This window comes from Equus quagga, chromosome 5 (assembly GCF_021613505.1).
Source record: "Equus quagga isolate Etosha38 chromosome 5, UCLA_HA_Equagga_1.0, whole genome shotgun sequence".
NCBI lineage: Eukaryota > Metazoa > Chordata > Mammalia > Perissodactyla > Equidae > Equus > Equus quagga.
In genome coordinates this window covers 111,538,658-111,682,836 of record NC_060271.1, presented here as the reverse complement: position 1 = coordinate 111,682,836, position 144,179 = coordinate 111,538,658, and the positions used below count along the sequence as shown (strand labels likewise).

Sequence of the window (144,179 nt, the reverse complement as noted above, 5' to 3'; positions counted from 1 at the left end):
TGCGTTCTGACACCTGTGCACAAAGCAAGCTGGCCATGACGTGGCTCCTGAGGAGCAACACGAGCGTTTGGATCCACTTCAGTTCTGAGTCGAAGAGTTTTTTCTTCCTTCCCTTTTCCTTTCTCCTTCTCTTTCTCCTCTCCCTCCCTCCTTGATTCCTTCCTTCCCTCCTTTTGTTTTTTGAAGGATGCAGTGTGTTGATCATCCAGCAGAATTAAGAGTGCTTTAAAATTTACACAAAAACAGCATTCTATCAATCCAGCCAGGTTGATTAACACAGCTGTGTACCCTCCACCCAAGTCTGGAACATTGGCCCCTGGTGCCCTTTCCCAGTGCCCTCCACCCGCCAAGACTACCCACTCTCCTAACTTTCTGTCGCCTTAGGTTATTTCTTTTAATCAATAACACGTCCCCGTGCACTGCTTCGTGGATGTGCCCACATGCACTCATAGCTGTAAGACTGTGTGCTTATGATTTTCTATACTTCTCTGTATGTATGTTACAGGTCAATAAACATTTACCTTAAAAATAATAGAAAGGAAAAGAAGAGAGAAGAAATATTAAGGTTGAAAGAAAGCCCAGTTTCCCTGCACTATAAACCCAAATACCACGTTAAGTCTGTCTGCGGCTCTGACACAACCCGCGGCCGGTGTGTGTAGCCTCCATCGCATTATAGTTCAGATTCCAGGAATTTTAATGTTGAAATGTTCTGGCTTATGTACCTTCTTTTTTAATACCGACATTGCTTTAAAACTCTTTTTTAATTCACTACAAATGTTAAGGAATAAACTTGTTGGTGTCACATCAGTTTCCTCTTTAGCAACATAGGAAGGTGAGACACAGTTCCAAGACCTTCAGCTCTGCCTACATAATGACCTTTACATTTCTTACAAGTTACAGAGAAATAGCTCCTCCTTCCCAGATCAGGAGCAAGGGCCTTCTGGCTCTGCTGAGGAAATGATCCTTCTGGGTAGATAGTAACATAGAGGGAATGCTGAGGTTTCTTAGCGCCTTTATGATCCACCACATCCTGCCTTCTGGTTATTTAAGAAAGTTGAGCTGATGGCTGGTGGTCCCTTTAGGTAAAGCAGTATTTCTAAAACTGGAATCTTTTTCCAAGGTCAACTTTTTCTTATAAAGGACCAGAGAGTAAAATTTTTAGGCTTTGCAGGCGTTGTCTCTGTTGTAGCTACTCACCTCTGCTGTGGCATCAGGAAGGCAGCCACAGACAATATGTCAGGTCAGCGAATGGGTGTGGCTGTGTTGCAGTGAAACTTTATTTACAAAAATAGGCAGCCGGCCAGCTTGGAGCAGGCGCTGCAGTTTCCTGCCCGCTGTTTTAGAGTCTGGTAGAAGCGTTTTGGGGAGTCTACTTGATATGTGTATACGAGTTTCAAATTTAATTTCATATTTCAATTTCTGTGATAATTAAATAATTTGACTAGTTATAAAGTCAAAAGGATTTTGCCATGATACATGGAATTTGAAAATAGTTTCATAGATGGGGACGTTATTTTCTTAAGTCACTATTTCTCACACCGGCTTTGGGAATCTGCTGACATGGTCTTAATGGCCTGTAATGTTTTTTCCCCCTTTAAAATTTTAAAAAGAGCCTGTCATGGATGTATTACTCAATTTTTAAAATCGCTGAGTTAGACCTTGTAGCCTTGCATAAGCCATGATATGTTGCTGCCCCCTGCAGTCCCACTGGAGAATTGCTTCAAAGGCTAGATGGAAGGTTCTGGCTGTATTTTGATATTTTTTTAAAGCTTGTAGTGGTGAGGTTCGGAAGAGGGGGAGGAGATGAAAAGCCGCATCAACAGGGTGTTTGGGCCACTATGGATTTATAGTGACAACTTTCCTCCCTGGAAAGAGAGCTAGACACTCTCCATGGGTGGTTAAATTGTTTCTATATTACTGAGCTCCAGCTCTGACTCAGCTTAAAGATATCTAAACTAGAAAAACAGCCTAACAAGAGCTTCTTTGTGTCCTTAAAAAAAACTTTTGGTTTTCTAAACAGCAATGTGGTGTACTTTTCTCATTTATCAGGATGTTTTGAGTCCCTTTTACTGCCTTTATCCTTTGATCCCCAGAGCCCTTTCGTAGGGGGGCTTCCTCAGCCAGAGCAAACAAACAGGCTTCAGCAGGCAGGGCCAGCCTGGCTCACCTACTCTGGGGAACTCCAGGGAAAACGCACCGCCACAGATGCCCATGGGTCTTTGAGCAAATGTCTCCCGAACTCTGAGAGTAGATGCCACTAGTTCCATCCTGAAAGATGTTCTGACATTTGCCCTCCTGAGAACTCAGGAAATTTGGAATTCTAGGTAAAAGCTTTTAATAATTAAGGGCAAAACAATGTTACTTGCTTTATCATTTGATGCAATTTTAATACAAAACATCAGAATTCAAGATGTGGGGCTAATCTGTACAACATATACAAAGGTTTTAATACTTGATGCTTAATATTGTATACAGATATATTCCATGTTAAATTTTAATGCTGTCTAAAGGTTAAGATGTCTGAAATATGTATATATGATGAACCATAACCTTAATAATCATACAGATTTGAAAAACGGTGTAAGAGGTTGAATTTCTAACTTGGTACCTGTTCTTCCCTTTCCAGGGTTTTTAAATAGCTTTGAGGAGCTGCAGGCTGAGGAATGTGGCATCCTCAACGGATGTGAAAACGGCCGCTGTGTGAGGGTGCAGGAAGGTTACACCTGCGATTGCTTTGATGGGTACCACTTGGATATGGCCAAGATGACCTGTGTCGGTAAGAAGGATGTGTGTCTCATGGGAAATCGTTCTTTTCATGAGAGCCCCTGAGGCCAGATCTCATACAGTCAAGTATATTTAAGATAGATTTGCCGAGTTTCAGTTTGGGAAGATGAGAAAAGGTCTGGAGATGGCATTAGTGATGTTTGCGCAATGATGTGAACATACTTAACGCTACTGGACTATTCACTTAAAAATGGTTAAAATGATCAGTTTTGTGTTCTGTATACTTTGCCACAATTTTTGAAAAATAGAGTTGATGTCTCGTTTAAGAGTTCATACAGTGGAAAGTCCAGAATGTTCCAGATAATTACTTTTGCTCTTTTAAATTTAGCTTTTGTCTATGCACAACCAATGTTTTCCCTGAATGCCTGACATAAGCATAAGGGAGTGTAGATGTCTGGGGAAAAAAATACAGCTTCCATGGTAATCATTTTAGAGAAACTTCCTTCTAAAACTTTGCTTTGAGTTGCCTTCCCTCTTGTTTTTAAAAGGACAGTGAACGTACATTTATCCTTGTCTGTGTGATCAGTGTTGTCTTCCAGGGCCTGTTGGCCTTTATGCTAAAAGGCCCTTGACTTAAAGTGTTTTTTTCTGTTTTTTTGTGGCTCTTCTGCTCCCTTCTGTAGGAGCCCCTTTCCCCACTTCAGTTCTGTCAGTCTCATTCTCTGGTGGGTGTGGAACATAGGTAACCTGGGGTATTACAGGTGTTTCCAGTGCCTAAGAGCCTTTCTTTTCTTTTCTGTGGAAAGAAATCTAAGACGGTAACAAGCCTTTGGAGAGCTGCTCAGAGGTCTGTCTGCTCACTTGTTGGAGTCTTAGCTGTGATGCTCTTGACAAATCTACGAGTTCTTCTATACCCGTGCAGAGGAATCTAGGAGGTTTCAACTAGAAACTGTCAAGCTGGCAAATGTTTATGTCATGTTAAATAACAGAGAAAGAATTTCTAGAACCTTGCTGATAATCTACCTTTTTAAGAACTAGAAAGTCTTATTTATCTTGCTTGTGATTGAAACAAACGAGAATGGGAAAGTACAGTTTACTGGGGCGGGTAGAGAACAGCCAGGCCATGCTCAGGCCGGATGCCTGGACGCCTCAGGTAAGCTGCAGGTTACGTTTCCTTGCCAAGTGATAGTAAAGCTTGTTTACCCACATGGTGTGGCTTATTGCAGATGTCAACGAATGTGACGAGTTGAACAACCGCATGTCTCTCTGCAAGAATGCCAAGTGTATCAACACCGAAGGTTCCTACAAGTGTCTGTGTCTGCCAGGCTACGTCCCTTCCGACAAGCCCAACTACTGCACTCCGTTGAATGCCGCCTTGAATTTAGAAAAAGACAGTGATCTGGAGTAAAAGAGAATCTACATAACCGAAGCCCATATACCCTGCACTGTGTAAAGGAAAAGAGAGAAATGTATTATACTTGAGACATTGCACCTAAACCCAGAGCGTTGGGAACACGGAAACATCACGGAGTCGCGTGTCCTTGGAAGAGCGTGAGAGGATTCAGTGGGAGCCTGACTGGTGTGACAGACCAAATGGACATTTCTCTGAAAAACCAGTATATATAGTCTGTTCATATGTAAAATTCAGTGGAAAAGAGGCGGAACAGTGCTGTTATTTTAAACAGAAGGTTGTATTATTATGTTGTTTTGTTTTTTACTATTGCTTGATTAAATTTGGCATTTAAATAGTGGTGGAAATATTTTATATAATTTTCATTTTTTGGTTGTGCAGTTCCTTGGCTACTGTTTTTCTTCAGATTTTTTTTTTTTTAAATCTCAAGTGCAGAAGTCTTTGATGAAATATTGTTAAACTGTATTATAAGTATTGTTACACAGGGTTTTGCTATTCCTGGTCTGGAGCATTTTTAAATCCAAATTGTCTGTCCTGTGGAGCAGGCAGTAATTTTGTCTCAAAACTTTTATACACATTTGGAGAATATTTACAGTGTATTGTCTGATTTTAATGTCCATTCTTAGCCAAGCTGCTGTTAGGTGTCAATTGGATCCCTTTCCTACATTGAAATGGAAGAACTAATGAGCTTACGTTAGTATTGTAATGTGTAAAGTAAGCCCAGCAAAATTTTTGAAAACTTGATGATCCCAATATATTTACCATTGTATGTTAAAGCAAAATAAATCACCGTTTTTTTAGAAAAAATTCTACCTGAGCGTAATTGTCAATGAGTACATGTGTACAGGTTGTCTCCTCCCTCCCCCCACCCTTTGCTTTTATCAATGGTTCTCTACTAACGTAGGGTCTTTTACAGGTTAACTGTTAAATCTGTTAGATACATAATGGACTGAAATGTGTCCCCTCAAAATTTGTATGTTGAAGTCTTAACTCCTCATTGTCAGAATGTGAGTCTGTTTGGAGACAAGGTCTTTGAAGAGGTAATTAAGGTTGAATGAGGTCATTGGGGTGGGCCCTAATTGAATATGACTGGCGTCCTCATAAGAAGAGGAGATTGAGACACAGACACACGGAGGAAAGACTGTGAAGTCACAGGGAGAAGCAAGCCCTCTACATGCCAGAGAGAGGGCTCAGAGGAAATCAGCCCTGTGACACCTTGAGCTCGAACTTCTAGCCTGCAGAGCTGTAAGAGAAGGTGGTGTTTAAGCCGCCCCTCTGTGGTGCTTTGTCATGGGAGCCCTGGCCAAAGCCCTGCAGCAGAGATGTATCTAGCACGGGAGCAAGGAGTAACGGCTTTCAAGGTTTCAGCCCCTGCTTGATACACATCTACAGTCAGGCAGTTGTCCTATAACTTCAACTGAATTTCAGAATCCATTTTTTACTTAATAAAAGTATCTGAGTAAAACAAAAAACAATGTATACCCATACACAGCAGAAAATGTCCCCATTTAACATTTTCCTGAAAGACAGGCTTTTGGGTTTTAATGCTTTCATAGGCAGAATAATGGCACATCAAAGATGTCCATGTCCTGATCCCTAGAGCCTGTGAATATGTTACCGTGTGTGGCAAACGGGAATTAGGATTACAGATGGAGTTGCGGTTGCTAATCAGCTGGCCTTAATAAGGAGAGTATCCAGGTGGGCCCAATATAATCACAAGGGCCCTGAGACTCGAAGAGGGAGGCAGAGGAGGAGAGTGAGAGGGAGATGTGACTATGGAAGGAGTCAGATGCCAGGTGAGAAGGACTCCATTCCCCACTGCTAGCTTTGAAGACAGGGAAGAGGGGAGGGGGTATGAGCCAAGGATTGTGGTCGCCTCTAGAAGCTGGGAAAGGCAAGGTACCATTATTCTCCCCTAGAGCCTCCAGAGAGGGACGCAACCCTGCTGACTCCTTGACTTCAGTCCAGTGACACTTGCGTCAACTTCTAACCTATGGAACCATAAGATAACAAATGCATTGTTTGAAGCCACCAAATGTGTGGTAATTAGTTGCACCAGCAATAGAAAGCTAAAACAATACCCAAGCATCATAAAACATATCCCTCTCTCTCTCACGCTTTTCAACTGTTTATATAAGAGAAACTTATATCTCCAAAACTCAACGCAGCATTTTTTTTTTTTGGTGAGGAAGATTGGCCTTGAGCTAACATCCATTGCCAATCTTCCTGTTACTGCTTGAGGAAGATTATTCCTGAGCTAACATCTATGCCATCTTCCTCTGTTTATGTGGGATGCTGCCACAGCATGGCTTGATGAGCTGTGTGTAGGTCCATGCCCAGGATCCAAACCTGCGAACCCCGGCTGCCAAAGTGGAGTGCACAAACTTAACCACTACGCCACCAGGCTGGCCCCACAACTTGGCATTTTAAATGATGTGCTGGCACAGTCTTGTTATATTCCAAATATAACAGTTGGAATCACCATAAATGTTTGAAAAGCACAAAGCCTATCAACAAAGTGGAAGTGCACTGGGATATTGCTGGCACCAAGAGGCCTGCCGTGTCATACTCAGTGTAACCAGCCACCAGCTCACATGCTTGTTCTGAATGCATTTCCACAGTGCTTTCCATGTCTGAATAGCCCTTATTTTTACCTAGTGTTGTGCGAGTTCCCCCCAAAATAGAGCAAATGTCAAAAATTGTGAAAAGGAAGCTGCGTGAGTGTGTAAGTTGAGAAAAGCTATTACAGTGGAAGAGACAATATTACTGTGCACAAAGCAACTTTGTAAACCTCATTAACGATCAAGAAGAGGTGTTTTAAGCATTTTATATTCCAACATAGCTTTATTGTGTTCTAGCTGTATTTTTAGGAAATTGGTTGGGGGATTTTGAGGTGTATCATAAATTCTTTTAGCATTTCACACCGAACGTTTAGTTTTTACAGATTATTGACACTAAGCAGGAGATGCCTGTATACGTTAATGAAAATACATAGTTTTAAACGTGACTTCTTATATTTGGTGTAAATTTATTTCACAGCTCTGGAAAAAAATGTTTTGTTTTTGTAATATGCAATTCCCTTAGCTCCTTTCGGTAGTTACTTCCATTTTACTTTTAATGCCCAATTGTCCTCCAAACTGCGGGTTTGGGATTCTGTGGCAGTGGTCCTAATTCATTGGCCATGATGAGACAGGCACATAGTACAGTGCATTCTAGTCATTCATTATACTAATTATATCTAATCAATTATACATGTATTTTCCACTTGCCTAAGAATCTGGTCTCTTCCTCTGTCCATCCACGGAATAGGTTTCTGAACCTTAAAATACCAACAGTCAGTAACATTCTATTCTTTTGTCATAAACAACATTGCTCAAAAAACCTAGACCTTGCTATCTGATTTAAGCCTATGTAATTTGAAGTCATATTCTTGAAATCTGCCATGTTATTTGAAGTGATCACTAAGTACAAATCCAGCAAACCAAACCCTTAAATATATCAAAGTTACTTTGCACAATTTCATCATTTATAGCTCTCTAAAATATGTTTATAGGTTAAAAAAATACCTTAATTTAGCTTTAGTATTTTCACACACAAAGAACTTGTATTTGAATCCTCCTGGTAAATCTTAATGTCCCCTTATTGGCAGCAATGACAAATCTGATGATGTGCTTAAGAAATGAGGTTCATGAACATTTCATTTGGGTCAACAAACTGCAAGGAAACAGCTAACATACATGTCAATACAACATGTCCCTTCTTGTGGGGACAAACCGTAACTGTGAATTTAGGAATTGTTCCGATAACTTGCAGCATTAAAACACAATGATTCTAATACTCTCCTCCACTTTCAAATAAGAATGATTTAAGTATGTACTACAGCACCTATGATTTACTGCTCAAATATTTGGTAAGAAGAAGAAAGTAAAGATGGCTGTCATAGCTCAATATCAAAGTGATGGGTAATCGCAATTAAGAGAAAAAAGGAATAAGGGAAGGTATCATCTGCAGAGTACAGGAATAAATTACAATCTGGTAAGACAGGAGACACTTCTCAGGGAAAAGAGCTCCCCAATTTAGGAGGAAACGTTTGTAATCATCACAGGAATGTGAGATTCCTCTAACCTGCTTTCACCTGTCTTTGAGAATGCAAGATGGCCATCACTGGAAGAACAGTCATCTTCCAAGTCGTTTATGAGGAGAATTTTTCTGTTTATAGATGACTGAGTGTAACTAAAACAGGCTATGCTTTCTTGTGACCAGACACAGAATATGCAATAGGACGCTGGTAATCTATCTCGTTGCCCCTCCCCCAACACACACGTACGTAAGAATTCACTGAAGCCTGCGTAAGAATCTGGATTTTTCTGGAGAAAATCTTCTAGGGTCAGACACACTCAAAGTATGGTCCTCAGACCGGTTATATTTCCTGAGAGAGCATTAGAAATGCAGAATCTCAGGCCCGCATAACAAGACTCCTAGATGGTCACATGTATATTAAATTCTCGGAAGCACTTTTCTAAAGAAGCAGGTGGGTTTGTTTGGCTGCATATTGGAATTACTTGAGGAACTTGGAAAATTACTCATGCCCTATCCCCAGAAATTCTGATTTAATTGGTTTGGGATATGGAGAATTCTTGTTACTTTTGTCAAATTGAATTGTTGTTCTTTGAACAACGTTCCTTAGGCCGTTTGGCCACAGTACCAAACTCATCAAACAATGTTCCTTATTTGCAAGATAGAGATAATGACAGCTGCTCTTACTACTTCATAGGTGTGTAGAAGGGATCAAAATAAGACCATATTTAAAAAGCTTTATAAGCCAGGATTCCTTGTGTGCAGATAAGGAATGATTCCTCATTGCTCCATGCTGCTGAACACACTTTAAAACCTTGACTCTTGTACTCGCTCATTTTTCTGTGGTCAAGAGTTGGTCTGTATTCCTTCTTCTCTCTTTCTGTCCCAGCTGCTTTCCTCCAAACCTGAGACCTCCCTAGGATACACTTTCATTTAAACTCTCCATCCTCACGATCTGGAGACTACCCCTTGCGCAGTCATTGAAATAATTTTCTAGAGGAAAATGCTACAATGGAGCATCAGAAAAAAAAGGTTTTGGAGGAACAGACCAGAATATTTGTATGTAAATTTAGGAGTCCTCTAAACCTTCTGGAGAAAAAGGGCATGGGATTTTGGAGGCAGAATCAGCTAAGAGTGTTAGAAAGTGGGTAGGAGAAAAGGGACTTCATCAGAGAACAAATTGACCTCACCTACACGAGGTGGTTAAGAGTCATCAAGACTCAGTTTATGTCTTCTATGTTCAAGGTTTTCTTGGATCCTCTAGTTTTTGGAGGAAAATGGCCACACTGACCCACATAATCTTGGGTGTACCTGAGATTTTATTCTCCCACCCTGAACAGGATCCTGAGATCGCTAGAAAGGAGTCCCTGTCAGCAGTGTAGCTTAGTCCTGGTGACTCAGTGGGAAGAGGCCACAGAAGCCCTGTCCACCACCATGCAGTCATGCTCAGGGATGGGCAAGCTAATCCTGGACAGAATGGTAGCCGTGGTCTGGGAGCACCCAACCTTCTTTTCCTAGGACACCCTTCTTCCTAACAAAGGCAATGACATTTAGCTTGAGGACCAAGAAGCTGTAGGATAAACAAGAAGTTGACTATAAAAGCAACCAAATCCTTCTGTCCAATGGTCATTTGTGATTTTTCAATATCTAGTTGCAAAATGACTTAGTTGGAAGCAAGGGCTGGGACAGGCACCTGTGGACTCCAAGCACTTATGGACATTAAATGGAAAATGTTGCAGTTTTTACGAATTGTCTGGAAAGTAGTTAAATGTTCAAAGTGTTCCTGGCCTGGCATGGATGCGGCAGAAACTCATTTCCTGCAGGTTATCACTGCTTCCGTCATCCTCAAAGCCTTCTCTAGACCAGCACTGTCCAACAGAACTTTCTGCGATGTGGGAGAGGTTCTATATCTGAGCTGTCCAGGCCATAGTCACTAGCCACATGGATATTGAGCAGTTGAAATGTAGCTAGTGAAACTGACGAACTGTTTTTAATTTTACTTACTTTTATTACATTTAAATAGCCACATGTGGCTAATGACTACCATATTGGACCACACAGCCCCAGAGTTTGACCTTTCACTGGCCCTCATGCTTCACCAGCACCCATTGTCTCCCAGTTACCTCCCCGACCCTCTGGCCCCCCGTGAGGTACTAGGCAGAAAGATTTTTGTGGCAAAGAAAACAATGTCTTTGTTGGAACAATTACCCTCCAAAGCAAATTTGCAGTCAATGTTTAAGAAAAACAACAAATGAACTCATATGAATCATCTTGTCTTATCTTCAGAGCTATCACACACATTTCATTTTTGCCAAATATAATTAATCATTTTTGCCACAGCGGCAAAGAGTGGCAAAAGGAAGAGCACGGAGCCCTGACCCCTGGAGAAGGAGCCAGAGACAACTGCCAAGACAGAGAAAACACCATCATTAGCTCCTCTTGCCTTCAGTGCCACAACTCAGGGGTTCTCCAAGTGTGGTCCCCCACCAGGAGCATGAGCATCACCTGGGAACTTGTTAGACGTGCAAATTCTCACCTTCACCCTAGACCTACTAGATGAGAACTCTGGGGCTGCTACCCAGCAATCTGTGTTTTAACAAGTCCTCCAGAAACTGTTGACACCTGATAAAGTTTGAGAATTGCTGCCCTAAATAACCATCTGTTCAGTGGGCAACTATGGCCCACTGGGCTCCAGGAATCATGAGACTTTCTTCAGGAAGATCCTCCCCCTCAACGCCCTCCAAGATGGAGCTATTTAGATAAGATTTTAGTATAATTCTCTTTTTTCTATTTCCTTCCGCATCCTACCAGCTTTTCCTCAGTTACCCAGTCAAAGCTTCAACCCCCCCAAGTGGGCCCAAAATAAATGCCTACTTTCAGAGCACCTCATCCACTAGGCATTTTATTTATTGAAGGTGTACTAGAGCGCTCCACTAATTATTTTTTATACACTCCACATTTTATCATCATCATAACCCTGTAACCTAAGTGTTAAGAAGTGCTGCTGGAGCTGCCTGTTACCAGCTCATGAGAGCTAATTGTGCATATCCATTCCAAATTCACATTGGGGGTTGGAAATTGGCAGTGGTGAGCGTATTTACACCACAGAAATTGGCAAATGGAGAGCTGATTGTTAAACATTTACCAGTGCACCACTGGATTATCCTTTCTTATAAAGGAGGGGAACAGGATCAGTGAAGTTGGCCAAGACTGCATGTATATGGATTTTAACCTAGGTCTTATAACTCCCAAACCAGCCTGCTTTTGTTATAGGGCTCGCCAGGTGATACTTGAGTTTGTTTCAGCCAACTGAGGACATCCAGAGTCTAAACAGGAGAAACAGAAGCCATGTCTACAAGACACCAGGCTCAAAGTACCCTTCTGTAGAGCAGAAAGGTGGGCTGGAGAGGGTGATGTATTAACCAGAAAACAATAAAGCCACACCTTTGAGAACAGGCTCAACTGTTTTTCAAATCATTCCCCTTTAAGAAAGTGTTTTAGTTTAAGGTTCTTTTGGCTCCTGTCTTTCTTAGAAAAATTGGCCACACTGACTCACAATCTCAAGTTTAACTGGGGGTTTACTCCCCCACCCTGAACAGGATCTCGAGACACAGGGATTTTGATAAGGATGGCATTGAACGTGTGGATCAGTTTGGAGAGCTGTGCCGTCTTGACTATGTTAAGTCTTCTGATCCCTGAACATGATCCCTAAATCCATTTATTTAGGTCTTTAATTTCTTTCAACAACGTTCTGTAGTTTTCAGAATATAAATTTTATGTTACTTTGTTAAATTTATTCCTAAGCATTTTACCCTTTTGGATTTTACTATTAATGGAATTTTCTTAATTTCAATTTCAGTTTACTATTGTTACTGTATAGAAATACAATTAAGGGCTGGCCCGGTGGTGCAGTGGTTAACTGTGCACGTTCCGCTTCTGCCACCCGGGGTTCGCTGGTTCGAATCCCGAGTGCAGACATGGTACCGCTTGGCAAGCCATGCTGTGGTAGGCGTCCCACATATAAAGTAGAGGAAGATGGGTATGGATGTTAGCTCAGGGCCAGTCTTCCTCAGCAAAAAGAGGAGGATTGGCAACAGATGTTAGCTCAGGGCTAATCTTCCTCAAAAAAGAAAAAAGAAATACAATCAGGTTTTGTATATTGATCTTGTATCCTACAATCTTGCTGAATTCATTTCTAAGTTCTAAAAATTTTTAGTGGATTCCTTAGGAATCTGCAAATATAGTTTTACTTCTTTCTTTCTAATCTGTATACCTTTTATTTCATTTTCTTCCTTAATTGTCCTGGTTAGGACAAATAGAAGTGGCAACAGCAGACATCCTTGTCCTTTTCCTGATCTTAAGGGGAACAATATTCAGTCTTTCACCATTAAGTCTGATTTAACTCAGGGTCTTTGTAGATGCCTTTTATCAGGCTCCAGAAGTTTCCTCCTATTCCTAGTTTGTTAAGATTTTTGTCATAAAGGGATGTCAAATTTTGTCCAATGCTTTTTTGTGTGTCTATTGAGATGATCATGTGGCTTTTGTCTTTCATTCTACTAACATGGTTTATTACATAAATTAATTTTCGGGTGTTAAACCAGTCTTGCATTCTTGAGATAAATCCCATTTGGTCATGGTGCATAATCCTTTTTATATACTGCTGGATTCAATTTGCTAATATTCTGTTGAAGATTTGGTGTCTATGTTCAAGAGAAAATATTGGTCTTTAGTTTTCTTTTGATGTCTTTGCTTTTGCTATCAGGATAGTACTGGCTGAATAGAGTGAGCTGGGAAGTATTCCTTCCTCTTATTTTTGAAAGAGTTTATGAATAATTGGCATTAATTCTTCTTTAAATGTTTGCTAGAATTAGTCAGTGAAGCCATCTGGTCCTGGGCTTTTCTTTTGGGGAAGGCTTTTGATTACTAATTCAATCTCTACTTGTTATAGGTCCATCTAGCTTTTACAAAGAGAAGACCTTTTCTCTTGTTAGCATATACTCACTTGGATTCACAATCCTAGCAGCCAAACATAACTAGTCACTAGTGTCCTTAGCAGGAGGGGAAAGATTGAGACAAGGCCTGGGAAGGGCCAGGCAGGGCCTAAGACAGAGGCAACGGCCACTTCCCTCTGTTGCCCGCCTCTCAACTATAGGTGACAGTGGATCTGGCTTCCACTGGGCACTGTGCTCCGATGTGACTCTGCCCTGGAGACTTCTATCCTTCACTTCTTCCCTGGCAGGCACCCAAGGGTGTGGTTTCAGCCTCAGCTCTCCTCTTGGCTGTCCCTCCTTGGAAATCTCATTGGACTCACCTTAATTCCCTGGCCTGCGTTGTCCCTCTGGCCTCTCTCCACTCAACAACCCCAGATGGTTTTCCAGGTCAACTTGCCCGGCAGTGCATTCCCATTAGAGGCTATCTGTCTTCACCACCCTCATCCCATCGCCTCTGAAAGCTGATCCACCTCCTCCATCGTAAGCTTTCCTTTCAGTTGTCATCTCCCAGCATGTTTGTGGGAAATGCTGGATTTATGTATATGCCTGCAAGAGGCCCTGGAGATCTGCTCTCATTTTACAGATGAGAACTCTCCCTTCCGAGAGAGTGATCCCTCCCCCTGGCCATAGCCCCACAGCCCTGGGACTGGGATCCAGATGGCCTTACTCCCAGCAGAGCACTTTCCACCACACCTGCATTAACCCTCCTTTCTGTGTCATCTTCCTAATCTCCCTTTTTACACATTAAAGCTACTATTTGTGATCCCTTGTTCTGTGGCAAGCCTGTCATTTAGTTTTCATGAGAACCGTACTTCATCTCCATGTTATAGATGAGGACCTGTGCTTGCGGAGGTTAAGGACCTTGCTCAGGGTCCCACAACAAATTATACCCAGAGCTTCAATTGAGTTCCCAGCCCATGCTCCCACCCACTAGGCCTGAATTCCCCATAGCTTTGCTTAGGAAGAAAACACACACTTCTCAGTTTACAAGAGAAGCTAAAAATGGTTGTAGAGGAGATTCTCCTGCAGAGCCTCTTGGGGAAAGGCCTTTATCAGGCTCCTGGTTCTTTAGCGTTAGTGCACAGGTCCCAGAGGCTGAAGCAAAATGGCAGGCTCAGGTGCATGTACCTCATCCCTTTCATTCATTCATTTACTCTTTCACTCAGTGGCTCACTCAACAAAGACTGACTGAGTACTGCCATGTGTTGGGCTCATATGAGCCCCTAGGATCCAGCAGTAATCTGTAAACAACGTTCCTGCCCTCATGGAACTTCCATTCTAAGGTCATTCGGGGGGGACAACAATATCAACTAAAACGCCAGGCAGTGAAAACTCTGAAGATAAATGGAAGGAGGCTATTTTGTGTCACATCATGGACGACGTCTCTTGGGATTATATTTGAGCACAGGCCTCGAGAAGTAAGGGCTTGGAAGGCCTGCAGATATCTTGGGGAAGGAGTTCCTCCGTTTTAGGGGAAGTAGAAAGAGCCCAAGGTGAGAGTGTTCGGGGAACTTTAGGACCAATAAGGCCAGTGTGACTGCAGAGGAAGGAGCACCAGGAATGGCAGTAGGTGACGCCTTCAAAGAGGCAAAGGAAGCCCTTTCTGTGAAGTTTACGGCCCAGGGTAAGAAAATTTTCCTACCTCCTAAGGTTTTTTTTAAAGTTCCCCTTCAACCATTAGGCCTCTGAACTTTTTCAGGCCATTCCCAGACTCAAACGTCCTTGAATGGTGAATAATTTTTCTGCTATTTGTAAGCAAACTCCTCTCTTCCTCTCCATAGGGGTTATCCCCCCTGGTTCCTTTCCTCGTGGGTTTCATAGTTCCCTACAGGTTATTCTCAGCTATAGAAATCCCAGAGCCTCTTAAGGCACACACAGAACAGGATGTCACGTAGCTCCTGAGCCCCAGGTGGGACATCGTGCTCTTGGAAGACAAAACAGTCCTTTCCTCTCACCATTTGTGAGGCCCAAAGAGAAAAAGCAAAAAGGATAATGAGGCCCTTCTAAGGAAACAGAAAGGAGGCAGGCCTTGGGAAACTGCCCAGCTGCGTCCATTTCAGCCCCCTTCCTTTGAGAAGTTCCTTCCAGGTGGGATCCTGTGGGGCTGTGTGCTCACCAAGCTCACCGCTCCCACAGGTGAGCAGGGAGCAGAGAGAAAAGTAGTTGAAAAGGGAGAAATACTGTACAGAGCTTTCCCATGTAGGAGAAGTGGCTGGGCACTAATTGGCCTCTGCCAAGATTTTAATACCTAAAGGGAGTTGCTATTATTTCATTTATTCAATAAACATCTGTTAAATGCTTATTTTGTACCAGGCATTGTGCTTGACTCTGGGACTATGGAGATGAATAGCTTAGAGTGTTTGACCCCACACTAGCTCAGAAGACAGATGTGACCCAAACTAACCATACTGCGATGAGGTAAGTAGTCCAATGTCAGCTAGCACTCAGTGTTATGGGACCAAGGAGGAACCAATTGATTCTGCCTGGCTGGTGGCTGGGGGTGGAGTGGGATAGAAGCCCTAGGGAGAAGACGAAATAATTCGAATTGTACGGGTCTTAAATTTCACTAGGAGGAAGGAAAGAAAGCAACAATGCAGCCATGTCTACTGTCCCTTCCTTTTTGTGACAGAATGTGCCTCTGGTCTTACAGAAGGGGCCCTGGACTTGGCATCTTAGAACATCTATCTGGGTCCTAATTTCTGGCTCTTGCACGGCCTGCTTTAAGACCTCAAACAAGTCTCTCTCCATCTCTTGTCACTGTTTTCTCAGCAGTAAACTGAAGTCTGAGGTCCCTACTATGTGAAAAATTGTCTAATTCTCTGATTTCCCTTTTATCAAAATGTCTTCTCTTTCCCAGCCTGATTGCTTAATCCTGTTAACTGTGATCACATAAATGATTCACTACTTTAGAATGGCTTAACAAAACCCTTTGGGGGCATAGCCAATCTCTAGAAAAATCTCTGGAAAGCTAGGCGTTTCTACCTTCCACAGATGCATAAGAACAGGTGACGACCGCTCCAACAATGCACAGGCCTTCTGCAAATTAGAGCTTCAACATTTGAAAGACTAGACATGAGAAAGATTGATTAGATTCTAGATCCATTGGCATTAGGACAAGAAATTTCAACTTTACATTTGCCAGTGTGAAAGAGGAAGAGTGTCTTTAAATACAGTTTTAAATGTCTTAAGTTTCTGAATGATTTTTAGAAGATTTAAAAAGTTTTAGCCATCTATTTGTGCAAATTTTTCACTGATGCTGACTGTTAAGAATCTGAGAGATCAAATTAGAAGTCCTGATCTGGAACTGCATGTGCTTATTTAAAAGACAGTGATACTGACCCTGATATCAGTTTCCCCACATTAAACCCAGCATATATGGGGTTAAAACCAAAACACTCGGTCCCTGCTTACTCCCTGGTTTCCTGGCTCCAGAATCCACTATCATCCATAGAAACAGACACCACCAAGGACAAGCACCTGGATTCATTATCTCCTGCCCACAGATACAGGCTGGTGGGAAAGCTGCTGACCAGCAAGGTCACGGGCTCCCTCCTCTCTGCAAGTGTCTCTAGGCCAAACCCAGGCTGGTGGGAAAGCTCCGACCAGCAAGGCCATATGCTCCCCATCCCCTACCTAAAACCCCAAATAAAACCCTTTCTTTTAGCTTTTTGGGGAGTTTGGGATTTCAGCATTAGCTGCCCTCTCTCCTTGCTTAGTGCTGTGCAATAATAAAATTCCTACTTTCTTCCACTACCCCCGGTGTCAGAGATTGGCTTGCTGTGCAAGAAGTGAGCGAACTCACTTCAGGTTCGATATCAACAGCACATATAAAAATGTTTGCAGTTATAAGCTAAAGTTTCTCAATAAAACAAAAATATTTTATTAAGAAATGTTAGAAAAATTCTTTAATACTTAGTATTATACCTGCCACTTCATATTTTATATTTCCTGAAATGGTTATATAATATAAATAAGGAAATGTTAATGAATTTTTCCATCAAGCTCTGCATAGAGGCCTCATTTCCCCTCCCTTTTACCCTAGTGTGCCAAAAAAAGATCCTGTGAAATAGACATTTACCATCATGTGAAATACATTAGGAAGCATTATCAGGGTGAAGACAATCCTTTTATTTAATAGTCATCCTTTTCCCTGCTGATCTGCAGGCACAGCTTTGTCATAGATCAAGTTTCTACCTATGTATGGGTCTATTTCTGAGCTCTCTGTTCAATTCCATCACTTTTGGTCTATCTCTGTATCTATATCCTACTGTTGTCATTATTGTAGCTTTTTCTTTTCTTTTCCTTTTTTTTTTTTTTTTGAGGAAGATTAGCCCTGAGCTAACACCTGCTGCCAATGCTCCTCTTTTTGCTGAGGAAGACTGGCCCTGAGCTAACATCCGTGCCTATCTTCCTCTACTTTATATGTGGGACGCCTACCACGGCATGGTTTGCCAAGCAGTGCCATGTCCACACCAGGATCCAAACCTGCGCCACCAGGCCGGCCCCTATTGTAGCTTTTTCTTAAGCCTTCATTTCTGGTAAGGTAAATTCTTCCACCTTTTTTTGTTGTTGTTTGGAGTGTGTTCACTCTTTGCTTTTTTTTTTTTTAATTAATAGACTTTATTTTTGAGCAGTTTTACATTTATTGAAAAATTTAAAGAAAAGACAGAGTTCTCATATACCCCCTGACTCCCACTCCCACCCTGAGTTTCCCCTATTAGTACCTTGCATTAGTGTGGTGCATTTGTTAGAACTGACGAGCCACTATTGATACACTATTATTAGCTAAAGTCTATAGTTGCCATTAGGGTTCACCCTTTGTGTTATGCATTCTATAGGTTTTGACAAACATATGATGACACGTATCCCCATTACAATATCATACAGAATAGTTTCACTGCCCTAAAAGCCCCTGTGCTCCACGAAGTCATCCCTCCCTCCTTCCCCACTAATCTTTGGTGACCACTGATCTTTTTACTGTTTCCATAGTTTTGCCTTTTCCAGAAGGTCGTATAGTTGAAATTGCATAGTACGTAGACTTTTCAGATGGGCTTCTTTCATGTAACAATAAGCATTTAAGATCCCTCCGTGTCTTTTCGTGGCTTGATAGCTTATTTCCCCTTTTTTGCCCAGTAATATTCTATTGTCTGGCTATACCACAGTTTGTTTATACACTCACCTACCGAAGGACATCTTGGTTGCTTCCAACTTTTGGCAATGACGAATAAAGTTGCTGTAAACATTCATGTGCAGATTTTGGGTAGACATGAATTTTCAACTCATTTGGTAAATACTAAGGAGTGTAATTGCTGGATCATATAGTAAGACTATGTTCAGTTTTGTTAGCAACTGCCAAACTGCCTTCCAAAGTGGCTGTACCGTTTTGCATTCCTGCTTGAGCTGGATGAGGGTTCCTGTCGTTCCACCTACTCGCTGGAATTTGATGTTGTCAGTGTTTTGGATTTTTGACATTCTAATAGGTGTACAGTGGTATCTCATTGTTTTAATTTGCAATTCTCTAATGACATATGATGTTGGACATCTTTTTATAAATGCTTATTTGCCATCTGTATATCTTCTTTAGTGAGGTATCTGTTTAGATCTTTTGTCCATTTTTAATTGGGTAGTTTGTCTTCTTATCGTTGATTTTCAAGATTTCTTGGTATATTTTGGATGCCAGTATTTTACCAGATAGGTGTTCTGCAAAGATTTGCCCCCAGCCTTGGGTTTGTCTTTGATTCTATTAGACTCTTTGTTTTTATATTTACATTCTAGAATCAGTTTGTCAAGACAAAAAAAAAAAGCACCCTGTTTAAGATTTTGGTTAGAATTGCGTTGGTTCTGTAGATCAGTTTGGGGAGTATCTTTACAATATTGAGTGTTCTGGCCCATCCCATTTACTTAGATTTTCTTTAACGTCTGTCAATAAAATTTTACCATTTTATTCATAAAAGTTTTACAAATATTTTAGTAGATTTATTCTTAACTATTTTTTGTTGCTATTGGACATGTTATCCTTTTTAAAAGTTTATGTTTAATAGTTTGTAATGTATAGAAATACAATCGACATTTATATATTGATCATAACCTTGCTAAATTCTCTTCTTAACTCGAACAATTTATACTTAGGTTATTTGGGGATTTTATCTTATCTTCTGTGAATAATGACAGTTTTGTTTCTTCCTTTTCGGTCCTTGTATCTTTAATTTTCATGCCTACTGACCTAGTTAAGACCTCTAGTACAATATTGAATTATAGAATGGTGATAGCAAGCATCCTGCTTTGAAAGAAAATCCTTTTACTGTTCCCATGTTTAATGTGAGTGTTAAGTGTTTTTACGTACTTCTTTTATCTGGTGAAGAACGTTCCTTCCTATTTCTAATTTCTAGGGGGCTTAATATGAACATAGATGTTGAATTTTGTTGAATAATTTTGCAGCTGAAGAGAATATTCCTTTTGGTTTTGTCGCCTACAGAAACCTCACACGACTCAAGAATAAACCTCTAAGTCTGAAACGTGCCTGAACTGGCCTCTGTTTGGGAGGAATGCTCAATGGGTCATCCATGAAACCCAGTCCACTTAGGATTATAAAAAATGTTTACTGATTGATTGAGATGATAAAATCTTTTATTATTTTCCCCTTAAGCAGCAACTAACTTAGCCACTTACTGGAAACTATAACTTGACTTCTCTTAAACAGTGTATAACTCCAAGTGCATACCTTGGTGCAAAATTAAAACCACTACTATATTGTATTTCCAGAGGGGCTTGTCTAGGAAACATTCAGTTCAGAGGCAGAGAACAGTCAAATGCAGTGCCTTAGCATCTAGGAAGGACAGAGTTACTTTATTTTCTCTGGCGGCATACATCCTCCCCCCGCCCCTGCCCAGCCCCCAATGCACCTATATTAAAGATGGAAGTCCCGGCTATATGGAGAGCAGAAAAAGGAGAGAAGAGCAGAAAGCAGGAGGACAATAGCAACAATGAAATCTCCTAGGGACAGAGCATAGTGACGCCAAACATCAGAGCAAAGTAGATGTTGTCTGTCTATGAGCCAAAGGAGACATTGCTATAATGTTAGGATCAAGTCGATTGTGTTAGAATCCATTATTTTTTTCTGTTGTTTACTGTATACTAATATTCAGTGAAATATTTGCTTTTACTATACGGATGAGTGTGAAATAGGCACTTTTTCACACTTATTTTCCTGCTGTATATTTTGTATCAAGTTTTTACTGACTTACTGACTCTTTTGGCTACTGTATAGGAAATTGTTCTTATGTATTTTGTTTTGCTAGTCGATCTGTATTAGTTTTTGTAAAAATCTGTTGAAATTTATTTTATGTTGTGATTTACTTTTGGTTTCCAGTATTCACTGGAAGATTGTGTTGATACCTATTTATATCATATTCCATGTGGGATATGGGATTCCATTGACCAGTACATTTGTTTTGTTTCATAGCCTACTCAGCATCAAAAGTCACTAATACTGATATATTTCTTTTAACTGTGTGAATTTACTTCTTTTTCAGGGTTAGTAGAATGTTCTTGCATAACCATAACCAATGCTTTTCATCTGGATTCTTGTCTATAGTATACCATATCTACAGACCCACTTAAAAATCTCTTTAAAACAAGTGAGATAAAAACAATTTCAATTTTTTCCTCCACATTTCCCCCCCAAAATTTCCTTGTAAAACTGGCATGTCTTATCTGCCAGTAAATACAATATATATTGACCTCTTATTGGATGCCAACTGTGTGCTTTGGGCTTCACGCCCTTATGAATTATATAGGCAGGACTTGCATAGCGTTCTCTGAAAGAGTTTTTTTGGTCTGGGCCAGTTCCTGGAAGCCAGCTGCTCAAGCCAGTGGGCGCAAGCAAAGCCCTATGATCTCCTGAGCCCCTACCCATTGGCACCTCTACAATGGACTAAAAACCTGCCGGAGAAAGGAAACAGATCTGGGTGGTGTTTGTTTTTAGTGTCAAGGAATGACATCACTGCCAGAGATTATGACTTTGGACAAGCTGGTGGGGAGGCTTGGACTTATAGCACAAAAAGGTCAAACCTTGGTTAACAGGCCATGTCATTAGTGCACAGAGAACACTATATGTGTGTTTTAAAAGAAGGAAACATTAACACTTTTATGAGCTTTGTGTAAACTGAATGGAGTTCGTCAAGGCCAAAATGTATGCTTTATATAAAACTTACATGATAGACTTGGGCCAATATTTTCTTTTATTCTAAATTTTGTGACAACGATTTTCTTTTTTGTCCTCCGGTGGGTTGGCATAGGCTCTTGCTTGGTTAAAATCAATGAGTTGGAGTTTGGCCAATTCCCCTTTTTTTTTGCCATGGGCTCTAAGCAGTCCGTCAGTGTAGGAGCTCACAGTTGTAAGAGTACAGATAAAAGATGACTTGGAATGTCCAGTGGGGACTGAAACGTGGAGTCGGTGAGGTTCACTCTCCAGGACGGTGTGTGTGTGGCGTGGGCTAGGGAGAACACCACAGGGGGTTGGTGTGTCATCAAGACAAGGGCTTTCATGGGCTAGATTCTGCCTGCACCGACTACACTCTCAAAGCAAACTGGTTGCTGTGGAACCTGTGATCTTCTTCAGGACCACTAGACGACCAACTGAAGTTGTTGCTTTAGAATCAGGAAAACTTAATACAAATTTCATGGCCAATTAATATTGCAGGTTAGTCCCTAAGCTTGGATGAACAGCATTGGGACTTTGCTATGGAAAACAGAGATTAACTGTGGGCTCTGTACCATGTTTGTCTGAGAGCACCACCACTGGATGGCAGTAAAAATCCTTGGATTTCCTTCTATTTTTTCTTTTTTTTTCCTACTCACTAGTCCTTCTTGTCCACTTAAAAATGTCATGCTTTTAGAGTGAACTTTTGCCAGAACACCTTAATGTGATATGTGTATGATCTGTTAGGCTTAAGTTCAAAGACAAAAAAAAATTTTAAAAGCAAAGATAATTATATGTATTGTGGTCAAAACAGGATAAACAAATTTAGATGACCACAAAAGCCAGGCAATTTCCCCATTAGTTAGACTCAATACTCAGTCACTACGTCATTTTAAAACCAAATTAGGTCCAAAGTGAGGGGATATTGATTATACAAGATCTTATTGGGACTTCAAACTTCTAAACACTAGGGAGAACAATCGTCTCAAAATAAGGACACAGGAGTTATCTTTTCACTGGTTACCTTCAGAATTGAACAAAAAGTTATACCAGCCCCACAGTGGACTTTCAAAAGAGGACTGACAGGCACTTGAAATTCTCCCTATCCAAAATTGAACTCATTATCCTAACTTCCAAGGTTATTTATTCACTCATTCATTTATTCCACAAATATTTATTGAACACCTATAGACTAGGGCTGAGCCTTGGGAATATAATCGTAGCCAAGTGAATCAGAATTTCTGGGAATGAGATGAAGTCTGGTCACTTTGTTTTGGTAACTTTTTATTTTGATATAGATTCAGACTTATAGAAAAGATGAAAGAAGTGTAGAAATGCCTTCCCTATACCTCTTACCCAGATTCACTAATTGTTTACATTTTGCCCTAGTTTCTTCTTTCTCTCTCTGATCCTCCACCTCTCCATGTACAATTTTTTCTAAGTCAGTTGAGATTAAGTTGTAGATATTGTGTGCCTTTATCCCTGTATACGCCAGTGTGTGTTTCCTAAGAACAAAGGCATTCTCTTATATAAACACTGCATATGGGAGGCCAGCCCTGTGGCTGAGTGGTTGAGCTCCCGTGCTCTGCTTAGGCAGCCCAGGGTTTTGCTGGTTCGAGTCCTGGGCGCAGACATGGCACTGCTCATCGGGCTGTGCTGGGGCAGTGTCCCACGTACCACAACTAGAAGGACCCACAACTAGAAAATACACAACTATGTACCGGGGGGCTTTGGGAGAGAAAGGAAAAAAAAAATTTTTAAATCTTTGAAAAAAACCAAAACACTGTATATGGTCAAAAATCAGGAAATTTAACACTGATACAATCCCATTATCTAATCAAGAGTCTATATTCAAATTTCATCAGGTGTTTCTATAATATTCTTGTTGAAGGATGGGTTTCCTAGGAAACAGACTCTGGGATGGAGACTAGCGTGAGGGAAGTTTTGTAGGGAGCACTCTTGGGATCACCATTGTGGAAAGGAAGAGAAAGAAGCAGTCAGTATGGGACAGAGGAAGAAATTGGGCTGTGACGTAGTTTCAACAAAGACTAGGCCAACCCTTTGGGGACCCGGAAGCTGTGACGCCCTTTAATGTTGTCCTGAGATAAGTTGAGGAGTCTGGGTCTTAATATTACACACTGACCAGTTATTGGATCTGGGTTGCCCTAGGGAGGAGGCATGAGTCTGTGGAAGGCAGAACTCTCCAACCTAGGGTAATTACTGAGACCTGTAGCCAATAGTGCCCTCAATAGCTGGAGAAATAAGTCCTTCAGTCTCAAAGGGGCCAGAGTGGCACATCACAGCTTCCACTATGGTCCGCCATTTGCACTGCCCAAATCCACTTCTCCATGTAAATTCTGGGAAGAGTTCCTCCAAAATTGTGTTGGACCTCTTTTCCTGGGGAAAATGGATAAGAAGGCTAGTAGGATAAGTTACAGCCCTGGCTGTAAGTAGTTGGAGCCCAAGCCGTTGGGGCCACAACTGCTTGATGAGTAGATACTCATCATGTACTACCCATTCTAGATTGCCTCATTCTCAGCCACCATCTTTGTTGAGTAGATGGTTTACCTGTTGGCATGACTTGGATCCTTATTCCTGAGACCTCTGAGTTCCTGATCTCCATACCCTTCTTAAGCATGACTGTTGCATTTATCCTTTTATCATCAGGATGAGCAAGGGAAAGTAAAGAGGCACCCTAGTGGATCACCAGGATGCCATCACATTCTTCTCTTCCATTATGTGGCAACTGCCCTCCTTCTTCTGAAGATCAGGGTCCTCACTGCTGGCTGGCTGGTGGTGGCAGCTTCAAAATCCCATATGAACATCTGTTTTCTTAGACCACCCCTGCCATTGTTGCAAGTTGAGTCCCTTGGAAGGAGACTCTGAGATGGGAATTAGCACAGAAGAATTGAATTGGTGAGTGTTCTTGGGAACAATGCCTGTAGAAGGGAAGAGAAGGAAGCACTATTAGGTAGAAGAAGAAAATGGGTTGTAATGCAATCTCAACAGACTCTCCATCTCATTGCAATCTTGTGAAGTTCTGCTGCTTAAAGGTTTTCATTAAAACTAACCACATCAGTGACATCAAGTAGTTTCGTGTGCACTTCTAGCATCAATTTCTTTGTGGCGTTAGCTCCCCAAAGAATGAAACATTGGATAAACACCACAGAAATGAACATCCCTGTCAAGCTTTCCTGAAATCCTTCCTTTTATTCATCTGAATTCAGTGGTTACACTTCAACAGCTTTCCCATAAAATATTGTTTTTATTTATGAACTCATTTATCACTGGGACATTCTTCCGTAGGATTTTTCAGTAAGATTTTTCTTTAAAATGCCCCCCAAAAAACCGTTCTTCAGAGATGTAGCTACTGAAATAGAATCTAAAAAATACCACAGGGTGAGACACATTACAAACATTTGTACTTTCACCCAAATGCATGGCCAATACTGAGTAATCTGTTCTAACATTTGTTTCTTCCTATCTTCAGCGATGTTTTCTATGTGACTTCCTCAAAAAATTGCTGACAAAGGGATGCCTTTTAGTTGGTTGGTCTTTTGTTTTACAATTATTTCAACCATTTTTTACTATAGCAGGAGGAACCAGAGACCGCTATGGTTTGTGGCTTTTGTTCTTTAGTTGTAAAGTGAAAAACCTCAAAAGAAGCATCTAAGCAATTACCAGTAGGTTTTGTCAGCTTGTCAAGAACCAAGTTTGTTTCACATAACTTTAAACATCTCTGAAAAACTGCCGCAGTTTGTCTGCCAGTTCTGGATGCTTTGCTTCTAAATGTCTGGCTACTTCCTGGACTTCATATTATTACTTGTTAATATCTCAAGACATAATATACCAGCCAACTAGGGAGAATTTGATCATTAATGGCAGTGGATGTAAATCCATATTTCAAGTGGTTTTCTTGATAATTTTAGATTTAGAGGAACTACTTCTTGCTGTTCTAAGTATATCCTCATTCTTTTTTTACCATAATGTGGGTGATGAAGAGTTTGTACTCAAAAGGTGAAAGGTTTGCTCTGCCATTTTCTTTAGGTTTATTTTGCTATCTTTCTTTCACCTGCTACTTTTTTGCACAAATCTTTTTAAGCCATTTTTTCCAATATGAGTGTTAACTTAGTTAAAAGGAGATAATGTTATCTAAAAATCCCCCTACTGGACACACGTTAATGGAAATGTCTGAAGACTAGCCAGATGCAATCAATTGACTGAGCCAGCACTGTCATCCCCTCAGCACTTTTTTCTCCATTGGATATCTTAAAACCAGTAAGGCTTGGAAATTGTAATTATAGCAATTAGCATACCCTGATTGATATAACGTCAATAACAAATTTAAAAGTATGGGCTCCTAGGGGCCAGCCTGGTGGCGTAGTGGTTGGGTTGGCATGCTCCACTTCGGTGGCCCGGGGTTTGTGGGTTTGGATCCTGGGCGCAGACATAGCACCGCTCGTTGAGCCAGGCTGTAGCAGCATCCCACATTAAATAGAGGAAGATTGGCACAGATGTTAGCTCAGCGACAATCTTCCTCAAGCCAAAAAGCAAAAAAAGAGGAAGATTGGCAACAGATATTAGTTCAGGGCCAACCTTCCTTACACACACCAAAAAAAAAAGTATGGGCTCCTGTTAAGCTGTGTCTCCCCATTCTGAATTTGTGTAAGTGGTTTTTTGGACCTCAGTGCAGAATTTTACCTTTACTCCTATTAATTTTACCTTCTCTCATTGTCACTTTGCTTTAGCCTGTCAAGATCCTTTGAGATTCTGATTTTGTCATCCAATATGGTTGCTCTCTCTTTCAGTTTGTATACCCTCTACATCTTTATTCAAGACATTAATGCAAATGTGGAGAAGGGTTTCTCTTTAAGACAAAAACAAAACAAAACACCACAACAAAACAACTTCCTTTTGCTCCAGTTGCTCCTAGTGGGGCTGACAATGGCAGGATGGTTTGGTTTGTAGTCTCCACAGGGTTTCCTGCCAGAGGACTTCTGCATTTCAGAATCAGGCAACAGGAGTTAAACAGCTCTTAGAGTCTTTGTTCTCAAACTCCTCCTGCAGATCAGAATTCTCATCTTCAGAATTCCCTCCCCATGTTCCTAAGCACCAGCACCTTCCCCATTTGCTCAGTTTCTCACGACTCCCTTCTAAGACAGACATTTAAATAAAAAGTCTTTCCCAGATTTACCTTTTATTGATTTTTTTTCCCAACTAGGCAACAAGATTTTATCTTATTCACTGATATGCCACACAGATTCTCCAAACTGTTTGAAGCCAGTAAGAGAGAAGGAAGAAAAGACGATTCTAGGATGACACCAGATTTCTGGTTTTGGTAGCTGCATTGAAGGAAGCTAGTGCTTCATACCTACTTTCCTTGGGGGAAAATGAATGAAAAAGAGACTGAATTCAATCTTGAACATGATGAGTTTGAGATGCCCAGAGCATCCAAGATATTGAAAGTTGGAGATGTTGAGAATCCATGGGATGGACCAGTCTGGAGCTGAAGAAGCCACTGGGATTAGTACCCTGCAACGTTCAGATGGTACAACTGAGGCTATATTGAGTAAGTGGTCTCACAACTTTGGTCTCAGGGCAGTCTAAGTCCTTGGAGTAGACATGATGGGACAGAAAGAACTACGAGGCAAAAAAGGCACTCTTTTCCATGTCTAATTCTACAACCTTAGACCACATACATTAGGAATCATTTTGCGAGCTGCTCTTGGAACTCACCAACCCCAAATCAAAACAAATGAGAATTGCTGCCTGAAGAGTTAGTTGCCATGTCAAGCCTACACAGCTCCAGGGGCAGGTTGCAAGCTGTTTATAGTCACTACTCGCTGCTGGCATCTCCAGGCAGGCATAGCTGTCCACATATTGTGCTGGCGCATGTCACATCATATCTGGGGTCTGATTTGAGCAGCACACATCCACAATGGGAAAATGAGGCTGGTCAGGTCCTACCCATGGAGATCAGAGTGATCCATGCCCACATCTCCAGGTTTGAGCTGTGGTAGAATCTGTGGCACCTGTCTTAGAATTGAAATTCCTTTATGTGGCTTGGGAGTTGGGTGGGCTAGCTAGGGAGTTTGTCATGAAGTTGCTTTTGCATAACAAGAATACTACTTTTACTTAGATTATATGTTTATTTGGAATGACTTTGAGGGTGGAGGCTAATGGTTGTTTTGGGGGCAAATGGCCCACTAAAGACACCCCTTAGTGCCATCACTTGGGCCACCATGTTGTTTTCAAAACCCGGCCATGGCTTAGGGAGCTCAATAACCAATCTATTAGCCAAAGTTATAGACTTTTCAGGCTTCACATACCTCTTGCCTTCCTTCTCACCCTCAGGGTACTTACCACATCCAATTCTTAGCAGGATGCTTTCATCATTGAGAGGAGAAATTGTGCCTCTGCATGAGGAGAGCGTCTTCATAATGTTACATAGCACTTAGGATCCAAGTTCTTATTCAATGGGTGTCCTTGATTTCTGAGCCTGAGAATTCCCTAACACCATTGACACAGACTTGTGTTGAGAGTTTATCAGACCCTCCACCTCCCAATGCTCTTTGTTATGAAGAAGGATGCCAACTCTTCTCACCTGACAGCTGCCTCTAGAAAATTCCTCTCCAAGCCTATGTCTGTTTTCTAACCACTGACAACTACACCTGCTCTTTGGTACCTGGATCTCCATACAATTGTACCATTATAGAAGGGAGGCAACACTGTCTGGATGTTGGAGGGCAATAAATGAAAAGCCACATCTCAGATGTGTCTCTGTGCCTGGTAATGGTCATGACCTCTGCATTTCCCAGACATTTTCTGAATGCCAATAAGTGGGATACTGGAAGAACTCACGGACCTGCATGATGCCACGCTCCTAGACAAGTATTTTATGGAGCTTCCAAACACTTTTCACATGTTTGTGTGTTAAAAAAATAAAAATTAAAAAATAATATGTATGTAGCCTACTCGGGTAAACAGAAGATTCTGGCCTACTGGGAAACAACTAACCTCAAACCCCACCCACCCTGCTGTCCAGAGGGTTAAGGGCTTCTATTTCTTGGTAACCTGTAAGCCATTCTTGGTGCACTTGTCGGGAACTGGCAAAGGGCTGGTCCTTCTGTAACAATTTGCCACAAACTGGATACCTTAAAACAACAGAAATTCATTCTCTCACAGTTTTGGAGGCTAGAAGTTCGAAATCAAGGTGTTGACAGGTCTGTGCTCCCTCTGAAGGCTGTAGAGGAGAATCCTTCCTTGCCTCTTCCTACCTTTTAGTGGTTCCAAGTGTTCCTTGAGTTGTAGCTGCAACACTCCAATCTCTGACTTCATCTTCACGTGGTCTTCATCTTTGTGTGTCTCTGTGTGTCCTCTCCTCTTCTTGTAAGGACACCAGTCATTGGATTCACTGCTAACCTTAAATTCAGGATGATTTCATCTTGAGATCCTCAGCAAATTACGTCTGCAAAGATCCTATTTCCAAATAAGGTATCATTCTGGGGCTCTGGGTGAACATTAATTTTGGGGGTACACTAGTCAACCCACTCTAAATGTACAGCCTAAAACCCTCCATTTAGCTTCCCAGTGTTTAACAATTCCTTTTTATTATGTTACTTAAATATCCAAATGTAAAACGCAGACTCCCTATGTTTGTAGCTCCGTTGCAAGCATAAAACCAAAACAAATTTTCCAATTACAAGCAAACAAAACAGTGAAATGAATATATTTAAAATTAATATCATTAATTTAATACAACACTTGACATTCTTCTAAGATTAAATTTCCCTTTACTCATAAGCGTTAGACTGTCTGCTGTGGTGTACATTCTTCGAAGTCTGGCTTCAAAGTCTGGCCAATATTGCTATTTATTTTTAAACCAACTTTCACTGTTCTATTAGGAATTTTGGTTCATACAACTCTCCACTGATTTATTGTCTGGGTACAAGTGTGTCCTTTACTTATTTACTTATGCAAATTGGTTCTCTGATATCATATGGCAACACCTAGTTAAAAGTGGTGATCAGATGATCTAAAATATTTTATATTAATTCTTTAAAGATTATCATCATTTAAATAAAACACAAAATTAATATTTTTATAGAGAGTGTAGACTTCTACACATGGACCCCATTTTTAAGAAATACTGATGTTTCAACCTAAATCATGTGTACTCCTGGTATTGATGCACTCTACCCAATTTGCAATAACATCCTTTCCAGACTGAGAAATACCATTTCAGAAAGCCAGAAATGAAGTTCCTGAGCTAATTTCTGTTTAGCTGGGACAGCGCATGAGTCCAGCCTTGGTATCCACAGGCCTGGAGTAGAAGCTTCCTTTTTTTGTCATCAGCTAATTCCCAGGTTTTTCTATGCCCAGAACTTCACTCTTGAGTTTTCCCACTCCATGTCCTGTTAACCAGCACAACAAAAAAAGAGCTATCTTTGCTTAGATGCCAGCCACCAGACCAGAATTCTGAGAACTGCAGATTCTTCATCTTTGTTTTGGCTTACCTTGATCTAGCATTTCCCTCAATCTTTAGAACCTGTGCCTTTGGTATCTGAATGGGAACAGGAGGCACGTTGTGGCTCCATTGTTTTGTCTGTCCAGACCCCTCCTCCACTTCCTCTCCAGCAGAGTCAGCCTCTCTAACTCTGGTGATGGTCATGAGACAGGCTGAGCCAGTCATATGACCTCATCCCTGGTCACAGTGATTACTACAAGAGGTGGGCAAGTTACCCAACCCAATCAGAGTCCTGCCACGGGCGTTTTCTCACTGGGCATGGGAGAAAGGAGCTCTTTTCTTCTCTGGTCACTGTGAGGATGTGAGCCCAGAAGATCTGTGTTTCTGGTCTTGTGGAGAGTCCAGTCTGAGAGTTTGACATTGAGATTTTAGCCAGAGAAAGAGTCCTGATGGTGCTCAGTGTTGGTTTCCAGACTCCTAACACTCCTTGTAGTGTAAGCACCCTACAGTTAACCTTTTTGATTGTAGTGTAAGTGCCTGACACTAAACTTTTGATTGCCGAGGCATCCACTTCAAAGATATCCATCTGGAAGAAGCACACTGCTGGCTACACAACTAGGTAAGAGTCAGGCCACCCCATGCATCAAGTTCCCTTTCTTTTTGGAAAGCTCTCATTGACTTAAACTGACTATTTGACCATTTCCCTTTCCCTTCCCAAGCTTTAATTACTTCTCTTAAGTTTTAAATTCATCAAGAAAGAATGAGCCCACAAAACACTAGGCCTCCACCCTTGACCTTAATAAAAGCAGAACCGCAGATCCACACTCTCTCTCTCTCCCCACAACCTCACAGTGTGGCTCCGGCATGCTGTGCACCCTCCAGGACTTGTGAGTAATAAACTTTGTTTTTTTCAAAGTTCCTTGATGGCTGTTTCTGAGGTGCATCTTGCAATCATAATAAGAACCACAAGGGCCGGGCCAGCCACGCATTGCCTCTGAAAGGGGAAATGTCTGCGTACTTTCGTCATAGTCGTTTGCTGACTAAAGACGTAGGAGGATTATCTGATATCTGACAGTGACTTACGGTTCATATTCTGGCTTCAGAGAGTACATCTCCCTAACGCCCAACACCCACAGCCAGATGGCCAAACTGTTATCAACTCAGTTCTGGAAAATGCCTCTGCTTCTACATCCATCTGTCTTTGCTTTGCTCTTTCCTGCTGCTTTATGATCTCATTTCTTAAATCTAACCCTTGATTTTGATGTTTGGACTCAGCTCTCCTTGCTCTTTTTTCTCAGACATGACACTTTGTCATTGGATTGGGTCTTTAAAATGGTCCTTCCATCATATAAACAGAAAGTAGAATGGTGGTTACCAGGGGCTTGGGAGAAGGCAAAAAGGGAAGTTGTTGTTTAAAGAGTATAGTGTTTCAGTTTTGCAAGATGAAAAAGTTCTGGAGTTCTGTTTCACAACAACGTGAATATACTTAACACTACTGAACCGTACACCTAAAAATTGTTAAGATGGTAAATTTTGTTAGATGTTTTCTACTACAAAAGCAAATTTTGAGGGCCATCCCAGTGACGTAGTGGTTGAGTTCATGCACTCTGCTTCAGTGGCCTTGGATTTATGGGTTCGGATCCTGGGTATGGACCTATACACCGCTCAGGAAGCCATGCTGTGGCAGCATCCCATATACAAAAATAGAGGAAGATTGGCATGGGTGTTACATAGGGAGAATCTTCTTCAAGCAAAAAGAGGAAGATTGGCAATAGATCTTAGCTCAGGGCCAATCTTCCTCACGAAAATCCAAGCAAACAAACAAACAAAAACAAATTTTTTTTAACACCCAGGGGAAAAAAATGGTCCCTCCATCCAGATGTTTTCTAAGAGGCTCAAAGTGAATTTGCTACCAAAAGGCACAAATTAGAATTGACTTTAAAGGAAGCTTATACCATAACACATGTGCCAGTACAGAACCTTGACGTTGGCTACAGCTATAATCAGAATTTACTCAGTAGCTGCATAATCTGTTTCCTTGGATCACTCTCTTATATTAGCTAAGAATGTGTGTTTTGATGCCTGGATCACTGGTTCTCAAACTTCAGTGTGCGATAACAATCACAGGCTTATTATAAATGCATATTCCAAGGCTTACCCTAAACCGACCGAATGAGCAATTCTCTGAGGCTGAGACCCAGAAATCTGCATGTTTAATAAACTCTATGTTATTCTGATACAGACTGTCATTGGACCATGATTTGAGAAATTCTGCTTTACAGGGCTGGCTCTGGTCGAGTGGTTAAGTTTGCGCGTTCCGCTGTGGCGGCCCAGGGTTCGGATCCTGGGGCGGACATGGCACCACTCGTCAGGCCACGTTGAGGCGGCGTCCCACATCCCACAACTAGAAGGACCTGCAACTAAGATATACAACTGTGTACAGGGTGGGTTTGGGGAGATGAAGCAGAAAAAAAAAAATTCTGCTTTAAAAGGCATGCTGCGTTTAGGGCAAGAACTAAATGTTTAATTTTATTTTTTCTTCTATGGCTCAAGATCAGAGCTTTGTATTTATTAGAGACCTACATGTGGTTGAAAAAAATACAGTAAAAAAAAAGTATTTTGGTGGACTTGTCCAAATAAAATACAATCTGTAGCATGTGGTTTCTTTCAAAATTAATTGTGCATTAATATTTTGTATTCGAGCAAGCCATATCATAAGGAGCTATAATGTGATGCTAGATCCAAAAATGTGGCTTTAGTGTTTAGTATTCTGAAATTCAGTCTCAGATGCTCTGATCTCATATGGCTCTAAAAACTCATTTCCTTCTTTAACTTTTTATACCTCTTCAGCCTCTAAATGGAAATGAACCAGTTCTCATTTCAACCTTAGTTACAACTTTTAATCTGTGTTCTTAATGAAGTTTTAGAGAACATTTATAATGTATTTCACTGTGTAGTCTGTCCACACAAGAATAACTGTAGATATATGTTTAAAGTTCCATATACTTTAGAATTTAATTTTTTGCCTGAAGAAAAAGAAAAGTTCATTTATCTAGTGAGCAAAGCAATTTGGAGTTGCCTCATTTAGATTAAATTAATAATTTTATTTTTAATAGAGTCATTTACATTTATTACATCACAAGGATATGCAATGACAGTCTTTTTACTTAGAAATTAAAAAGATAATTTGTTTTCCATATTCTGGAGGAATTTTGTCCATCAGGTGGGTGGTTGGACAAATGTCTGTGAAGGCTCTTTCTAACTTTGAGAGTCTGTGAATTGACACTGCCAAAGTAATTTCTTGATGCACTCAGTATCACTTGGAGGTAATGTGAAATATAGTTTGCTCCTCAGAGAGCAAAGTTTTTAGCTGAAAATTTGACTGTACAAAGTGAATTTCATAACAGTTTTATCTCAGTGTATTTTTAGAATGACATCACACTTTAGAAATACAAACATCCAAATGGAAAATCAAAAGTTGGATCAGATACTAACACCCCAATAGATTTGGCTTTTAACTTTTCTAAGGGACTAATCTATCGTATATTCTTCCTCTCCTGTATTTTTCTATTAAGACGTCAACAGTAACACAGAGGTCACTGAATGCTTCGTATAAATACAACCAGGACTTGTGGCATTCGAAAATGTCTTGAGAGGCTTTGAAGGGCACGTCCAGTCAGAGAAGCTTGGAACTGAAAGGACCTCTGAGATGGAGCATGAGGACATTTAGGTTACTGAGTTACTCAACAGTGCACAATGGTAGAGAGATGACTTGCTTCTCTTTCAAGACAGTGCACTTCCCACTGCTTTGAAGGAGGAAAAATTAAGAAGTTGTTTCATCTATTCTGACTTTGAGTAACACTGTCCTAGCTATCCTTTAGTAATCCACCAGATTATGTGTATTTATTTCTTCTTTTTAGGTCAGTTACCCATTGCGGCAGACAGACTCTAGGGTGGCCCCCGTGATCCTCTGCCTCTTGGTATTCACACCCTTTGATCCTTGCCACCTGAGTATGAGCAGGACCTGTGACTTGCTGCTAACTGATAGATTGCAGCAAAGATGATGGGATATACATGGTTATATGTATAGGATTACCTTACACACAACTGTAAACTATCTTGATAGGAGACTCTCCTCTAGCCTGCCTGGCAAGACACGGCTTAGCTAGGTCCACTGCTTCAGAGTCTTACAAGGCTGCCATCAAGAGATCTCTTGGGGCTTTGGTCTCATCTGAGGTTCAGCTGGGGAAGGATCTGCGTCCATCTCCTGTGGTTGTTGGCAGCATCCAGTTCCTTGCCATGTGGCACTCTCCAGAGGCAGCTCACAACATGGCAGCTTGCTTCTTCAAAGTCAGCAAGGGAGACAGAGTCTCTTAGTCATATTGGATCCAACCAGAAGACTCAGTTATTTTAACTTGCTGCATCTAATTTGAGAGAAGTTTGCACCCTATGATTTCTGTTAGAATTCGAAAGCTTACGATTATGTTCACCTTGATGATACCAATATAAACTCAGTTTAAGCTTTTTTCATTAATTGCATAATTATGTGGCTCAGGGGATTATGGAGTATATTGACTGTATTGTGAAATCAAACTGATCTATTGTTTTTTAAGCAAAGAGCCTGTATGAACTATTATATCAGCAACCAACCTATCACTTGGCCTTTACTAGACTGGAGAGACTGCCAAATCAATAAATTTAAATCTTTGATAGGCAAATCAATTTCACTGTGATGCTCTCTCCCCTAATTCCTTCCTTCCTTCCAAATGTTACACAAAAATGAGGTAATATTTGGGCACCCATGCTTTTAGAGCTCATGGTAATCTCCCTCTGCCTTCAAAAGTGTGCCATGCACCATCCCTACGGTGATGTTTTCTTTTCTGCATATTCTCCTCCCAGGGATGGTTTTGCTTCTTCCTGCCTCCAGCAGTGATTAGCTTCACAAACCACTTTATGGTTCAGTCCAAAGGCTTTTCCCAAAGGAACTCACAACTGGCAGAAACGGCAAAACGGAAGTGTCCATGTTTCAAAATTAATAGGAAAACTTTTACCACAACACCTATTAGAATATCCTTTAGTTATTATGGCATCAGATTTTAGTCTTGACAAAACTAAACAAGCTCTAGGCATTTATTATCAGAGAGTCTCAAGATCCTTTTTTTTTTTTAACTTCATTACATGGAAACTAGTGCTGTTTTATTTTAGGTACACGGCAAAGTGACAGAGTACCATCAGAGGCCAAAGCCACATCCAGTGAAGGCGTTCTGGTTTAGTTTTCCCCACCAAACTATACCAAGGCTGGGCTTCTCCTGGGAGATAGTATGAACTGTTTTATTTGCGTGGGGATTATTGTAATTTTGCAAGGTAACTTTATTGTTTACTGAGAATTAGGCTGAATAAAAATAAGCTACTGATGTACACGATTTGATTTTAATGAGATTAACGGAAAAGTTTCATTTATATTCCACTAAGTCTTCTAGTTCCTTCGAAGAATTGTTAATTTTAACATCTTAGTTTTGTAATGTAGAACTCCTTCCTAACTTTCAACTATCTTTTCAATGTTCCTGCTAAAATTTAGAGACTCATCTTTACCTGCTTCCTTTGAATAAGCCCATCCAACAGTTCTGATTTATTTTCATTAGTTTGACGTAATTCATGTCAAAGGAACATGATTTCCCACAATTCGGTAATCACCTAGAGCTCCTTCACTTTGTGAGCAAAGATAGGCTATTATTAAAAATACCTGCAAGACATACGGGTTCAGATACATATAGTGCATTTGATCCATTTGAGTACTAATAAGCTGACTTTTTTGCATTTTCCTTGAAGACTTTTGCTTGGGTTTCCTCTATATTGTATACATTGAAATTCTTTGTGACTGCAATGAAAAAAATGTATTTTCCTCCACATGCAGAACTAAAACAGTTGAAGAAATTCTTACATTACCTTTCCTCAGGAGACCTTTGACTTTTTCCCCTAATGCCTTTTGAGAGAGTCTATCATTAATTTTAGGTTCAGAGTACAGAGTCTTTCTGTTCCTATAAGTGTTTTAATGTTTCATTTCTAGAGATGGGTTATATGGGGAGCTCTGTGAAGTTGTTCTATTGAGAAGTAAAATATTTCCCCACAAAAAGGGAAGGAACATTTCCAGAGAACAATGAAAGCCTGCTAACGCACTTGGACTTTCTTAGAAGAGCTCATTCTTCCCATATGGGAGCATCCTTGCTCCCAGAAACATTTTACCCTGTTGCCAGCCATTTTCTTGCCAATGTCAACTCATGTAGCTTTTAGCCACTTCAATCCACTGCAGCTGTTATATCCTGACCACCATGGGCTTCCTTCTTCCTTTCTGCTATTACAACGAGGTCATTCACTCCTTTCTCTCTTTTTAAAGAAATCTTTTCCTCCCCATCTGTGCCTGGGACGTAGATACTCTTGCTTTTCCCTGACCAGCTCTGGCTGAGCTTACTGTCCAACCTGTTGTTCCTAATATACAGGGCTTTGCATTAAGGCTACAAAAGGATAATGTCTAAGTCAGAAAACGATAATCAAATCACTAAACAAAAATAGGGAGTAGGACTCTTTTTTCCATCTAGGGACTTTTAATTTAATTCCTTCATGTTTTATTTGGTTTTGTCTTATTTTGGGCAACTTATAATTTTCAAATATACGTATTAGTAAAGTTTGCTTTGAATTTACCCATTTTAATCGACTACCCCAGATGTGAGAGCTCTTTTGTCTCTCCCTTAAATACCATCAGCTTGTTCTTTCCCCTGCTTTTGTCTTGTTTCAGGTAGCTTCTCCAAAGTAACTGGGAAATAAGTGTCTTCTTAACCTTATTGTAAAAAGTCTTCTAGCCTTCTAAATAGAAGTGTTCAGCATAACAAGCATTTAAAAGTTTTCCTTATTCTTACATTAAAAAAAAACAATTGTCTCAAATCCTTTTTAGAAAGTGGGATATAAATAAACAAACAAAATAATTCTGTAGACCAGTGCTTCTCATACTGTGATGAGCCTCAGAATCACCTGGAGTCAAAATGCAGACTGTTGGGTCCCAGGCCAGAGATTCTGATGGTTGCTGTTTGGTGAACAGTGCTCTGAGTAGCCTCTCCTTTCAAGAGACTTGCTAGCTATCCTTGTACTGCTTCTCAAAATGTTACTCCAACATAAAGAACCCCTTATGGCAGACAACAAGTGTAGCATCATTGGTAGATGATAAATAGATAAATAGATAATAGATATCTAATAGAATCATATGAAGTAATAATAGTTTTAAAAAATCTGTCTTGAAAACTAATAAGTTTTTAAAGCATGGCATGCACCATATAAAGTTTAAAAGAGCACAAAATATGTATATCACAAACTAAACTCTCCCGCCATTCCAGATCTACATTCTTACTTTGCAGAGCCACCCATGTTTAAATATCTTATAAGAGAATGTGTACCTAATGTTTTGAAAGAAGTTGAGAATTGCCCTCCCAATAGTTTATGCCAGTTCACACTTCCATCTACTATTATATGAATGCTTATTTCTCCACACTTCAATGGTATCAGACAATATCCAAAATTTTGATCTACCCATCTGATATGTGAAAGATGACAACGAATTTTTATTTTAGTTTGGGTTGTGTATAATCGTGAGACATGTTAAACAACTTTGAGTAGCAAGGCTAGGACATTCTATTAGTTTAGTGTAGATGGATGATTGGTTTATAAACTCAACTTCATAATTTCTTTTAAGCAAAATATCTGCTTTTCTTGTTCATCTGATGATATCTTCCTTTTGTTGAACCTTGCCTCTAAAAGTACTTCACCTCCTTTTGAATGAAAAGAAACAAGTATGGTAACCCCCATTGTCTGCCCTCTGCCTCATTTCCCCCAGGACATTCAATTTATGTGGCATTCCTTTGGGAAATGAAGGATTAGATGTAGTTTTGTTCATTGCATTTTATATAGAACATGAGACATCTCTAAACCCAAGCTTTGCTTATGGGAAACAACAATTTATTGCCAAACCGAGACTATAGACAAAAAGAATTTTGACTATGATGCACATATCAAAGCTGAATTTTCCTCAGCTTGTTTATTGGTATTCACATGAAAGAAACAGGCACACACACATTCACCTAAGGCTGCTTTTTGAAATCAAATGCATTTCCTGCCTTCTTTCCTCAGGATCCTTACGACCAGCCTATTTATAGCCCAGGAAAGGAAAAAGCTCCACTGGAGGCAGGAAAACTAAGTTCAGAAAGAATAGGAGGAAGTGTGCCGGCCATTTAGCCAAACAACCTTTAATTCATTGAGCTCAAAGCTTAGCAGCTTCGCTGTCGTTGTTAGGCGTAAACAGCTTGCAAATTTGATGTTTTTTTCCCTCCCCACTTTTGAACTAGATTTGGGCAATGGAGGTGATGACAGCATTTTAGAAGAGAGAATAGGAATCTCTAGGTGTTTAGACACGCGGAAGAGAAAACTGTTCGGGGTTGGTGAAGTGGAAAGAAAGAGACGATTCAACAGAGGGATGAACTTGAAATGATTACACGTCTGTGAGTTAAGGTAAGTGTCATTTTTAAGCCTGTCCATTGTTGTGTCTCCATGCAGATCATGAACTATGAATATTTGCTGTAGAAAGTGTATATGATTTGAGGGCAGATCCTAATGCAGCTTTTCAGTGAGCTTTGCTTGTCTCTGAAGCCATGTAGAAATCATCCTCAGTCAGGACATATTCAGTTTTTAACAATAATAAATATTTTTTAAAAAGCGGTTGTTTCCTTAAGATAACTTTATCTCCACTAAGTTTTCCTCAGTTTCATAATCACCAGGAGATTAAATACTATAAATAATTTCATTGAAGATCATTTTTGAAAAATAATTTCTGGATATTTGTCTGTTTTTCTATCTTTTTGAAAGTGCTGATTAATAATCCCTGTACCATTTCCTTACTGGTTTAGAACACATTTAGTAGGCCCTCAAGCAAAAATGGCTAATTTCAGAACAGTTATTTGAACTAAAATTTAAATTTTGTGTAAAATTAAGTGAAGATAAAGTTGTTGTCATTTTTTAATACAAAGCTTCTTCTCCTGGACATTTAGTTTCAGACAGAGGAGAACCTTCTAGAAGCACAAAATATTGCACTGAACAGCTCCAGTGATAGAAACTGTCCACAATAATTGTTTACATTTTTAAGTTATTATTTCAAAACATTCATTCAGTATGTATTTTCTGAGTGACCTGAAAAATGTCACCGGGTTTGGAAGTGGAAAGGTCAAAAAGGAATGGATTAAATCCAAGAACAGTTGATGCTACCCACAAAAACTTGGAAAGCTCCAAGGGACATTCCAAATTCTTTTAACGTTCCCTGCCATCCAACAAGTACGTTTGTTGAAATGCGGCACCACATTTGAATCCACTGCTGCTAACATCCACATTTGTGTCTTGAAGTAACTTGATTAATGTCACGACAATGTCGAACAAAGGAATGAGGTTCTGGGGGTTTATTGAAAAGGAAGAGCAGGAGGAAATGTGTTGCTGTCATTTTGGCTTCTCCCAGTTTGAGACTGGTATGTTTAGAGTCTGGTGTAAGAAGATAGCAAAGCTGGAAGCCAGAAAAGCTGAGCCAGCCAGATTGTGACTGGAGCAGGAGGCCAAGGCTAGCTTCTGTCTCAGGGGGGAGCTCATTGGCTGTTCTCTTTCCTGGGAGAACTCAGGGTTATTTTTTTCTGATTAGAAAATGATAATTCATTCCATGGAAACTGTAGCAAAGCATAATGGTCTTGAATAAAAAGAGCGATATATCTTACCTGAACTTAGATTTTAAAAAATAGAGGGAAATACAAGTAATCTGGATAAATATGATGAGTCTGAAGAAACAGATAAAAACCTCTTAGGGCTTATTTCCAGGACACTCCAGTGCTGCAATGTCAATTCTGAATCCATTTTATTATTTCCAGAAAGCGAAATTTAAGGTAACCTAATTAATTGCCACTCTGCGTGGGTCCAGTGATGGAGATATTGCTTACAGTGATGCTGGCTTCTGTTAATGTTGAACTCCTTCTCCTTACAGTCTTAAAACAACTTTCTCACTTGACACATTTGTGTGTTTACATTATGAGAATAAAAATGTTTTAAACACTATTGAAGGTTAAAATAATAGATAAAATTATGAGGTATATATTTTATTCTAAGAATTTTTTTTTCAGTTTTAGAAGTCTTATTGTTGGTCATTGGTTTCTGGCTGCCCGTAGATACTTATAAATGTTTTCATGAAACGCCAGGTATTGAAAATAGATTTCTTGGGAACTGCCTGAAAGTTTTACATGTTTCTTGATGTGTTTTCAAGCCTCCAAGAGTATTTTACATGATCAGAGTTAGCTAATTTGAAAAAACATTGTCAATGTTTTTTAAGCTTTTCTATGAATTAAATAGAAATCCATTGCTTGGTTTCCAGCATAACTTCTGTAAGAGCTACATGTTTACAGGTTGCATAGCATAGCCACTCCTTGCCCTCACATTTAAATGTAAGTGAAACAGATTACTGAAGAGATGGTGTGGAGCAGTGAGGAATTTAGATGTCACCAAATAGAATCCACAGCTTGTAGGGTGTCCTGCAGTGGGCTGTGGGGAGAAGTGTGCCGAGGTCAGGCAGCCGTACCCGTCAGCCTCCTGCTACCCGGGGAGGAGGAGGTGCATGTTGATTTTGTGTGTCTGTGAGCACCTTAAATCCAGATTAGTGGCCTTTGGAGCCTCTCTTTCTCTTACTCTCTCATCCCCTTGCACCTTATATTATGGGTCAGCGGCAGCACCATTCACCACCGAAGCATATTTATTAAGTTCTACTTATAATACAATCTCTACCTTTGATAAACTTAACATTTACTTGGAGAAAGGGAATTATATAGGACAGAAGACATCCTGTATGTAGAACCAAATGAATGATGTAGATAACAAGTGCCAGATAAGGAAGGCCTGATCCAGGCAGGTTTTGTGGAGGTGTGAAGTTGAGCTGGGCCTTGAAGGGCAGAAGGAGATCTGATGGGGACAGCGAGAGATAAGGGCATTCACGACAAGAAGGGAGCTGTGTGCAGGGCAGAGATAGGAATGTACTTGGGTTGCCAGATGAAATACAGGATTCCCATTTAAATGTGAATGTCAGATGAACAACATATACTTTTTTCAGTAAAAGTATGTTCCATTGCATGGGTGGGTGCGAGGCCTATTACATGGGACATACTTATACAAAATATGATTTGTGGTTTATCTGATTCATGTTTAACTGGGTGTCCTGTGTTTTTATTTTCTAAATCCGGCAACCATACCTGGGGACTGTGTGTCAAGCAGCTTGACAGGAGCAGGGGCAATGAGCATGTGGGGCAAGAGAGAAACATTTGGAAGAGGTTGGAGTCAGACTGGTGGGACTGTCATGTCAGACTAAGGAGTTTATAATCTAATTTAAAGACACTTGGGAGCCACTGAGGGTTTTGAAAAGGGAAATGAATCAATAAGATCTGCCCATTCGAGGCAGGACCTGGTGGGGCTAAGAGAGCAGGCAGCCAAGCCCCGGGTGCTGGTGACAACAGAGAGAAAGAAACCAGATGGAGACACATTAGAGAACAAATCGACATGTTTTGTAAACTAATTGGATATGATTAAAGGAGGAGATGATGTGTTAGAGAGGATATTATGTTTTATGGTCCGTTCAAAGAAACAGCCAAAGAGATAGCAGCAGGTCAGGGAGTTAGTAAGGAAGATCAGGATTTTGGTTGCAGACATATTAAATTGAGACAATGATGGGATAATCAGGTAGAAATAGTGAGTGGACAGCTGGAAATGGGAAACAGCTTAGGAGGGCAGTGAGGACCAGAAATGATAACAATGGCCAATATTGAGCATTTACCATATGCCAAGCCTTTTATATCCATTCTCTTATTTAATGCTTACAACCACCTATGGGCAGGTTCCATTGCAAGCCACATTTTATAGATGAGAAAACTGAGGCTCAGAGAGGTTAAGTAACTTGTCCATGATTACCTAGCTAGTGAGAGACACATAGAAAATGGAACCCAGGTGTGTGTGAGGTCAAAGCTCATATTCCTGCTAATTCCCATAGTGAATGTTGAGTATCTGCTCTGGATTCCATTTCTCCATCTGCAAAGTTCTAAGGGCACCAATTGTCCATGCTTTAACCCAATTTTTAACTGGATTCCTCGTCTCTGATTACTCCTAACTGTGGTAACCCTTAGAATTCTGCAACTTTTGGTTAATCTCTCTGAGGAAAAGGGAATCGCTTATACACAGAGATTTTCTTATTTACTTATCTGAACATTTGTTTACTACCTAAATTGTTTTCCTTTCAGTTTTCGATTTCTCCTCGGCTATCTGGTAAAATAAAGATTACGCTGAAGAGAAAAACAGGACCAAAAAGAATGTTAAACTCCTGTCTCTGTCGCTGGCTGCCCTCTAGTGGCAGGACCTGATAACAATGCTCAGCCCAGGCCAGGGACCGCGCAGCCAGCAGCTAGAAGGAAGCTCTTAGGAAACCAAGAGTGCACAGTAACACTGCAGAATCATCTAAATGGTGTGCAGGCGAGTTGTGCTAGGAGATTCTGGAAAAGGACTTCATGGAATTACATTCACCCTTACAGCTGGCTGGCCTGAAGGGCATTTTGAATAGACCAGTTTTAGATTTATCTTAAACTCTGTAATCATTAAAAGTATTTCACTTGTTTACCCTGTTAAGAAGACACGTGTAGCAAGTTTGGCTGTTAAATCTTTAATGCACACATGTGTCTCTATTCTTAAGAAGTTTCCAGACCTTTTATTCTACATATTTACTTCAAAATATTTTTTAATAAAAAGTGGATAGTCTATCTTTTAGGAATGTACCCTAAGGAAATACTCATAAATTGAGACAAAAATGTATATAAAAGAATGTTTACCTATTTGTGACAGACGAATATTTGACTTAACCTAAATATAGAAAAAGAAGGGAATTGTTAAATAATATTCCACAATGTGAAATTTTATATAGCCATTAAATTACGTTAACATATTTAATGGCATTGGAAACTGTTCATGGTAAATGTTGAGTGAAAAAGAGAAGGCAACAAAGTTATATACATGGTGTGATCCCATTTTCTTAAAAATTATATATGAAAAGGAGTTAGGAAATAAAATTCAGGGACCGGCCCAGTGGCGTAGTGGTTAAGTTCATGCACTCCACTTTGGCGGCCCAGGGTTTGCAGGTTCAGATCCCGGGCGTGGAACTAGTACCACGAGTCAAGCCACGCTGTGGTGGCATCCCAGATAAAAGAGAGGGAGATTGGCACAGATGTTAGCTCAGTGACAATCTTCCTCAAGCAAAAAGAGAGGAAGATTGGCAGCAGACTTTAGCTCATGCCCAATCTTCCTCACACACACACAAAAAATATCAAAGAAGAAATAAAAATTCGTGTACTAAAAGGTTAACAATAGGAATCTCTGGCTGGTGGGGTAAGGGTGATTTTACTTTCTACTTTGTCTCCGGGAATATTCTCTAGGATAAGCATATACTACTTTTATAATCAGAAACAAAAACCAGTATGTTTTTAAAAAGCGGAGAGCTAAGTCCTAGTGTTCTGAAATCTTGCTGTCACGGCTGACAATAATATGTTTGTGCTAATTCAGCTCCATCTACTGCTTCTTTGCCCAGTAAGGAGCTGTATCCTGTTTGTGACAGCATAATTCATTGTAATGGAAAAGATTATGATGCACTAGCCTCGTCTATGACTTCACTGCATCCATCTGCAACAGGAAACAAAGACACACACTTTTTTTTTTCATGATTGTTTTAGTAATAATTGACAATTGGAGGAAATGAATGGCAGAAAACAATTATGGGCAGACAAGATGGTCAGCAAATCAGACTGGGAAATGCAACGGAGCCAGTCTCAGTTTTATTCATGAAACAGTTTCAGAACATTACAAAGATATTATTGTTTTGCTCTCGATCTATTCCTGAAATCACTATTGTTTTTACCAGCAGTTACACAATTCATTGCTGGCAGCGGTGATCCCCAGTATATTTTTAATTCAGTAATCTGGTAATCCCACCTCAGGGATTTGGTACTGAATTTTTTATGTATTTTAATATTCAGGATCAGTGTGAACTTCTCCCTGTGCGTGTGTCCAGGAACAATGCTCCTATAATAATAACTAGTTATCTGTTGCCCATACATAGAATCTTAAAAGCTTTATTTTCCACTAAACTTAAAAAAAAAAATCATGTCTCTATTTTTGGTGAAATGATTCCTAGTCTTCATTTCAGCAGCACTGGCAGAGGAAACAAGCAATGGGAACTCAAAACAAGTGAATTCATGATTCACTCTCCAGTTTTCATGCTATGAAATGAGGACAATTAATAACCACTGAGATGAAAATGAGGGATGTGTTACCAATTAGGAAAGAGGTAACTGAGGCAAGTATTACATATATTGTAGTAACATTTCTCTCTCCTAGTGACTTGTATCCATAGACAAAACTTAACTCTCCTGTTGGGTCCTGTTGAAATTCTTTGGATGAGAGAACTAAGCGCGCAGGGGCTCTTTAACCTTCACTCCAAGTTAGATTGTCCTCTGATTAGCCTGATTTGGGGTAAAATTTTGCAGCAACTCTGACTTCTAATTTTAAAGACCGCTTAGTGGTGATATGATTTATTGTGGAGGCCTCTGGACCAGTGCTGTCCAATAGAAATATCACGTGAGCCACAAATATGAGCTACGTATGTCATTTTATATTTTCTAGGGTCGTATTAAAAAAATAAAAAGAAACGAGTAAAATTAACTTTAAGAATCTAGTTTATTGGACCCAATATATCTGAAACATTATCATTTCGACGTGCAGTCAATATAAAAAAATTATTCATGAGCTATTTATGTTCTTTTCTTGGTACTAAGTCTTTGAAATCCAGTGTGCATTTTACACTTACTACATATCTGTGTCTGGACAAGCCTCATGTCACTCAATAGCTTCAGGTGTCTAGCGGCTACTGCACTGGACAGTAGCAAGCAAGGCAACGCGAGGCTTGGCAGCTTTTGAGTTTTGGTCTATTGGAACAATCCAACTGTTCATTTAGGCTGTGTAACTATGGATTCGCAATTGAGAAGAAGTGTAGTAGAGGTTTTAAGAAACTCCTAATTTTTGAAATCTGGATTATGTGGTTGTAAGAAACTTTTTTATCATGATGTTTTCAAGCGAATTTAGGCATTGGAATAGATTACATTACACAGCCTAAAACTAACTTCCAGAAGGTGTTATAGAAATTGTGCTCTTAATCATGCATAAAATATAGCACAAAGATAAAAATCTTTAGCAATTCGCACACACACACACACACACACCCCTCCTCCTAACATTGTGACCACTTGCTGATGTCTTTTCTGTATTCTGCATTGTTTTATTTGAAGGGTAGGAAGCGTGCTTCAATAATCTTGTGTAACTCCTATGCCCCGGGGACTCTCATGCCAGTCAGCTGGGGTGATAAAGATAGCTCTGTGTGCTAAATATGGCGATGCAAAAATAGACCTGGTGGAAGTGGATAAAACTAAGAGACGCTGTAGGTTCTCACGGCCCTGCCGGAGGCAGAAACATGGAAACAAGGGTCTTTGAAGTCCTGGGGACAAGTCGCAGCCAGCTGGAACGATCACATTTTGGATTTATTTCGTGTTCCATGAGGTTTTGTTTGTGAAGCTATATTGAAAGAAGTCAGAAAATTCTAAAATCAAAATAAAAGTTAAAGACATTTAAGATAGAAATAATGACCATCCATCGCATGATTTACAAATTGATAGTACTCCGAAAGCTTGTTTTTAAGAATTTTCTTGGGCCTCTGATTTCATTTTCCCATAGGAACAAAGTCATAAATAGTGAGTGGGTATGTGCACCTAAATTCCATATACTTATAATGAAATTATTACAATGTATTTACAATGTATTACATTAAATAATTCCTTATTAAATCATTAAAAATTATTATGAATATGTATTAGTTATTAAATTATTATAATACATTTATAATGAAATATAATTATTAACATATTGTTTCTACCTGAATACATTATATCATACATTAATACCATGTTAATAATTATATTAATTAATAATATAAATAACCAAAACAAATAGAATATACTGAATCAACTCACAATCACCTTTTATCCAAAGCAACAAGTGCTGGCAGAGAATTTTGGAAGTGCCAGGTGCTGTACCACGTGCCAGGACAAACATAAAAGGTAAATCATTTATTTGTCCATTAACGTCGGTAGGAAAGCAAATTCACTAGAGAAGAATGAGGAAATAGGTGGAATTCTTATGCCTTATCTATGTGACTTTTAGGAGGAGAAGGCCATTTCACCTCTCTAATTTTACTTCCAAACTTTGGATTTGCTTTTTCCTTAAGGACAAAGTACTCAGCACTGCTCTCATGGTGTAGCCCTAGTTAGGAACTTTTTTGGTTCCCTATTTGAGGTTTTCCTGAGTAACATTTGGCAGAGAGGTAGAAGAGAGGAAGGTGGAGAGAAAGGTCACAATGAAAGAGAATACGTGGGCCCTTGAGAAAAAGAATCATGCAAAATTGCTCAGTCCTCCTGAGGGGAAAAGAAAGGTAGAGCCCTAGGGGACTGGGGTTTGGGTCATTCTCTAAATTTGCCCTTGCAGCCTCCAGGGCAGGAAAAAGGAGGGGAGGGAGGTGTGTGCAGCTGACTTTTGCATGTAGAGTGTGCTTTCTGAGACAGTTTTTCTATCTTCGTGAGTTCCATTAACTGTTGGATCCTGCAGATACGACCACTGCTCTTTCTAAGCAGTAGTAAATGAGGAGCAAGTGGCAAAGTCACACATCAACTGGCCTTCAGGCAAGGTCAAGAAATCTGGGTGGAGTGGGGCCACTGGCTGGTTTCACAAATCAGCAAAAGAATTCAGGGACGTTTGGGTGAGTTGAGATTATCTATGTAGTTCCAGGAACAGGAGCCTAGGTCAGGAGAATAGTGTATTCCTGTGACTTACCTCTTCTGGAACACTTTTCTATTTCTTCTGGCTGAGAACTGGAGCTGAGAACTGGTAATGGAGGTCCGCTAACAAAGACCAAGGCAGGGGGAGGGTGGCTGTGCCACACGCTACTCAAAGAGGCAAATAGCTCTCTGTTTCCTGTCTCTTGACTTCCCCCAGCCTCCTGATGAGTTAATCCATCCTTCCTCAGTATCTTCTCTCTCAATTTCTTTCGCTTCTAGGACATTTTCTTTAAAACATCCATGTTTCCTCTTTGCCATGGAAAACTATGACCCAATCTGCCTGAATCTGCTGCCCCCTCTAGTCACCCATTTGAATTCTCTGACTTCACTGCTGACATTCTCTGTGCACGTTTGGTCACCTACCACCTTTATTTTCTCACTTCTCTTTCAAGATTGAAACACATAGAAATCTGACACTCTTTCCTCAACCTCACCAAAACTATGTCAGAAACTTTCTAAATGATGCAGTGAACAATGGTTTTCTAACTTTTATCGCTCTTGATCTCTGCACCATTTAATATCCTAAAATGTTCCTCTATGGAATTCTGAGATGCTTTGTTGTCATTGTTTACTTCCAATCTCCATGATCATTTTTTTCTCTGCTCTCAAATGTAGCTACTTACCAAGAGCTGTTGTTTTCTATTTCTAAATCCTTTCTCTCTGAGAGCTGATTCATAACTTCAATATGTAAATAACTCTGAATTTGCTTATCCAGCTCTGAGAGAATTTTAGTCTACATTCTAGGACCAGGTGTCTAACTATCTGTAGTGTATTTCTGCTTGATGTTCTGTCATCATTTCAAACTTAGCACGTCCAAGATAAAAATCTTACCCTTCTTATCATATCCACTTGGCTTCCGTGTCGTTTCCTTTGATGGTGACATCATCCCACCTGGGTTGGTGCCATCTTTCCTCCATCTTGTCATTCACCTCCCGGTTTACCTAGTGGATCATCCTTCCTGTTAAATGTGTCTCACATCCCATTCCTCCCTTCCTGTTGTTACTGCTTCCACTCTTGTTCTTTTTACCTCATTCAAGGACTCTCTCATTACCCCTCCTGCTGGTTTCCTTCCCTCAGGGTCTTCCCTCCGCACATGCTCGATTCTCCACACTCCTGAGAGAATAATCTCTTGGAGGGTGTTACGACTTTGTTAAATTAGCATTTGTTCAGTAGAGCCCCAGGTGCTGGATGGTGAGCAAAATAAAAGACCACAAGAGAAATTGAAACAGAGAAGTTTATTACTCAAAAGTCCTGGAGAAAATACACAGCATGCCTCCAGGGGTTGCATGGGGAGGTCAAGGCAGGGTGCAGGCACAGGACCTGGGGCACATGCCTTTATTAGGGTAGGGTCTGTGGGTGAAATGCTTTGGGGCTCCTGGGCTAAGGCCAGCTTGGTCAATTCCAACCAAAAAGAGTGAGGGTTTTGGTAAGCTCCATGTGGGTCTTATCTAAGGGAGCAGAAGAGGAAGGCTCTGGAAGGCTGGGGAGAGACTGTTCATCACAAAGGTCTTCAGGAAAGTCATATCAGGTTACATTTACTTGTGACTCTGCTGGCTGTTATCTAGGACATTCCCTTAGTAAGGAGCTGCAGGCCACTTGGCCAAATAAAATGGATGCCGAGGTAGCAACACAATGCAGTAGCTTCGATGAACTCTTGACAGACGGCCACAAACTGCCTGGGATCTTAGCTAAGTTGCAATGAACGGAAATGCATTCAAAGTAGCTATATTGGTTATAAGAAAAAAGTTTATTTCATAGAAGCACAAGAAGTGAAGTTGAGACTGGCGAGGGCCTCCCTCCAGAAAGAGCAGCTCATGGCCCTGAGGCCATGACTGCTAGAACTTGATGGTATCTCATCTCCACTCCTCTCTGAGGCTCTGCCTCTCTCTTTCTCTCTCTCTCCCTCCGTCTGCCTCTCTCCCTCCCTCTCCCACTTTCCCTACCTCGCCATGCACAGGGAGAAGGTGGATGTCCATCAGCTCCCCAGTTTGAACGTCCTGTTTGTTCAAGCATTGGGAGAAATGGATAAATCTTCTGCTCTCAATTCCAAATTCTCTTGAGAAAGAATATGATTATCGGAATGGCCTAAGCTTGCCTCAGGTGTCAATTCCTTGTCCATCTCATTACAGTCTCGGGAGTGGGGTCCTGAGGATGGGAGCAGTTTTCGGCGAGGAGGACCTTGAGCTGGAGCCCCCAAAGCTGTCTCTTACATCTGGCATAGGTGTAATAGTATATTTTTTTCTGATCTCTCTCTCTCTCGGGCCCTAAGCAACATGTCTTCTAATTTTCCCTGAATGTGTTGTGTATTTTCCCTCTTTATGGATTTCCCTGTGCTGATTTAACCAATTCCTCCTCCTTTCTCTCAGTCCAAATCCTACTGATGCTTCCAGACACAGCACAAACTGCCATCTTTGATGAAGCCAGTGATGATCTTCAGTGAGAGTCTCTCTTCCAAAATGCTGTAACACACTGTCTATCTATATAATATATTTAATCACATGAAGTTTGGTGATATTTCTTTCATTTATTCAGCCTTTATTTGTCTCTATAGTTAATTTTCCAGGAATTTCTTCTCTCATCAACTTAATTTTAAATTCCTTGAGGTATGAGCCACATTTTGTGCTTTTAAAAAAATCCCTCTGGAGTACGTCAATGTTCATAGAAGCATTACACACAATAGCCAAAGAGTGGAAACAACTCAAGTGTTTATCAACAGAAAAATGGATAAACAAAATGTAGTATATAAATATGATGGAATATTACTCAGCCATAAAAAGAAATGAAGCTCTGATATATGCTGTAACGTGGATGTACGTTGAAAAATTATTCTTAGTGAAATAATCCAGGCACAAAAGGAGAAATATTGTATAATTCTACCTGTGTTAAATATCTAGAATAGGCAAATCATAGAGAAAGAAATAGATTAGAGGTTACTGGAGGCTGTGGGCAGAGGGGAATGGAAGTTCTTCCTTAATGGTTACAAAAGTTTCTGTTTGAGGTGATAAAAACATTTTAGAAATGAGGGTTACGGTTGCGCAACATTGTCAATGTAATTAATCCCACTGAATTAACAATGGTTAAAATAGCAAATTTTTTGTTGTATATTGTACCACAATTTTAAAAAATTAATAGTGTAATATACCAAACACCAATAAATTGTGTGGTATGTGAATTAAACCTATTTTTTAAAAATTCCCTCTGGGAACCAGATACAGCCTTACATATAATAAGTGCTTAAGGAATATTTGTTGTGTTAGTTGTTGTAATGAGATTCATTAGGACACAAATTTATGTGAGAGAGAGCAGATATGTTTCCCCAGTTATGTATACCAGGTAAAACATGATTTCTTGCTATTTGATGCTAAGGTAGGTCTTTAGACACATGCCAGGTGCTGTCCAGGTGTGGTCTGAGATCCTAAATTCTGTCCTTATCATTTTTGCCTCTCCTGGAGTGCCTGCTATAAGATATTGCACATACCAATTTACTGATCTTATGTTTCGTGAAAGAATGAATGAAAGTATTAATAAAGTATATAGAATTTCCATATATATATGTTTTTCTGCTACCAACTTTCCACCACTGGGGATTTGTTCTTTAGGTCTGAGACATTGTTTTTTTCAAAAACCTACTTTTAAGACATAACACATTATACTATGTAGCTAAGATGAAATATTGTGCAGCCACGTGGGAAAAATCATATTTTAGAGGAATATTTAATGACACTGGAATATTTAAAAATGTTTAATGACGTTGGAAATAGTTATGAGATATGGTAAATTAAAAAGGCAGACTGAAAATCTATAGCCATTATAAATTTTAGAAAAGACAGGAAAGATATTTTATTAGCTACCTATTTCTGTATAACAAATCACTCCAAAGCTAAGTGCCTTTAAAGAGCAGGTTGTCATCAGCGGTCCGTTGGGGCTGCAGCCACCTGAAGACCTGATGGGGACTTGAAGATCTGCTTTTGAGGGGGTTCACGCATGAGGCTGGTAGGTCAACGTTGGCTCTTGGCTGGGGGCCCCAGTTCCTCTCCTCTTGGGTTGCTCAGTGGGGCTGCTTGGATGTCCTCAAGACATGGCCTCTGACTTCCTTCAGAGGGAGAGATCCAGGAGGCCAAAGTGAAAGCTGCAGTGCTTTTGATGACCTTGCCTTAGAAGTCGTACACCATCACTGCCCTGTATTCTACTGGTCACCCCAGGGCCAGTCCTGAATCGTGTGGGCAAGGTCACATCACACAAGGGCATGTGAGCATCCCTGGGGACCATCTGCAGGTTACCACACATACACACCAAAACAAAATTTTAAGAGTGATGTGGTTGGAGTTGATCTTATTTTTCTTTCCTGTGCTCTTCTAATTTTTTATGGTGAACATACATGAGTTTTGAAATCACACACATACAAATCAACACAGCGTATTTTTCGAAAACCATACCCATTCCAAATAGGAGCAAATCAGTCCCTGATACCCGGATACAAAGTTGGTTATCTATGCTTTTTTTGGTTTGATATAATCCTGTAACTTAAGAAAGGGGAATTTGTATGGGAAGAGGGATAGTTTTGAAATATGGGACACAAGCTTGGAAGAGGTGGCCAAAGCAGAGAGCAGGCATGGTAGTACATGGGCCCAGGGACCAGAGAAACAGCAAAGCAGCTAAGAATGTTCTAAAGAGTGATGAGTGTATTGTAAGGACCTTGAGTTTTCAGCTAAAAGTGATTTAACACACACCTTTACCTATCTCTGTTTCTTTCTGAACTCCTATTAAAATGAGATCAAAGGGTTGCATTTTTTTTTGTCACAAATACACAGCGACAATATTTTGAAAGCTGGAGAACAGATGGTTGACTACTAATTCAACGGTGGAAATCAGAAAAGCAATCTAATTTGTACTGGAGAACACTTCAAAGACTCAGGAATTCGTGGCACTAGGTACCATTGAAACTGCAGGTGAAGATGAAGCTAAAATGAGGAAGACTGGCAGAAAAATCTTCCTAAAGCACAGTTAGATTCCTAGATCTCCTTCCCTACTTTACACAATTGGGAGATTGCCCCTCTCCCACCATAGTAGGATGCTAGAGGTTTATTCTCTCAAGAGGACAAAACATGAGATGTTTACAATGGGGGACCCTGGTCTTTGGATGAGGCCCAGCTGAAGACAGGCATTTTATACTTAAAACCAGATAATTAATTGAAAGTTGAGACCTAGCACTCTTCTTCCACTCAGCTCCCAGAAGTGTAGGCAAAGCAGAAAATATGACTGCTAATAGGTTCTAGGGTTCATATCTTGAGACGTGGCCAGCCAACAGGGATGTTTTGGCTCCATTTCTGAAAAGCATGGGGAAGGGACTCATTAGGTTAGGGAATCATCTGCCTGAGTTGGGTGCTCACCCCTGAAACACTCAAATGTGGCCAAAGCAAGAGAGGCACTGTGACTGGCCCAGTTTGGATCATATGCTCATCCCTGGACCAATGAAATTTGGTCAAAAGATCAAGGACATTCCAAAGGTAGGAGGGGCAGTTGGGGTTGTTGTTGAGGTGAGTGATAAAGGAGAGTGAGCATGTTAGGCAGACAGTGTCAAAATGTCAAGTAAAACTTATCAGTCTCCTCCATAGGAGATGATGTCATGTCAGCAGAGGTACCATGAAGGCTTAAAATTGTCTTACAAATGTAAGAAATGAGTGCACTTTACATTTCTACAATACAATATGGGTTTTCAAAGTACTTTTTTCCTATATTATTTTATTTGCTTTCCAGAAAAATCTGTGAGAGAGATACTGTCATTTGCACTTTATTGATTATTAAGGGGGACTCATAATGGCCTTGTGATGGACTCACTCAATATCCTTCAACTAGATTAAGACAGAGTTGGTATGAGAAAGCCTGTCTTTTGATTCTTAGTCTGATACGATTTCTATCTTAGCATCCTAGTGACTATGCCAGGATCACAGATTCCTAGGTAATTGGGCTGGGAAGGACATTTGAAGATGCTATTTACAGGCAATGAACTGTGTGACTGTTCAGAGTCTCCTAGGGCCTTGCCCCCAACTCCCTGCACATCAACCCCAACACGTGTAAAATCAATAGAAGCTGAGAGAACGCTGCCAAACGCACACAGCCCGGAGGAGCCACGTGGCCTCCTTTTGGAATAAGACTAAAGAATTACTGTCTGGGGAGAATTTTCCATCTGTTTTCCAGATAAGATTGATTAGAACCATCTATTCGGTTTTGCAGATTCCATGAAAGAACAGATGAATTGTACCGTCTGGCCTGGTTAAGTTTAGCTCACTTTCTCAGAAGAGTTCTAGCTCCACCATGCAGGGAAGGCCTCTTTACCTTCAGACATCCTACAGAGAAGAGGAGCTGGGAAGTCCAGACATGAGCCCCACCCTGCCCTGAGGACCTCACTTTGAGTAGGAAGAGCTGCCTCATTTTCAGTAGGCCAGCTGGGCATCAGCTAGACAACTTCACATGCATTCCACTTCTCCTTCTGCTGAGGTTAGAGCAGGAAAACATTATTTCTCTTTGTCTCCCTTCTAAGTAGACGCCTCACCCTCTCTCTCCCCACCAAGTCAGTTCCCTTTGCTATTTTTGGTATAAAGAACTTTCCTTCAATTAATTTCAAGGCTTCAGAAAAGCAGTTAAAAGAAGTTGAGTTGGGGAGAAGCATCTGATCCTCTTACTTGTGTGTGTGTACACAGACACACACACACACACGCTAGCACCCTGTATCTGTGGAGTTGAACTGATTAAAAACGAGTCCATCTTTTCGTTTGTAATGTAAGGATAGTTTTTGCACTTTAGTGGTGAGTTCAGGTAATCTACACTGATTGTGATTGTTAAGGTATTAATAATGTTATTTTTTATTTTCTATTTACTATTCTTTTCTCTCCTGCCTTCTTTTGGATTTTCAAGTTTTCTTTATTCCAATTTCTCCTCTCTAGTGTTTTGGAAGTTACATAATCTATTTCTTTTCTTTTAGTGGTTACTCTTAAAATTTTAAAATACATATTTGATTTAACAGAGTCTAATGTTAATATCTTCATATTGACGTCTTCTTCTGAATAATATAAAGAAATCTTCCGAATAACATAAAACCTTAGAAACCTTTAATTCTGATCTCATTCGACCATCTTTCCTGTTATTACTGTTGAAAATTTTAGCTTCACTTTTTTTCTTTTTCTAAACAATTTTGTTGAGGTATAATTCACATATAATAAGTGGCACCTATTAAAAGTGTACTATTTGATATCTTGACATATGTATATGCCGGTGAAGCCATCACTACAATCGAGATAATAAAAAACCACTTAAGAAAAACAATCCAGCTCACACATGACCATAGCTTGCCGCCTGTTCTCACGGTCAGCTAGTTTTCTGTAAACTCCTTTTACTTAAGGACTTCTGTAGCTTCTGGACAGGAGTAACTATGATAATCATCATTCATCAAAACCCACTAGGCATTGTGCTAAATCCTCTATGTTAATTATTTCTCATTGCTTTCTTTATTGTCCTTAATTTTTGATTATAAAACCAATAAAAGTTTGCTATAAATGAAGGTACTTAATACCAAAATGAATAGCATAAAAAAGGAAAGACGTGCGAGTCTTGCAACCCTCTTTTTGTCCTCAGAGTGGATACAGGTTTACTGCTTATTGTCACTACATATATTTTCTATGCATTTGAAACCATATGTGATTATAATAAAAATGGTGCTAAAAGCATAGCGGAGTTTTTTTTTTTTTGGCTTAAACAATAACCACGTATGCATAGTGTTTTTTGCAGCTTGCTTTTTTCATTTATTACATCAAAGTCATCTTCCCATTCCATGCTTTTCATGGCTGATGATGTCATGGATGCATGATGAATTAATGCACTGTGATTGTTTTGATTATTCTCCTATAATTTTTAGGTTGTTTCCCTTTTTTGTTGTTGTTATTACAAGTGTCACATTGAACTTATCTTACATGTATCTTTGTGCACTTACTGAATATTTTTATAGGAGAAAACCCTGAAGCGCAATGCATTATTTCCAACCTAGATAGCCACCCTTTGAGTTGGGTAGTATCTTTTCCCTTTTACAATTGTGGAATTTTGTGCTTCAAGAGTTGAGTGCCTTACCCAGCTAGTGAGTGGCTGGTTGGGGAATGAGAATCCTGATTTCCCAGTTCTCCAATGTGCAACATCCTCACTACTCACCACACTACTACTAGTTTGGAAAACGCTTAAAAAGAAAAAGGTTATTAATGTTGGAATTGTCAGGAGGATTACTGGGGATTTTCAGCTAATAGTAAATAGTCCTGTGGAATTAGAATGCAGGGGACATATTTCAGGCAGTTTATATTTTTCCCCTGGCCCTTCAGCTGAGGACGCTAATGTGAGAACTGAGGGGTATTTTTAGCAGGTTGCTTTTAAGCACTCTGGGGAGGTTGTGAAATAACTTGTCTATCACAGGCAGCTAGGAATTGCTTGCCCACTTTTTTGTTCTGAAGGAAAGGACACAGACCACCCGATCCAGTAAGTTGGGTCCAAAATTGGACTCATGTTTATTTTAGTTAATAAATGTGTTCTTGAATAATATGACTTGAATTTTGGTTGGTTGAATGCCATTTTTAATGCACCAGGGGTGCACACATGTCTTGTAATCCTGCAATGAGTGGCTTTCTAAAACAAAGAATGCTTTGGTAATGTGAACAAATTTCCCTTAATTTATGTTAACTATAACTTATTTGTTCTGTTCTTAGGGCGGAGAACCTTACGCTAAGTTGTTTGTGTCTTTGAGTGTGTTGGCTGGTATAGTCATATCAGTTAACAGTAATACGAAATATATATGCTGTTAAAAATATACTCCAACCTCTCACTCCGAAGTCCCAAACCAAATGACATGGTGAAACCGTATAATTTATAAGATGTGGTTTAACTCAACACCCCATGCCAGGAGGAGTGCAGTTGTAGACAGCAGGTGCTTCTACCCTTATCTCTGGATTGTGGGCCCCATTCCTGCCACACTGAGATGGCATGTGGAAGAGCTGGCTCTTCAGTTACTAAGGCTAGAGTCCAGAAAACAAGATAGAAACAAGTGAGGGTGCGACTGACCCTTTTCCGCATTAGCAGCATTGCATGCTTTGAAAGTATAGTAAAATAATTTTAGTCCAACATTAACATTTTCATTCTTCATAACATATCAGTTCACATTTGCTCATAAATTTTTTTAGTCAATCAACAATTGATTCTACAACTGGAATGGCCTTTAGGGTTCATGGAATTTCCAGTGTTTGCAGGTAATAAGGACTAGCTGGAGGGAAATAGGCTCCAACTTTTAACTGACAAATTTTAGTCAGTTTGTCTTCAGATGCTTTGGTTTAAAAAAAATATTATTATACATGAAAAGCAAGCAAGCGTCTTCAACAGAAATGATTTAGTGAATATGCTTGATGGGATATGATTCTGAAATGAATTTTTAGTGCCTCTCATGTTATAATCTTGATCCCCTAAGTTGACGTTTATCATTCTTTTTAAGGCATTGCTTTTAGTTTAGTTTTGGGAAAATAAAAGAATGCATAGTAAAATGAATAACTTTGCAGTTCCAATAATCCCAGTGTTGGAGATCTATACTATGGAAATAAATGCACCAGAAACTAAAGATATATGTCAAGGATATTTAGTGCAACACTGTTTATAGAGGCAAAACACTGGGAGCATCTTGAATATTCATTAATAGGGTGAATAAATTATGATATAACTACACTGTGGAGGAGTACACAACTATTAAAAGGAATAAATTAAATAGACTAAATTATTGACCTTGGAGCCAATATATGTGACCATGATGCATTGTTAGGGGGAAAAGTCAAATTACAGAATAATGTTTTGTTTTTAAACGGAGAAACAGAACCCCATACGTATCTGTGTGTATCAGATCCATTTCTCATAAGTGTGTGTTATCTTGATGAGATAGGAATGGTTGGGAAGAGAGGTTATAAATTTTTCTTTATGTATATCTGTGTCGTTTGACTTGCTACAATGAGCATTATTGTTTTTTAAATTTAAATATCTTATAAAGTAAAAAACACACGCAGAAGTCCTGCTTTTGTTATTTTGTACAAGGAAATAAGTCTATTCTTCCATATGATAATTTAGTTTTTCTGACCATTGGAATATACATTTAAAAAGAACTTACAGGCATTCAAATGCCTACAGAAGCCTCTCTATTTAGTTGGTATTTTTCAACTATTTTTCAGTGCTCCCCTGCACTGAATTCTCACCACCCTGTGTTTCTCTCCACCGGCCAAGCCTCTTTGCTGAGCTTCATCCTCCTATGGTTCCGCTAAGGAAACAGCACCCCTCTCAGTTCTGACCCCTCCCCTCCAGATGCCCCTCAGTTTGAGAGTTTTACCATGCAGAAATTGATCTGCTTTTCACAAAAAAGCATGGCAATCACAAAGATGAGCCCTGAGAACAAACACTCCTTGTTTAATTAAAACATGAAGGAAAACTGCCATTTTTTTTTTTATGTGCTTCTAACAGTGCTTGCTTAGTTTACTCCCTCTGATCTACAAAAAAGAAAATCCTGTTGCAAGAACTCTAGATCCTCCTTCCTTAGCAGGTTCCCACTCTGCTTGTGGTTGCCTTTGTGTTCTCCCAGGAAGTCATAAAAAAGAATTTCTTATCCCAAGACTTTCTATGCACAAAGAGTCTAAGAATTCCAAGACTGCAGCCAAAAAGTTGAGCAAACACAGAGTAAGTAAATTGTGGTGATATTCCACGAGGCGGATGATAAAGGCAGCGATACCTTAGGAAAGGATATGGAAATGAGGTTAGAAGCTCAGGCCTAATGGATTTATAACCTAGAGGCGGTAATGGTTGGATTAAAACTTGAGTGAGTAGTTTGGCAGTAAGGACTGGAAAACAGGATCTATAGTCAGCTAGCTGGGTTTGGATAACATAGCAGTTAAAGTGAAAAGCAGAAGCGATTAAGTAGAACATTGGCCTTGTTTAGAATTATGAACAATTTTGAGCAGAAGGATTTGGTATCGAAATAATAAGGCTATTTTATAATTACAACCATGGTGTAAAGATTCATTCATCCATTCAGAAAGTGTACACTGAGTGTCATCTTCCAGCCAAGGCCAGTGGGCTGTGGTGTGGACCCAGGACAGCTTAGCTGACTCAGAAGGAGGCCAGTGTCACGGAGAGTGAAGCAGCCCTTGGAATATGGGGAGAAGCGAGGCAGTGGAGTCCTCTAGTTTGCATAGGAGAATAAGAGGGTTTGGAGTTTCTAACTTCGCTTTTCCATTGATTCCTACGAAGATCAAACTGCGCTCTACCTCATGCCTTTAGCTATCACACATTTTGAGAAAAAATAAATTTAAATATTTTCTTTGCCTCATTTATCCCTGAATCAGCTTTTTACTTTCTGCTTTGAAATAGCAACCATGCTGAAACTTGACGAGAAAGGAAATCATAAATCTGAAAAGGGCCCTTCCATTATTCTTTGCACATTAAAGGATTATCAGAAAAATGCACAGAGGCAGTCTCAGGGATTTTTTTTTTTTTACTCTCAGCAACTCTTTTCAAGAACTAAAAGAATTCTGGAAACAGCAGTCGCATTTTAGATTTAGACTCAGATTAACTTTACCGCTAGTCTGAAGTTTATGAGAGCGAGATCCTCAATGATTAATGAAAGTTGCGGTCAAATCAGGGTTTTGAAATAGAGCTATTAGGGGAAAAAGTTATTATGTAAGTAATTATGCTAAGCAAGGTGCTTTGTGCCGTGAAGGCTAAATTTTCCTTTTCGTATTTTACTGAATCCAGCTTCAGCTATAAATCTAGCTTAATCTAAGAAACTGATTAGATGGAGGGAAAAATGCTGCCATAAAGGTAAACTGAAATGAATTAGATTAAGTAAACGCAACTATCCTAATGTGTAGTGTGTTTTTAAAAAGTAAATGATATTTTATAAAAAGGAAGAAAAGAAAAGAGAAGAGAAAAAAACAGGAAGAAGAAAGAGAATGAAAGCGGAAGTCTGTTTTTAATCGGGACTAATTTGTCCAGAAATTTGAGAGTTTCCCTAGGGATGCTGAAGAAAGGGGGGAGGGGCACAGAGACTGGGGTGTGGGGACACCTTCTGCAGAGGCCTCGTCTGAGGGAGACTGTCCTCCTTCATTGTTGTCCTTTTTATTTGTGTATAGCCCATCTCTAGTCTATGAATGTCCTGTGTTCCAAATGTTCGCTTATAAATCAGTTATTTGGAACTCAAAATGCTTTTAATCCATAGAAGGCACGAGCCACAGGAACAATGTTATAAATGCCACCCAGTCTACCAGGCCGCTCCACAACCACTTAATGGGTATCACTGGTTGAAATATCACACTTTGCAATGGATAATAGTAGCAGACTACTGTTGTCATGCCAATAATTAGACTCAAAAGTACAATACAATTGGCTTGGCTGTTGTGCTTGAGGGTGAGCAGGTTTGATTAGGAAAGGACGTGCAAGTCTGTGAAAACTTCTATGCCTATTAAATCATTCTAGGGGTAAATGTGTGGGTTTGGAGCCAGACAGACTTGAGTTCACCTCCATATTTCTCTCTCTTTCTCTTTGCTGCTTACTAGTGTGGACAGGCTAGTTAACGGCACGAAAGGTCATCGAGGGTGATAATAGCATCTCCTTAGAGCATTGCTGTGAGAATTCAATAAGCATTTTGCACAGATATTAGCTTGTTACATATTAATCATAATCTATTAATATAAACGTGATAATATTAATAGATACTTATTTGTTTTCATATATAATTATTATTATTTCTTGTATGTGGCTTTCTGCATGTTCCAGCTTTTCTCCCAGCGAGATGACAGCTTTGAGAGCAGAGATTTTTGCCATGTGCTTTGGTCAATCCTTAAATGCAATGCACATTCAACACAAACGCTATCCTTTTTCAAACTATTTGCTTTGTTTAAGGGCTTTAGAGATTAAGAACTCTACTCTCTTTCACAATTTTTTCTTTCTTTCTGTTTGTTACAGGCATGTAGCTAGCACAGCTCTTATGATAACTGATTATGACTGGTATTTATTTTGGTTCACACATGGTGCAAGGGGAAGAACAAGAAGAACAAGATGGGGAGAGAAAAATTCCCCATGTACTTAGACAAATGTTGGAAGAAAAAAGAGAAGGAGGAAAGGGGTCCAAAAAGTGTATGTATGTGAGAAAGAGATGACCAGGTAGAATTTGCCAATCTGGAGAAATAAGAGAGTAATGTTGCATTCAAGGTCCCTTTAAAAGGAAAGGAAGGTGCGGTCGGGATGCCATATGGTGTTAGTACCTCAAATTGACCAGCAGGTGGTGTGTCACCAAATTGGAGCAGCTTGTTTGCAGTTTGGGACATGGCAGGTGGAGGTGCAGCTTCAGGAGGGGCAGCTGGTAGGAGAGGTTTATGCTATCTGACCGTGTATGCATGGGATGGATACCATTTGGGAATTTCTACTTAAGGAAATGCCTCAGATAGGCACAAAGGTCCATCAGGACGTCTCTGAGAAACTGAATCCAAAGTGCTCAAGCGGGACTGTGCTTCCCTCCTCTTCTTGCATCCTTTGAGCCTGGTAGTTCAAGCACTTCCAGTGACTTGCTATCAAATATTGGGTCCAGGACCAGTAAGTCAGAGAACCGAGACTTAGTCGAGAGGAAGTGTCCGGTTTAGTTAACGAATGCTCAGGCTTTCTGCTCTGGGTCCTTTCTTCTTGATCACATTTCTTGTCAATGGCTTTCTCCTCTTGTGTAGATGATTAAAGTACTTTATGATCATAGATCTAGTATCTCTTTTCTTATATAAAAGATCTCATTTAAAAATGAGCAAATAATACATATTTATCATGGAAACAGTAGAAAAAAGCTAATAAGCCTAAAGAAGGGAAAACAACTGTATGTGACCCCTTGTCCCAAAGATAACCACTGTTAAAAATTTGATATGTAACGTTTCAGACTTTTACAAATATTCACGTATTTTCTTTGAAAAATGAGATCATACTGAATAAACTGTTTTGTAACTTGAATTTTTCACTTAATTTATGCTGAATATTTTTTCATGTTAATAATATATGTCAGTAAGATTATTTTATGATTGTACAGTGCTACATCTTACGAATGTGTTATAATTTATTCAACTACTTTTTGGGACACAGATTGTTTCTAATTTTTCACTCATAAATAATGCTTGAGAAGCATCCTTACACCTACGAAAATCCATATTATTTATTTGGAATATGTTTCTAGAACAGGAACTGCTGAATTAATGAGCATACTTATTTTAAAAAACTTTTGCTACATATTGCAAAATTATCTTCCTCACATGTTGTACCAGTTTATGCTCTTGCCAGCAGAGTATGAAGGAGCCATTTTATAAACCTCCTGCCAACATTGGGAATGATCAATTTTTCATCTTTGTGAAGCTTATAGATAATAAATGCTATCGTATCATCGTTTACTTTGTTCTCTTTTTTAGGAAGCTGAATATTTTCTTCATATGCATACTGGTCATTTATATTTCTTCTCTTACGAAATGCTTGAATTACCCTTTTCCCAATTGTTAGTTATAAATGCTCTTTATATGTTAACACTATTAACTCTTTACCATATGGGTTTCATTTTTTAATCACATTTTGTCATTTGTGATTTAATTTTGATTATGGCAGGTTATTTCTGACATATATAAATTTTGCATTTTATCCACTTAAATATTTACAATTTTTTGTTTATTACTTCTGCTTTTGTGATCATAATTAAAATAGTTTTCATGATAAAAGTATTTAATCATGGTTAAAATAGTTTTAAGATTATAAAAACAATGACATGATTCTCTTCAAGTTTGTGTGTGGTTTTCTTTTCACATTTAACTCTTTAGTCCACTAGCCATTTCCTTAGTGATGGTGTGAGGTAATAATTGCATCTTTATTTTTTCTAATAATTAACTATTCAACCAATTATTGAGTAACCCATTCTTTTCCCACTGGGTTTGAATACCAGATTTAACAAAATAACACTTTAACATAGTGCATGTATTTATCTTTCCGGGCTTTCTGTTCTCTTCCTTTGCTCTGCCTCTTTTGGTACCAGTATCAAACTTAATTCTTGATGTTTTTAGCCTATTTAATACCTAGTATCCCCTTGCTGTTTTTCTAAAATTTTCTTTTCCATTCTCAGTTTTTTATTTTTTTAAACAAACTTTGGCCTTTCTTTTTTGGCCTGTTTTAAAAAAATCTCTTTGGGATTTTAACCAAAGTTTAATCATATAAATTAAATAGGAGAGAACTGGTATATTTACAAAGTTGGGTCTTCCAGTGCTGGAAAATTGTACAACTCTCCATTTGTTGAAATGTTTTCTCAATAGAGTTTCACAAATTTCTTTAATAAGTTTTTCACTTTTTTGTTTTTCCTAGAAATTTTGTTGTTGTTGTTGCTACTATTATGAATGAAATTTTTTTTCCCGTTATGTTTTCTAACAGTTTTGGTTGTTGTATGAAAAATTCCATTAATTTTGTGTATTTATTTGTAACTGTTCACTTCATTGATGTTTCTAATTTTTAAAAATGTTTTTTAGGTGGATTCTATTAAGTAAATGATTGTAACATGTTCAAATTGGAAAATTTTGTGTCCTGCTTTCTCATAATTCTTCTTCAGTTTCTTTTTCTTGTCTGGTTGCAATGGCTCACATGTCCAGAAGAGTGCTAAATGACGATAGTGACAACGAGCATCCTTTTCTTGTTTCTGATTTTAATGTTAATACCTCCAGCATTACACCATTAGGTATGCAGCCTGTGGTTGGTTTAAGATAGATAATCTTTATCATGCTGAGAAAAATTCTCCAAACTCCATTTTATTAATTAAAAGATATTGATATTCAATTTTATCGAAAGACTTTTTCAAGATTACCTATTGTGCTAATCCAAAAGCTTTTCTCTGTTGATTTCTGTATATCATTATGCTAACGTATTTCTTAACATTGAGATATTTTTACCTGTCTACGGTAAACTATGTTTGTATGTGAGGGTAGTCTGTGGTTTCCTTTGTTGTCCTTTATCGGTTTAAGTCAGGAGTATTGTTAGCTTTCTGTCACTTTTGTCCACTTGAACATTTTATGGCCTGGGAATTATCTGTGGCTTGAAGCTCAGAGAGAATTTGATTGTGTAAGTAATTTGGACAAAAAACTTTTCTTGGAAACAATTTCTCGATAACTTATATATTTTTTCATGATTATTGATCTCTTGTTTTTCAACTTCTTCTTGGGTCTGTTGGCCTCTAATTAACTGTTTTGGCTTGCCCACAATATTTGATATGTGGTATTTTCATTATTAAAAACTTCTAAGCATTCTGTAATGGCTTTTTGGATTTCTTCTCCAATTAATGATTTTTTTTTTAAAGAAGAGCTATAAAAAGTTTCCAAAGCTTAACTCTTTTTTGACTTACACTTTTGTAATTAATTTATGGTTTTATTACTGTGTGGTCATAGAATGTGGCCAGAATAATTTCTTTGGGGGGCAAAATTATTTAAAGTTTTTTGGTGGCCTAATATAAAATTAATTTTTGCAAACTTTTTTTGTATCTCTTCTTAATGGAATAGATAGAAGATCCTTCTCTTTAATCGTTCGTTTATTCATTCAGCACTGTTTCAGCTATGTGTCACCTACATGTGAGGCTTTGTACTAGGCATTGCAGGATGTAAAATGAACAAGTCATAAGTTTTCTCAAGGTTGTCGAAGTTTAGATGGAACATAGACACATGAAGACCTAATTATAATATAGAGCAAGAAACGTGACAGCAGTGGAATGTACAAAAGAGAAATGCAAGCCCTGTCATAGGTTCTGGGAATACAGAGATGCCTAAGATACCACATGCCCCCTGAGAGGCTTTAAGTCCAAGTGTTAAAAAAAAAAAGGTAAATTGAAGGCGGAGATAGGCTTTTGGAGGCAAGGCAACTAATTAGGAAACCATCATAGTCATTCGGTAATAAATTAAGACAGATGAGAGATGTCAGAAAACAGGAAGAACAGAGGGGGTTTTCACATTTGAGGGGCAACTAGAAGAAAGGTCCACATAGGAGGCTGAAGGAGGAGGTAGGAGTAAAATTTTACAGAAGCTGTTGAAGAACATTTTAAGGAATGGTTGGTCAGTTGAGTTAAACGCAGCTGAGAGGTCGAGTAAGGTAAAAGCAAAAAAGGCGTCCAATAGCTCTGCTCTTTGGTGACTTGGGGAAAGCGGTTGCAGTGAAGTGAGGGAAGAAGCAGACTGTATGCAGGCTGAGACTTAAATGAGACACAAGATGTTGGAGACAAGAAGTGTTTTTCCAGAAGCTTGGTTGTGAAGGGAATGAGGGAGTTAGGGCAGTAATTAAAGGAGCAAAGGATCAAAAAAGATTGTTTTAGGACATCAAAACAAGGTGAGCATGTTTAGATAATGGGAGGGTGATCGGACAGGGAGAGAAGGCACGACTGTTGGTGAAAGGGTCCTGAACAGGTGGGAGTCACGGGGTGAGACCCACAGCCCAGGGGGTGGATGGCCTCTGACAGGAGGAGGGCACATCTTTCTGAGTGGAAGGAAATGATGGATATTTGTAGGTAGTTTGGGCAGAGATGTGGGATCTCCCCATTTCCTTGCAAGGCTGGAAGAAGGTATCATTGTAGAAACTTCAGTTACACTCCAGGACCCAGTTGGAAGAGTCCGGGGTCTTGGTCTGCACTGGTCATTGGCTTCATAGGTATGACTCAAGATTTATCCCTTCCTCTCGGCCAATACAGCAAGAGAAGAATTTCTATGCTTACTTTCCCAAGGCTGTTTTTTCTATTGGTCAGTGAAGGGTTTCCAGAAGTCTCTCGCCAACTATGTGTTATGCAATGGATCATCAGAATAATTAATACAATCAATTGCAAATAAAGTGATTGATGGATGCCATAAGGTCACAAAAGCTTCTGTAACTGTAAATACAAAGCATAAATAAATCAAAATAATATTTCAAATCTTCAATAGGCCTCCTTTTCTGTTTCTGATTAATGATTGTCACATCAACACATGAGGAAAAATGTTTCTCAGGTGACGTGTATTTTAGCTCATTGTCTTTTGATATCTGTAGTTTATTTATATTACTAACTTTGAACCCTTAAAAAGGGATATGTTTCGAAGCTTGCAAAAAAATTTCCCATTTGCACTTTGGGCTCTCACATGTTGATAAATTAATCCCCTGAGGGAATGGCAAGACTGAGGGTTTTTTGGTCTTTTTCTGTTATTCTGGAAAAACACTCTATCCTCTGCATGAAGGAAAACTTCTGGTTTGATTAACACTGTAAATAATTATGAGACAAAACCCAGATATGAGAGGTTGCCCACGTAGGCTCCTCAACTGAGTAAGATCTCACTTATTAAAAATCAGGGTTGACAGTTTAACAGGCTCATTATGGTTCAGAAATCCCCTGGGGCATTTTAACATTTTAAACTCTTTTTTGGATGTTCGCTTTACCAAATGAGCTGACTCCCTGTCATATCTCCACTCTACCCTGCCCGGGCACTGATTTTAGAAGTGTCACTCTTACTATACCAAAAAGTCAGGTACCCAAGGTCGAATACTATCCAAAGTCAGATAGTCCAAGGGCTTTCCTTGGTGAGATGGAGGAAGAGGAAGGGTGGGAAAATCAGCTCAGGTGAGATGAATTCACCAAAGCATCCAGGATGGTTTGCCACCTTTGTGAGCAGCACGGGAAACAGGTTGGTCCAACTTCCTAGCACACCAAAGGGGGCAGCAGTGCATCTGTAAAATGCCTTGTAAATTTTGTGATAATTTCTGTTTCTACTCTCGTTCGTTGATAATCTCAAGTGCTCTGGGGTGCCCCGAAATGTTGACACAATCCAACAGACAGCTATGCGGAAGTTTGCTTGTTAGCTACCCGAAATCATTTCCATTAGCTCTTTACATAAAGCCGCATTTGATATTCTTCAATAAGCCCTCACACATTTGCCCCTGAGCATCACTTGCACAGCAGCCCTGACCTTTGAAATTAAACTGAAGCATTCTTAGAGTGTTAGTCCGCCTCCAGAACGGTCCATTCAGTCCTGTGGCTTCTCCAACAAACTGGAGCCTGGGATGCTGAGAAAGTGAAACCAAGATGGAGTGGCAGATTGAGTACTCCGGTGGCACCTGGAACACAGAGCAGTTCCACCTGCTTGGCCAGTCTGTGATTCCTTCCTCCTGCTGTTCAAGAGCCCCAGTGAAAACTTGAGTGAGATGAGAGAGTGCAGGGACTGCCAGCCTCCCCACTGCACCCCCACCCTCCACACAAACACATTAACTTTCCACTTACAGTGACCTGCCTGCCAGTGTGACTTATCAGCTGTTCCGGGTTTGTCACTGATAGAAAACAAATTGTGGAATGTACTGCTCTGCATGTTAACGAAATGGCTGAGCCAGCTCAGGGGTTATGAGAAGGTTTGCAAATTAAGAGAATAATGATCTTCGGTTTCTGACCTGGCACGGCAGCAGTATTTATCAGGAGGCGCATGTGACTGGTTAAGACACACAGCCCCAGCTTGAAGGAAACAGCTGCTGGCGGCATGCTCTGGGACTTGGCAGCTGGACAGGCAGGGTGCTGATGTGAGGAATACCGCGACAAAACCGCCCCAGTAAGTAACTGGAGAACTTTCATGTGCGTGTATGTGTGTGTGTGTGTGTGTATTTGCAAGCTACCGACAATTTTTAATCTTGATTTTGGTCTCCCTCTGGCAGTAAGCGACGTATTTTATTTGTACTTGTTATTAATAGCCATTTGTATTTTTACTGATTTTTTTTTTAGAATCTGTTATTTTCAGCAACGTTGTTTCTAACTTTAAGGATGAATGAGGTATTTTGTTTGATTCCTATATAGGAAACATCGAGTTTATTCCCTGGCATCCAGGATTTTTATGGTCTGTGGTGTTTAGGTTCAAAACCAAAATTCAGGTTTTAAAGTAGAGAACCTATTGAAGTGAGTCGAGGGCTAGATTTGATTTTAATTAGTTTTACTATTGAAACTTGAAAAATAGTGTTTTGAGAAATAACTTGTGAATTTATTGTATGTTTGACTTGACCATTCCCAGTCAATTTTCAAGACTATCTCATTTAACTGTGTATAACAATCTGCAATAGACACAATGAATAAAATAATATTTAGGTTTGAAATCACATTTAGATTTCAGGCACGCTTGCTAATTCATTGAAAGATATATTTTATAGCTCTTTTCTTCAACAAGCAAATTCACCTTGACTACTTTAAAGCTAAAATTTTGACTTGCCCCTGGTCTTATTTTAGATAAGGGAAAGTTCATGTTTTTATGAGGCTCAGAGTCTTTCTTCCTTGTTTATGGTCTGGATTATAGAAGTGTTGCCTTAAGCTGATTATCAACTCTGGGAGGCCTGGCACCCAAATAGCTGAGAGGACCTGTTCTATTGCTGGTTCATTTGGCAAGAATGGAGCTTGCCCTTGGGAGAGCAGCAAAGCAGACACGGTACCGGAACGGAGCTGTCGTTCAGGGCTTGTGTCCTTCCATGACAGTGTCCTTCCTTGTGTCCTTCCGTGGTAGTCACTAGACAGAACGCTTAAGGAGAAAAGAAAAGGGGAAAGGGAGAGGGCAGAACCCTGAATCGGTGATGTAAACCTCTGGAAGTGACTGGCCTCTGAATCAGAGCGTTGCAGAGAGATAACCAAACAAGTTCCCTTTTCTGGATCGCCTGGATGTTAAGAGGGGCTGGAGGGTGGGCAGAGAGGGCTTGTTTTTCTTTGAATTCTTACTTAAACACTTGTTTTGCTTGTGACAATCCCCAGGTGGCTGGTGGATTGTCAGGTAGGCTCAGGTCATATAATTTTCTTGCCATTTCTGCCCCCTGCCGAGAGGGAGCACAGCCCCCCCCACCCCACCCTCACCACCCTGTGATGTATGTGGAGAATGGATTGAAAATGACCCAGGATGTGCTGGCTCTGTCGCAGTTTCCTCAACACAGCTGGTCCTGAGTACCACATCAGCCAGAGATCTGGGATGGAAGCCCTTTCGGATGCCCCATCTGAAAAAATGGCCAGTCTGGCATTGGAATGTCTTCCCCCTTCATTTCCTTGAAATAGAAGAATCCACAAAACCTAGAGTGTTCAGTGAGAAATATATTTCCAACTCCTCCGTTCCTCTTTATGCCATTTGTGAGAGGTCCTTGGGTCAGCATGTGGCCACGTGGCCAGTGACTTCCCTGTCTGACTGCAGGGCGCTGGCTGCCCGCTGGGCCATTTAGGGTGTTCACTTCTGGCTGGTTTCACTTTTTCCACAGGCCGATAGAGGAAAAGAACTCTCCGGTGAAACCGTGTCTCTGGATTAATAGAGCCACCCACGATAAAATAGGGGAGTCTAAAGGGCAGTCAGAGTATCCTTTGAATTATTCAAGTGCTGAATTTTTGAATGCCCACCAATTATTTTGAAAAACCAAATAATACCCTGACTTCTGAAATATTAATAACAGAATAATAAAATTAATTATTTTTGATGCAGATAGTATGTCCTTAGAATCAAAGACTTTTAGATCTGGATAAGAATTACAAAAGGTGCAATTTAATGTCTTCATTTCAAAGATGAAGAAATTGTAGCAAATTTATCTGGCTCATATGCAAGTTAGTGGCAGGGCCAGAAAAGAAAGCTCAAGGCTTCTGCTACTGTTACCATCATAATATTAACACTAATAATTATAACTTATATTTATTGTGCATTTAATGTGTATGCCAAATGATGTGCTAAGCAAGTGTATTTATTTTCCTATAATCCTCACAATAAGTCTCGGTGCTGTATATTATCATTCCGGTTTTATAGATAGACAAGCTGAAGCTTGGAGACCCCCTTAGCCGCTCAACTATACATGCTTCAGGCAGAAGTGGCACTCAGATCTGACTCCAGAACATGCACACATTAAAAACTAAAAGTGGAACACGTACGCTAATCCCACATGTTTAAATTTAAAAGCTCGTGAAGTGCAAATGAGAATATTTCAGCACAGTGCAATTAGACACACAATGTGTGTTATGGCCCTTTCCAGCTCCCCATGGCAGGAAGGGCGAGGTTTCCCCCTGTGACAGTCCGAGCCCAAGCTCCATAGACTCGCGGACCGGCAGCACATTTTTCTCTCTGGTGTAGTTCAGTGATGGCCCTCACATCAGTGCGAACAGCGGTCGAGGGCTTTATTGTTGTCCTGAAACACACTGCTTTCACTGCCCCTTCTGACCTTCTCCTCACTTTTTCCTGTCACTCCTTTCCTTTGGAACACAGCCACTCCACCCATGCCCCACCCCAAATAGCCAGCTTAGTGGTGATAAAACTATTAGCAGATTTGTTCATTGTGGCTCAACCTGGAAGGTTGATTGTCCAAGTAAGTTGCTGTTATTAATGGATAGAAACAATGCAATCCTTCCCTCCTTTTAGTCTGTTTGTTCTGAGCTGCAGAGAAGGGTCACAGGCCAGGGTACTGGGTGTGAGAGGGGAGGGAGGAGAGGTGTGCTTTTCTCTGCTGGCTGGGGCTGCCTGCACCCACTTTTGCCCGGGGGTACACTTCTCCCCGACCTGCTTGCTGCCAAGCGAAAGACTGGCCATCTTACTTGTGGACTATGAACCTGCAGCCTTTCTGCGTTTTCAGCCAGAGACAGAGCCTTAGGAGAAACCCATTTCTTGAACCCTTCTAGAAATTTAACTTGGCTCTCCATCATCCTCCGTGTGGTTAAATGTCCAAGTTAGGGCTGGCGATGAGAAAGAGCACTGAGGAATACATAAGTAGCAGAGGGGTCCTTTGATTAATCAGGAGGAAAATTAAGTAAGTAGACCATTCATGGATATCATTGAGAAAGTTATCAGTGCTCTTTCAATGTTATGACAAGATTACATATTTTGAAGATCAAGCCATTTATGGTAAGAAGGGAATTTTTAATCTACTCCTCCCCTGCCTGATGCATCTAAAACCAAGCCTAACTCAAGAGTAGTTAGCCATATAGTCTGCTACAGCAGAACCACTGGAAGTTACCTCCTATTCTTGCTGCGAATTGTTTATTTTCATAGCAATTGGCATAGTCCAGCGGGCATTACATGGAAACACATGAGATGGACTCGAAATCGCAGCAGAGTCCACACGTGAGTTCACTACTCCTGAGCAGGTTTGAAGCAAAATAAAATGATTATTTTCTTGGGACCTTTTAGGATAAGGAGACAAATTTTGTGATGCAGCTCGTTTTGTTTATTTGTTTTTGCCAGATTATGTGTGTTCCAAAGAACCTGTTCGCAAAGTGTTAGCTCCCTTGAGTCCCACTTTCCCTCTGTATAAACTGCTCATTTACAGTTCCTGGAGTCCATGAGTTGTTTGAGTGTCACATTCCTATTGTTCTATGGGATTTGAAAGTCTTTGGGCTTTTTGCTCCTTCAAATGATCACAATAGTCCCTCTTGAGTCTGTGATGTGCAGGTCCACTGTGCTGTGATCTTTTTTTAAGCCCCTCTAAGGTATTGAGAAGGCAAGCTCCTGCCTTTGTACGGGAATTTTCTGGTATAAAGCACTTTCTTGCACTTTGCCACAATCCTGTGAAAGACAGCATCACCATTGTTTACAGGGAGGAAACTGAGAATGAGAGAAAGTGAGGGACTTGCCCATGGTAATGGAACCGGTAGCTGGCGGAGCTCAGCTAAGTCCTCAGTCTTCTGACTCTGAATGATAGCTTAGAATTGTCCTTTGTGATCACAAGTGCTGTAATTTGTATTATCTTCTGATGGGCAAAAGGTAAATGGATGACTGATTTATGATATGCCATCTCATGCATGTCAATGATGGTATTTCCAAACAAATGGATATTTGGCTTCGGAAACAGGGTCCGCTTAGTTACAGACACAATAGTATTTGCTTAGGGTAATATTTTTAAAGGAACTTGGTAGTTATTTTCCTCCCCTGCAGACCCAATGTGGTTAAGTTGGAATCATACCAACTATGGCATGATGTAACATTCAGCTTTTAGAAGAGATCTTGTTGTTTTTTGAAATTAAAAAAGTGCCGTCTGATGTCAAGTGTGCACTCCCCTTATCCAACAAAACCATCAGCATTCTTGGAAGTTCCGCCTGGTTACAGTATCCTTATTCTCGTGGGAAATAGAGTACTCTTAACACCAGGAACAGTGTCCACTGTGACCATTTCCCTCTGCAGATTTATCTACCCACAACTGAGAGAGTCTTAGCTTGCTGGAATAACAGAATCTTCACTACTGGTTGATTTTCTGTTATGGCAATCCAGTTCATTGTATAACAGCATTATCAGTATGTTGGCAAGGTCATGAAAATGACAGTGCATGACGCCTGATGATTTTACAGTGCCTCTGAACATTGTAACAGCTAGGGCTTAGAGGTGGAGGGTGGAGAAGCAAGTGTACAGCTTTATGACAATAACAGTTATTACAGTGTTTCTTTCTGCAGTAGCTTTTTGTGAGTATGAATGTGAAAGCTAGCCTTCTTTGAACTTAAAAAATTCTGAAAAAACGTTTAATTGATGAATCAACTCAAAGGGCATTTTTCCTTAGTGACTACTGTAATAGTCAGAACTTTCTGCACCTTTCAAGAGAACAAATTCAACTCAACGTTATGGAGGGTTCAACTCAATATCTGCATGATTTATGTCGCTGCTGATATCCCAACATCTTTGAAGTTTCTGTATGCTCAGATTGGTAATTTTATTTTCTGAAGTCTTCTCCATTTGCCAACTGCTGCCCTATCTTTACACTTAACTCAGCGTTGGTTTAGGTGGACCTGTCCCCACCCCATACAACGTTCCAAGACCCTTGCATAGATCATTATGCCACTGACTTGCTTTAGTATCGTAAGTGTACTCAGAGTTTTGTCTTTGAATGTGTCCAGACATAATCTTTAACAGAGAAGTAGTAATGGGGAAAAACAACATGGAAAAACTAAGTTCATAGTTAATTCCAGAAACTTTGCTGCTGCTTAACTGTTTCAAAAATTGCAGACAGGTAACTGCATTTGAATGTGCGTAAGTGGTTTGAGTTGCTTCTCTTTTCCCCTCTAAGACATCTGTACTGTGGTAGAGACGTTAGCGATTGATGAACTGATCAAAAGGGAGGCCATGGGCTGGAGAAGAACTCAGGCAAAGAGGTCGTCATCCAGCCACAGAATCAGACTCCACATTTTTTTTAAAGAGCTGTTTGGTCACTCCTCTGTTTTATTTTCAGAAAGTAATATTTTTCCTTTCATCCAACAGTTCAAAATGGGTGGAACTAAGTTTCCTTGGAATCCTTTACATAAGTTCACTTGGGGAAGGTACCACCCAGAGATTCCCTTTTAGGAATTTATACACTCCAAACCAACCTGGTTTTACAGAACTTGTTAGACCTGGAATCAAGGAGCTGGGAAGGACAAATGTCCTTTTCCAGTCACACTCTAACAACTGTCCCTGTGACTATCAAAGATGAATGTTCTCAAATCTCAAGTTCATATAGATTTCTGGAATTCATAATCTACTCAAGAATTTAAAGCAGTTTTAAAATAGAACTGAGTATAATTCCATATTTGGTCCTGGAAAACTCATACCATGAGTTCAATTTGACTGAACTTTGGATTCTGCTTTACTTTCAGTTCTGCTTTTTAAAAGTTGAAAGTATTTCATTTATGCATGGAATGAATGCCATTCAAAATCATATGAGTTGACAGGATGTTTTAGAGATTGTTATTTTTTATGGCAAGGACAGTGCTCAATCTGAATGATGGTGCTCAAGATTTCTCTGTAATCTCTTTCTCTCCCCAGTCACTCTGATTCTAAGATGAATCTGTCTCTTTCTATTTTCTTTCTGAAGTAGGCATTTAAACTGGGTCTGCCACTGGGTAAGGAAAGAAACTGATGTCTATTTTCACAATACCCACAGGTAGACATTGTTGTTGATGTTACTGATGCTCTTACATAAGAGAAAACTAAATTTCACCGAGGTTGGGTACCTCGCACAAGGTCACAGCCAATGAGTAATAAAGCCAGGATTCTAGTCTTAGTATGCCTGGAAACAAAATGCATGCCTTTTCTCTTAAACCACCCCATCTCACACTATATTTATGTTAAAAACTGTGGAAAGGGCAGTCATTCTGTGCAGTTCAGATTCTTCTGTCCTTGGCATGCAACTGATATTATGTCATGCCCAATACATAGCCGTTTCCATTAGAAGGATGCTGTAGGACAAAGAAACATCCTAGAACTCTGTGGACTCATGATTGCATTCTGCAGTCTCCTTTTAGGCCCTACCCAGAACACACTCATCCTGTTTTTATCGTTGAGATGTTCTCTTAACTGTGGTGGTCTCCACCTCGGGCAGGGTGCTCCTGCAGAGCTAAGCTTCTGGCGACACTCAAAACTCACTATAGTATCTTAGATGATGACAGATGTAAAAAAGGACCATGACTATAGGAACTGGCTGATGAACCAGCAGTGACAGTTTGCTTTAAATTATATTTGGTTTTTTATATTGGCACCAAGATGGGCAATCATACTCACTCCATAAATTGTTTCTTGGGGCCGTGGTTACAGATAGATAAAAGGGCCAAGCAGACTTTGAAGCAGGACCAGTGGAACACGTCTCATTCTATTTTAATTCTCTATGTTTTAAAAGAATACTTCTTTCAAGCTCTCTTTGGAAGCTGCAGGGACTTTGGTTGACTTGAACCAGTGAGGGTGGTTTTATCACATAAGAATTGAGGCTTTATCTTTTCACTTGTAAGGATGACTGAGAAATGTGTCATGCATGAAATTCTGCAACTATTTGGAATACTCTCTCACGTGAAGCTTGTGGAAGAGAGGCTAATATATTTGAAAAATTGTTTTGAGTTTTAATCCTCAGATTTGGAAGTTTTACTCAACCAAAAGTTATTAAAATCTCCATAAATACAGACTGGTTTATGGGACTCCTTATGTAGAAGCCAGACTTTACACTTAGGTAACAAAAGCAAAAGAAAAAAAATCCAAAATAATTTTCATACAAGTCATTTGGCAAGTATTTTTAAATACATTCTTTGTGCTGCATATTGCACAAACATAAGTAATGGCACAGACCTTACCCTAGGATATTAGCACCTAGATAAGCACATCAACATTTTAAAAAAATCATTATGACAATAATCTTACAACATACAAATATTTGTTTTATAAAACAGGTTTGTACAGAGTTCTGTGGAAGTCTGAGGAAAGGAGATGACTGTATCAGAGTGAGTCAGGGGAGGTTCCTTAGGGTTGGTGACACTTGAATTGGGTATAAAAAGATACGTAGTCAAGAAGAAAAAACTGTGCTTTGGGAGACTCCTTTCCAGGAATAACATGTAGCTTTGTAGAGGTGAATCGTAGGGTACATGTTGGAGGAGAGATTGGAGAAAAGGCTCAAAAGATAAAGTGGATCCAGATGGTTAAGGGTGATGTTTGCCTTTCTGAAGCATTTAGATATTTTTGAAAACCATTTAAAGTTGAAAAAATATCTTTTTATTATAGAAAATTTCCAACATATATAAAAGTAGACAAAATAATTTAATGACCTCCCATGTATTCATTACTTGACTTTAACAATTTTCAGTGGCCAATCTTGCTTCATTTATGTTGCCACCCATGTTCTCTTCTTCTCATGTGTTTTGAAGCAAATCCAGACATTTCAGCATTTCACCTGTAAATATTTTGTTATGTATTTCTAAAAGATAAGTTCTCCTATGAACTCCTTTGTCATTAATACATCTAAAATAATTAACAGTAATCCTTAACTCTTATTGAAGTTTGTCAAGTAAAGGAGTGAATGAATATATTTGCATTATGAAAAGAAAACTCTGGAGGCAACGAGGTGAACAGATTGGAGAGAAAAAATACCAGAGGCCAATAGAAGACTCCAGAGATGGATGTGAAATAAGCCAATGGTAATAGAGAGGGTGGAAGAATTTTCAGAATATTTAAAAAGCAAAATTGATAGTTTTTGAGAGCCATTAGATATGGGAGTGAAGGAGAAGAGGGAGCTGAGGAAAATTCGGAGGTTCTAACTTGCATAATTAGTGTATGAATATGCCATTAACTGATGCGGTGTGGGGATTCCTTGAAAAGCAAGTTAGCCTGGTTCTTCATTAGCCAGAGATGATTGGAAACAAATCCCAAAATATCTTCCTATTACTCTCAAACAAAACTTTGAGACTTGGACCATTTGGAGTAATTTTGATTGCTCTTCCTTAAGAAAGTCATTAACAAAAATTGGAAAACATACGAAGAATAGCATCTAAAATGCTCAAGGGGACTGAGCAGCCACTTGGGCAGGCTGATAACTGAGATCTCTTCAGTTTACATATGATTAATAGTTACAAAATCATAAAGGCTAATACACATGACTTATTCACCAAATCCCCAAACACTAAAGGTTTGAAGCATGTGCATTTAAAATAATGGAAGAATTTTTTTTCATACTTCATGATAAAAATGGTCAACAAAGAAAAAAGTTGAAAGAATTGTATAGTGAATATCTGTATACCACTAATTCAGTTTTACCATTAACAATTTGTTATATTTGCTTTTTTCACACATCTACCATTTATCCATTACTCTATCCATACATTGGTCCATTTTTTTTTCAAAAGAAGTTGCAGACAGCAGTACACTTCATTCCTAAATACTTCATCATACATATCATTAACTAGAGTTCAATATTTGTTTATGCAGAATTCACATTTTGAACAAGAGAGATTAAATTTATACATTTATTTTGCTACAAGGAATGGCTGTGATTCAAGGAGGATTAACATAATTCGTGTTTGATTCTTACAGGGTTATTTATGAAAACGAGAAGCTGTTAGCGAACTTCTTGATCCTCAAAAGTTGTTGCCATACAGAGCAGCCACTCCCTACCACAAAACAGCCTTTGAGGCATTGTCAAGTATTGACTTGGCAAAACCACACGCCTCTCAGTAAATGTTTATTGAATTCGAATGTGATGAAACTGACACCCAGAAGCATAAGCTATCTGCCAGTAAGTGATAGAGCTGGTACGAGAACAAATCACCTCTAATAGTTTCACACTGAGCATGACTCTCTTCCTGTAACAACACAACATAGTGAATGATTTATAAGTAAAAACTGAAACACAGGCAATTCATTCTACAAAAAGTCATCCTGAGATTTCGCAAGAAGAGCCAGTATTTGGGCACTGGGAAAGGAGGTAAACTGTTCTCACAAAACAGAACTCTGTCTTCACATATTGAAAAAACTGTGCCTGTGTTCATAAATATTTATCCTCTGACACCCTCTAAAAATGATTAAAACAGCTTATGATAAGCAGCAAAAATCAAATCAAATCAAACCAAGACAATTAACATAGGAATAAAACAAGGGCCCAAATATGCCAATGTAGAGTGAGGGACAAGTTTAAACTTAGAAAGCTCTGAAATGTTCTACATTAAGCCAAATTCTGACATGTTAAATCCTGCCAATTAGCTCAAGAATTGAAAATCAAGCTGAGATGACGTCTAGAAAGTGCATGCATTCAAATGTTTTTTGTTAATGAAGATATCTAGGATTCATTTAAAAACTGAAAAATTCAGTCAAATAGCCAGGTATCTGCCTATACAGAAGGCAGACATTCTGATACCAGGAGAAATTTTAGGTGTTTGATTGACTTTTCAGTTTTTATTTTGATGTTATGACACCAGTCTATATCAGCGATTCACAACTGGGGGCAATTTTACCCTCCAGGGGACATTTGGCAGTCTGGAGACATTTTCGGTTGTCCATACGGTGAGGGGGGCAGGCATAGGGGTGGGAGTCGGGATGGAGTACTCCTGGCACTTAGTGGGTTGAGTCCAAGAATGCTGCTAAGCATCCTACAATGCACAGGAGGGACCCCCACGACAAAGAATTATCCAGCTGAAATACCGGTAGTGCCAAGGTTGAGAAACCGTGATCTGTAAGAGTCAATCACAAATCTTACTCTAATATGCCTTCGAAACACTCTATGTGGTTGACACATGCCATTTTTTCTCATAACTGCTGTTAAACAGTAAGTCGTGAAGACCTAATGCACTTAAGGAAATACTGCTGTATCAGCTCCAGGGCAAAAATTAACTGTAAAGTAACTAGTTCTTGTGAATAAGTTCATGAAAGTGCAAGCTGAGTGACTCGCATCACAAGCTGGCAGCACGCTTTGGTGTCCAAGAGCATCAAATGTTATCAGGTGACAATACAGATATTTAACTAGCAGAAAAGTGTTAAAATGAACTAGAGCCACATTGTTTACTGGAGCATGGAAAAGGATCATTAGATCCTAAGTCATGGGACACTTCATCCCAGGACTTCTCCCTCTGGGACTTGGGGAGCTCATTTTTCTCTTCTTTCCTCTTCAAAAACTCAGGAATGAGAACTGAGGATATTGGAAGCAGGTGGATTGAATGAACTCCTGCTGCCAACCTGATGATTATATGTCTCTGATTTGTGTTATTTCCCTTCATCTTCCCCTTACTAATTATGTATACTCTACTGTGTTTGCAAACATGTTCTCCTTCTTTCTTTATTCTTGTTACAACTGGTACCCTCTCATCTTCGGTTATCCCCTTCTCCTCCTGCGTCTTTAACTTCCTCTCTACTGGATCATCCCATCAGTGTACAGAATGTTCCAGCAACTCTCAACTTACAAAAATAGCCCTTGATCCTCACCTCCTCCGCCAATTTCTCTTCACCTCGATCCCGGACAAATGTGTTCGATTCGTATTCTACACCTGCTGCTGTTTTTCTTTACCTCCCATTTACTCTTCAGCTCACACCACCCTGCCTTCTGCCCATAGCTCCACTAAAGCTGCTCTTGTCAAGGTGACCAGTGACCTCCTTGTAGCAAAAATTTTTTAAGCAGATAGTTTTCCACCCTTCTCTTATTTCACCTCTCAGTAGCATTCAATCAGCTGATGGTTTCAACTTCCATGAGCACATTCTTCTCTTGGCCCCACGGCACAACATGCTTTAAGTTTTCCTTCTGCTTCTCTAGCTCCTCCTCATGAGGCTTCGCTGCTTCACGTCCTCTCTCTGACCTCTAGAGGTTGGAATGCCCAAGGCTTAAGGGTGGACTCTCTTGTCTTTTCTCTTTATACTTTCTTCCTAAGAGATCTGAGCCACTCCTATGGCTTTAAATGCTATTCACATAGGGATAACTCTCAATTTTAAATTCAATCTCAGATCTTTCCTTGGAACTCCGTTGATAAATAAATAAAAATTTGTATCTTGAGACCTGAATGCAGGAGTTTCACAGGCATCTCAACATTAGCACATCTTAAGCACAACCCTAGATTCCTTCCAATATACCCACTCCTTTCAGCCTGCCAATCTTCTCCAATTCAGTAAATGGAATTATGATCCAGCCAGCTTTCAAGCTTTACATTCTCCCACATCTTTCACTAAATTAATCTCCAAGTTTTAGCTCTTGGCTTAAATATCACCTCTTCAAGGAGATCTTTCCTTACCACTCACCTAAAATAATCCCTTCTGTCATTCTCTATCTTAGCAGCCTGTGTGGGTTTTCATTCATAGCTCTTATAACAATTTGTAATTATATATCAATTTGTCTGTCTACGGGTCAGTTCCCCTCACTAAACTGTACACTCCATTGGAGAGGGTCCTGGTCTGTTTCATTCACCACTGGATACCCAGGCCCCTGCATAATGTCTGGAAGGTAAGAAGTATGTGCTCAGTTGATATTTGTTGAGTCAATAAAGGACTATTTAGATACTCGGCCTAAAACACTTTTTTTTTTCCTGCCAAGATAAGAATTAGTCCATTTGTTGTTAGAATCATACTTTTACTTATATTAAAAGATAACATTTAAACACCACCTGGAAAAAAATAAAATATTTAATAAGTGCTTGTTGATTGATGGGTAGATTGATTAACCAATAGAACATTCACTTAATTTCTTTGTATTCCAATTTGTTTATTTATAACATAAAAATAATACCATTAACTCTCTTTTTCAGAATTATGTCATAGGGTGAAGTTAGATTCTTGGTCTTTAATCTCCTTTGAAGAAAGACATTAAATACATACAAAGTCCCATGTGAGATGGTGCAGAGATTACATGTACTACCAATGTCCTTGGCCTGAGGCCTGTGCTGCACTAATGTCTGAACTCTTGTGGTTTGTGAGCTGACCAAATGTCATCAGTCTTTATTGTTATAAGCCCAAAGTAAAGGACACTATAAGACAGTGTTTTTGTGAAGTGGCTAGAATTATATCATTGTCTATGCAGCCTTGGAGCCCTCCCCTCGGCTGCCCTGCCCAGTGCGGAAGTGCCATACGAAGCTGGTGGACAGCACAGCACAATGGCCCCTGGCTGATGGTGTCTGGCCAAGGTACTGAAGGATGACTGAGCTGAACAAAGTGGCAAAGGAAGCAACTTCATGGGGAGCAGTAAGGAGTATTGTCTCTAGATAGGGTCATAGATGCCTCTGCAAAAAAGGAAACCCTTATATTTGTATCTTGGATGTTCAGTCTGAGGCCGCCCTTGGACTCTTGAGAGGGGGAGAAAATTTTAGTGTCTCAGATTTTTCTGCCTAAAAAGCTGATGGTGAGAATCAGCGAATGAGGTTGTTTTCTCTTTCCTTTTGCATGGGGCAAGTCCTTCTGTTTTAAGGTATAAAAATGATACCAGATGGTGGAACCTCAGGGAATGCTGATTTCCTTTTGTCTTCTTCTCAAATTCTCTGGGACATTCAGTCTTTGTGCATTCGAGTAGTGTTTGGCAGACTCCTTTGAGACCCTGGGAAGGTTGTCCATCTGAACCCAGGGACCTCTTTCAATATCTTTCAAGCATTTAATGAGAGGCAGGTATCCCCCTGAAGACAATTGTCCCATTTTGTAAAGTAGAGACATGTCTCCCCACAGTTAAGATCAGAGCCACCCAAGCCCTAAACAAACCGCTGGGAATATGGGAAGGATTTGTTTCTTAAAAATTAACTTACCCCATCCTCTTGAAAAAGCTGCTCCTGTTTGGTGTGGGTGGAATTTAAGGATGAAGACAATGGGAGCTATAGTTTGCAAACTATTTGATCCCAAACCTAGGAGACCGGGGCAGAGTCTCAAAGCCTTGCGGTGAGCAAGTTTAGGAGTAAGCTTAGACTAGGGCAAGGGAGCATGTGCAGGTCTTTTCTGGAAGACTTGAGAAGCCAATGTTTCAGTGACAAAAGGTAACCCATAAAATATATAGGGTTCCATGTGACAGGAGTAAATGACTAGACAAGGTTCATGACCCAAGGATCAGATCAAAAGAGCCAGCCATTTGTGCCAAGAGCCATCTTGAGTTCCAAGGCTCCACCTTCTTAAGCTTACCTTTACCAACACATCTTTGCCCATCTCAAAGCTACCCAGAACTGCTTCAGATACCCAGCACCCCCCACCCAGGGATTTTAGCTTTTTGCTAAAACCTGCACTATCATTTTAAACCCCTGAATACAAAAGTTATTTTGACAAAGGGAGATGATTAGGGTAGAATAGTTTTTGCAAAGTCAAAGAGCCAAATTCCTCGAAATCAGATTGGTGAGAGGAAATTTCATGGCTGACAGCATATAGCTGCTTCATTTCTCCAAATCTAAATGCCAAAAGGACTGCTTCATCTCAGAAACCTTAGACTCTTTAAAGCAGATGCATTAGTTCAAAATCAGCCTTCTGACATATGCACTTTTTATGTCCCAGGGACCCCAGTATGAGTCTGGATTCTATGGAAGCTCACTGTGTTGGAATATTTCCCTCTCTTCCACTAACTCACTGTGTAAACTTGAGAAAATTATGTTATCTTTCAGACTCTGGGGCTCTGTTTTATAACATGAGATCATTAACCTGGTAAATAAAAGGTCCCCTTGAAAAGTGGAAATGTTCCTTGTCTCTCCTATTACCACAGTCTCTTTCTCTATTAGAACCACAGAGTTTCCTCTGAGTAGACCAAAAAAGCACAATCAGAAGACTTGAATGAGCAAGATGATGAAATCAGGTCTTTAGAGACCAATCCTTGCAGCTGCACTGACCAGTAAATAACCCTTCCCTGGTTTCTGGTTTCTTTTTAGAGTAGTAAACAACAACAAAGGAAGACTACCAGCTCAACTTGTATAGTCGCTAATTATCCAAGTGACTCATTACCTAAGTGTTGGAAATTATCCACAGGAAATTATCTCGAAAAGTCCAGAGGGATAAGTACCTGTGATTTACTCAAATCTGGCATGAAGGAGTAAGTTGTTACTAGTTGTAGTCAACGAATCCAAAGCAACATAGAGAGGAAGTGGGAGAGAGTGAAACTAGATACGACAGTGTGTGGAATATGAAAATGCGTTTGCCTCTAAGCACGAGTAGGTACGTATGTTTTTTAGAGACAGCCCAGTAAACACTCTATTTTCCCTTAATCTTTCCAGAATCTACAAAATAAAGTGTTGAGAGGGCAGTGGCATCAAGTCCCATGCTCTTTGGGAATCATTTGTGAATATGTATTTTGTTGATTTTGAGAGTTTCTGTGAAAGAAAACCACAAAAATCTGAGGAAATTGCAAAACTTGGAGGTTATCTAGACACTTAAGCATATTGTAAGTGGAAATAAATAATAGTTTATTAGCCTAGCCAAGCTTGACAAATGCTGCAGAAATGCCCAAACTTTCTTTCTTGCTTGGGGAAGAGGTGAAATTTGTCTTGCAATTTGAGCCTACTTTTTGAATGAAAATATACCAGAAGGCTTAAGCATAGTAGCTGTCTTGTGATTCTTCCTTGTTCAATCCAAAAATAGTAACATTCTGGAGATCTGCGTGTTGAAGTCTCCTCCTTAGCTTTTGCTTAGCATCCAAGATGTCAGCAGGCGACCTGACGAGTCTGAGGTAGGGATTCACAAATGTGAATGTCTGCAGGGCCAGGAAGATCCCATAATGAGTGGGATTAGTGATTAGAGATATGAAAAACTCTCTGTCTGAGACAAGTGCTGTTTCTCATTCCTCTTAATTCTTCTAAGCAAGAAAAGGCACATAGTGGGACAATAAATGGCAATGACACTTGGCCTCAGTTTGGGGAGACAATAGAGGTAGTGGGACTTTGGGGACCAGGAGGCCTTTGCTGTTGAGCTCCGGTTAGATGTTGCCCCATTGGGATGTAGCCCTAAACCGGCAGATCAATTTTCCCCCAAGAATCTGGAAAACTGGATTTTTTAAAGTCTGGATTTGTACATTTTTACATCTAATTCTAAATTTTTGAAACTTTGTGAGAGCCAATCCTGTGCAGGCCTAACAAAAAAATACGTCTACGGGCTAGATGTCAAAGAAGTCCAAGAAGTCATCGTTTTGTAACCTGTGGATGATGAGTGAGGAAGAACTTGTTAACTTGCACCATCTTCAATTTGGAGAAAAAGCTAAGATTTGTGGCTTATTATTTGTATGTCTTTAAATAGGCATGCATGTCTTTATAAAGAGAAAAGTGTTAAAAGAGAAGGGCATTTGACAACAATGTTTATAATGTTTGAACAACCACTGTACTTTTATATTTAATTGCTATAGCATCAGAGCCAGAATTCTTGGTTATTATGGAAACATAATTTTGTGTTGGGACCCACAAGCACATCTATATGAGATGTTGCTGATGTCAAGCATATGGCGTCTGTTCAGTCATCTTTCTGTGAATATGATTCTCAATAAAAAAACTCATTGGAACGATTCCAGTTGCTCCATATTACAACAAAGACATGGCCATTTGGATACATCTAGATGACATAAGGAATTTTCCAGTTTTTATAAAATAGATGTTTGGCACTTTGTAGACAGCACATTATAAAAGTAAAGACATCCTTATCCAAAAGCAAAATTAAATTTTGGAAAAGGAACTATAATACTTAAAATACAAAAACGCTTTTACAAAACCTGGGTTCCTCACACACTGCTTTAGACGCGTGGAGGCAATACATTTTGGGTCTTGAACACTCCTTGATTATTCCTTGTAAATACTGCTTCAGAGATTCCAGTGTTTTTTCCCCAGTCATTGATGTTTTTAGGGTGGCTTTTTGTGTTTATCTCCCAAACTATATTATTATATTGTAATAAGTCAAGCAGAGGTTCAAAAACTTTCATTTGTATTTTTCTGTTTTAAAAATGCCGTAACTGATTTGTGTTGCATTTAGTAGTGAGGAAGTATCTTTTTAGCTGAACGCTTGGTGAATACTTTCAGGTTTCATGTGATTAATACTTAAAGAGTGCTAAGATAACTAAATAAATAAATACTTGCCCTGTTTCTTGGACTAAAAATTGGAAGCAAGTGTTGAAAAGAAGCTACTAAAGATGAGATATTGTGGTGAGATGAAAACTGGCAGGGGTCTGAGACTGTGTTAACATGCAGACTTGTGAAATCCCCACAAATTACCACAGAAGCTGATGAGGTTCACCTTCTAATTTTAGTGCCCAGCTTGGTTTCACTTACTATTTCAACTCTTCAACGTCCTTATTGTGACTAGCAGATCCATCAGCAAAACTTTGGGTGGAAAGGCTTTTGTGCAATATCCATTCTCCAGATTGTTGTCAGGGACATGACATGCGTTTATTTCCGTGCCACAGAAGAGTGAATGCAATGTCCAGACTTGCATCCCCTTCCTGACTCATTAGTTCACATGAGCGACTACTGGCATTTCTATATGAATCTGCTGAAACCTCCTGGGCTTTAAGCTCTTTGGTGGCACGTAAGTGTCTTTGTGTCCCCTTAAGGATCTATCTTATATGCTTGATAAATATTTCTTTAAAAAATAGATTGTAGGGGCTGCCCGGTGGCTGAGTGGTTAAGTTCACATGCTCCGCTTCGGTGGTCTGGGGTTCACCGGTTTGGATCCTGGGCACGGACCAATACACCACTCATCAGTCCATGCTGTGGCAGTGTCCCACGTAGAAGAACTAGAATGACTTACAACTAGGATATACAACTAGTTACTGGGGCTTTGGGGAGAAAAAAAAACCAGGAAGATTGGCAGCAGAGGTTAGCTCAGGGCCAATCTTCATCACCAAGAAAAAGCATACCTTAAAAACAAACAAACAAAAATAGATTGTAACTGATCAATAAAAATATAATTGAATAGGTTGGGTTTTACATCTAGAGACAGCTAGTTTTATCCTCCCTAAATAATGAACACGACAGAGTAAGAAGTTGATTGTAGAATCTTCATTCAGGAAAATATGGGACTAAGGTACATATGGTAGAAATGGGATTTAAACTACTTCTTATTTCATGACTCAAATTTCTAGCCTATATCTTTTTGCCCTTTTTTCTTTCTCTCTCTCTTTCTCTTTTTTCTTTCTTTCTTTTGCAAAATGGGTATAAGTAGGTAAAATATATGTGGCCTATGAGTTTGAGAGAGCTGACATAAATAGGAATCATTTTATCCCTTGTGTAGAAGACACTTTTTGGTCACTTAGGAAAATAATAATGGTAGCCAACACTTATTTAGAGTGTACTATGTGCCACTTAAGAAGTACTTTACTTGTATTAACTCATTTAATTCTCATAACAATCCTACAACATAGATACTGTTATTATCCTACTATATAGATAAAATTACAGAGACACAGTAAGATTAAATAACTTGCCCAAGGCCACACAGCTGGAAGGCGAATTTGATCCCAGTGGTCTGGCTCTAGAGTCCATGCTCTTAACCATTAAACTGTACTCAGAAAAGAACTCATAGAATGAGTAAAATGTATAAAGCCTACACATACCCACAAGGAAGGGCTGCATTGGACTGTCATATGGACCGTCACAGAGCCTTTTCGTTCTGATGCTTAGAGCATGGTAGTGCCTCTCTTCCTCTCTCAGTGTTTGTTGAGTGAAAGAATGCACACATGCATACTTTAATTCCAATTTTAAGACCTCACCATTAGGTTAGCATTCCTGCTTTTTCATATGTCTCTGCCTTTTTCAGTGTCATTTTCTTTCCTCTGCTCAGAGCAACCCCACTCATGCCTCGAGGCACAGCTTAATTCTATGAGTTGAACTTGTTTTTACTTCTTTCCTGACTCTTTCTTAATGCCCTGCATCATAATTTCTGTTCATGTGTGCCCCTCTTTAAGTCCTAAGGCCTCTGGGATCACAATCTAGCCTGATATATTACTTGTACCTCTGCCATGGGTTAATCACAGTGTTTGGTGCACTAATAAGAGTTTACTAAATACATAAGAAAATGACCAGAAGAAATAAGCAAGTGCATTTTTATTCTCTTTAACATAAATCTGTAATAATAAAAATCTGGAACCACATTTTGAAATTCCATTATGGGCATGTTAATATAAAAGGAGTAAATTCATTCAATAATCAAAAGAAAAAGTTCAAGACAAGAATAAGTTTAAAGAAGAAAATTGGAGAAGAAACAAATTTGAAGTTTGAAGCCCATGTTGGAAGAAGAAGATGGCAGAGAAAGATAACCATATAAATCTATCAGACACACTTCTGTGTTGAGGGCTAGAAAGACAAAAGACACAGTCTGCTTCTTAAGAAACTACTAGGGAGACAGAACCAGTTGGTAACATAAATCATACAAATCCTAAATGAAGTCAGAACGTTGAGCGCCAAGTCTGCCTGGGACTTTGGGGAGGGAGGAGGAGAATTCAGGGAGACATTTGAAAAGTAAGTATTTGATTGCCAAGCAGACATACTGGGGGGAAGGGAGACGTTCTAAAAAATAGAAACAGTATGTGCAAAGCACAATGTCTTAGTCAGTTCAGGCTGCTATACCAAAAATACCATTGACTGGGCGACTTCAACAACAAGCCACCCTCATGACCTAATCGCCTCCCAAAGGCCAGGTCTCCAAATACCATCACATTGGGGATTAAGGTTTCAACACAGGAACTTGGCGGGAACACAAACATTCAGTCCTTTTCACATGGGCACTGTGAAAAAGAAGTTCATTATATAGCAATAGAACACGTGGTGTAGTAAAGCAGAGGTGAGGAAAGGGGTGTGAGGGTATGGATGGACAGAGAGTGAGGGCCATTCATGACAGGCTTTGTATGCCATGCAAAGGACTTTAGATTTTAATAAGACACAATAGGGAACAGTGGAAGAATTTTGAATAGGGGAGTTGTGTGATCAATCTGATAATTTGGAAAGATTGATTGGGCACCAATAGAGAGGAGAGAGAAACGGGAGGTGAGAGTCGATCTAGAAGCCTGATGAGTAAGCATTGCAGTGCACCAGCTTGAACCCAAGAGTGTCAGTGAAGAAAGGTAATGCCAGCTTGAACCTAGAAGGGTCAGTGAAGAGAAGTGGAGGCATATGAGAAACAATTGAGAAGCAGATGATCAGGCTTGGATATGGAGGGATGGTGACAGAAGGTGCTGCGAAATCTTGGGTGAGTCCCAAATTTCTGGCATGGAATATTGGGAGGCATCTTGAGCCATAAATTAAGGAAGGCAATATACGAGATACAGCAAGTTAGGAAAGTGAACAGGATATATTTTTTAATTAATTAAAAAATTTTAAATTGAGATATAATTCGTATATCATTAGAATCTATCCTTTAAAGTATACAGTTCAGTGATTTTTAGTATATTCACGAGATTGTACAACTACCACTATCAAATTCCAGAACATTTTCATCATCCCCAAAGCAAACCTTGAACTCAATGTAGTCACTCCCTATTCCTCCCGCCCCTTGGACCCTGGCAATCACTAATTTACTTCCTGTCTCTATGGGTTTACCCATTCTGGATGTTTCATATAAATGGAATTATACAACATGTGGCCTTTTGTGTCTGGCTTCTTTCACTTAGCGTAGTGTTTTCAAGGTTTATTCGTGTGTAGCATGTATCAGTACTTCATTCCTTTTTATGGTTAAATAACATTTCATTGTAGAGATATACTTCATTTTGTTTATCCATTCATCAGTTCATGGACATTTGGCTTGTTTCCACTTTGGGGCTATTGTGAATAATATTGCTATGAACACTTGTGTACCAATTTTTGTGTGGATGTAAGTTTTCAATTCGCTTGGGTATATCCCTAGCAGTGAATTTCCTGGATCATATGGTAACTCTATGTTTAAGTTTTTGAGGAACTGCCAAACAGTTTTCCAAAGTGGCTGGATCATTTTACATTTCCATTAACAATGTATGATGGTATATGAACACTTACCCAAAAGTTAAGTAAATCTTGTCCAAAGTCACACCTTAGTAAGTACCAGAGCTAGGATGTGATCTCCAGTGTGCCTGGCTCCAGAGCCCACTCTGTCCTCTACAGTACACCACACAGCTGGCCGCCCTTTGGTTTGGAGTCACCGACATCGATGATGATTGAAGCCATGGTTGTGGATGAGTTTACCATGGAGAGTTTGAGGCAAGAGGAAAAGACCAGGCATGGAGAGCTGTGAACTCTCGGTGGTAGGAGAAAAGTCTGCACGTAGACTGAGAAGGGGTGGCCAGAGGCACAGGAGGAAAACCAGAGAAGAGAAGTTGCCAGGAAAACCATCTGAGGGGAGAATTTGACAGAGGGTGTAGTCAGGAGATAACACACAGCTGCTGAGCCTTAGTGTAACTTCTGCCAGAACTTGGTGACTTCTGCCAGAGTGGTTCTGGTGAGGTGTGGGGGTGGGAAGTGGAGGGAGAATTGGACAGAGCTTGGTTTTGGTGGTCTGAAGGGGGATGGAATCGAGCCAGCAAATTCTACTTGCCTATGAAGGATGGGGAGACAGGAGACATGGCCAATAGACAGCTGGTGTTTTTCATTTTTTTTTTGTTTGGGCCAGAAAAGACACCTCATGTTTACTTAAACTGCTAACAATTTAGTTCCAATTTGTTAATTCCTCCCTTCTTTTATAACTGTACCAACAAAATCCTTATTACCATTTCTTCGCCTCCTCTCTTTAACAGTGGACTTTTGAAAAGCTGTCTTTCTCTTCCTATTTCTTTCTCCTCCTTTGTCTTTCTAGATCTACTAATGAGCAAAAAGTATCCATCAGATTCGTGTATCTAGGAGTCGCACGATTTGTGAAGGTTAATTTGTCTTCTAAGGAACCAGTACTATGAACCTCTAAACTCCTTGAGAATTCCAAAAGTTCTTTTCAGCACTTTTGACAAATCCCCACCATATGTAACGTGTCCTCCATATATAATACGCTATTGATTGATTTATAATATTGTTCTAATGGGGAAATATATTCTAAATTCTGAATAAGCACTTTACAAATATAGTTTGGAAATTTTGTAATTTTCGGACTTCCTTTTTCTCATTGTGCTTTGTACTCTTAAAACTTTTTTCAAATGAATTTTTTTTTTGTTCTGCTGAGGAAGGCAGAGTAATATTATTTCTCTTATGTTAAAGATGATGAAAGTGAACCTTAGAGAATTTGAATGGGACCTAAGATACTATTGAAATTTTCTAGTCATCTACGTTTTCTCTTTTGTCAATATGTACTGTGATTTCTCTTCAAGAGTAAGGTGAAATTAGTTAATGTCTTAGAAGGGAGGAAGAGAAATGTCAGCACTTCTTGAGATTTGTTTTCCTTCTAGAGAAAGGAAGAAACACTTGCTGTAGGAGAAACATCTGAAATAAAATAGAATGACAAATTTATTAAGTGGAGCCTTCTCATTGTGGGCTTCAAGCTGTGTAAATTTAACTGAGAGTACAGAAATAATTTCAAAAGCATATTTTCCTTTGGTTACTATACTTTACTTTTAATTGGTTCCAATAAAAAATCTAGCTCCAAATCTCTGATTCAGAAGTAGTTTCAAACTGAGACTTTACCATCCTATAAGAGACTACTATAAACATATCGGTTTCTAAACAAGAGGAAGATGTTTTTACTTAGATGATAACATAGTACAATTTCATTTGTAGAAGAGAAATTAATATTACACCTTCAAGCAGGTCTGTATCTAGCTATATGAAAGTTAGCATTAAAATAGTGTAAGAAATTTAGCTTTTAAAGCTTATCACTGTCAATAGTGAAATTGGATGGTAAGATGAATAACAACAATAATAATAATAAAGCATTGTGCAGCCCCCATGCTTGTCAAGGTGCATTCATTTACTTAAGCTTTTTATTAATCCAAAGACAATTCAGAACTCAACACATCCTTACTTGACCCCAATCATTTTACCATCATCAGATCTTGTTCTAAGTGTTGTCTTTTGTGCGTTCCTATTCTTTTTTTAAGTGAGAAGTTTCTTGATAGCAGGTTGGTGATATCTATCCTGTGTCCAATTCTGGAATCATGCTCAGATATTTCCAGCCACTTTTCTGTCCGACACCACTGAATTTAGCTGGCATTTTCTGTTTTAGTTTCGTGACCCATAAAACTTAATATTCTTGGGTGTCTCCTCTTTTAGGAAGTCTTCCTAGATCTTTTCAGTTGAATTCGGTCCCATTTCTGTGCTCCCATAATGTCCTGGGCATACATTTATGACACTGGACTTAACAGGTTCATTGTGTTATAATAACCAGTTTATAATCCGTCTTCTACATAGGAATGGGCCCTTGTGAACGGCTCTTTACATCTCCAGCCTGTAGCACAGGGCTTAACATTTAATAGGGATTCATTGGCCTTTTTGCTCAACCAAACAAATTCCTTCTTTTGAGAGGGTGGAGATACTTTTGAAGGCAATCTTTCATTATGTTAGTGCTTCTTGTTGCATTCCTGTGAAGCAACTTAGAACTCAGGTTTTAAAACCCTTTCCTGACATTTTCAGAGACAGGCAGCTTCCACCCCCAGAACGCAGGTTAGAGAGAGATTTTGTATTCCAGGCTGTGCCTTCTGTTCACATTCTCTTGCTTCTTAGAGGTTTTCTGTGTAGTGTCTTCACTCTGTTGGAGTTCACTTTGTACAGATTCTGTCCCCTGAGATTGTTATGTGGTCCCAGCAGGAGGATCTCTAAGGGTTTTACTTACTCCTGCCAATTATTGAAAATGTCTTCTTGTTCATGATGGACGCATAAGGTGTGAGCATGTTAGTGTTGATATCAAGTACTGAACGGAGGTCAATAACCAGCTCAGAGTTCATCTCACAAGGCCTCCTTGCATTTTTTGGGAACAGTTATGTAACAAGGTTTAGCTGTATTTTATTTATTGCTGGATTTCTGGGGTGGGGTCTGGCATCTCAGAGTTCTTTGGGTAAAGCACTCAACACAGTGACTAACACAGGAGCACTAAAAAAGATGACTTCCTCCTCCTCTTTCTCTTCCTCCTTCTCCTCCTCCATCATTATCATCATCATCAAACTCACTCTGAAGTAAATGAACAGTCAAAGAGGAAGGAAGTGACTTTATTTCAGAGGATTTGGAACAAGGTCCTTCCAGAGCATTAGTGCCACAGACAGGGTTCTGGTGAATATAATACTGGCATCTTCAGGAGAAGAAAACATTGACCTTTAAAAAAAATCATTTTACCAAAGTTTAAGATTTTGACTTCTGAGGAAAACATTTCCTAGTTCTGGGTTTTATTTTGGGATATTATTTACAATTTGAACGTTGGAGTTGCCGTAGTAGGTCATAACCTTTCTGTGTGGTTGCACATCTCGAGCTGGAAACTATCTGATTGCAAATATCTGATATGTGTATATTTCAGTTCTCTTTCGTGTTCAGTTCTGGCCAAATGCTAGGAAAATACCTCCTTGGTTGGACTTTGGCATTTCATCGCATTTATTACTAGAGCTTCTTCAAGACTTTCATTTTTCATTCAGCTCGTCAGGAAGCTCTAAATAAGTTAGTTTCATCATCAATATTAAATACCAGTAACCAAGAAAAAATAAATAAAATGCAGCTTAACCTTGTTACTTAATTGTTACCAAAAAATGCAGTGAGGTAGTGAGAGATGAGCTCTGAGCTGATTATTGACATCTGTTCAGTATTTGGTACCAGTGAGTCCCTGAATTGTGAGGCTTGCTGTAATAATGAAGGTTATTCATTTTCAGACAATAGGCCAGTGATAGCATGCTTAGAAGCTAAGCACAGGGAATAGTAAACATTTGTTCTAGACAATGCCTAGAAATTGATCCAATAGGCAAGCCTTAACAACAGCTAAAATTTGTGTGGTAGTGGAAAAAATACAAATGTTTGGAGTCATATGGACCTATCTTTGCAACTTAACTAGTAACATGATATGGACAAGTAATTTAACCTCTCTAGGCCTCAATTTCCTTATCTATGAAATGAGAATAATACTTAGCTTTCAGGGTGTTATAAGATTTAAACATAAAATAGGTAATTTTCCCAATATTATGTCTATCACATTATATGCCACCACCAAGTAGTATATGTAGAGGCTATAATTACTTTGTTTTCTAAAATCCAGGAGAACATTGATTATTAATACCCCATTAACTTAGTAAAACCTCTTTGCAGGAAAAAGCAAATAAACAACAACAACTAGAAATTTAAAACCCAGGGAAACGTCATTATCACATTAAATAAACCCATCCAAGGCAAGAATGAAAAAAATTACGTTTAGAATTGAGAATTATAGTATTATCCATGCATACTCCCTACTGTCATTCTTTTTTTGGTGAGGAAGATTGACCCTGAGTTAACATCTGTGGCCAATCTTCCTTTCTCTCTTTTTTTTCTCCCCAAAGCTCCTCAGTACATAGTTGTATATCATAGTTGTAGGTTCCTCTGGTTCTTCTATGTGGGATGCCACCTCAGCATGGTTTGATGAGTGGTGCTAGGTCTGCACCCAGGATCCAAACTGGCGAACCCTGGGCCGCTGAAGTGGAGTGCGCGAACTTAACTACTCAGCCACGGGGTGGCCACTGGGGATATTGCTCCACTATCCATAAATGTGGGATAGTTTATTCTCTGGATCATCACTATGGCCCGTTTATAATGTTTTAACTTTGCTTTAAGCACTAGGCTCATTTCCTAACCTCATACCATCCCAATTGGTTTGTGGTAGAAACAACTGTGACAGTGCTGGTAATGAGACTGCGATGGAGCACACTGGGAAAAGTAACTGATTGGAGGAAATAAAATAGATATCTATCTTCAAAGAACTGACAGGTGAAATTGAAAGAAAAAGAAAATTAAAGTTAAAACAAGACCAATGCAGAAACACCCAAACAATACTAAATATGAAGAGTGAACTGAGAAAAAACAGTAATGTATCTCGCACGTTTTATGAGTTTTTTGAAAGCAACAGATGATGAGGGCATTGGAGAATGTGTCTGGTGGGGCAGAGATCCAGAAATCCTGGCTGGCAGGGTAGAGAATGTGGGGATGGTGGCTGCGGTTGTAATTGCCAGAATGAAATATCCTGGATCAAGCCAAAGGGGTGAGAGGTACATGATTTTTTTATTATTTCATTTCCAATGTGTCTATCTTCCTCTTCCCCATTTCAAGCAAGGCTAGGTGAAATGGGAGCAGGGATCCATGCCATTGGGAAGAAACCACCTTGCAAATGCCAGCCATGCTTTAGCTCAGAGGTTCATACTTATGGAAACCATGTGTAACTAGACTATAACAGCAGAAACTCAGAAATGTCTGCTCCATACAGAAGAAACTTGCCATATGACCTGTTCTAGAAAAGTTACCTTGAACAGTTTCAGAAACATGACACAAGTGAGAGGTGTAACAGCCCAAGGAACAAAGAACGCTAAACTTCTCAAAGCAAACTCCAGAAGAAGAGATGCATCAGCCTTCTACTCTGGATGAAGATAATCCTAATAATTCTGGTGTCTTCTGTTATTCACAATATCTTTTGCATATTTTCTCCTCTTGATAAACCTCAGACCTGTCCCCATCATACCTTCCAGGACATGACCTTGACTCCTTTTCAGAGTAAGTAGAAGTCACCAGACAAGAACTTCCTGGACTTCTTGCTATCAAAAGGACAAATCTGCCCATATCTGGACCCATGTTTTCCTCTTTCCTGCTGTTACAGTGAAAGAGATGACCCGCTACTTTATCCAAGGAAATTTTTCCACCTGTGCATGAGTTTATCACTCTTGTCCTCCCAGGGACCTTGTTATGTGGATCAAATTCTCTTTCTCCCGTCCCTTAAATTCCCCTTTCTACTGATTCTTAGGACTTAAATATGCTCAGGTATCAACCTAGAAGTCTGTAACAGACATCCATAAGATAAGTCAGCATTTCTCCTTGGATATCTCAGACATCTCCAACTCAGCATGTCCAAAAGTGAACTCATCATTTGTCCCCTCCCTGCCATGAACTTCCTACTCATCCTCCCTCCCCTCAATTTCTCAGTTTAGGGGAATGGCACCATAACCCAACCAAATGTCAGGGTTTATCCCTGATTCCTCCTTTCTGCTCATTCCCTGTAGCCAATGGATCAACAAATCTTGCTGGATCTGTCTTCAAAATATATTCTCTAACCAACCACTTCTCTCCATCTCCATGGTCACACGCTGGTTTAGACAACACTCATCTCTTGTCTGGACGGTTATTATTGACTACTAACTGGTTTCTCAATCACCAGTCTAGGTCTTTATTAATCTATTCTCCATACTGCAGCTGGAGGGATCTGTAAATAATCCAAATATGATCCTGCCACTCTCCTACTCACCTTTAAAACACTGGTTTCCCATTGCCCTTCAAATAGTCCATGCTCCATAATCTGGCTTACGATACTGTTCCTGAGCTACTCCTACTGACTTTTTAGTCTCATCTCTTGCTGCTTTTAATACTTCAGTCATTCTAAATGTCTTTCAACTTTTCTTAATTGCCATCTTTTCACCCATTCTTTGCCGAACAAAAACTCCTCTGGCTCCTAGACTGAATTAGTGCCCCGTCCTTTCATAAGATACTTTTATAATTACTTGTTTAATTCTTTGCTAAAGTATATGAGCAAGAATCATGTCTGTCTTGTTCGCCAATTTGTCCTCTCTGCTCACCCTCAAACTCCTCTACCAGTCATTCTAGTAATTTGCATAGTATCTGGTGTCTAATATATCCTCAGTAAGATTTGTCAAATAAATTAATTATCTTTCAGAGTTTTGTTATCATTTCTCTTACTGAACTCAGTAGTCCTGATTTCCCCCATGGAGTCTCAGAGAATATGATCACAGCACTTTCAAAATCTCATGTCTATGGTGATGAAGGGAGATAAGCTTAAATGTTGCCAGAAGAAAAAAATGCTATGACATCTTAGTCATTAGTCCTTAATGTTTAAAGATTTGTGATAATTACCACTCATTTTCACAAAGGATTTAGGCATTTAGAGACACTCCCTTGTCTCTATATGAAGGTCGTATGAATGTGAAGACATACACGTGATTGTTTATATATAAAGACAATATCTGCCATTAGGCGGGAAGAGTCTTCAAGGTTTTTTGTTTGTTTCTTCTTGCAACAGAGATAATGCTATAGACAAGACTATCTTTGGGAGATCCTATGCGGCCAATATCATTTTAAAACTATTTGTTGAATTCTTACTGGATGTTATATTTCACCTTATAAATCCTTCAATCCTAGAGCCAGGAGCAACCTTCGCTGTCATTTTGGCGTGCTTCCTAGACACCGTCTGGGAATTTAGTCTACAACATCCTTGATAGTCATTACCTTACTTTGGCTCAAGAGCTCTCAGGAATGGGATTCCATTGCTGATGAGGCCACCTGCCCCACCACTAGATGCTCAAGTGTCACAATATTTTTTCTCCTATTTTATTTTACCTTCTCTAAACTAACAACTCTTTTCCTCTCACTTCTACACATTGGTCCTCCACATCACTTTAAGTTCTCAACTTAAAAGCCTTTAAATATTGGAAGGGAAGTGGTAGTGTGGGCAGAGAGAGACAACTTTCCTGAGCAGCCAGTGTTTTGCAGGACACACAGTGGGTACATTTTATGTTACCTCACTAACTCTTTAATCTGGTAGAGTAAAGAGGATTATCCACATTTTACTCAGAGGGAAGTAAAACTTTCCTCATTTGTTTATCTAATGTTGAAATCCAATCTTTAAAAACTCTAAAAGTTCTGAGTCAATAGTCTGGGTGCTAATTTATAACCGTTAATGGATGGTTACATGGAATTGGCTCCTTTCCACTATTTCTAAAGTTGGGAGCATAGTTCCTATTGTCCTAGGCAACCTCACAAGGAGTTTTTTGAAGACAGAGGCTTCGCCAGTCGTGTTAATGAAAGTCTTTTGCTGCATGAACACATCACGGCCTTTGGCAATCACACACAATGGAACTCTATGGCCGTTTTGAAGTGAGAAATTTTCTCTTACAACTAATTCAAGCCTTGGGGAAATTTTGGCTTATTGTGTCCTTTTCAGATTTGTGGGAAAATGTTGATGCTGGGGAGCAATAATTTTCATTGCAGCCAGAGAGTACCTATCAACACTAAAGCAAGTCCTAAACCATTGGGAGACTAAACAGCCTGGAATAAAGAACATTGACTTTCACGTTGAGACACTCAGGAATGATTTAGATCAGAGTTTGATGATCACTACAACAAACTGTTTTAAAGATACTAACATTCCGAAGTCAGTGTTTGGAAATTCTTAATGAGTAATCCACCGATCTATGTGTATTTGGACTAAAATAGTATTTTGTACTATGTGTATAAATTTTGGTTTTGCTACATTTGTAGGTTTTTAATGGGTTGAATTTTTTTTAAAAACTACTTGGTTTAAAAAATATCATGTCATCAGATACTATGAATATTTTGTCTTTTAATTAACTTTGTGGGTGAAGTTAAGACAAAAACTCGAAAACCACCTATAATTCAAGGTTTTTGAAAAGTCTTTAACATAATGTGAATTCTTTTGGGTTTCTATTATTTAACTCTGTCTGGGGATTTCTTTCTGTTCTTTTATCAGGTTCTCCAACTTACTTATTATTCAAGATGGATAAAAAGTTCTGTAGACTGTGTTCCCACTGCATTTTCCAATGATGATAAGTGCCCTTAAAATTCTTTCAGACCTGGATATCTATCTGTGTGAAACTGATAGGCAAGTATTTCTTTAAACTATTGTAGATTATGTAAGGAACACACTGAAATAAATAGGCCTAGAAAAACTAAAAGAAACATGCCATGATATTAACAAGTTATTTTTGGATCATGAGATTATGGGTAATTTTTTTTCCTTTTCTTTTCCCTTACTGTCCCATTTTAAATGATGGATGTATATTGCTTTTACAGTAAAGAAGGTTTACTTTTGAAAAAGCAGTTGTAGACACAATAATATCCACACGCATGAAATGAGATCTCAGGTATATGTACAGGCGACAGAATGCTAAGCAGGGATTCAGACACATCTACTGATCACAGAAACAGATTGTAACCGGATAGCCCAGCCCACCTGGCTCTCCTGTGCTGGCTTCTTTACAGATCGCAAATATAACTCCAAACAACAGTGACAGATCTTTGGTTGCAGGTTCTTTCTAACCCCTTGTGGAAGGTTGGCACGTTCCCCAAACAGATCAGCTGAATAATTTTGGTTTGGACCTGAGAAACTAGTTTAGTTAATCTAGGTTGTTTGGTTCTAAGTAATATATTTACTACTCAGTAACGGAACTAACAAGATAAAAAATGTCTGTATTTATCCAAAGGTAATCAAACTTGTCAATTGTCTAATCTTGACTTTTAATGGGATTGGCAGAACTTACATTAGGGAAATCAGCTAAGTGCTGCCCCAAAATGTCCTGGAAGAGGTACCAAGTTCTTATTATGAAGGTAAGCAGATGCTGTTAAGTCTAGAAAGTGGGTAGGAACTTCTGTCTCAGTGATGTTTACTAAAAGCTGATTTAAATTAGTAAAACAAATTTAAAAAATAGACTCAAAAATTTATAGTACACATTCACACAAATATACACCTATTCAAAGACAAACTTTTGACAATTTTTATTTTATTCTTTTCTTCATCCATCCATTCACTCATTTGTTAATTTAGCAAATGCTTTTCTGAATATCTTCTATGTGAGAGGCAAAATCTTGGGAGTTGGGGAGTAAACCAAAAAACAAACACAAAAATCCCCGAGTTCATGGAGCTTACGTTTATAGTGCTAGGGAGATTTAAAGAACAAACAAATAAAATAAATAATATGTTACATGGGGATAAGTGTTATAAAGAAAAATCCAGGAAGTGAGGTAGGGTATGCCAGATGGGAGGTGGGTACGGAGAGAGAAGTGGTGCTGTTTTAAATAAAATGGTCAAGAAAGGCCTTCCCGACAAGGTAACTTGGTAAAAGAGATGGTTCCAGACAACTTTAATATTCCTTCACAGATCATTTGAGCAGCAGAAGTGGGAGAGTATTGATCCAGGGTTTCTACTATTTTTGTTTCACATGTGAGTCAACCCTTCTTTTTATGCTCTAAGAGTGGTAGGTTCAGCACAAGAATATGGTTCTTACATGGAAATGATACACAGTAAACATTTTTCCTCCATAGTTATGTGCCTGGTGAATAGACTCACTCAAATGTCACTCTTCAGTGGTCCTATTGAACTAGTATAACTGTATGTATGGACGTTAGCTTTTTTCCTATTCATTCATGTGTTTGCTTTCTGAAATTGACTATGAGCCCATTGAAGGCAGAGATGGAACAATGACCTGTTCATCTTGGCAGCCTCAAGGCCTAGCCCAGTGCCTAGCATTTGTCAGGTGATCAGTGATTACCAGCTGACTAAATACATTTTGAAAGTGAAAGAGACATTGACTTCAAACAGTTTATGAGATGAATTCCCAAGGGCCACATTTACCTACTAAATTGTCCAAAGTGGATAACTGTCTTATACCATGGTGACCTCTGGACTTCAAGCCCTGTAGGGACCCGGCATCAAAGACTTGCTCTGTAAAATAAGATGGTCGTGTGTCCCCGACAGGGATGCTTTCAGTATAAGCAACTCTAAGAGGTTGCTTCCAGTCCCTTTTTCCCGACAGTGCTATAAAATGGGACAGCTGTCATCCCCACATTTTTTTCCTACGTCTGTGACAGATAATCTGGTTTATATCTTCTTTCTGAGACCATGCGGAGGAGTGATATTTGTCACACTAGATTAAGGGGGAAAAATTATGACAGCATGTGATATTCACACTTGGGGGAATAATAAAAGGGAAAATGGAACCCCAAAGCTGTATTTGATAATAGACTCCTGATTCTAGACCTTAATAATTGTGTGCTTTTCTGGGCAAGTTACTGAATCTCTGTGAATCCCATGATCTCATCTATAAACTAGGAATAATAATCACTACCTCCCAGTATTGTTCTGAAGGTGAAGTTGGATAACATATGTAAAGCATTTGGTATGGTGCCTGGTACATAATCTGGGTGTTCAACGGATTATTGTTAATATTTTTACTACTACTACTAATGTTACTATTGGAAAACTTTGACAAATAAGATATTTTTTTTACCAGTTATCAAGCATTTATGTGATCACTGAGGATAATGCTCATAAATATATTTGGACTTTAAAATTTATCTTCTTCTATATATTTTTAATAATATTAAACCATGTTTATAATGTTCCTGAAAGTCTTACCACTTAAAAATGCAAAGAAAATATGAGATCTGTATCAAAAACATTTCAGCTGCAAAACGGGGTATTTAATAGGGAACATCTCTGCGGTCTCAGAGCACCACACATGCTAACGAACAACTTAGCAGGCGTTTTGCCATCATGGAGGTTGATGCAGTCTCTGTCACTTTGATACTTGTAGAAAGATACAGTCAATGAAAGTCATTATCTTTTCAGGTAGGAAAGTGATGCTTTTTTTTTTTTTTTTTTGAAGAAGTTTAGCCCTGAGCTAACTACTGCCAATCCTCCTCTTTTTGCTGAGGAAGACTGGCCCTGAGCTAACATCCATGCCCATCTTCCTCTGCTTTATATGTGTGACACCTACCACAGCATGGCTTGTCAAGCGGTGCCATGTTCGCACCCGAGATCCGAACCAGCGACCCTGGGCTGCCGAAGCGGAATGTGCACACTTAACCGCTGCACCACCGGGCTGGTCCCGGAAAGTGATGCTTTAATGGGGTCTGAAGCCTAGTCTGATAACTTTCTTTTCTTGTTTCTTTAGAGTCTTGAAGTATAACTAAGGACAGAGACCACCACTAGGCACAAACATCCCCAACTTGCATGATTATAGAGATGGTCTGTCTGATGCTGAAAATGTCTCTAGTGTTTTGACAACGGCTAAATAACCATGGGGTCCAGCGGACTTGGGAAAGCAGCAACATTAGATGAACTGCTGAGTACTTGCATTGAGATGTTTGGTATGAGCCTTTTCTCTCTTTTGTATATCGTGACACCATCTCTTCCCCCTTTTCAGATGCAAATGTTGCTGTGGAACAGATTTCAATCTCCATACCTTGGAATTTAAGGCCTTTTTGATTGACCCCAATCCATTTCCCCAGTAACACTGCTCTCTGCATTTCCTTCCTTTTACTGCCCACAGTTCATACCCCAACCACACTGTCTACTTAATGTTTCTGGAACATTCCCTGCATCTTTCTACCTCCTTGCTTTTATCATACTCCTTTCATTGAAATTCTGCTTCAAGGCTCATCTCAGATGTCATCTCTGATGTTCAGAAAACCATTCCCAGCCTCCCATTCAGGAATGATGCTTGCTTTCTCCACCCTCCCACAGCCTCTTGTAACTTTCTAATAGCACATGGCATACGCTGCTGTGATCCTTTCTTGGTCTTTTGCCTTAGACAAGTGTGGGTAGCACAATCTGTGGGATTCTATATTTGCATGTATGTCTTATATCTCCTACTGGGTTTTAGACTTTACAGCTACATGCTTTTTATGTTGTTTATGTATCCACCTCAGCATTTTGGATTATTCCTTGCACAGACAGAATCATAAAGGAGTTGTATGCTGAACTAATTGTTGTAGGAAGAATTAAACCAGAGTGGGGCTGCCAGATAAAACACAGGATGATCAGTTAAATTTGAATTTCAGAGAAACCATATTTTTAACCTAAGTATGTCCTAAACAATATATGGGATGAACTTACACTAAAAAATTATTTGTGGTTTATGTTAATTTGAATTCAACTAAGTGTCCTATATTTTTCTTCGCTAAATCTGGCAACCCTAAACTGGAGGAAGAATGAGACCGACCCACTTAGCTTGCGAGGAAATACTGGCAGAAGGAGGAGGAAAGCGATAATTGAGTCTACAAGAAATTTTTGATGCTAATGTCTCTCTACTGATATTAGGAAAAGAGAAGAGTAGTATTGTTGTCTCCTCCCGCCTCATTGTATTTTATTTTTTAACAGATGACAATGGAGAGCTGAATAAGAGTTATTTGCCAAGAATAGTTCTACTGATGCACCGATGGTATTTATCTTCCACCGAACTGGCAGAAAAACTTCTCTGCATATATCTTTTCAACTACTGTGTAATTTTTACAATCATAAATCAAGTTCTGTATTTAAAGTGTCTAACCAAAGCCAGTAAATTAAGATGAATAAACAGCCTTCAGTCAGTGATCCAGCTGTTTTGAGAATATATATAGTGGCTAGACAAAACAGCTGGAAGATGGACCAAATAGTTGACTATCCATCTGGATGTTTTGGCTCTACTTGAAAATAATTGCTAGATATAAAATGAAACAGGAGCTGTAGGCTGAATGTTTCTAACTTGTCTTAAACATTTCTGCTGTTAGTACAATGAGAGAATATTTAGCACCGATTCACAACCTAATTTACTTCTTTTAGGATGACAAAATGGAGGACCTAGAGGATACAGCTTAGATGCAGGGAAAGCCTAAGAGGGAAAGGGCCTGTTCAGTGTTAGGGGCACCTGCTCACTTTAAGCTTCCCCCACTTTCTGCTTCTTCCCTTTGTCCTCTCCACAACTCAGGGCAGAAGGGGATGTTAGAGAGGATAATGGGACATTCACCCCAAACAGAGATCCCTGGAAGTGAGCAAGATCCTAGTCCACAGGGGTCCAAGGGTTCCATGGGTCCCACTATTACGGGTAGCGCATAGGGAAGGATGGAGAGGATTGACTCAGTCTGGCCCTATCCCGTCTTGGGATCCGATCCAAGAATGTGCCTACAAACAGTGTTTTCATTAATATGTCCACTAATGTATGAAACACAAGTAGAAAAAGATATTTAGGCATAGTAAAGTCTACTGTCTGAAAGTACGGATTGTAGAAAAGTTGAAACAGCCTGTGAATCAACATTTCTTTAGATTTCCCCCCCTTTGATTTCTTGCTCACTGTATATCCACAGGGCCTGGTAAATAGAAGGAGCTCAATAAAAATTTGTTAACAAGAGTATGAATAAACAGACTTAAGGATAAGTTACAATACAACCCGTGTATTAATATACCTAAAAATGACATTTTCAAATGCTAAAGAAATTAGAGTACTTAGATAAGGCATTAATCCTAAATACCCAAATCCTTTTGGCTAAAATGGTGCTTCTAGGTACTATCAATTTTAAATTATCTATAGTTGGCAGTATATTAGTAATTACTGTTGACAGTCATTACTTGGTACGTGCTCAGGAAGGCAAAACTAATTTTAAAAGTGGCTTCCCTTCCAGACCAAAAAGTACATGCCAGGGTAATAATACATCAAATTTCAGTTATTCAGTGTTGATGTATCAGAACCCACTTCTCTCCCCATTTGAATGTCCACATAACCCAAGTGTGCCCAGTCTGGCCCTCTTATTAGGAATTCATCTAAACTGATCAAACAGCTGCAGGTGTGAGCAAAGGAAACAAAGTACAAGGGTTTTGTCTTTAACTAGTGTACGTATCGAAGTGCCAGTGGAGAAAACTGTGATGAATTTCGACTAAAGATCTGCTACTTCATAAGGTAAATATACTTACAAATTTAACTGTATTGTAGTTTCTCGCTCTGGAGTTGTTGACAATTTCCTTTTCCCCAAGCAGCAGACCTAGTTTGACAATAGGATCAGCTCAGATCCCCATCCTCTTGACTTTGTTAAAATTGGTCCTCCTCTGTTCTTGGGGGTAATGTTTATCTTTCTTTTGGACTAGAGATCAAGCAGTGGTAAATGGCGATTAGGGAATGAAACCAGCTCATTTTTCCCTCTTCCTTCACTGTTCATATTCCCACCTGCTTCCCATGAATTGAGAGAAAGACTTCCTCTCAGCTATGGTTCTAGAGGGTCAGAAAGAGAGGCTCAGAGTGAGATTGGTGGACTTGGGTCCTTGATTTAAGGAGGGAAGTGTGAGACTCCGTGTGATGGATGGGGGATAGGCGATTGCTAATCTGAGTTATGGTCCTGGATTCATTGTTAAATGTAATCTATAAAATGATACAATGGTTCCCATAGAGGTCTAACTTGAAATCTTCCAGTTGTCAAAAATATTTGATGCCTTTCAGGTACTGGATTCTGAAGTTTCCTGCGGAGTTTAATTTGGACCTTGGTTTGATCCATATGACTGAGGAATTCCGGGAAGTAGCTAGTCAACTAGGATATGAAAAACACATCAGCCTCATCGACATATCCAGCATGTAAGGGTGGTACACATTTCTTTAAACACGATGAGTCCACTGTTTGGGGGAGGGAGTAGTGATGACCCCACTTGACCTCAATTCATGCCATTTTAGAGTCAAGCTGTACTTTTTTAAAGAAAGCCTTACTGCAATGAGCGCAGTCCCAGTAGACATAGCTCATCTCTCCAGGCTTCAATTTCTTTACTTGTAAAATGAAGATAGTACCTTTCTCCTGGAATTATTATGAGCATCCCCAAAGTACATAAGATATCATGTGAAAGCATTTGGCACGTAATAGATACTCAGTATTTAGTTACTGAATCTAGTTAATGTCTCCCATGCCCTTGCCACTCAGAATGTGGTCTGTGGACAGCCATATTGGCGTCACCTGGGAGCTCAATGGAAATGCAGAATCTCAGGGCCCACTCTAAACCCACTGAATTGGGAACTGCATTTTAATAAAATCCCCAGGTGACTCATATGCTCATTCAAGTTTGAGAAGTCCTATAACATGGTGCTTCTGAGGTCAGCCTAAGGCTATGCAAATGTTGACCATAGTTGTGTCATGAACTGGTCGGCTCAGTTATTAGGAACTTGGTGCTAATTAGGCTAGTATTTTCTATCAACTAGTTAACTTTGCACAGAGAAAACTATTTTATGAGCCTAAGTATGGTTATCCATCTTGCAAATACATGCTCTAGGCATTCATACTCTTGTCTATTTTCCTGGAATACTTCTTTAAGAGTTATCAACAGTGAGTAATCCTGGAATCATTAGGGACATTGTTAGAAATACAGATTATTCAGGTTCATTCCTAGTAAATCAGAATCTCTGGCAGTGAGGTCCAGGCCTCTGTCTTTATAACAAGCTTTTTAGATAATCCACATGTTGCTAAAGCATGAGCACCAGCTTCTGGTGGTTTCCATGTGCCTTAAATCACCACCTATATATTGATAAACTCTCAAATTTATATACCTAGCCCTGACCTCTCCCTTATGATCAAATCCTACTGGTCATAAGAAAGACCAAGTAAGGGATTCTGGATGGATCAGTGCAAACACACCCTGTCTGGAAAAATAACTGGAAGTTTATGTTCTATTGGCAATGGGTCAGCGGTTTTCTCCTCAAATATGAAGGACAGGGTGTGTATTTTGCACAAGCCCCTGGAAGCAGGCCAAGAGTTACAGAGTCAGTAGGTTAATAACTTCCATTGAGTGAAATGGGCTTTCAGCACATTGACCAGACTCACTTTTCTCTTATAGTCCTTCCTATGACTGGATGAGAAGAGTCACACAGAGGAAAAAAGTATCCAAGAAGGGAAAAGCCTGTCTGCTGTTTGACCATCTGGAGCCCATTGAATTGGCTGAGCACCTCACTTTTCTGGAGCATAAATCTTTTAGAAGGATCTCAGTAAGAAACTTGACATTTATTCTTCCAAGGATAACAACCACCATGCCAACTTTCCCAAGAGCCGCGTTTTCATGCTCTGAAGTGTTGGCAGTCTCTGTCACTGTGCTCCCCTGGAAAAGTGCCCTTAATTCACGGGAACAATCCCTTTTAACCAAAGATAAATATTATCCTGTCTTTTATTTTATGGTTCAGGAGCTATATTTCTGTCGCTATTTTCAATGTCTCCTTTCATAGGATTAAAGCATGATTTTCTAAATTCTCAGCGGAAATTTAACCATTCAAGGTTTATTTCGTTCCATTGACTTCTCCCAAATGAACATGTTTTCTTAGGCCCTTCATTTGGGGGAAGAAATATTTATTTGGGTTGGGATTTGTATAAATGCCTAATTATGGGTATAGGTTGAAAATAGGAATTGTAGGCTTTGAGGAGAATCTCAACTTCAGGTTCTTTCTTTCCCCGGATGGAGATCCTGATTTAAACTTTTCTTTCCTGCTCTGTCTTAATAGCCTTCCTTCTCTACATCCCTTTTCTTCCTCCTGTCGGTGGTCGCTTCTCGGCACCTACTCATTCTCCACTCGTTACGATAATATTTCCACAATAGTTCACAATCAGCCTTTGTCTTCACGTCAGCAAGCTCTGGGGCAGTCCTCCTCCTCTTCCTTCTTTTCTAAGATGCCGGGGAAGGAATTACATTATTGCTTGCAAGAAAGAACATGAGGTTAGAAGTATGGATTTCTGAAAGACCGATTCTTTTCACCAAGCAATCCTACTTGCAGAGGACCTTCATGATTCCCCACAGGCAGGCCATGAGCGGGAACCCCCGTACTGTTTACATGATAGAAGGCTCATATGTATTTGACAGCATCCACGCTGACTTCCTGAAATGTGTCTGTTTTCTAACGAGCTGCCTTACTTCAATTACTATTTTTTCTTGAAAACCTTTACAAAATTATTCTGACTTGAAATCATTATATTTATATTCATTTCCTCTTCTTTAATGTTTGCCTTTGTATGTCCAACTTGCCTGACCATTGGAATCACCAGTAGTGGGTGAAAAATGGAGTTAGGTTTTTCCTCTAGAGATATTAACCATTTAGGTCTGGGGTGTTCCTAGAAATCATTTATTTTAGCAAATGCCCTGGATGGATCTTATGATCCAGCAAATTTGGGACTCACTGGAATGTGACTTGGAGCCTTGTCCTTTCCTCTCCCCCACCAACACTGTGATGTGTATATTAAGTGTGTCTCTGAGTATGAGGGAGTGAAATACAACAAAATAGCATGCCAAGTGTACATGTATATCCAACTTTTTTTTTTTTTTTTAAAGATTTTATTTTTCCTTTTTCTCCCCAAAGCCCCCCAGTACATAGTTGTGTATTCTTCGTTGTGGGTTCTTCTAGTTGTGGCATGTGGGACGCTGCCTCAGCGTGGTCTGACGAGCAGTGCCATGTCCGCGCCCAGGATTCGAACCAACGAAACACTGGGCCACCTGCAGCGGAGCGCGCGAACTTAACCACTCCACCACGGGGCCAGCCCCATGTATATCCAACTTTTAAGATACCGTTATAAATGTGAAGTGAAAGAAATCATTATGTTGTTACGAAACATCTCACCTCTTCTATGCAACATTCCAATTTCTGATTTTGCAAAGACTCTGTGTAATTCAGAGTCTCTGAATCTTCCTTTAATAGTTCACCGATTACCAAAGCTATGTCATCCATGGCTGCCTGGAGAATAACCCAACTTTGGAGAGATCTATTGCTTTATTTAATGGAATCTCTAAGTGGGTCCAGTTGATGGTTCTTAGCAAACCAACTCCCCAGCAAAGAGCAGAAGTCATCACAAAGTTCATCAATATTGCCAAGGTATGTAATTCTGGTAATTAAACTGGGGTTCTTAAAGGATTCTAGGTGTCCATTCACTTCATTGAGAAAAGTCATTGAGGAAATTTGGGGTTCACAATATAAAAGACAATTAAACTACTATAAATGTCTAATAAACAAAATCACACTTCTCTCATGCAAGAAGATTGCTTTTAATTGGCAATACTTAGAACATTTAATTAGCTATTTTTCTGTGAAATGATTGATATATTTTTCTAGTGTAATTCATTTGTACTTAATTCTAAATTGAAATTATTTTCCCTGATCCTTATTAAAATTTTGCATGCATTCACCTGTAATTCAGAAAGGTCAGAATAATTGAAAAATTGTTACAAAGCATTGAGTTAACAATTTTTTTTATTGCAGAAGCTCCTTCAGCTCAAGAATTTTAACACCTTGATGGCGGTGGTGGGAGGCCTTAGTCATAGTTCCATTTCACGCCTCAAAGAGACCCATTCTCATCTTTCTTCTGAAGTTACAAAGGTACAATGGATTGGATCCCAATCCCAAGTGAAAAACTCATTTGTAAATTGTTTGGGGGAAGGACCCTCCTAACAGATGTCACTCAAAGGGGGGAAGTTTTCTTAGACAATGGTAGGTTACACATGGGGGACAAAATAGGAAGGGCATGGTCACATCACCTGGAAAAACAAGTTGAAAGTGGTGACAACCGTCCCAATAAGAATGCCTTGCATACTATTAACCTATTGCACTTGTAAATATTCAACAAACATGTATCTGATACTTACTACGTGATGGGCACTGTGATACACACAGGGGGTGGGTACAAGGGAATAAGACAGAAATTATTCCTCCCCTCCCCTCCTCAAATGAAGTCATTGAACACCTGCTCTATTCATAGCACTGTGTTCGACACAGTGGAAGATACAAACGAAGGGGGAGAGGTGGGCCTTGTGTAGAAACTCCTCAAATTTATAGCTGAGTTGTCAGGAACAAAAATATATTTTTTAAACAAACAATGATCATATCTCAAACCGAGCTTTTCTGCCATATTTATTTCCAGACCAAAATAATATTTTTCCTTATTGAGCACAAAAGAACATTTCATCCTTATGAAAAGATCTCCTTGTAAGAGTGTACTTCGCTGTATCACTGAGGACACTCAGCTGTAAGTTTAAAAAAAATCTTGAGATTGCTTAAACGTAAGGAAATGGATCGTCTCACATACCTGGAAGTCTAGAGGCAGGGCCGACTCCAGGCCTGGTCTGATCAGAGCTCTGGCTCAGTTGCTCTGCATTCCTCTGAGTATCAGTTTTTCTTTTTTGTTTGTTTTTTTCCATCTGACTGGCTTCCCTCCTGGTTGGGTTGTCTGCGGCAACAGGAAATTTATGCTCTCTTGTTCATGACGGGAGAACTCTCTTCAGCTCTGCCCCCATGGAATTAAAGATCTTTTTAGACAGATTGGACCATCTCAAGTCTCATGCCCACCCCCACCCCTGGACCAGTAACAGTTGCCAGAGGAATACAATGTACTGATTGGCTTAATTCTATGTTCCTGAACCAATCATAAACCAGAGGGATGGAATGATGATGATGGTAAATCAGAACCCATCCTTGGACCAGGGCAAGGAAACAGCTCCCTCTGAGTCACATGAGCTGCTTTGGGAAAGAGTAGACTGATCAAAATTGGGGTCTGTTAGGAAGGTCTGGTTGCTATTAGGCAACCAACAATAACTTGTCCATACAAACAGGAGGATATAAGCCAGAGAAGCACTGTTGTCTGACCTCAAACACTGCACTCATTCCAAGTGTAATGGGGCTCATTATGTAAGCGTTTCATTTTCCTTTAGCTTTGTACTGAATTTCAAGTAAAGAGCAAAACACATTTTAAATGTTTTGAAGAATGAGAATTCAGTGTAGGCTCCTAGGGGCTTGGAATTACAAGTATGTCTTCAAAAATTATCTGCACTCCTCTTTCTTACAGAAAAGGAAACTGAGGCTCCCTAAAGTGAAGTGACTTGCTTAAGGTCACCCTTCTAGTTAGTGGCAAAGTCCAGAACCACAGCTATCTCACACCTCAGTGTGACTTTTCCTACCCCATAAAAGTAGTATCTCAAATGCAACTTTATTGGAACACCTAGGAAATCTGAATATACTACATACTTTAAATAATACAATACATGCTTGTATTTGTGGACAATAATATTTGCATGAATTGCAAAATACTTTTATATATATATATATATATATATATAAATCATATATATATATGATGCTACTTAACATCCCAACATCCCTGGTACGTAGGCAGAGGTGCAAGCTCTTTCTGTTTTGCAGCAGACTGGAACAGACTGTCCAACTCATAGCCAGGCCTAGTACATTTTTCTAATTTTCTTTTTCTCGGTTTATATTTCCTTGCATCAACGTTGGTGCAATTGATACCTCTCTCAGTAGCTGAGGAATTTTCTAGCCACACACTGCAGGGTCTGGGGGTAGGCAGATGGGCAGGCTGTTTGAAAATTCTACTTTTCCATCTGTTCCCAGAACTGGAACGAAATGACAGAGCTGGTCTCTTCCAACGGCAATTACTGCAATTACCGCAAAGCCTTTGCCGACTGCGACGGCTTCAAAATCCCCATCCTTGGCGTCCACTTGAAAGACTTGATAGCAGTCCATGTCATTTTCCCAGACTGGACAGAGGAGAACAAAGTGAATATTGTGAAAATGCACCAGCTCTCCGTTACCCTGAGTGAACTGGTCTCCCTACAGAATGCCTCTCACCACTTAGAACCCAACATGGATTTGATCAACCTGCTCACGGTGAGTCCAGGGGACTGGAGTTTGTGCTAGTAACTGTTCTCCACCTCACTTCCCAGCGGATGCAGGGAAGATCTGTGCCAGCAGTGCACTGGGTAGGGGGTGGAGATTGAGTTCAGGGTCAGTAGATAGGAAGAAATCTCAAAGGATGAGGGGAGGGGAACCCCACACCCACAACCAGCATGACTTGAGACTAGAATCGCCAGGCAAAAAATATTCCCTTGGATTTGAGGGGCCTGCTCTCTGCCTCTATAGCTCCCACTTCTGGAGTTCTTAGAGAGGCCCTCCAGACCCGTCCTCAGCCCCTCATGTTTTGTCATCACACTCATCTAATTAATCAGCTCCCTCTGGACGTCCTCCACTCATCTGCTTCTCCTTATCCTCGCTGTGCTGCTATAGCTGAAGCCTGGAGTAATGCAAGGACCTCCCCTCTGATCTTCCTGCCCCCCACCAACCTCCTCAAACTTCCAGGATTCAGTTCCCGGCCTGGCATCTGAGGCCCCTCAGGACTCCTTTTCTGTCAGTCTAGACTTATTTGTCATCACTCGATCCCACATCACGCCTGCCTTTGAGGAATATTGGACCTACACTTTCCACCACTATCTGCTGCCTTCTGCTTCCCGGCCTTTGCACTTTCTTGGAAAATCCCTTCCCTGCCCACCCCTCTGACTAGCTCAAATTCAAAAGGCTCTATCTTTCTGGAGCATTGTCTGTTCCCCTTCAAAGCAGCAATGCATCTGTCATGTGTCGCCCTTGCACTTGACCCTTTCTTAAATATAGGAAGTATCGCTTTGCTTTAGATTTTTTTCTGTTTACTTGCCTTATACATCACGTTCCCAGCCCCTCTCATGGTACCTGGCATATTTAGGAGCTCAACAAGATGAGTTGAATGCTGTATTTAGGAATGAGGTACATCAGACAGAAGACATTCGCCTACCATTCCTATTTTTTGGCATTCGTGGCACACACCTCTGCTGGTCTCCAGGTCCTAGCACTTTTAGACACAACAGGTGTGTAGAAGAGAACATTTCCCATTGGCTGCTTCTTTGTTGGGGGAAGAGGCATAACCAAACTCTCTCACCCTTGCTTAGACAAGCAGAGGAGCAACTTCCCTGTTTGAGTTTATAGCACTGTAACATCTGAAACTTGGCTGCAATACTGAATTGACTATTTTCCTTTGACGGCCATGGAAAATGAAAACAGTAACCCCTCTGAAGCTCTGAGAGCCTAGATGCCCTAGAACTGCTGCATTGGAGTAAGAGTGTGGCTCCTAGACCTTCTCACAAGTTATTGCTAGAGCATGTAAATTGTTTACCAAACAACAAAACCCCTAAGTGTACGCAGTAATGCCAGCCGCATCCTTAGTATAAAGCAGAAGTGGCCAACACACAGAAACACCAATCTCTTGGGTTCGAGTTTGTGTGGCAAATAGTAAACACACATTCTCTATTGGGGGAAAAAACCTCAATAATCCCGGCACCTGCATTTATTAATCATTTGCTATGTAAATCTGTTGCCATGAATAAGTGACCAGAGTTGCAGCCCCAATGAGACTGTAAACCCACAGACACAGGTGATAACTGTAGACTAGTCTCAAGGTGCAGCCAGGTTTCAAGCGTCTGTATCCAGGCTGTCCCCACGACGTGGAGGATCACTTCACAGAGCAGATGCCTACACTGGGGCAATGTCTCATCCAGATAAAAGATAATGATGGAGCAGGGAAATTGAGTTGTAAATGAAGCATGCAACATTATGACAGATATTTAGAAAAATATTGAAGGATTTTGAACGAAATTTTGGGGGTGCAAATGGAAAATCTGAACTCTACAAATAAAAGCTAAGAAACGATTCCATTTTGTTGGAAAGGAAAGAAGAAACAAAGAGGATGCCAGCTTAATCTCTCTCTCTCTCACTCTCAGAGGTGTTGAAGGAAAATTTAGAAGCCACCAAACACCATACTTAGTACTGGCAGTGCTATATAGTATAGTGTGGTGGCAAGAATCTTAGATCCGAGATCCGGCTTTTAGTCCTGCCTCCGCAGTTACCCAGGTTTGTCTCGTTGCTAACCAGCCTTGACTCTGGATTTTTTGTAAAGGGTTGTGTGCTCATTTGTGAGGTCTCTTTCAGCTCTCACCTTCTATGATTCTAGATGTAAGGAATGGTGGAGCTTTGAGAATAAAGAACCAAGAGTCAACCTGATTCCGTAGTTCCGGCCCAGCGGCTCCTCAGGCCAGCACGGTCCCGCATATGAGTCACTGATCATCAAGCCAATTTCTATTTAAAGCCAAGATCCTTCCTCTCTCCCCACAACTGAGGAGAAAGTTCAAGGCAGAGAAATATTCATTCATTTTTCCTGGCCCCTGGGGGATTAATCTCCTCAGAATGAGGACTGAGGAGATTCCCATGGGGCGTTTGCTGGAGTCCGGTGAGCATTTCATGAAGTGCACACATGTTGGGATTAGAACCATACGATTGACTGCGGCTGCCCAAATGCATCTGAGGGGCCGATTCTTTTGTAGACTGTAGGTCAATTTTCTGCCATTCTAATCGTGGCCCCAGGTGACGTAGTTTATACATGATTAACACCCTGGAAGATGAAAAATGAGAGCTCTTAAGTGAATCAACAACCACTAAATGCCTCCTCTGTGCAGCAGGCTGCCCGGCAATGCTCGAACTTTCTGTAATAACTGAGTGCAGTTTTCACATACCTTTCTTTGGTAGATTCTCGCAAATGCCCCGTTTGGGAGATGATGCTGGGGCGGAGCAGCGAGTATAACATCACCCCTTCCTCTTCCTATTTTACAAGTGAAGAACCTGAGATCCATAAAGGACCAAAGGCTTGCAGAGGGCAAACTTCTGAATCCCAGCCTGGGGCTTTTTCTCTCTCGGACAGTTTGCCTCGGATTGATGTTTCCTCTGTAAAGTGGGCATATTGCTGACATTTATTTTATTTTGCAGCTGTAAAACTTAATCTCTCTCTCTCTCCCTCTTCATGGATGTGTAGAAAAGGAGTTAATTACAGGACAAAGTCTCTAAGGGCGAGGACCGTGTATACCATTTTTGTCGTTGTAACCTTAGTCCCCTGCGCAGCACTGGGCGTGTGAAGGAAGGAGGGGCACACCACCAGACTCCTGGGATTTGGGTTGTTCCCCTTTTCACGGAAGATCTGGAGAAGACATTTACCACTGTGATCCCGGTTCACATAACCAGGAGCTTTCAAAGCTGAGGCTTCTTATTTTGTGGTATATGAAATAGTCTGATTCTTTTGATAGTATTTTTAGATCTATCAGTTACGTTTACCATTCTGAGTCTATGCAAATAAGTGGAAAGCCCCTGTATTTTTACAGTCTCATAAAAAAAAAAAAAGAAGACGAACAATTGCAAAAATGGTGAATGTAGATAATTTGATGACCAAGTGTATTTTATTTCACAATTCTCCAGTGACGGCAATGCAGGTTCTAATGTGCAGGATAAATCTACAACCCATCTTTGCTGATAGGATCAGGCGTGAATGCAACAACCTGAAATAGTGACTCAGAACAGTTTTCAGAAACAACCAAACTCAAAATATATTAGACACAAGCAAACCTTCTTGAAATCTCATTGACAAGCTGCCTGTTATAAAAAAAGTGTGTAGGAAGTAGGACGGGTCACTCTGTGCAGGGCTGTAAAGCCCAGAAGAGATCTGAGAAAGCAAGTAGGATCATGGCTGGGAAAGCAGAGAGATGCCAGGAGTGACCCAGAGGCTGGCTTTACATTCGTGGATGAGCACAGTGGCGTTTGGCTGCTGCATTGACTGGAAGGCAATCCCTGCAGCCCCCATCCATGTGACCCTCTGAACAAACCTCATCAGACACATACGAGCTCATTTAATCTTCACAACAGTCCTGGGAGGGAGCTTTTTTATGATTCCCATTTTACAGATCAGAAGACTGAGACTGAAGAAGATTAGTGACTTTCCCATGTTCTCACTAATCAATGGAGAGCAAACATTTGGAAAAGACCAAAATGTTCCCATTTTAGGGTCAGATATCTATCCATTTGACATATAAAAACACCCAAAGATGTTCTGTTTCTTTTGAAAGAGCATCCTCCCCACTTCGTGTGTAGCTTATCTGGATTTCTGGTCAGATGTTCCAGCAGTGCTGCCATCCCACCTTCAGCAGATGCCAGCATCAATCATCAGTGCACACTCAGGCCTTGGAGGCCAAGTTAAGAGGAAAGGAAGATGCTCATCAAAGTCTGGATTAACTCCTGATAACAAGGAATTCAGAAGGAAGAAATCACTTGGTTTTCTATTTGTGTAGCATTCACAATGCAAGGCGGCAAGCTGGACTGGGATTACAGAGGTGGAAAAAACACATGCACTGCTTGCTTTCATGGGGCTGAGAGACCAGCAGAGTCTTTTGGGGAATTTACAAAATGGTGGGCAACTGCCAATGGCAGGTGTGTTTTGTTTGGCCCATGTAGAATCATAAAAATTTTTATTAGTTTCCACTGTTTAAAAATTGGGATGCTTCATATAAAACTCCAGATTTTTGACTTCTCTTGAGAAATTAGAAGATATGGCAACTGTTGTCAGCCTGACGACAATTTGCCTCAGTGGAGTAGTGGTTGTTGCCCATTCATCAGAGACCACACCTCTCCCTCTTGCTTCCCTAACACAGAGACCCAGCGTCAGATCCCATTTATTATCACAAATTTTTCTTATCGTCAAGCTAAGAGGAAAGATCCCTAAGTTAATTACATCTGCAAAGACACTTTTTCCAAATAAGACATTTTTATACCGATATCTCTATCAAAATCTCTCTTTCATGCATCCCGCTTCACTCTTGTGCGATGGGCTGACTCCTCAAGGCATTTGTTTGTGACCTGGGAATGGTTCCTTTCCTGCAAAAAGGCAGAGCCCCTGGGAGGCTGGAGTGACTGCTGTTCAGGGGAGGGTGGATATAGTTTCCATTCTTTGTGAACTTTGGATTTTCATGACCTGAATTGATGCTGGGGAAATTTTATAGTAAAATCACGTCAATTTTATTATGCTTAGAGAAGAACTCTAGGTGACAAAGTCTAGGGAAAACCATATATGCCCTGAGCTATGAAATCCTTAATTTAAATGTTACATTTAGTCACTAGAACAGTGACTAAAATGGTCTGTGGCACATATTATGTGATCAATGAATATTTGTTGAATGAATGAATGATTCAAAAATGACATTTATTAATGTCTACTTTTTTAAATAAGGTAGAACAAGAAGATAAATCCTTGAAGGACATCCTTTGCATCTGAGTTTTCTCTTGTTTCTTTCTTTTCCCCTCACTCTGCACCCATACACATTAAGTTGTATCTTTAGACAAAACATGTTGGAGGAAATTTTTCATGCCTAAATGGTTGAAGAAAAGAGAGAGCACGTGGTTATCTTCTGCTGATGAAGTGGGTGATAAACTGGGTGTTTAACATTGAAGGACATGGGTGAGAGGGATCCAGTCTTATTTTAAGTCTCATGACTTCTCTTTTGGCGAAGGGGACTGTGCGTTTTAAGGTTTTACAGATTTCCTCAGTGCTCTCCAGTCTTGGTCTCGTTGTCGTCCTTACCCTGATCTTCCTCTCCTTCTTCATTTGTCCAAGTCCTCTCAGGTCCCAGTTCATAAATTCCTCTGTGATGCCATCCTGATCATTTCTGTCTTCAGTGGCACCTACCCGTAATAATATTATTAGTAACAGCTATAATAATAACAACATCGACAACACTAAATGATGTTTCTTGAGATTTCACTGTGTACCAGATCCCGTGTGGCACTTCACATGCATTACTCCATTTGCTCCTGATAAAAATCCAATTCAGTAGGGACTTTTATGGCCACGCCCATTTTACAGATGCGGAACCTGAGTGGCAGAGAGGAAATAACCGGTTCAAGGTGACAGGGCTAACCAGTAGCAGGCTCCGCATTTAAACTTGGGTTTATCTGACTCGAAAACCTCTCCCTCGTACTTTATAGGCTGCCTCCCTGAACAATTCCTACAGCACTTAGAGTGCGGCAACTTACTTCACACTTAGCATGTGTTGCCTTTTGTTGATATGAACACATCATTTTGTGTGCAATTCCTATTTATTCAAATAAACCGTCAGGCCCTTGAGGGCAGGAAATGATTTTATACCATTTTCTATCACATGGACTTAGCACAATGCCCTAAAATAATAGAAATCTATTAATTACTCCTTTGTTTCTAGAATTCTTTGATCAAGCCTCTAAGACAGCATTTATTGCATTTACCAGTCTTATTTTACATCTCTGCCCCTGCTTCAAGCCTGTAAATATCAAGGATCCCTCATCTCCAGCTCAGCGCTTCGTAGCTGCTCAATAAATATTATTGAGGCATTGAGTCAATGGTTCTTGTTGATGCTGATGACCACACAAGGTTTAACCTTTTCTTTTTAAAATTTCATTTTCCACACCTGCATGCCATCTTTTTACTGTTCTACATTCGCTCAAATTATTAGACACTGGGCTTAAACATTCAATTTGAAAAATATTTCAGCAATGTAAATAAATAAATAAATGTGATCCAACATAATTATTTATCCATTCTAATTTCTTGTAGCTTTCTCTGGACCTCTATCACACAGAAGACGATATTTACAAACTGTCACTGGTGCTGGAGCCTAGAAATTCTAAATCGGTAGGTATTGTTTCCTCTCTAAGGATCAGTGCCAAACACAACAGTTTGTCGTTTACAGTAATTGGCCATTACAATGGTGCTTTGTGATCTAGAGATTGAAGGTGAGTTCTCACCTGCATATAGGACCAAAAACAACAAACCACAGCTTATCTTAACGTTAAAGATGTTTTAGACGCTTCCAGGCTTTTAAAAAAATCCCCTTCAATATAAAACTAGATTTAATGAATTTTAAATACTCTCATCATAATTCACAAATTCCTCTTCTAATGATTGACTCAGCTCAGAATTTCAATATCACATTAACTAGTGTCTCACTTAATTGATGGCTGACTCTTAGTAAAGAAACATTCTATAATGAGATTGAGAACATTGTTTTACTGAATGTACACTGCTCATTAGTTTTAGCAAGTGGACTGTATCTTAGATATGTTTTGCACTAATTAAAAAATACCTGGGTGAATTTGAAATTTACAGTGAGGATGAGGTTTGCATGTTGAAGGAAAAAGTGTCCATGTTCACTTCTTTTTTTTAATTTAATTTAATTTAATTTTTTTTGAGGAAGATTAGCTCTGAGCTAACATCAGCCGCCAAACCTCCTCTTTTTATGGAGGAAGACTGGCCCTGAGCTAACATCAGTGCCCATCTTCCTCTGCTTTATATGTGGGACGCCTACCACAGCATGGCTTGCCAAGCCGTGCCATGTCTGCACCCGGGATCCAGGCTGGCGAACCCTGGGCTGCAGAGAAGCGGAACATGTGCGCTTAACCGCTGTACCACCAGGCCGGCCCCTGTGCTCACTTCTTATACTCATATCCTGAGATCAGTTTTCTTATAAAGGTCTCATGCATTACCTTCTTACCAGTTGGACTCTGTGGAATGTTGCCAGTGACTATAGACCCTTAGTCTGTCCATCTGTTAATACCTGCTGTGATTCTGAACCCTCAGACTGAAAGAGGCAGAATGACTGCAAGAGCTGTTCTCTGGTGCCAGGAGGGCATGCACTTGAGTCTGAGTCAGTGGACCTGGTAGCATCCATTTTTAAAATGGTGAGTGTGGTGGTTCCATCAGCACATGCACCTCCCTGCCAGTCCCCAGAGGCCCATCTCCTGGGGACATTGCAGAAGATACAGCACAGACAAAGTGAGGAGTGGGGACCAGACACTTCAAAGTTAGCACGGCTAAGACAGAGCTAGAGAAAGGTAAAGTTACCGAAAAAACAGGAATGCCTAAGCTCCACCCTCATTTTGCAGCTTTGGTGTGAGGAACCTGGCCGTGGTGCAGTAAGCTGTGCTGTATATGCGCACGCAGCGTTTCCACCTGCAGACTCCTTTAACCATAACCAGGCACCTGAGTTGATACCAGTTGGTTTTTAGATGCCTGGCAGGGCATCATATATGTGTCATCTCTTTCATATGTTAAGGAACTGAGTCTGGTGAGCAAAAGTGTCTCACACGGGCCACACAGCCAGTAGTGGGAGAGGTGGGATTCGGCCTCAGGCCTGTCTGTGTTCAGCATCTGTGCTTTTCCTGCCTGGCCGCGCTGCCCATCATTTTCCCAGCACCCTTGTATCAGGAACAGGGGAGGAACAGCCCATTTATCATGCTTGCCTGCTTTGTGCTCTTTAGATTTACCTTAGTTTATTTTCAAGATAAATTGCTGCCAATTTTAGCAGACATTTCCATCAAACATGGAAAGTCTTTTTATCATTTGTAAAAGCAGAAGCTTTAGAAGCCCCTTCAAAGTGCTAAAATCCTATGAGTCTGTTAAAACGCATTTCGCAATCTCTTTCTGTCTTTTCTCTAAGGGAAATGTTATCCTAGTTTGTGCTTAGTATTTTTTTTTTTTGAGGAAGATTAGCCCTGAGCTAACTGCTGCCAATCCTCCTCTTTTTGCTGAGGAAGACTGGCCCTGAGCTAACATCCATGCCCATCTTCCTCTACTTTATATGTGGGATGCCTACCACAGCATGGTGTGCCAAGCAGTGCGATGTCCGCACCCGGGATCCGAACCAGTGAACCCCGGGCCTTCAAAGCGGAGCGTGCGCACTTAACCGCTGCGCCACTGACCGGCCCCTGTGCTTAGTAATCGACATGTGCTGATACTAGGGAACAATATCTAGTCAGGATGACGTTACCGAGAACCTGTCACCTCACTGTGCTTACAGTGGGTGTCGACTTCTCTAACCTGAATAGTTAGTCCTGGAGCTTCTCCGCCTTTTTCTGTTCGTGGTACCCTCAGTGCCTCACTCGCTCTTCTTTGCGTTTTACTTCACGTGTCAGATTTTTCACACTCCTACTTCCAAATGAAAACCTGAGCATGAATTTCTAACCAAAAAGGTTTAATTAAATTGTGTTTTTTCACCTCTAGGTCAGAAGAAATACCTAACGGTTCCACTTATAGAACAGTTAGATTCAAGCAACTTAGCAAATTTTTTATGTTCTAATGACTTAGCGCCCATTTGAAAAAAATAACACACATACATTGAAAATAAGTTTTTATTTCATTCCTAAGTAACCACAATTACTTACTAAAGGATGTGTGTACCTGTTGGGCACTGTACGGTTTCTTAAATTCTGGAATTAAATTTTGTTCTGCTGCTCTTATTTCTTGTTCCACATTGAGTTTTTTGCTTTGTAAAGATACGGTATCGTTGAAAGAAATGTAGCACGATCTAATGGGTGAATTGCGAACTACTTCAAGCTGATAGTTCGTGTGGTGTCCGACAGATAGTGAGTAGCGCTCTGTTTCCCTTGGACATTTGAAGCACCTTTTGGTGTGCTCTGAGTTCGCTGCAATGCTTCAGGCAGGGCACCTAGCTGTATGGTTTGGGAACTGTGGGTTTATCCTTTATCAGATCAACAAAATGAAAAGCTTGATAGAAAGAGCCATGATGTGTGCAGGTGTGTGTGCAAGTGATTGTGTGAGTGTGTCAGTGTGTGGGTGACCAAGCCAGACAGCAGGTAATTTTTGCTCCGGTTGGTAACCCACGGGAGACCAGCAACACCTACCTCACAACGTGGTTAGGGGCTTAAATCAGTACAGTTACTCCTCAGTTCCTCTTGCAAAAATGTTTATTCCCAATTCAGTATCAAGTGAAAAAACCCTGCTAATACAGGTTTGAATGCATGCGCCAGCAAGAATATTTACGTTGTCTGAGGGTCCCAGGGGGAGGATGCAAAGTGCACAGCATTCTTGGCTGGTCTCCTGATAGGGCTGTGTTTCATGCTTGTGTTGTGTAAAGATGTTATGCATTATCGCCACCATCTCCTTCTCATTATTAAGTGAAAATGTCTTGCAAGAACCTGGAAAAACCTGTGGAGAAAGCATGTTCACCTAAGAGGGCTAGAAAAACCTAATGATTAGCCAAACAGTCAGAAGTGATTAAGCATATCAAGAGAGATGCTGGCATCAGGACATAAACTTGGCCGTGCACTGGGACCCATCTACTGCACACGTCTACTAAATTATCACGAACACCAAGTATTAAAGAATTGCATAAGTAATGTTTTATATATGTTGTATTATACAAAAATATGTCTGAATTGTATGTATGTATGTATACATGTTTGAGAATGTTTTAGTAATATTTGAGGAACTTGGGTAGGATTTTTGGATGGGCTAGGAGAGCAATATATTTTTTTCCATTTAAAATAATAGAACCTAGGCTGCTGCTAAACAAAATGCACAATCCAAGCATGTATTCGGTTACAGATTAGATTCCACTGACAGAATATTCCACTGACAAACATTCCATCAGCGTTTGTTTTCAAAACATTTAAGTGCTACATAAACATAAGTCTTTAATGGTATTATTAATATAAAAAAACTTATGTTTCTTTCTCAATGTCCCTGGTCCTAATTACTCAAGGCTCCAGAAAAAGTTGAAAAATGTGTGTGTTTTCTATCAGCAGCCTACCTCCCCTACGACGCCCACCAAGCCCGTGGTGCCCCTGGAGTGGGCATCAGGAGTGATGCCAAAGCCAGACCCCACGGTCATCAACAAGCACATAAGGAAATTAGTTGAGGTAAGTGGTTGAGGGAGAGTAAAGAGTGAGGGCTAGAAGACCCCTTCCTCTATGAATATTTTCCAGATACTCTCTGGTTGTCCAGGAATCAGATGGAGTCCGTGAAAACAGCCCTCTGGAGGTAGGAACAATTCAGCAGATACTTAGGTCTACCTGGCGTTGGGCTCTGGAGGAGAATCTCCCAGAAAGGCCCCCTTTCCCCTTCATGTCAGTCTGTTCTCACTTGCCCAAATACTCTCATCTACTTCTAACTCCTAGTTTTCCCAGGCATTTGACACCTCTGTCATTGTCCCTCAACCTAAGGACTGTTCGTGGATTAGAATCTACTCATTAAAAACCCACATAGGTCACAATAAAATGCCTGAACAATTGGTTACTTGAGGGTAGGAAAAGATCCTGTAGGTTGGGTAGTTTCTCTGGCTATACATATTTGGGGGTCTGTGACACAGTAGCACAATGCCATTTAGGTCAGAGACATCACTTAATGAAGGGCAAGGCTCTGTCAGAATTTCCATATAGAAAGAAGAGTAGAGGTGCCAATGTGGGAAAAATGGAGACATCTTAGGTACTAGAAACTGTGATCCTTGATTAAACATCTACTTTAATGGATTGGAACATACTTTGATGCCATAGGATCAAGTTTTGGGGATATAATGTGCTTTTTGATAGGAAAAGGTGTTTAAAGAAAAAGAAAGAATGTTCTACATCTTGGTTCGTCCAGGAAACTATGCGGTGCTGAAAGAAACGTTATGCGGAGTATCTGAGGCAGGAAGGAAAGATTAGAAAGTTGAGGGAAGGGGCTAAGAAAGCCATAAGGTCCAGTGGAGGCCACATGATGATACAGTAGTAACAGACCCAACCTGGAACCAGGGAAGGTGGGTAAAGGATCCAGGGTGGATGGAGTTGTAGCTCAGGAAGGTCTGGAGTCAGGAAATGGAAGACACAGCTATTCTTTCTCCTACTCTCGTCTCTGCTTTGCTCTGAATGCTTACTCCATTCTCTGCAGACAGACTTTCTTTGCTCCACATGGGAAGTCTGTCTCTCCCTCCCTCCCTCCCTCCGTCCTGCTCTCTCATTCTCTCTCCCTCTCTCCTTACCTCTTTTCTCTTCTCTTCTCTCAAATTCCAATTTCATGGGGAAGGTTGGCCCAGTTTAATAAATTGCCTACTGTTGGTTTAATTAAATGAAAGACTAGGTTCTATTGTGAATTTTCATACTAACTATTATTCCACAAAAAATATTGTACTCTCAGTATAAATATGGATATTAGACTATAAATAGTAGGCACTCCATAACAGTTAATTTTAATGGTAGATAAGTATTAATATTGGACTTGCAAAAAAATGTAATGCTTTGTGACTTTGCACAATTCTGTTATCTATGGATAAACTTACAATGGGTGCTAAACAACCATATTTTTAATTAAGTAATTTGTTCATTTATATTTTGCCAACTTCCCCAAATACTCCTAAAGCAGCTTGTGGCCTAGGGCAATATATAGAATAGACAGAAACCATAGGAAAAAGAGAGAAAGATTCATTCTAACTGGACTCTAGGTCAGATATATGTTTGCATACATGTGTTTGGAGGGAGAACTTACAAACCATTTTGAAAACCCAACTTAGTAGAGAGCAGTGGAAAAATCTGTTTTATTTTTCTCTGATTATAAAGAAAGCCCGAATCATTGTACATAATCAAACATTACATAAAATACAGAAAATGAAAAGTTTTACTTTCAGGCCTTGGTAATTCAACTCTCTAGGGATAACCACTGATGATTTGTAAATGAACTTATGTGACTTTATTCTCCCCGCACATGCATATACAGACACACACATGCGTATACACGTGTACGCCTTTGAGAAGCCTTGTTCAGTTACTTCCTCAGGACGATTCCTAGAAGTGGAGTTGCTGAGTCAGAGAGTAAGCACTGATTGGCCTCCAGAAAGATTGCGGCTGTTTACTTCACCAACTTGATATGAGAGGGCCTAGTTTCATGTACTCTAGGAAATTATCAATTATCTTAATGTTTTCCAGTCTGAGAGGTAAAAAATAAAAAGTTTCCCTTGCACTTCTATAATTATTAGCAGAGCTGAGCATCTTTCCATGAGTGTATCGGTCACTTGCATTTTTACCTCAGTGATCGCCTATTTTCCTTTTGTGTCTTTGTTCTCGTATATGTTGCAAATAATTTTCTCTATTTTTCTTTAAGTTTGTTAATTGAGCTTTTTTGATTCAGATATTTTACATTTTATTGTAATAAAATGTTTTTGTTTGTGACATCTGACTTTGATATGCTAAGAAAGGCCTTTCTCACTGAAAGATGATAAAGCATGAAAAATACTTTCATCTATTTACCTTTGGTACTTTTACAGCTTTATTGCTTTACATTAAAATATTTAATGCATCTAGACTTTATTTCGGGGGCAATTAATTTTGTCAGATTATTAGCCATTTAACTCAAAAGCAATTATTGGAGAATCCATAATTTCCCTGTGGATTTGAAAAGATACTCTCTGATATTCTGAATTCCTATATACACAGGGATCTGTTTCTGGACTTTACTCTCTGCAGTAAGTTACAATGCCATGTTTTGATTAATGTAGTTTTGTAGGTTGTTTGATTTCCTATAGGGCTCATTCTCCCTCATTACTTCTCACCTTAAACAGTGTTAGGCTCTTCTCAACATGGTTACCTCTTTTTTAACTTTAGAGTCAATTTGTTCATTTGAAACAAATTCCCTCTGGAATTTGATTGGAATTGCATTTAACGTATGCTTTAATTTTTTTTTTTTTTTTTTAATGGGCACAAGGCCTTTTTTTTTTTTTCCTTTTTCTCCTCAAAGCCCCCCGTACATATTTGTGTATTCTTCGTTGTGGGTCCTTCTAGTTGTGGCATGTGGGACGCTGCCTCAGCGTGGTCTGATGAGCAGTGCCATGTCCGCGCCCAGGATTCGAACCAACGAAACACTGGGCCGCCTGCAGCGGAGCGCGCGAACTTAACCACTCGGCCACGGGGCCAGCCCCAACGTATGCTTTAATTTTTGAGATAAACATTTTAAAGCTGCATTTCCCATTGTTGTAGTATTGGCTTTTGTGAATTCCACAAGCCTAACTCCTGCTCAACCCTGAGGTTTCAGTTTAGACCTCACTTTCTCCAGGAAACTTTTTAAAATCTCCTTCCCCTCTCCCCGCAGTGCACTCTGTTTTTGTCCTCAGCATTGCACTTATCTTATTATACCATAGAGGCTTCTTGATTTCATTCTCTCTCACTAGATTCTAAGCCCCTTGATAGAAAGAATAATATGCTAGTTATCATTGCTTTCTCAATCATGAATTCAGAGCCTGACTCACCAATAGTCATTCAATAAATATTTGTCTTTCCTTTTCAGTCTGTGTTTAGAAACTATGACCATGACCATGATGGGTACATCTCCCAAGAGGACTTTGAAAGTATAGCTGCCAATTTTCCCTTCTTGGATTCCTTCTGTGTGCTGGACAAAGATCAGTAAGTTTTCATTTTGTTACATTTTAATGCAACTGTCCTGAAGCAGAAAATGATTTTCAGAGGAAAGCAGGGGAATCTTTAGTTTACATCTTGACTGCTTCAGTCTTAGTGTGTTGACGAGCCAAAAGTAACTTTTCACTGATTTTTCCTTGGTGCTCATGGACATGGCTATTTGGATGGACTCACAAGGCAGACCGCCTCATCAGTGTTGGGTACAAGTACTCATTTGCAAGTTAACCTGGCTCTCCATTTCCCATATTACTTCCACTGCTTAGCTAGTTCATCAAGCCCAAAACCGCCATGAAAAAAGAATAGAGGAGAAATATAGTTAGATCTAGCCTGGTAGAGTCCTCAGCACCAGCGGGCCTGAAGGCAATCTTAAAACTCATCAAGTAAGTAAGATTATTTTATGTTACTCATGGTCTTTAGGAGAGCAGTTCATGGCTGCAGATAGCTAAGAGATGGCCATGCTTTGTTTTTTTCTTTGCTAGTCAAAGGTTGTATATGTTTCTCTTTAGCTTCAAATGATTCCTGAAAAATTAAATGGCTTTAGAAGCTAAAACCCAGCTCATTAAAAAATAATGATTAAAAAAAGGTTTTGCCAAGAAACCCTGACATTAATAATTTGATTGCTTAATTTTTAGTTAGTTCCTAGTTTAGAAATCAACTGTAATGAAATGCTGGATTTTCATATTGGTGAAATATCCAAATTATATCACACTAAAATCCACTAAATTTTTGTTGGTGTGAGGATTTTTTAAAAATAAAATCGGTAAGCAATTCAACACATCAAGGAAAGACATCATAAATGTCTTAAAACCTTAATTCATCTTCATTGTGTATCTAGAACAAAGAAAACTTCTTAAACAAATTAAATTATTAGAAACATAAAATTCCCTTAGAAAATAAAATTTAAATTGCCTGCAAACTACCCACTTCTTCCCTTACTTTGCTTCTGTCAGTGGCATACACATAGGACGTGGACTTAAAATCACTTCCTAGTCTTCATTTCTTTTCTCTGCTGGTTCTTTAGCTAGAACTGAGATTATCCAAGCAGATATGTAAATATCTATAATTTTTCTAAAAACGAAATTTGGAGTATTCGTAGCTCCCATGATTTCTTTTCAGACAGTTTAGCTATGTTGGTTTTGAAAGGACAGTGAACCATCCAGGAAGAGATTCTAGCAAGTTGTTGACGATGCGGTACCAAGAGTCAGAACAGTCAGGGCAGGAGATATGAGCTGTTAGGTCTTCAGCCCAGCTGTGTAAGCTGGAGTCCCAGGAGTGTGAGCAAATTCTGATGGGAAAGTTTAGAGGACCATGAGCGTGGGGCCTGAGGAATGCAGCTTCGGGGACTCCTCTCCCCACAAGTAGAAGCTGAAACGAAGAAGTGGGTTCTGCAGAAGAGCTGGAGAAGGAGGAGCCTGAGAGGCGAGAGGGAAACCAGGGCTGCATGGAATCACAGGTGTCCATGCAGGAGAGAGTGTCAAAAAGGAGGAAACCTGTCCCCAGGTCACATGCTGCCAGGAGGTCAGCAAGTTCAAAGAATGAGAAAAGGCCATGAGGATGTCATTGTGACAGGTTCAATAGAACGGTAGGGCTAGAAACCTGATTATATGGAGTAAAGGGTAATTGAAGGAAATGGAAACATCTAATAAATACTCTTTTTGAAAACTTTGGGAGTAAGAGAAGGAAGAGAGAAAAGACAAGTGTTGGAGATGGTAGAAAGAATGAGGAAAGACATTTTTTAAGAGGGGAAGTCCTGAGTGTATTTATAGACAGAGGAAGGAGTGGGTAAAGAGATGGAGCAAAACCTGGTAGGAGCAGTGTCCGGTGGAGGCTGGAGAACAGGGGATGGGAGCATGACTGCCTTCGAAACAGGAGCACCCCAAGAGAGGACAGATGAGATATAAGGAGTTCTGAATTGGCACAGAAGGATGTGGTCTCCACACACGCACACCTTCTGCTTACTAAGAATGACTTTGGCACTTAAAGCTGTCCTTTGAGGTCCTCTCTTCCTTTCAGATGTGACAGAGATGTGAATATTCCCCACCTGCTTTTGGCCACAAAGGTTGGGGAGGTGGATGATTAAAGCGTGGCAACTACTTAGCAATATGGTATTCAAAGATCCCTCGCTTCTTGGATTCTTTTCACAGGGATGGCCTAATAAGTAAAGATGAAATGATGGCTTACTTCCTGAGAGCTAAGTCCCAACTGCACTGTAAAATGGGACCAGGATTTGTCCATAATTTTCAGGAGATGACCTATCTCAAGCCAACCTTCTGCGAACACTGTGCAGGATTTGTAAGTCTGTTTTCCATTGTTTTCCCTTGTATGGAGTTATTTGTGTATCATTCTGAGAAGATAGGAAAATGAGACACTAACGGAGTCCAGCGCCTGCCTTAGATCAGAAACAAAACAGGATGGCTCCTTGAAATTAAAAATTAAATGAAAAGCAAAAGCAAAATCTGCGGGGTTAGCTCTATTCTTTCTAGGAATGTAGGGCTGGTGAAGACAGGGAAGGTTGATGAGGCCTGATAACTCGAGAGCGGAGTGTCTGTTAATCCCTGCCAGGAAAGGTTCCACCCAATGGCCCCTGGCCTTCATCGCTAATACTCATAAATGAGTACATTTAAGGGGAGTATTCATCTTAGCCAGTTCCTCCCAGTTCTTATTTCATATGGTGTCAGTAACTAGAAATCCATCATAGCATGGCTCAATAATTCATAACTCAAAAAGGAAAAAAAAAGTCTTTCTGGGGAGGAGATGGTTATAGTAATAACATTTACTTGGCACTTGACGGTAAGGAAGTACTTCCATGGACGTTAGTGTAATTAATCCTCATAACTAGTCCCTGAGGTGGGCATGTGGCTCTCCCCATTTGCCTATGAAGATGGAGAGGTCCAGAGAGGATAACTCAAGTTTCCCAGGATTTCACAGCCAATAATGAACCAGGGCTGGGACTCAAACACAGGTGTTCTGACTCTGAATCCTGTGCTCTGCCTGCATCACTGCAACAAATGAAGATTGTACACTTCATTTCCCCACACTTGGTAATTCTTTGACAACTAAATCCGGCTTTGGTGCTCATATTAAACAAATACTCTTGGGCCCTGAACATCTTCTAGTTGACACGCAAGTTATATAAAATGGAAATTGTGGTACTCTAGTTGAGGGTGGCCCAGCAGCCAGGTGAGTATGACTGTTGCTCCTCTGTTAAGATGCCAGAGCTCAGCTCTGTTAGCTTCGTTCGGGAGTCATGGCTCACTGGTGACCCATACTGAATTCATAGCTGATATTATATGCTACCACTAAATTACATTTTTCCCATACTATGCTTGAAGAACTGGCTGTGATGGACCCAAAGGCAGGGGTTTGTGTTCAAGCACACACTCCTCTGAGCATGGGTAAATAAGAGGCAGTGGTTACCTCAAAAATGGCCTCAGGTAGTCACAACAGCTGATGTCGTCAAGGGCAAGGCCAGCCTAACTAGCTCCTTTTGCCCACCCCGGGGAAGGAGAGGTTCTTCTTCTAGCAGCTTTGCCTCTGGACTGCATCACTTGACCACTTTATCATACAACGAATACATCTCCTTTTTCTTGTTTCTCACTTCCAATGGGAACTTTTGGATGTATCTAGACCTGAAAAATGCTGAAGTGGGATGGGGCCATGTGTAACTCTCTCCCTCAGACTGCGGTCCAGTGAATCTGTTGGGCCATGGCACTGCTCAGCAAAAAGTCAGGTTGAGACATCTGTCCTTTGGTGTGGTGTGAGAGCTGGAGGGCCCTTATCATATCTCAAGATCTTATCTCTGCTCTCCAGCCCTTCTGGAGGTCTCTTCCTTCTATGGAGTCACTGGTTCTGTAGAAGCAGAAAGGTAGTCTTTCTCAGGGACTTCCACACTCCTCTCCCCAACTCATGAGAGCAGATTTGCTGGCACTACGTTCTTGAGGCAGCTGTGATGAGGTAGAAAGCTCTGGACTTGCAGTCTGGAACCCTAGCTTTGAATCTCAATTCTGCCCCTTATTAACTCTATGTCTTTGACCAAGTTCTTGACCACCTGTGAGTGGTTGTTTTCCTATCTGTAAAAGGGGGTTAAAACTTACCTGTCATGTTGTTGTGGTGATTAAATGATAGCAGACGTATTGCATGCCACATAGCTCAGAGTAAATGTTTCCTTTTTTTTTAGTATTCCTTGATACTTTTGGAGTTTAATTGAAATTAACTCATTTAAAGTTTTGATAGCCCTTTTTATTTTTTCAAAATATATTTCATTTCATTGGTACAATTTGATTTGATCTTTACTCACACATTTTTTTAAAGTCCATTGGTTTTTAAAGGGATTTATAAATTTAACTCAGTAGATGTGTTCTTGGAGGGAATTGTGGGAGAATGTAGAGGAACCATTTTTCAGTGCCTGGACCACCTGCTTTTGAAATAAATTCCATCTTAAGGGTAAGGAGGGCAAACAGACACTAGTTGAAATGTATTTATTTTAGAATTAGATTTCCAGAACTGAAAGAGTTTTGCTAATTCCCTTACTTGAGGTCTGGAGAAGTTAAGTGACTTCTTTAAGGTCACATGGATCATTAGCAGCAGGACCATGACTCATATCCGGGTCTCCTGACTCCCAGTCCAGTGCTCCTTATACCACAAACATTTGCTCCAAATCTGACGGTAGCTTGAGGTCTCAAATCAAAGGACTGTGGGAAGTACTCCTGCGTACCAGCTACATGAGGTCGCCGTCTCCTGTCCTTGGCTGGCACGCTGACCCAAAGCCTCTTCCTGCCTAGAGTCATCTCCAAGTTATTAAGTAATCATTAGCAAGCGATGGATGCGCTGATCTCCCCTCCTGATACCTACCACTCATCTCGACTATATCTTTTTCAGCAGTTCCTGCAGCTATGCTAATAACGTGCCATATCCAGATATTAGGATGCTTCTTCTTAAATCTTATCCTTTCTTTTCCTAGATCAGTAGCTTTTGCTCACACACAAAACACCCAGGGCAATGGCTTCTTGTCTTTCCCTCAAGTGACACATTCTCCTTCCCCTACTTACTAGCTATGAGACCTTGCCAAGTGACTTCACTTCTCTGTAGCTTAGTCTCCTCATCTGTAAAAATGAGAAAATTATTATTACCTATCCCATAAGGATATTGTGAACATTAAATGAGTTAATACACATAAAGAGCTTAAAACTGTGCCTCTCACATAGCGAGAGTTCAATAATCATTAGCCATTATGATTATTGTTATGACTACTACTAAGAGCTCCCTGAGAAAACAATTTCTTAACACTACAAAGTTTCCCAGATGTGAGACCTTGCAAATTATTTAATTCCCTGGATCATCACACTCACCTTGTATAAAAGAGAAGCAAACTAGATGATCTTAAAGATCCTTATAGTTCTGAACACGTGATTGTCCTGACCACCCACTTCCCTTTTCTGTGTTCACTCCTCCCCATCCCTCTTCCAGTCATCCTAGGCACCTGACGACTTGCTTCCAGTTAGTTGTCTTAATAATCCTTCCTGTCCCCAAAGCAAAATAATGCCCTGTTCCAGGAGACATTTGCATCTTAATAATGTATTCTGAAGGACCAAGTAACTTTTAAGGCTCAGCGGAATTATTCTCCACTGGTGGAATTTCCTTGTCAGAAAGAAGGCAAGGGGTAGCCTTCCTAATGCCCTTGAGTCACTTCACATTGGCAGCTATTCACTCTTCTCATTGGGCCATGATGACACTCAGGACATTGTTCCCCTATAATACATTGTGAACACACCCCCATCAGCCTCAGTAGGCTTCTTTCAAATCATTTTATTAAGTAGATATCAGCCACCTAACCTAAACACTAAAAGGTTAGGAATGGAGCTTCTCCAGCTTGAGCTCAGCCCATTTAATGCATCAATATTTGTTAACGCATGTTTCTGGTGTCCCTGGTACCCATGTGCAAGTGCTGTGGGAGGCACAAGAAAGAACATGGGAAGGCCCCTTCTTTATGGAGTTGATGTGTGTCAGGTGGGCAAAGACACCACCACCAGGATGATGCCCCTGAACTGCTGGGCAAAAGCTCCCTCCTGGAACTGTAGGCCCTCTCATCTCTCCTGAGTCGTTTGTCACTTTCCTACAGCCTGCTTCCTACTTGGTTGGCAGAATCTCTGCCTTTTCTGCATCTCCCACAGCCTTGGCACAGGCCAAACACGGAGCAAATACGGAGAATGAATACATGAATAAATAGCGGATCTTATTCTCTTCTGTATTCCTTCAAGGTACAAATGCTCCTCAGAAAATAACCTAGCAAAATCGAAATGCTTTAGTGGGATGTGTGTTGCTTAGGTTGCTAAATTTCCTGTAGGGGGTGTCAAGAGCAGCTAGTGTGATTAAAAAGAAGGCAGAGGGTGCTGGGGGCTTCCAAAGATAGAGTGACAATCTCCCCCATAAAGTTCCCTGAGAGCATATTATGCCAAAGTCCAGTAAATGCACCAGCATCGGTTTCCCATCCCAGCTCCCTTTGGCTCCCAGAAAGAAAAGGGAAGCATAACTCCTGTTATTGCCCCAGCTGGGGTGGGGGCTGGGAGAGGGTTCTGCTATCTGACAGGAAGGGTGTCAGGAGCAGTTACATCCTGTTTGTGCTCTACCAGTCATCACGCTTCCCAGGATTTCCTTCTCTGTGGCCTTGTTTTCTTTCCAGATTTTTTCTTCAGATTCCCTGACATTCCTTTGTCTTTTGTTACAGCTCTGGGGCATAATCAAGCAAGGATACAAATGCAAAGGTAAATAAATGTTACTTGGTTAAAATTTAAAAATGTGACATTTGGAGCAGGCGTCAAACTTGTCTGGTGAAACTCCGAAAACTCTTGGCATCATGGAGAATGTGGGTCTTTTGGGCCACTGGCATCTGAAGAGTTAATGAGTCCAGGAAAGGACTCCCTGGAATTCTGGAGAGCCCAGACTGGAGTTTTTTAGCTTGTTACAAGAGCAAGCAAACCACCCTTATCAACCTGCATACGTGAGCCCCCATCTCTAAGATGTCTTGCTAATCATGAGCATATGGTTATGGTGGGAATTCTGAAGCAGGACAGGCCTAACTAAAATGCTGTATACAAGAACTATACCCTTCAAGGGACAAAAAAACACACACTCATTTCTGTAATATATACGCGTTTCTTTCCGCTCTCATATAGCTCTTCCTTTCTCTACTGAATCACAGATGATGAGAAAAGAAACCTGAAAACTTATTTTTATCGCTTTCAATGAATTCGTTCATATGTCTCCCTCATTTAATTGAAATTTATAAACAATTGAGTAACTATATATTTGATAAATGCAATACACATGCATATTAACAGGCATTTAGGAATGTGTTGCTACTTGCACATATATGATTATTATACTTTATTGGTGTTTAATTTAAAAAATTCCTGGATATTTTATGCATACTGTCTATACCGGTTCTTTGAAGAATCGGATAATGCTCTTAAAAAATAGAATAAACTACAAAAAGAAACATCTTAATCCCAGAATGCCTTCAGATTAATGTTATACCCTCGTGATGCCTTTTTCTCTCCAGCCCTCTGTCAGTATTTGGCCCTCGTTTTGCAGGAACAGAGAGCTTTCCTGAACCTTGATGGGAATCACCTTTTACTGCTCAAAAAAACTTCCCCTTTAGTTCTCTGTATCAGTTATCTTCGTCTAACTTTGGATTTTTACTTTCAAGCAGCAAAGATATTGCGATATCTTACTACTCAGCCATAAGTCATTAGTTTTATTCTGGTTTCTGTCTCTTATCTCCTAAAAGACCCACCCACCCACATACACACACACACACACACACACACACACAATTTTATGAAGATAAAAATCAATTAAACCCTTGGATCATCTTTGTACATATGATATTTTCTCTTAAAGGCACATGGAGTGAAAAAACTAATTAAAATACACTGAACATATTAAAATTTGATCTTTCCGTGATGTCTTTATAAGACCATTTGACACAAGACCATTTGGGGAAAAAATGGGTATTGGAAATAATTAGAATGGTTCTTCTCTTTGATGGTAAGAGAGAAGTATACTCTTTAAAATGATCATATCTGTTCAGTGAGCCTAAGGGAAATGCAGGGCCCTCGTCATATGAAATAATTGTGTTGCTATCTTCCAAAGTGGCCAAAATTTTTTACCCCAAGTAGTAACTAATATTCTTTCTTAACTAAAGCATCCTAATGGGAAATGGCATGGAATCTGCCACATGCCATTTCAAAGCCATAGTCAAATCTGGAACATGTTTATTGAGCATGTGCCCACCTTGTTTTCTGTGTCTGTGCAAAGAAAGGAAGCAAAAGATACCGTCACTTGCCCTAGAAAAGGTTTTGGGAAATGAAGAAGAATGAAAAGTGCAGAGAAATACTGCTTGGAGGGACATCTCGCTGTAAACGATCACTGTAAAAGAGACAAGAGTTGGTCCTGGGAGAGACTAGAAGCTGGGGCTTCTTGCCCTCATTCCGGCTCAGGGGCCTCTTTGGGGGAATCTGTCTTGGCCTAGGAAAGAACCCCAGTCCTTTATGACTTGCATTTAGTTTTGGGCAAAGGCAACTCCCCACTCAGGCTAGCCCCTGCTCGTTTGCTCCCCAGCGCTTCAATGAATTGTGTAGAGGAAGAAGCTGAACAAATGTGAGACTTTAGGAATACCAGGAAGGCAAGAGTGACCCACTGGCCCTTTTCCAGCTGCTAGACACACTCTGTGTGCCTGAGCCAGACTCAGATTCAACACAGAAATGAAGATGGGGGAGGGGAGGCTGACAGCTCAAGCGCCACCCTGGAAGACCAGTCTGCACCAAATGCATGTGGTTCCCACTAATCATCTGTGATACCCTGGGTTTTTCAGACTGTGGAGCCAATTGTCACAAACAGTGCAAAGACCTCCTGGTTCTGGCCTGCAGGAGATTTGCCCGGGTGCCCTCCTTGGGCAGTAGTCCTGGCTCGCTGCCTGGAAGCCCCTCATTGCCCCCAGGTAATGTTCTTTACTTTCTCTCCTACCACGATTTCTCTCTGCTCACCTTCCCACACCTGGACCTTGGTTGGGTTCTGGAGCTGAACCCAGAGTCATTATGAACACCAAGACCTTCTTCAGGGTGAGCAGAGGTGGCAAAACCCTTGAGTCAAGCTTGTTTCCCTCTGCTTTCAGGGCTCACTAATGGGCAACTCACCTGCAACCAATTTAGTTCTGCCTCTTGTCTGTTCTTCCAGGATCTTGCTTGTCAAACTCCATTTGTTTGCGCCAACTTTGATGGTTTGCCATAAAGCAGTCAGATGTCGAAGAATCACAATAATCACAACAATCTTTCCCCTTCCAGTGCAGGATGAAGTGTTCGAGTTCCCTGGTGTTGCTGCTGGACACCGAGACCTGGACAGCAGAGCCATCACACTGGTTACAGGCTCTTCTCGCAAGATTTCTGTGAGGCTGCAGCGGGCCACCACGAGCCAGGCTACCCAGACCGAGCCTGTATGGTCTGAGGCTGGCTGGGGGGACTCAGGGTCCCACACCTTCCCCAAAATGAAATCCAAGTTCCATAACAAAGCAGCTAAGGACAAAGGCTTTGCCAAGTGGGAAAATGAGAAGCCCAGGGTGCAGGCTGGTGTGGATGTTGTTGACAGGGGCACCGAGTTCGAACCCGACCAGGATGAAGCAGACATGGGTGCGACCAGACAGGATGGTGAGGTCAGTGCTGGATCCAACCAGTGATAAAATCAGAAGTGGGAGGCTGAGGGGCTGAGATGAGCATGAGTGAGTCTGGGAGGCAGCCTGTTAGTTTTGAAATTGGAAATCAAGACACATCACTTTTAGTCTTGCTGTTGCCTAATTTTGTGACCCTGGGCAAATGATTTCTCCTCCTTGAACTTCAGTTTCATCATGGATAAAATTGAACCAGATAGGTTCTAAAATTTAGTAAGGGTTGCCATGTCTGTGTGCTGAAATGATATCTAGGGACCCATGTCTATGGCATGTATCCAATATACCCATACACTATACTGATCAGCTTAGTTTTCCAAGGTAGAATCAGGACTCAAACCCAGGGGAGGCAGTGGAAGCAAAAGACTTACAGACAGAGAAGGAGAGTTGGAAACTCTTGCCCCTACTGAAAAAAGAGGTTTCTGACAGCATCATGGAGAAGGGAGTGGTAAGAATCAGAGACGTGGGGACCTCAAGGTTCTACAAGCCAGGTTCTGCCTCTACACAGAAATTTCACTCAAATCATCCAAAGTGAATTGGAAGCATATGGAATTGTTAGAACAAGCTGAAAATGTAAATTGATTCAAGATGGACTTAGATAAATTTGTCAATAGTCCATCGTGTATTAAGAAAAAAGGATTTAGGGAAATTGGTGTCATATTCCTAACCTTTAAAGCAATGTCATGGAGGGCAGCCATTGCTTCCCTACTGAATCATTCTCATAAACAGAATATTGGGTTAGGCAGAGATCCCATTGGATCAAGTCAGTGCTCTTTATTCTTATGGGTGGTCCTCCACATTCCACTCTTCAGGAGACCTAAACACACGGTCTCTCTCCATAGTTTCCCATGATGAGAAAAACTCCCATGACCTTTCACCAAAATTCCTCAAGTTCCTTCCTCACTGAAGACAATTAATAAGGAGGCCATACATTATCTTCAGTCTTATGGAGGTTATTATGAGTTCCTGCTGAGCCTTTTTTTTTTTTCTTTCTTATAACACCAACTTTTAAAAGCAGCTTTATTGAGATATAATTTATATACTATAAAATTTACCCATTTAAAGTATAGAATTCAATGGTTTTTAGTATATTCACATAGGATGCCCCCTTCAGGATGGAGCTCTCAGGATGGTTCCCACCTCATGCGCCGTCTTTGAATTCAGAGCAGTACCTGCTTTTGTTTAACAAATAGTGGAACTAGCCGTGAGTTCACTTCTATTGGCTGAGCACCGTTCAAGTTACGGAAACCTTGCTCCTGGGATTGGAGAAATTCACAGCCTGTTAGGCGTAGGACAATCACTTACATGGGTAGGATTTCCTGCTCTCCAATCTCTATAAGGAAATAGAAACAAGATCTGGGTTTTTAAAAATTTAACTTAATTTTATTCTTTGAAAGCTGGATCTTTATATTCAGGTGTTCGCTTACCCTTTCAATTTTCTCATCTCATAAATCATAGAGATATTCATTGAACACTAATATTTAATTTTATTTGTGCTAATTAAAGAAAGCAGAATGTTCTTATGTAAAATGCATAGAGGATACAGTCTCACTTTCATCGATATCAGTAACAAATGAGAAGACATTTACTCTGGCTTGGGAAAAAAGCAAGAAGGAAAAAATGTGACAAAATTATACCAAGAGATGAATATGTAGGCAAAGGAGTTTTCAAATTTAAGAATTTTTCTGCCAGGCAAGATCAATGAATGGCCTAGGAGACATGATCTACACATTTTATTATTTAGGATCAGATGATGTTTATGAGTCCTATAAGTAAAACTGATAGACAGAAAAGACTGTGTTTGTAATCTGTACATTTCCTTTGGCAGAGTTCCAGGATTTGCACTCATTTTAAAATATAAGGGTGTAAACGTTTTCTGTGGTGGTGGATATAATTTCACCAATGACCATTCAGCCCCTTGGATGGCAGGGACAGGTCAGAATTAATCTCTTGGCAGTAAGAATATGTATATTTCTGTTATAATGTTTCTTTGTTTTCTGTTATCTTCTGCTAAATTAAATATAATCAACAAATATCATAGAAGGGCTAGAAAATGCTGGACTAAACAAAGTTGAATATGTTCATGTATATCTCTCTCTATAGCTATACATAGAGACATATATATCTTTTTCCCTTACAAATTTTCTCAGTGCCCTTATACTAATTTACAATGTGGATTTCTAAGAGGGAAACTTCAACAAAGAACATTTCAGAGACCAACGTTTTGTGGGTCACCCTTTAGGGAGCACTATAGTAAGCATCCTTGTTGGACTCTGCATGGACGTCTTTAAGATTTCATGGGATGGGTGGACTACACAATCTTTTAATTCCCTCTAAATGTTGAGAGTACAAGGTATGGATCATTTGAGATATTTCCTCGAATTTATCTGATAAACTACTTTCTAGGAATATTTTTATTTTGTTCAATGAGACCCAGCCATACAATAGATTCTGATTCATATTGCAGGATGGCTGACTTCAGGCTGAGGATACTGAAGGCAATAACGTTGGCATTTAGAAGAAGCAAGATAAGAAACTCTGAAGAACACTTCAACTCTCAGGAACTTATCTGGAAGTTTACTGCCTTGTGCCACCGTGGGCTCTCCCTAACAGGACTAAGGGACAGAAGATTTATCTACCCTATGAACTATTTATTTCGTTCTCCCCTGCCCTGAGTCAGGTGCCGCGAAGATCATGTTCTGTAGTTGTTAATTTTCTCATGTATCTTTCTCTAGAGCCATTTGTATACGGGTCAAATGAAAGCTTTTGTGCATGTGCTTGATACTCATTCTCTAAACTCAGACTTTGCTTTTTTTGTGAGAATATTATTTCAGTATTTTTATAAACTTTTGGGAGGGAGTTTAACAAGGAGTCAATTTAAAAGTCTTTTCACGTGCTTTTTGGATGGGACCAGGACTTAGCATTTTTTTGAAGGACAAGGAAGCTCTTAAGATCCTGGAGTGCAGTGGTTCTTCTAATGATGATCTCTACAAGGAGAAGCTGTTTACATGGTTCTTACCATACAGTTGCTATTATGATGTGTAACAAGTCACACGTTTATATATCACATAAGTCTTACCAATTCTGCATCACTAGGAAGCTATGACACAGCCGTGAAAACTCTCCTAGTATTTATGATTGCCATGGGGGATAACTAACTATACTGGCCCCATCTGACTAGGTTTAGCTATCTTTCTTAAGTCTTCTATTAAGACTACTGTTAAGAAATGTCACTAGAAATTTAAAAAATCAGTTCAAGCCTTTGGAAATAAAATTTAGGAGGAAAACAAACCATCAAACAAACCACTTAGTGAAATGCAAAACCACCAGCAATTTTTAGAAACTCAAAATAGATTTAAGAATTTTGTTTGTTAAAAAAGAAAACTTTGGGGGCTGGCCCTATGGCTGAGTGGTTAAGTTCATGCTCTGCTTCGGTGGCCGGGGGTTTTGTCAGTTCGAATCCTGGGTGCGGACACAGCACCGCTCATCAAGCTATGCTGAGGCGGCATCCCACATGCCACAACTAGAAGGACTCACAACTGAAAATGCACAATTATGTACCAGGGGGCTTTGGGAGAAAAATAAGATCTTAGAAAGAAAAGAAAAGAAAACTTTGGGTTGTGAATGAGAATCCCCTGTGCTTTTCCTAAGAAATTGCCATCTGTAATTAAAAAATAGTCATAGAAAGCAAATCATCACAAACCACCTTTGATTAACATTTCATTTAAACTTTTAAAGTATCAATATTTTAAATATCTTCCATTGACTCAAAATAACTAGACATGGATCTGTTTCTTACATTATGAGAGGAGACAGAACTTGGACCACGATGTTCAAAAACAGAGATGGAATTGAGCCTGTGGGTGAGGGGCATGATGCTCCCAAGTGACCGGTCAGAAACCATACCCTCAGAGGTGCACTGGTCCGCCTCTGGGAGTTTGTGTGTCTATTTCAGGGAAGGCTGAATTCATTTCTACTTGCCAGTCCAGTGAAGAAATGCCTTTCTTCTCTTTTTCCATTAGGTAGTTGAGGACAGTTCCGCTCAGCAAATACTTGCTGAGCACCTGCTTTGGGCAGGTTCTGTGCTAGATGCACAAAGACAAGCAACACTTGGTTTCTGCTCTCAGGAGCTGAGAGCCTGTGGGTGGTAAGGTGAGATGGTTCTTTAAGATACAGTTCCAAATTTGCTAGAACTGGCTTAACTGTGCCATGCAGATTCAGAGATCAGTTTGCAGAGATATTGCAAATTCAATGAAGTTATTCATTGAGGGAGCTGTGATTAAGCTAGAAAATAAGAGAACACAGTTACCATTTGCAAGCACGGTGGAAGGCAAACAGCCATCCCCAAGTGCTGGTTCTATGTATGTACACTATCCTATCCATAAATGTGAGGAAATACATGTTAACAAAATTAAAAACAAAAAATGGCAATTTGACTATAAGAAACTTTTCTTGTGTTTTTTTTCTAATTTTAAGAAAATTCACGAAGAAGCTTCTTAATAAATGTTGGACTGTTCTTTTTCTTCTCAAAACAATGATTGCACTTGCCACTTAGTTGGGATTGTTTTTGAGTTTTCATATATACGAAAAGTTTTATATCGTCAGCTTTCCTGTTACAAAGACACTAAGTGTAACTTGAGTGAAAAATACACACACAAATAAAACAAACATGTGTGTGTATATATGTATATAAACTATAAATGTGTGTATGTGTGTATATAGAGAGATATATATATACATGTATATACACACACTACCATTATTACTTTGCAGAAGAGGAATTTTAGTCCATAATAAGCTGCTTTATAATTTTGATTATATCATTTACTCATAACCAATGGCGACTCCGATGTTTCCAATCTATCAATTTCCCACAATCAGTAAAATAAACAAAATAGGCAAACCCATGGTGGAGCAGAAAGAACTGTTAGAGCTGATTCCTCCAGACTTTTGTTTTATAGGTTTGATGATCATGGTCACATTTTTAGGTGAAAAGCAAAAGCAAAACCAAACGCTTAACAGTGAATATTATTAGGTACCAGAAGAGGGTACATTAGATGATGCGATTGTGTCTTCAGTGAAGGATGTGTAAATTGGATTGATGCTTTTTAAGATCTGCCTAAACCAGAGGGTGGCCCTAATTGGTATTTGAATGCTGTATTAAGGGCTGCCTCCTGAAGCAATAATGTCCCCAGATTTCCGTGGTAGCAGAGAGTCTCCAAAGGTCAGAGGGGTTCACTGTCTAACAACGTAGGCAGGACTCCTACAGAGGGGAGATGTCATTAATAGTAGGAAGCTTAACTATTCCTAAAATAAACAAATTGATTTTGCCAAAATACACAAGACTCGAGGATGACCGAGGAGGTAAATCCAGGCAAATGAAATTACCATAATATATCTTTGGCACGCAATCTGCAACCAGCTTTAAATCTCATCTCTGCCAGTTATGGTCATGAGATCCTGGGCAAGTCATGTACATCTATTTGAGCCTCAATTTCCTTATTTGAAAAAGAGATTTCACCACCTTCCTCAACTACTTCATAGAGTTGTTGTAAAGATCAAGTCGAATAATATATGTAAAAGTACTTTGTAAAAACCTTATAAGTAGGTTAATATGAGTCTGCAATTAAGCAGGGTTCTTCCCTAAAATTGGTCTTCAAGATCCCAGACTATATGTGTTACACGGCTGTGTAGTTTGGAGGCTCTGAACACAAGACTTAACTATGTTTTGTGTCAAAAAAAGAATTATTTAAACAAAGAAGTATAAATGAAAAATATTCCAAAGAGGTTTTCTTCTTCCTGGCACTCTGTGTGTGTAGGGTTAGGTCTGGTCTGTTTTCTAACATTGGCCATTCTCGCTGTTTGAAAATAGGTAGGCGAGATTAGGAAAGCAAATGGGTAAAATGCAAATGAGTTTAAAGAAAAATAGGTCAAACCACAAGTGTGCTTAAGAGGCTAGCTCTTGAAAGAATTTAGTTTACCTAGGAAGAAAGAGAAAAACAAAAATTAACTTTTTTAAAATAAAAAATACGCCATTTATTTGACAGCCAGAATGTATTTTACAACTATTGAAGGTGATGATCATAGGAAACCACTTGGAATTTAAGGCTTATCAGGAAATAGCTTCCTCCAGGCTGCGTCCAAAAACTGCCTGCTGAAGTCTCGAGAGTACTTGGACTTCAAACAAAAACATTTACTATTTTCTTTTAAAAATGTTACTGGCAAGCATGTTGGAATCCACATCCATTCAGAACCTAAGTGACTTGCAGTTTATACACAATAGCATAAGGAAAGCCTCACTTGGGGGCGTTCTACAAGGCAGCTGGCCTGAACACTTAAAAAATAAAATGTCATAAAAAACAGAAAAAGGAGAGCAGGGGTAGTTCTGGATCAAAAGAGATTTAATGAAACACAACAACCAAATGAAAAGTGGTAAACCTTAATTGGATTCGGAATCAAAAAATAAACAGAGCAGACACTTTGGGGGGCCATTGGGGAAATTTAAATACGAACGATATATTAAATGACGCATTGAATGAATGTTAATGAAGTGCTAGTGTGACAATGATTTCACGGTTACGTAGGAGGTAGGAGGGTGTGTTTAGTTTTAGGAGATGCCTGCTCCGTAGTTAGGGATGAAGTATCAATATGTGCGATTTGCTTTCAAATGGTTCAGTGAAAGAAAACAAGTCTGTGTAGAGGGAGAAAGCAAATATGGCAACATGTTAACAATTGTTGAAGCCAGGAAAAGAGTGCATGGATATGCACTGTACTCTTTCTTAAACTTCTCTGAAGGTTTGTAGTGAAAAAAAGTTGAGGAAAAAAGAATTCATTACCGCTCTTTCTGGGAGTCATTTAAAAAGCGACGAGAAGAAAAACAAAAAACAAGTTTCATTTACAGAGAAACGAGGGGCGATCTGAAATCCTAGGCCCAGAAAAGGAAAGAGAGCCAAAAGCATCAAAGATTGATGGGAGAGGATTTAGGAGGACATGGAGAGGCGTTGCTACAGTAGCTAGGATTCAATGGCTCCAATAAAAACAAATAAACGAAAAACAAGCAGCAACAAATACCCTTCTTAGAGCAAGGGGGCACAGTCTGCAGTCCGATCCTCAATCCTTTGTTTACAACAGAAGGAACAGACATACCAGCTGGTGACAGGCTCTTCCTGGAAGCAGAAGGGGGAGAACACACAAATGCCGAGTATTTGCAAGAAGCGATCAGTCTGCAGGATAGCAGAATGCAACAGAGGCTTTGTGATTAAAAAAAAAAAAAAAAAAAATCCCAAGTTTCCAATCCCTACCAGGATGTAAAGGCAAACTGAACTCACATGCAAAATGTAAGTTATAAAACTAATTTCACCTGGCCTGGACTCTAGCCTGGTCCTTCCCTACACGAACTTCCCGTAAATTTTGGATAAAAACTCAAAATTAAAACAGAGTTAAGAAAACAAAAACCCATGGGGCCGGCCCCGTGGCCGAGTGGTTAAGTTCGCACGCTCCGCTGCAGGTGGCCCAGTGTTTCATAGGTTCGAATCCTGGGCGTGGACACGGCACCACTCATCCAGCCATGCTGAGGAGGCATCCCACATGCCACAACTAGAAGGACCCACAACGAAGAATATATACAACTATGTACCCGGGGGCTTTGGGGAGAAAAAAGAAAAAAATAAAATCTTTAAAAAAAAAAAGAAAAACAAAAACAAAAACCCAGGGCATACTAGAGGGAAAAAGGACAGTTAAACAAACTCAGAAGATCTCTCACTCAAAAAAAAAACCCAACCAACAAGAGTGTTACAAAGCATATAAAAATCGTTTCTCTAAGAATTTCTCCAAGAATTAAACTAAAGAATTCCTGATCCACAGAAACCACGACAATAATAAATGCTTAATGTTGTTTTAAGTGACTAAGTTTTAGGGTATTTCACTAGACAATAGATAACTAACACAATATCTTACTGGGCGATTAAACCATAACCTTTGGGTTATCTTCTCTACTGCACAGAAATAATTTGCATCTCTACTAGATAAAAATTATTTGCATCTTATCAAGTTCTTTTCAAGTTAGCATCTGGGCCCGAATTCAAAATAAAGAGAATACCAAACAGAGTTAAATTCTCCTAGAAGAGAGCTTTTTTAACCTCTGCACTGTTGACATTTGGGTCTGGATAATTTTTTGTTGGAAAGGGGTGGGGGCTGTCCTGTATATTTTAGAGTATTTGACAGCATCCCTGGTCTCTGCCCACTAGATGTCAGTAGCACTCCCTCTTCCTGCTTAAATTGTAACAATGAAAAATGTCTCCAGATATTTCTAAATGTCCTCCATGAGGCCAAATTGCCACCAGCTGAGAACCACTGCCTGTGCAACAGAATCGTTTGCACGTCTTGCTCAAACACAGATTGCTAGGTGCCATCCACAGAGTTCCTGATTTGTTGGTCTGGGGTGGGGCCTGAGAACTTGCATTTCTAACAAATCCCCAGGTGATGCCGGTGCTGATGCTGCTAGTTGAGTACTGCACTTGAGAATCACTACTCCAGAAAGTCAGATGACCCTTAGGCAGGCTTGTCAGCCATTGCTTTAGGACACCCCCTCAAAAGGACATGCAGCCATTTTTTGTCTTATTTCCAGGTTTTGGATCACTTTTCTCAGTAATTCTTTTTAAAGAAACATAAAGTGAAAGCAATTCTACATAGTTATAAAAGTAAACATTGGAACAAAACTCTAAATCTTTCTAAATATCAGAATAAATATGAAAACCAAAGCAGAGACCCTATATGACTTTTAAAAGTTATAAAAACAGAAAACAGAACCTAATATAATAAGATAGAACTAAGGTCAAACATATCTGTCATATAAATGTAAATAGGCTAAACTCAACTATTAAAAGAAAAAAGATTCTCAGAATGACAACAAAGAAATATCCAGTTCTATGATGTGTACAAGAGATTTATAATGATTCAGATGGTTGAAAAACTTAAAAATGGGCAAAGATATACTAGGCAAATGCAAACAAAGAGAAAACATTGGTCATAAATCTAGTATCACACAAAATTAAATTCAAGGCAAAAGGTACAAAAAGAGATAAAGACAGGCCAATTTTAATCCTAAAGGCTGCAGTTCACAATGAAAATACAATGATTACGAATATTTTTGCACCAAATTGCAGAGCATCAACATTTATGAAACAAACAGTAGAAGAGATTCAAGGAGAAATACACAGAATATATTAATATTGTTAATATATTAATTATATAAGACACTTATTTTCACCTTCCTCAGCTCATGGTATACCAAGTATACTAAAAATCAGTTGCTAGATTTGTGTCACCCAATACAGTAGCCACCAGCTATAAGCGGCTGTGGAGTACTTGACATGCGGCTAGTCCAAATGGAAGTGTGCCGTGCAAAACATGCCAGATTTCCAAGACAGTACAAAACAAAGAAGGTAAAATACGTCATTAATAAATTCTATACATTGCTTACAAGTTGCAATGGTGATATTTTTGATATATTGGATTAAATAAAATATATTATTAAAACTAATTTTACGTTTTTTCCTTACTTTCTTAATGTGGCTACTATATAGTTTAAAATTGCACATGCGACTTGTATTATATTTCATTTGGACAGTATTGTTCTAGAAGAACTAAATAATTAACAAGGCAGATCTAAATAATTATAATAGCTAATACGTATATGGTACTTATTTCATTCCAGACACTGTTCTAAATGTTTTGTGCGGATTAACCCATGTAATCCTCGCCACAACCCTAAGAGGTAAATGTTATCATTGCAGTCATTTTACAGATGAAGAAGCTGAGGCACAGAGAAATTGAGTAATTTGCATAAGATCACAGTAGTGAATCTGGGATTTGGATCCTGTCAGTCTGATTCCAGAGTCTGTACTCTAAACCATGATGTGAAAAATGGATATATATACATATTGAACTCTGTCCTCTGAAAACAGAGATGCATCTCCAGTTCCATCCTATTCAGTGAAACATTCACAAAAATTGACCATATGTTGGGTCACAAGGAAAACATCAGTAACTTTCAAAAATTTAGAAATAGTACAGATAAAACTTTATCATAATACTACAAAATTAGAACTTAACGGCAAAACTAGAAAAGTGAAGTCCCCAAAATACAGAAATTAAAACAAAACAAAACTCACCTCTTGCAAATCTTTCAAACAACTCTTGAATCAGAGAGCAAATTGAAATTGAAGACTGTATACAAACAATCGTAGAAACACTGTGCATCCTTCCTACAGGATTCAGCATGAGCACTACTCAGAGGAGAGTTAAAGTCTTAAAGATGTGAATACATTAACAGACAAGAAAGAATAAAATAAATGGCTACTTTGCTGAAATCTAGATGAGAAAAAAAGAGAAAACCTACTTAAAATGCATAATTTTCTAGGAAAATATAATCTGCAAAAACTGACTTAAGAATTAACAAGTGGGGTTGTTGAGGAGCTACTGTCCAAAATTATCATCAGACGTAGAGGGTTCTACCGGAAAATTTTATCAAACTTCTAAAGTATAGATAATTTCAGTGTAACTTACATTGTTCTAAGAACCCAAGAAAAAAGCTTCTAAAATCTTTTCAATAAAGCAAATATAATATTGACACCAAAACCCAATAAGAATTGCCCCAAATAAGAAAACTGGAATAATCTCATTTATGAATATCAAAGAAAACCTGAAATATTCCAAGTACGGTAAAAAATATGGAAGGTTCATACTAGGAATTCATTCAAGAATGGTTCAACATTTATTCACCCATGAATATAAGTGATTATGTTAATAAAATCTAAAGAGTAAAATTATATGATGGTCTTAATAAATGCTAAATAAACATCTGACAAAATTCAGCACACATTTTGATTTAAAAGCTCCTAAAAATAAAAATAGATGAAAACTAAATGTGATTAAAATTTATCTTAACCCCCAAACCAGCTTGATACTTAGTGAGTTTCCTCACTGTAAGCATTTTTACTAGAGACTTGTCTAAGATAAGAAGGCCTATCATCACTGTTATCTAACATTGCCTTTGTGGTATCAGGTAATACAAACAGATGAAAAAGAAAAGGGTGTAAATATTTAAAAGTAGGCAAAATAATTAATATAATACAACTCTATATTTAGAAACCCCAGAGAATCAACTGAAAACTTACTACAAACAAACAAACAGGGGCTGGCCCCGTGGCTGAGTGGTTAAGTTCTCACGCTCCGCTTGGGCCGCCCAGGGTCTCACTGGTTCTGATCCGGGGCGCGGACATGGCACCGCTCATCAGGCCTTGCTGAGGCGGCGCCCACACAGCACAACCAGAGGCACTCACAACTAGAAGATACGACTATGTACTGGGGGGCTTTGCGGAGAAGAAGGAGGGGGGAAAAAAAGGAAGATTGGCAACAGATGTTAGCTCTGGTGCCAATCTTTAAAAAAAAAATTAAGAAAACAAGGAAAAACAAAATCAATAAGGTGGTTGAGCATTAAATTAATAGACAGAAATAAGTTTTCATAAATACAGACAGCAATCAGAAGATACAAAATAAATACCTCGTTTATGAGTGACAAAAATAGTTAAGATATCAAGGAGTAAACTTAATGAGAAACAAGCAAGCTAAACTTTCAAACGCTCCTGAGAGACACACAAGATTGAAATGAAGGGAAAGACACTAAGTTCTTGAATAGGAAGAACACAGCATGAAGATTTCAGTCTTCTGCAAGTTAACCTTTGATTTTCTTATTGCAACCCCCAAAAAACACTAAGAGGAATTTTTTTTTTGCATTAGCAAGTTGATTTCAAAGTT

General features: G+C 39.8%; 2 protein-coding genes across 14 annotated transcripts in view; both read left to right on the top strand.

Annotated features, from left to right (window-relative positions):
* The window catches only part of LTBP1 (latent transforming growth factor beta binding protein 1), a 383,440-nt gene extending 378,505 nt beyond the window's left edge, over positions 1-4,935 (top strand). For all 10 annotated transcript variants that reach the window (XM_046660943.1, XM_046660948.1, XM_046660942.1 and 7 more), the window contains 2 exons: positions 2,627-2,776; positions 3,951-4,935. In XM_046660943.1, the coding sequence (XP_046516899.1) occupies positions 2,627-2,776; positions 3,951-4,132 (332 nt within the window). In that variant the 3' untranslated portion in view covers positions 4,133-4,935. The remainder of the gene's footprint in view (positions 1-2,626; positions 2,777-3,950) is intronic.
* Positions 4,936-38,187: 33,252 nt separating this feature from the next.
* RASGRP3 (RAS guanyl releasing protein 3) lies at positions 38,188-135,822 on the top strand. 4 transcript variants are annotated; one of them, XM_046663519.1, is made up of 18 exons: positions 38,188-38,423; positions 46,065-46,132; positions 98,942-99,137; positions 100,150-100,252; positions 101,639-101,701; positions 102,236-102,367; positions 103,612-103,759; positions 105,452-105,625; positions 106,010-106,126; positions 108,149-108,424; positions 115,023-115,100; positions 119,009-119,125; positions 122,517-122,632; positions 124,789-124,936; positions 129,369-129,405; positions 131,517-131,642; positions 131,986-132,350; positions 134,830-135,822. In XM_046663519.1, the coding sequence occupies exons 3-18, from the start codon at positions 99,068-99,070 to the stop codon at positions 134,836-134,838; spliced, it is 2,079 nt and encodes a 692-aa protein (XP_046519475.1). In that variant the 5' UTR covers positions 38,188-38,423; positions 46,065-46,132; positions 98,942-99,067; the 3' UTR covers positions 134,839-135,822. The 4 variants fall into 4 exon arrangements, with proteins under 4 accessions (XP_046519475.1, XP_046519477.1, XP_046519473.1 ...); XM_046663520.1 differs by lacking the exons at positions 38,188-38,423; positions 46,065-46,132 and adding exons at positions 55,246-55,423; positions 66,425-66,567; XM_046663521.1 differs by lacking the exon at positions 46,065-46,132 and having other exon boundaries at positions 119,012-119,125.
* Positions 135,823-144,179: the final 8,357 nt, after the last annotated feature.

Coding starts and splice junctions, on each gene's coding strand:
- RASGRP3 (XM_046663517.1), top strand. CDS start 99,068: ATGGGGTCCAGCGGACTTGGGAAAGCAGCAACATTAGATGAACTGCTG. Junction 108,425..115,022: donor ATTTGATCAACCTGCTCACG/GTGAGTCCAGGG, acceptor AATTTCTTGTAG/CTTTCTCTGGACCTCTATCA. Junction 129,406..131,516: donor GCAAGGATACAAATGCAAAG/GTAAATAAATGT, acceptor TGGGTTTTTCAG/ACTGTGGAGCCAATTGTCAC.